Source organism: Sceloporus occidentalis, unplaced genomic scaffold, assembly GCF_023333645.1.
Source record: "Sceloporus occidentalis isolate IW3139 unplaced genomic scaffold, rSceOcc1.0.p SCAF_85, whole genome shotgun sequence".
Taxonomy (NCBI): domain Eukaryota; kingdom Metazoa; phylum Chordata; class Lepidosauria; order Squamata; family Phrynosomatidae; genus Sceloporus; species Sceloporus occidentalis.
Window position 1 is genome coordinate 1533457 of NW_028317065.1, and position 144179 is coordinate 1677635.

The 144179-nt window shown below is 41.0% G+C and overlaps 4 protein-coding genes across 4 annotated transcripts in view; 1 reads left to right on the plus strand and 3 right to left on the minus strand.

Annotated features, from left to right (window-relative positions):
- LOC149285055 (5-taurinomethyluridine-[tRNA] synthase subunit GTPB3, mitochondrial-like) overlaps positions 1-12444 on the plus strand; it is a 21680-nt gene extending 9236 nt beyond the window's left edge. The window contains exons 5-9 of the mRNA XM_089495853.1: positions 4-76; positions 1462-1605; positions 6392-6557; positions 9797-10090; positions 12213-12444. Of these exons, the coding sequence (XP_089351979.1) occupies positions 4-76; positions 1462-1605; positions 6392-6557; positions 9797-10090; positions 12213-12444 (909 nt within the window). The remainder of the gene's footprint in view (positions 1-3; positions 77-1461; positions 1606-6391; positions 6558-9796; positions 10091-12212) is intronic.
- Positions 12445-47806: 35362 nt separating this feature from the next.
- On the minus strand, positions 47807-58771 carry LOC149285056 (cartilage intermediate layer protein 1-like). The gene is made up of 5 exons (XM_089495854.1): positions 58570-58771; positions 57361-57669; positions 53852-53960; positions 50999-51156; positions 47807-50190 (listed from the first exon to the last, which is right to left on the minus strand). The coding sequence occupies exons 1-5, from the start codon at positions 58769-58771 to the stop codon at positions 47807-47809; spliced, it is 3162 nt and encodes a 1053-aa protein (XP_089351980.1).
- Positions 58772-65612: 6841 nt separating this feature from the next.
- LOC149285057 (yjeF N-terminal domain-containing 3-like) lies at positions 65613-103196 on the minus strand. Its single transcript, XM_089495855.1, has 7 exons — positions 103141-103196; positions 102149-102297; positions 81480-81592; positions 77890-78000; positions 69618-69731; positions 68829-68979; positions 65613-65812 (listed from the first exon to the last, which is right to left on the minus strand). Exons 1-7 carry the CDS (start codon positions 103194-103196, stop codon positions 65613-65615), a joined length of 894 nt encoding a protein of 297 aa, XP_089351981.1.
- A 3641-nt stretch (positions 103197-106837) lies between these two features.
- Positions 106838-111406, minus strand: LOC149285058 (NADH dehydrogenase [ubiquinone] 1 alpha subcomplex subunit 13-like). The gene is made up of 5 exons (XM_089495872.1): positions 111313-111406; positions 110861-110939; positions 109395-109466; positions 107883-107952; positions 106838-106957 (listed from the first exon to the last, which is right to left on the minus strand). Exons 1-5 carry the CDS (start codon positions 111404-111406, stop codon positions 106838-106840), a joined length of 435 nt encoding a protein of 144 aa, XP_089351998.1.
- Between the last annotated feature and the right edge of the window lie 32773 nt (positions 111407-144179).

The window sequence follows — 144179 nt, forward strand, 5'->3', positions numbered from 1 at the left end:
CAGGCACTTGCACATATTGAAGCATTCATAGATTTTAGTGAAGATGATAATGTGGAAGATGGGGTTCTTATTGCAGGTAATTTATCCAAATGCGTTGCAGATTGCTAGGCCAAATCACACACGCAAGATCTTTTGTACCCAACAACCACCAGAACGCACCTTTCCACCGTATTTATTAGAATACGCTGTATGTGTGAACAAATTGCATGGTTTTTGTTGTATGATCAAATTTAGCTGTTTTTTTTTTTTTTTTAGTTTTAGCAATTTTATGTGTATCCATATGAGTATATGGGAGGGGGGGGGAGGCAGAGGGGTGTATGGGAGCCATAAACCCCTCTGCCTCCTCCCTCCTCCAGCTCTGCCTCTCTCCCGACTCCCTGGTGTTTTGTGAACCTCCGTTGCTGACAGGCACTTTCACTGGAGCTTCATAGAAGCCTCAGCGTAAGTGAAGGGCAGTAACGGAGGCTGTCTGTGCGCATTGCGCGGATACCCACCAGCTGACAGAGAGGATGATCATCTGCAGGAGACCTCGATTCTCTGTCAGCCGGTGGGGGTCTGCACGATGTGCACAGACAGCCTCTGTTACTCACCTTCACTTCCGCTGGGGCTTCTACATCTTGTGATGCTGCCACTGCATCGTAGAAGCCCCAGCGGAAGTAGAGGGGAGAAACGGAAGTTGTCTGTGCGCATCGCACGGACACCCACAGGCCGACAGTGAGGGGAATCCAGGTCCCCTGCAGCGTTGTGGGGGATCTGGGTTCTAGTGTTATATAATCCGACCTCAAACAGAGATCGAATTATAAGGAGAGGAGTTTTTCAGAGCATTTGCTCTGAAAAAACCCTCTTTTTTTTATAATCGATAAAAATCGATTTGACTAATCGATAATGAAAATCGTTGTCAACGATTTTCATTATCGATTAGTTGTTGCAGCCCTAAATTGTAGTAGGCCGACCAACCTAGAAGGTTCATCACTGTTCCATGTTTTCTCTGTTTGTAGATAATAGCTCTTACTGTAGTACTGCTTTTTTTTTTATTTTATTTTATTTATTTTTTTTAGATATTTTTGCTAGATTCCACAGGGCTGGCAGCAATCATGCCTGAGAGTGTATAGTGAAATTGAACTCCATTGAAAAAAAAAATTGGTTGATTTAGTAACTAAGGAGGCAATTACTTTTTCACATAGGGCCAGGTAGGGTTGGATAGCTTTTTCCTTCTATACATGAAATCATGATTAACTCAGTTTAGCTTTGTCTAATATTTAAAATTAGTTTGATGATCTGAAATTGTGGAAAACATGGAGAAAAAAAATCAGGAAGGGGCAAATAAGTTTTCACAGTACCGTATATGTAGCAAATTATGCTTAGAATACTGCTCGTCTAATTGTTTCGCTTTTACAAGATTTCATAATTATTTAAAGGAAATTTTCTTTGGATTACTTATGTCCACTCTTTAATTAACAGTTGATGAGCAGGTCAAAAGGCTTCGAAATGAGCTGGCGCAACATCTTACCGACAGTCGACGAGGGGAAAGGTTAAGAGACGGGGTTCACGTTGTCCTTTCAGGAGCCACCAATGCTGGAAAAAGCAGTCTTCTGAATGTCATAAGTAAGCGCTACAGTATTGCTACATTTCTATAAGTGTGGGAAGCCGTCCTGTGTTGATAGGTCGGAGGATCATTGGTCCTTGGTTCTTTGTTTCAATCTTCTGAGAGCTAGACTAGTTAATCTTTTGGCAACAAACACACACAATTCTTGTCTTTGTATGTCCTGCATACTTTGGAGACCTAAGTTCAACTCTGCTTCCCTGATCTATCCTCCAGTAAGCCTTTCTTTTTCAAACAGCATGTACCTCTTTCCAAAATGTACACACATACATACACCGTTTTTAGCAGCTGATAAAGGGTAATATTAAAGGAACCTTAAATTGGATTTGATGAAACAAAACCTGTTCACGTGACATAATGCGCCTGCTTATAATCCAAAACTTTTCCATAACCCTTATTTTACTTCGAACTAATGTGAAGCTAAATTATATTATCTCCCTATTATCACATACTTTACCTCTCTACAAACGTTTTTGCTATCCAGCTGCAGCTTAATGTTGATAATTGTAAAATTCCCAAGGTGGAATATAATACTTGGGTCACTGTCCTCAGTAACAACAAAAAAGGGACTTGGAGTAATTATTTGAGGACTTAAAGGTGAGAAGACAATGCAATAAAGCATTAGGAATAGCAAGCAGTGGGTTGTACAGCTAGAGACATTAGTAGCAGAAAGAGGAGGGTGGGTTTGCAATTTTACAAACCTCACTTCGAGCATTGCATATGGTTCTGGAGACCCCATCTCCATAAGGGTAGGGCTACTAAAATGGTAAATGATTTGCAGGATAACAAATATCCAGAAAGACTGAGCAACATGTATAGCTTGGAGGAAAGAAGAGAGAGGGGAGATGTGTGTAGAAATATTGAAGTACTTCAATGGAATTGACAAACTAGAGGAGGGAAGTATATTTCAAAGGAGGAGAAATGTTGGAACAAGACATTGTAATCTAAAACTAGGTGGGCAGTGGCTTAAATGTTGTTGAGGGGGTGGTGGATAAATGAAGTTGTAGAGGCTAGGAAAGAGAGGACATTTATATATGCATGGGATATGCGTAAGGCTAGTCTGAATTTAAGAGACAAGGCCATGGACAGATTAAGTTCTGGGTTTTAACATCAGGAAAAATGGACAGAGTAGATTGGTTTGCAACTATTGGTAATATGACATACAATGTCTTCCTGCAGCTCTGTTTTCCCCGTATTTCACAGCTGTTATAATTGTTGTCATACTGCATTTGGGCACTAGATGGTGCTCCATAACAATGTAAAAGTGTTTACAATAATGCATTAGGGCTTGGATAATGGTTCCCTCTCCTTCTTACCTCTTTCTTTTTCCTGTATTCTCCACTATTCTTCTTATAAAGAATTGGTAAGCTATAGGAGGTTGTTGGACGTTATGCTCTGTGTTATGGTTTTCTTTTGTTCTGTTTTAATCAATAAACATGACAATATACCGTATTTGCTCGATTATAAGACAAGGTTTTTTTCAGAGCAAATGCTGAATGCTGCAGGGGACCTGGATCCTCCCGTCTTATGCCCCCCCCCCCCAACTTACCGGTGCTTCGGACTCCCCGGTGTGTAGGTAGACGGGGCAGCATGTAAACGTCTACGCGATTCGCCCCGCACCGGTGCGGGGAACTCTTCTCACCGACAGCCGGGGAAGGTCTGCACGATGGACACAGACAACCCCCGCTGCTAACCACACCTCCTCCCGGCTGCAGCGGAAGTTGTCTACGCGAACCGCGTAGAAGTCTACTTGCTGCTCGGACAACACACCGGGGAATCAGAAGCACCGGTAAGTGTGGGGCACTCCATTGTGCCCCATAATAAGCCTTTTAACCCCCTAGATGCCAGAGTGGCATATAGGGGTGTAAGGCATTTCTGGAGGCAGAGTGGCACATAGGGGGTCAAAAGGCATATCATGGGGCACAGTGGCATATAGAGGGTTAAAAGGCATATCATGGGGCACAGTGGTATTTAGAGGGTTAAAAGGCATATCATCGGGCTCAGTGGCATATAGGGGGTATAAGGCATTTCTGGGGCAGAGTGGCAAGCCTGGGGGCAGATGTGTATTACTGCCGGGGCAGGTTGGAAAATAAAAGGAAATAAAAACAAAATATTTTTCTCAATCATAGCTTTTATTTAAAAAAAAAATAGTTCACATAGTTTACATGAATTAACATTTACTGGTGAAACTTTTTTCTTATAGGGTCGTCTTATATTCAGGCTTTTTCTTTTTTTTTCCCTAAATTTAATATTCAGATTTGGGGGGTCATCTTATAATCAAGCAAATACGGTATAAAAAAATAATGCTTTAAGAAAACTTGTGTTTTTTTTGCAGTTTTGCATCCCTAATGAGTAGTCTTAAATCACTCCTGTTCCCCGTTTATCATTAATAACATTCCGTCTAAATAATAGAAATCTGAGGTCACAAAATCCTATGTGACTTTAAATACTTTTTTGTGGTGCTCTGATAAAAGGTATCACCTGTGGCCATTTACCCTGCCACAGCACCATATGCCTTAACAACCTTTTCTTAAAATTGCATTATTATTTCTTCCATTTTAAAAATCATAATTGGTTCTTGTAGTCTTTCTCAGGATGAAGGCAGATAGACAAGAAAATAGGAAATTAATTAATATGACAGTTTTTCCAGATATTGCCGCTGAGGTAAAATAGCCTTTTATTGTCTCTCATGTACCAGATACCAGTGGCGGAACTACCGGGGTCGCAGGGGTCGCGACTGCGACCGGGCCCTGGAGTTCTGCCAGTTAGGGGGGCCCAAGGGGTGCCGAGCGGTTGCTGAAAACGACCGCTCGGCAACTCTTGGGCCCCCCTGACTGACAGAAATCCAGGATGCCTCTGCTCCCCGCTGTTGCCGCTGCCGCCTGCCTCAGCGCTGCCCAGAGTGCAGTGTTGGGAGCGTGAGGCGTTTGTCTCGGGTGCCAGCGCTTCACGCAGAGTGCCGGCACCCGAGACAAACGCCACTGCTCAGCAGTGAAGCGCCGGCACCCGAGACAAACGCCTCACGCTCCCAACACAGGAGTTGACGGTAAGTGACCTACAAGGGGGGGGGGGGGAGTGGGTAGATCGTGAGAAGGGGGAAGTGGGGAGATTGTGAGAAGGGGGGGAGGGAGAGGGGAGATTGTGAGAAGGGGGGGAGGGAGAGGGGAGATTGTGAGAAGGGGGGGTAGGGAGGGAGAGGGGATATCGTGAGAAGGGGGGGTAGGGAGGGAGAGGGAGATCGTGAGAAGGGGGTAGGGAGGGAGAGGATAGAAAGTGAGAAAGGAATAGATGGGTTGGGGGTGTGGGGGGGGGGCCCTTAACAGATTCTCGCACCGGGGCCCTGAGGTTTCTAGTTACGCCCCTGCCAGATACTGTCCTTTTATTGTCTCTCATGTACCAGATACTGTCCTTTTTTTGTGATACTTTAGATACTCCAGAAGTGTGAATGGAGAGTTTGGCTATGTGTATCTGCCTGGTGGCTGGATTTATATAATTTACAAGGCCAGCTTTAATCCCTAGTAGGGCCCTGAAAGGAAGTATCTTTTTGTTTCATTTTAATAGATTCTCTTTAAGATTTAAATAGGTGTAGGTGTTCGAAGAGTCTACATCACTATGATTGATTCTGTTTATCTCATGAAAACTGAAGCATCATGACAAAAGATGGAAGAAAAGGCACAACAATATGTTTCTTATCCTAATTGTCATATGCCCTTCTCATTACCCAACCAATCAACTTTTACCAAACATACTTTTATTTACATAAGTTTATTTGGGGAAGAGTGGCGTGTTCACTTTAATGGAGCTTCTTCTGAGGAAGCCATATTTAGAAATGTTCTGCAAAAAAAAAAAAAAAGACTAAAATAATAAAGGTTGTCCTCTCCCTGACAGTGTGCCTCCTCGCAGAGAGGTTAAACGGTCTCAAGAACGTCAGTTACACTGAAGCATTGGTTTCCTTCCCTATTGTGTAAATATGCATTATGCATTGTAGGATGTGACCCTTTGAAAGCACTGCTGAAAGGTTTGAGGACCAGACTTTTTTTATTTTTAGCACTGACAGAGGTCAGATGTGTTCTAGGCGCCGTGGTAAAGTACAGGGCTTATACAGAATTTTAGGGTTGGCAAATATATTTTTTTTGTTTGTAGTCACCTTACTTTCTTGGTCATTATATGGTTAATGCACCTCTTTTGGAAGTAACTGCATTGTCTATTTCTGCCCTACGAGGGGGGGATACTTTTATGTATTTGCTTTTGGTCCGTAGAATTTAATAATAATAATCCATTAGCCTTTGGATCCACACTCCCAAACCATCTAGAAGCAACGTGCCTGTTGATAGCAGATCCTGGCAGCATGACAAGTGCCGTGGGATCCAACTAAACTGAGTTCCCCTAGGTGGTTTCCACAAATGCAGACTACCACAACTTTAGGTACATTGCAAATTCCCACAACCCATTCTCTTTCAAGCACACACACATCTATTAACATGGCATACTTTACAACAGTTCTTACTCTTTGTCAAGAATGATTGTATATGTCCACTCACTCCTTACTCTTCCTTTCCTAATGTATTCATACCTGTATTTATTATATAAACAGCACGCATGTATCTCCTGTTTTACTGTACTGTTCATAGTAAATCTGTTAGCCCTTAATAAATATACATATGTACCTAGAAAGCCTGTTGCTAGCTACTCTTGAGTTATTCTATAACCTCCAGCATTACAACATAACTACCTCCTACGAACCGTTCACCTTATCTTTTAAATGATGAATGCCTTGCTGTTTCTCAGGTCAGAAACCTGCTGCCATTGTCTCTCCAATTCCTGGCACCACCCGTGATGTGGTTGAGACTACGCTAAATATTGGAGGTTACCCCATTATATTGAGTGACACAGCTGGGCTTAGGGCTTCAGATGATCCGGTAGAGATGGAAGGAATACGAAGAGCAAAGGAGCGGTGAGTGGATCCTTCTAAAATGTCAGTCCTCATGAATTTGCAACACGGACACCACAACAATTTAAAAGGAACTGTCCGTCGTAATATGCATTAAAGTGCAGATATTCAGACATCGTTGTTTAGTTATGAATTGGCTAGGAGCCGACTTGCCCCCAGTTGTTGAGCTTTTGGATTTTTCTAGCCATACACCACTCATCTTCAATCTCATTGGAAGTACAGCATGGCTTTTGAGTATCACAACACATTTATGTTGATAGGGCAAATTAGGGCTGAAACAACTAATCGATAATAATCGATAATTAAAATCGTTGACGATTTTCATTATCGATTAGTCGAATCGATTTTTATCGATTTATAAAAAGGTTTTTTCAGCGCAAATGCTCTGAAAAACTCCTCTCCTTATATAATCCGACCTCAAACAGAGATCGGATTATAACACTAGAATCCAGATCCCCTGCAACGCTGCAGGGTACCTGGATTCCCCTCGCTGTCGGCCGCTGGGTGTCCGTGCCATACACACAGACAACTTCCGTCTCTCCCCTCCACTTCCTTACACCACTCTGGCTCCTCCCCCTCCCATATGCCACTCTGCCTCTCTACCCGGCTCCCTGGTGTCTTGTGAACCTCCGTTGCTGACAGGAGGCAGAGTGGAGTATGGGAGGGGGGAGGAGGAGGCAGAGTGGAGTATGGGAGGGGGGAGGAGGAGGCAGAGTGGAGTATGGGAGGGGGGAGGAGGAGGCAGAGTGGAGTATGGGAGGGGGGAGGAGGAGGCAGAGTGGAGTATGGGAGGGGGGAGGAGGAGGCAGAGTGGAGTATGGGAGGGGGGAGGAGGAGGCAGAGTGGAGTATGGGAGGGGGGAGGAGGAGGCAGAGTGGAGTATGGGAGGGGGGAGGAGGAGGCAGAGAGGTGTATGGGGGGGTATAATAAATTTCAGAGTGGCATATCTGGGGGAGGCAGAGTGGTGAATCAGGGAGTATAATGAATTTCAGGGTGGTGCAGGGCATTTATGGGGGGGCGGAGTGGCATATCAGGGTGCACAGTGGCATATAGGGAGGTATAAGGCATAAATGGGGGCGAGTGGCATATTGGAAGTTATGAGGCATATAGGGGGCATAAGGCATATCGATATTAGGCATATCATGGGGGCATAAGACATGTGGGGGTAAAAGGTATATCAGGGGGCTCAGTTGCATATCACTGACATATAAGGAGTATAAGGCATATCGGTGGCACAGTGGCGTATCAGGGGGCACAGTGGAATCTCTGGCAAATAGGAGGTATAAGGCATATATGGGGGAAGAGTGGCAAGCTGGGGGTCAGATGTGCATAACTGGGGCAGTTTGGTAAATAAAAGAAAATATAAACAAGGCTTTTTTTTCTCAGTTTTTATTAAATATGAAAAATAGTTAACATATGAATTAATATTTACTAATAACTTTTTGTATTAAAACCTAGTTTGAGAAACACTGTTTGGGTTCTTGTAGCTTTTATGTCAGTAAAATAAGAAGGTGAATAGAGAGAGAGAGGCCATTACAAAAAGAGATGAAAGTGTAAATTGTACGTTTTTTATTACATTATCTTAAATTAAAAAAATTGCATTTTTTTAATCTGATTAATCAAAAAAATAATCGGCCAACTAATCGATTGTTAAAATAATAGTTAGTTGCAGCCCTACTGCAAATAATGTCACCGGCAAAAGGAACGTCTGTCATAAGAGACTAGTGTGAGCATATGTACTAATTAAATGACCAGTGACTGGCCTTTCAGGGCTTAAGCAAGAAAACAGATTGACTGCACTGTAATGGGGGGCCAAAGGCAGTGTTGACCTACCGAAGGTATGTGGCTGGCAATAGTGGAGCTGTTGTGTCTACTCCATAATTGTTAAGTTTAGATTAAACTACTCCTAAAATGAATGGAGTTACTGGAAATGATGAACATGAAATGCCTCAAGTTAAAAGCAAGTAGTGTCCTGTTTTCCTGTTTTCACCTCCTGTCGAGATTTAAGCCTCCAATAAGTGCATCTGGCAAATAAACAGGTTCTGGGGAGATCCAAACATCTGCATCTTTTCTCGTTTCCACGTCCTATTCATTTTTGAAGTGCATATCAACATTTATATAATGAAGCTATTTATATTAAATGAAGTGTTATCTGGCACGCACTACAATTTACTTTTCAGCATTACAAAATGTTGTGCCCCATTTTCATCTGGAAATAAATTCTTGCTAGCTATGCAAAACTATCATTTAATATTCGGTTTAAAATGAGACACAATCACCTGCTCCACTGGGCCCAAGGTCTTGATTAGGTTGAGAGTCTTGTTTTGGATTGTTGCTCACCATGTGCTTCTTTCTAATGCACATATCCAGTTATTACTGCCCACTCAGAGATTACTGGGGTTCTCTCTGTGTTTGGTTTAGTTCGTAAGTTTTTCTCTTTGTTCATTGAAGATCTTCACAGGTAGGTGTATATGAGGCTTTGGACTGTGAGTTTTTGGCACTGTCAGTCTGATGGCAAGGGCCAACTTTTAGTCAGGTTTATATCAAACAGCACTGGCCTAAATCAGGTCCCTTTTGTTTACCAAAGTCTTCAAACACCGGGCCTTAATAATCCCTTTCACTCGGTTGGCTTTACTAGGGAGATGAATCACTCTTTATTTATAAACTTAAAGGGACAGTTTGTTGCCCCTATGATAAATCCTAGTTAAAGTACTTTGCTTTCTTTTACACGGAAGAAGAACAAAAAGATATTTACCTTGCTAAAATGAGGTAGTATAAGCCCTCAGGTTTTGAATGCTTGTAGAAGCTGACCTCTGGCAGTAAAGCGCTCTAGATTAAAACCAATGAGAGCACTTTCTGTACATGCCTGCAGGGTGTCCCGTTTAATCCAGGAGAACGGGTTGGGCAGGGAGAAAGACAGACAGGATTCTGATTGGTTCCTCTATAAATTTGAATTTACAAAGAAATATAACTGTCAGGCGACAGCTGTCATATGCATGCTTTTATAACCCATCTCTTGCGCAGCAAATGCCTATAGAGGGATTCTGCAGAGTCCATCCTTGTGCATTTGCAAGATGAGGGATCACTCAGCTATCACATACATTAAAGTAAGTCTTCCATGCAAATTACTGGAAATAACAAAGTACCTTTATTCATTTTTCTACAGTCCTTTTTCTTCTTGTTTGACAAATATCTGTGAATTATATATATATATGAAAAATATTTTTATTTTGTTTACCAAGGCAAGGCGATGCCGACATCCTTGTAGTAGTGATAGATGCCAGCGAAGTTCCTCTTAACAAGGACGCCTTACTCAACCATTGGCAAAGTCTCTTATGTTCCACTTCTCAAGCAGAAAACCTTGGTGACGTAATCATCGTTCTTAACAAGATGGATCTTCTGACCCAGTCAGCCCTCATCAGCCTGCAGGAGCTTTGTGAAGGTCCTAAAATACCCCCTGTGTGCTTTTTGTCCTGCCACACTGGTCAAGGAGTCAGCGATTTCCTAAACATTCTCCAAGGGAGCCTTGAAAACATGTAAGGAGCATCTTGAGCTGTATATATATTGAAATATTACAGAAACGTAATACCGTATTTGCTCGATTATAAGACGACCCCGATTATAAGACGACCCCTCAAATTTTGGATCTTATTGGGGAAAAAAAGAAAAGGCCTGAATATAAGACGACCCTAATGGGAAAAAAATCAAAACCACTGTTTTTGTGTTTTTTTCTTTTTTCTTTCTCACCTGTCAGTGGGAATAGCAGATCTATATGTCCCATCAACTTGTCCCATCAACTTGTCCCATCAACATGTCCCATGCTCCTCAGTCACGCTTAAAGGGGTCTGGGAATCATGGGAAATGTAGTTCACTAGGTTGTGCCCCTAATTGAACCAGCTATGCAAATCATTCCTACCTGACAGTCTATGCTCCTCTTCACAAATTGTGAACAGGAGCACAGACTGTCAGGTAGGACTGATTTGCATAGAATCATAGGCACAAAACGTAAAAAACGAAGCTGGGTCAGGTGAGAACAGCGCGACCCACGTGACCCGCGCATCTGTTATGGTCACAGCTTCCGATTCGGCCGCATCGGAGGATGCTGAAGCCGCGGATTACGGAGGCGGCGGCTGCTGCCGCGGATTACGGAGGCGGAGGCGGCGGCTGCCGCGGATACGGAGTCGGCGGCTCCCGCGAATACAGAAACGGCGACGGCTGCCGCGAATACAGAAGCGGCGGCGGCTGCCGTGAATACAGAAGCGGCGGCGGCAGCTGCCGCGAATACAGAAGCGGCGGCGGTGGCTGCAGCTGATACGGCGGCGGCGGCTGCCGATGGAATTGTGAGGTATCGTGGGGGATGATCTGAGGCCTGATTACAAGACGACCTCGATTATAAGACGAGGTCGGTTTTTCAGAAGTTTTTTTCTGGAAAAAACCTCGTCTTATAATCGAGCAAATACGGTATGTTAAGACTGGTTGTGAGAAGTGGTTTTCAGGCATGGACTTTGAAAAGAGACCAGGGTCTGAATAAGGGGTTTTTACATCAGGAAAAATGGGAAGACTAGATGGACTGAATAGTTATTTTCTATGGTCCAATCATATAGTTCTATGTTTTTATTACATTTGTTTAACATTTTTCTTATAACTACAGTTTGCTTAAATTGTTTTGTGGTTTTTTTTGGAAATGTTTTAATGTGTATTTAAATTTACTTCCTGTTCCACAAAGTGATGATGGGGTTCTGGGTAAAGAGGCAAACGCATAGGGGTAATCCCTCCATGGATTTTCAAATGCATCAAAAAAGCCTTCACTGTTAATATTTCATAGATTTTGCAGATGCTTTCCCATGTGTCACTTCCCCAATCCCTCCTTTTTACTAGTTAGGGAAAAAATAATATATAGAAAACCTCATATGTATAGCACACAATATATGTCCCTGACCCAGAGAATGTGTACTTTAATGTAAGCAGGTTTAGCAGTATTATTACTGTAAATATCCTGTCCTCATTTTCAAGCAAATCAGTGGTCCGGAAATCAGTTTATCCTGATTTATGCCTTGTTTCAATGTATTTTATTATTGTTTGTTTGTTTTTTAACAAAGGCTTCAGAGGTCCACAGTGTTGGTAGCGATAGTTTTGCCTCTGCTGACAGCTACCCATGGACCTCCTCATAAAATATGGAACACCTGTATTTAGTGTTGTCTCCCAAGCTCTTGTAATTGTCTTCAGAAAAAGCTGGGAGACAGATGTGGGGAGTGAGAAGAGAACGATTTCTTATGGAAAACGAATAGAAGAGGAGGAACAGTATTGGAACCATAAACATGGGTCTAGTAACACTGCCAGGCCCACTCTAGCGCACCCTTTTTAATTCACTTTGGGGTTATTCAATAAAGCAGGGGGAGTTGTGGTTTTAGCTCCCAGATTTCACTATTCATTATTATTGTGAATACTCTAATTGAATCCCTGAAAAGTCAAGTAGTAACACTGATCAAACAGTTGTCTTTGACTTAATCTCTGTGCAACATAACATTTTTTTCAGTTCTATTGAAGTATATATGAAAACCAAGTTTTTGTATTGGAGATTTAGAGAACCTTGGTGTAATTTGAGAACACAAATTAGCTTGTTATCTAAAGCGGATTGTTTTATTTATGTCTCCCCAGCTGTGGGGACCCTCTGGAAGGATCTCCCAGTATCACACAGATGCGGCATCGATTACACTTGACCTCCTGTCTGGATGCTATTGGGCAGTACCCTGTGTATCGGGAACAAGATCTAGTGTTAGCTGCAGAGCAGCTTCGTGTAGCCAACAGGCAGCTGGGGGCCATCACTGGCAAGGTTGGAGCAGAGGAGATACTGGACATTATATTCCGGGATTTCTGTATTGGAAAATGACCTCAAAAGTATTCTATTGCTCAAAAATAGCAATTCTAAAGGGTCCTTCCTTCTCAGAAACGTGTGATACATCATCGAATCTGTATTACTATTGACATGTTTTGGGATTGTTTGGTCCTCTTTCTTTGATGTTACCTCACAAAGCATTCTGGGTTACTGAAGTATATATTCCATGTGCCATTTATCAATGGATACAATATCTATGCTGCTATGCATGTATGTGTGTACTGTATGTATATACATACCACAGGGCAGAATAGAACACCGTGGGATCATAGGTCCATTTTACAACATAGGTTGTTCGCTGTAAACACTCCTAGATCACGTGACCATGTTTCAAATCATGATTTTGCTTTTATATTGGCAACAAATTGACACGGTTATAGAATGACAGCTTCTGCATGTCTCATAAGTGTCTCATTTCCATGCATTCTCCCTGTGTCACAATGAGTAACTGTCACACTTTCGTGGGTAGTGGGGTTCATACATCAGTAGGGGAAATCCTATGATCTCTGCTGGGTGACAAAGGCAGCTGAAAAAGTAATGGAGGTCTGTGTTGCAACTCCCACTCAGCTACCTCACAACATACAGGTTCATAGGGCAGGTTTGACTTGTGATAACTACCAAAGTCGTGAAATTAAGATTTCATGAAATGAAACTTTGATATAATAAACTGCATTCAATACTCTTTTTTTTTTTTTTGTTTTGTTTGTTAACCTTTGTGGCACTGGGGCACTGAGACATTCAGAAATATATATATATATTATAGTGTTTTCTAGAATTTTCCTGTCACTGATACAACCCCACACTACCTCTCACCTTTCTCTGTGCCTTATGTTTGTCCTCACCCCATTCCCTCAAAAGAGGGCTCTCTCCACCTAATGTATCGGTTTGTCTTAGTCTGTCGATTCTTGTCATACCCCTTAAATATATGTATTGCATTAAGCGCTATATAAATTAAAGATAATACTATAGATACACAGTTGAACAAACAGCAGAAATGGCAAAAGCTCTGGTTTTGGGGGTACAAAATAACCTATTTAAGAGGCTAAAACAAAATCATAAGTCCACACTCTGGACCAGTCTGTGCAAATTCTACATAAACAATGACAAACTAACCATTGTGCTGATAGACTAACTGGTGTATATAGATCAACCTCGCATGTCCCTCGCATTATAAAGCTCTCTTTATAATGATCTTAGAGGCACCACGTGGTTACACAGTTACCACATGTTGCTGTCCTTCTCATGGCACTTTACAGCTGTATGGATTGCACACCCTTTAAGGCCAGCTCTGAACATACTGTACATGCTTTTATTATGTCCAGAATTTGCCTTGTACAATGGAAGTTTGAACATGTCTATTAGCAAATGTAATACTTCATGAGGATACTAAAATGCCTTTGATGGTCAAATGTTTACATTTTTTCACTTTATTGGAATGATGGTAGATAAGTGGAAGAGGCCAAAAAATAATGATGGAATTTAAACATGCAGGGGATGGGCATCCTGAATCAGCCAAAGGAGTGATTAAGGTCTGGGCCTTTACATCAGGAGAAATAGGCAGACTAGGGGGGCTGAATGGATCTTATCTTTCATCGAATTCTATGTTTCTATCAATGGAAACCAAATCAAAATTGGGTGTGAATGTTTACATCAGTTTTGTGAAAGGAAGAGGAAGCAATCCTTAGCAGCAACCCATTCCTAGAATTCTCTCTGGACCCTGGAGATTCCAAAAATACAGTTAAGTGCTACAGTTTAATGTATATATAAGCTATCTTCCAGCTGTGCCATTTCCTCTTTTAGAAAATAAACGTTTCCAGTCACACGGTTATATACAATCAGGGCAAGCTTGATTACTCTGGCTCACAATAAAGGTTGTGTGGCTCTTCATTCCAGTCCCCCATTCTCCTTGCACATGTCTTCACTGCTCTCTATAAACAAACTCATAAACCTTGTAACTATTCATAGTATGTATCACTTTATTCTGCACTATACATTTTTCATTGTTCTTTTTACAAGAGGTATGGGATGGCCTTATGTCTTATCACAAATGTTTCCCGTCACTGTATTAAATCTAACTGTGCTTACGTGTTCAATACCACTGGATAACATTTACATAAACTATGAGTTGTAAATCATATTCCATTGACTTCAAGCTTAAAGGGATACCATAGCTCCAGTGCTGGCTCATGAACACTGGGGAGCAATTCAAACCCCCATGTGCATGTGTGAGAAGTGCTTCCATTCATTTCAGAGCACTTTTCGCCCACTGATTGGTGTGTGTTAGTGAATGACGTCTATGGATGCTGTGCTGAGCCGGGACAGCATTCATAGTGTAAATAGGCTGGTTGGGGAGATTAAATATCTCCCAGGTAAACGGCCCATTGTACAGCAATATCTGCAACCTACAGCAGATGCCATGCACTTCCATGCATGTGATCACTGCTACAGCCAATCACATACAGGGATACACTTAAATGCCCCCCAAAAAACCCTGTGAAAACAGTTCAAGAAGGGCATAGCAATAATGCCAAAATTGCTCTGGTCCTATAGCATAAAAAGGCCCTGGTCTTTAATGATGTGTGCATGATGTGAAGCTAATGTGATGCATTCCTTGTTGGTGAGACTGACATAATAATGACATTATATTTAAACCCCCTACTGGAATACCTCAACTAAAACCCCTATTCCTCCCTTAAATACACTAAGTTCATTCTATATTCCCCACCCCAGCCAAAAGCTGAAATGGTAGCAGGCAACTTCACCAACTTTACCCCACATCCCATGCAGCTATAGAGAACAGGATGGCTTCATCAATTGTGTAAATAAAATAAAATGCATTTCTTATCTCTGAATTCGTTATTTTAATCTTTCAACATTATTATGTGTTTATGCGGTCTATAGATCTGTAAAAACGTAGGATTTGGAAAACGTGACAGCTCTCCCTTAATCATGGCAGTAATAGAGATAAGCTGTAGGAAGCACATGTCTAAGTCTCTTTTTGGTATTTTGATGCCCCATTAACCTCTCAAAGGACATTTCCTCATCTGGCACATACAGTATAGTCCGCATCCTGTCACACGCTACTGCCAGCAGGATTTCCGTACACCAACTTAGCAAAGGGATGGGAGTGTATTGTAGCTGGATGTAAAAGGAAGACTTGCAAATAGTAGCTTCAAACCTATAGACATTGAATCAGCGTGTATGGTCGCTATACATGTGCGCAATGAGAAGCTGCTGTTATAAAAAATATATATAGACAACACGCAGGTAATCCCATTATGATGAGTCCCATCTCATCACATTAGCATCACATCATGCACGCATTATCAACTTTGTAGGGGAACATGCAGGTGTTGGCTCCGATATAAAATGTGTCCCCTTTAACTCAACATATCTTGGAACTTTATAAAATGAGCTGACCCTGAGACTCTTCCAGCATTAACTCAAAAATATCTGTTCTAGTGAACTGCTAATAATGGTGACCAAATTTTTTTAATGGTAATATAATCCTCAATGGTACTAAAATAAATCCTAGTACGCCATGGCCTTCTGCAGTCATGCTAAATAGAGGATTTCAGCCAGTGTTCTTGTGCAGATTAAACTCCTGTCCTGGATGTTTTCTGTAGTGTGCTGGGTCTGGGTGCTGGTCATAGCTCTGGATTACTCACCAGTAGCTCCAGATTTGTAATTTGGGAACCACAGTTTTTGACCCAAGGAGTTGAGTGACTTTCCCTTTAGCCTGGACATTTTATGCTATTATAAAGGTACATTGTTCTGTTGAGCCCTGCATTACTGTTTACTGATTATCTCATACCTCCCAGCTGTCATGATTTAAGTGGGAAAGTCTCTGTGTCCTTTTAACATTTGACCTGGGATAAAGAGATTATTACTAATACCGCTAAAGTCAACTAGCCTTATTTCTGCAGTTGTTGAGTACTGCTCACCCTTGTGGATTCTATGTAATTATATTTAGGTTACAACAACCTGACATGTTAACAGATACCTAGATTAAGTCAGCATGCGCATCACACTATCTAAATATTTAAAATTACATTACATCACATTTATTTACATAGCACCAGCAGATCCCTTAGCTCTGAACCAAATAAGCAAAGTAACCAAAACTATATAATTTCGTAGTATATATTTATATTGACGATCTCTCCCCTATAGTAAATATCTGTAGTTCTGCATACCTGTAGATTGCATACAAAGCCCCTTACAGTATACAACACATTGTAGCGAAGACACACACTTTGGGATTAATGTGCCATATTATTAGGTATACCGTCAGCATACTCTGTCCTGAGATCTATTTTAATTCTAACATACAGTGGATATAAAAAGTCTACGCGTTAAGGGTGGAAAAAGCTCGGACATGATTTATCTGTGTCTCATTCTTTAACATCACACGGATCTGGCATTTTAAGTTAACAGGGCAGTGTAGCCTTTTATATCCACTGTTGTCAAGGTGAGCCTAAAAATGTCCAGTCTTGCCATGAGGTCACTGCCTTTTATAGCGGACTATAGTTAATTTAATATGGTTTACCTCTGAAATTGGGTATTTTAGGCTTTCAGGAGGCATTGTCTTCTTATGTAAACATTAGGCTTGGGATTCAGGATCTAGCACTGTCCTTGTCAGATAAGTTTGAATGTAAACAATAAAATGATCTGGAGTCTATCCAACAGTGCTGCTGCTGTTTAGAACAAGTACATTTTTTTTGCAGTTGTGTTCTAAATTTAGTAATGTTGTATAAATCTTAACTGTGAAGAAAAAGTTGAAGGCAAGAAATGTTTATTAGCAGTTACTGAGACAGTACCTAAAGGGTTTTTCATGGCACCTAGTTTGTATAGCATCACAAACTCATAGGATACGATCCATACACAAAACCATTAAAATGATTATCATGAAAGGAAGAAATGAACCAGCTGCTTGAGGATGGTATGAGCAATGAAAATTTAGTTCAATCCCCGAACCTTATTAACATACCTGGAAACTCTCTGGGTTTGACCTGGAGTCTCTTGGTAAAGCTCTGCATTCTTGGATCTCCTGGTCAGTTTCTCCTTTTTTTGCTAGGTACATGACCATCCACTTCTCACCTTCCTTCTCACTACCTACCCACTAAAGACTGTCTGGGGCTAGCCTAGCCCTTCTATAAAGCCAAGCTCCAAGAAGAGGGGGGAAAGCTGGATAGCCTACCCTGGGAATTTCCAAGGTATGCTTTAAATTGCTTGAGGCTCTCATTTGGCTTAAAATGCAGTGCACTCCCATTAATTCAGCTCCTTGGTAAGCAATATAGCCATGAAAAATAAGTTAGGACTCTCCAAACTTGGGGTACTTTGACTTAGTGAGGGGCTAAGCAATATATGGCCATATAGTGTGACAGGATCCCCAATATGCCTTATATAGGTGTTCAAAAATATGATATGTGTTTATTGCATTGAATTCTTGTTGTTTTGTATTCTCATAAACTGTCTGAATGGCATATCCTGTGAAATATGTCCTTTGATCGATGTTAGTGATCTGAGGCAGGCCATATCTAGGGAATTTCCTGCAGAGGTTTCTTTGCCACTTTCTTAGCATCATGATGAGAGCCCAACCCAGTCTGGAAAAGGTCTGTAGGAACAATGAGTTGCAGCTGCCTTGCACTGCTGTCAATAAATACATTACATTAGGAGATAATGTATGCCTTTTAATCCATGGTTATTTAATTCTAGCTTCACTTGTTGAATTAATGAAACATTCAAATACTAAGAGCTGTGAGAATGTATAGTTTTTTAAACCCCTTAAAATCACTACTATGTAATGGTAGTTTATGTGCATAGATTTTTCAGTAGATATTTTACACGCTTTGTTAAGAGCTATAAGCGCTGTAATTCGGGCAGAGTGAATTCCTTGTTAAGGGACGTCTTACAATGACTTCATGCAAAGTGACTTTTGCATACTCAGCACATAGATTGTCTCAAAAGGCACCCAACAATACAATCAATATCATGTGGGAGGACATTTGAGGGTCCTCATTCTACACCTTGAGTAGTAGCAGCAGAACAATTACAAGGCTGTCTCAAATAAAAATCTTACCCTTGTTCTTGCAAATAAGTCAAACTTTAACGTTATCTTTTTAGCTTCTGCTATAACCTCTTGTGCTCCATCCCCAAGGTATCTCTATCTTTAACTCCCATTACCCTGATACCTAAAATACCTTCCTCAAAGGCACATAGGGAACTAACCACTTCTTGCATTTATGTTCTTGTAGCATCCCAAAGATCGTCTTTGTGTATGCCTATATTGGAATACAATTATTGCTGTATTCAGGGAATGAAAATAAGACAGGATCTCCTGAGAAGTAAGATCTTCTGTAGAAATCGTTTCAGCAGCTGAGCCTTATTGGTTCAAGCCTTCATCCTTTTTACTTTGTTCTAGTTCCAACCATTTCATGCAGAAATCCTACCGAAATGACGTCATGCTGTCATGTAATAGCCATATCCATACATATCAAACCAGAATTTGGACATGTGAGTCCTAAGTAGTTCAGACTCTTGACTAAAGTATTGGGGATCACTTGGAACTGGAGCTGAACCTGGTTACATTTGGAAGATATGAATAGGGTCGCCACATGACTGTGCCAGAAACACATTGGACACTGGTGATAAATTCTTACCACACAAGGCTTAATGTTCCAAGCATAACATACATGCCGTCATCTGATTCTGAGGCTAAGTACTCAGATTCTGATATATGTCCTAGTATATATGTCCAGGGGCTGTTTTTTTATGTAATTTTAAGTTACATCAGTGGGACTTATTATCGGTGAGAAAAGTAGACTAGAGGTTAGCTGTTACTCAAGCAACTATTCTTAGTATAATCATTAAACCCAATTTATATTCCAGCAACAATGGGGAGAAGAAGCTGCAACCATCAGTGGTGGGAAAAGGTCTCACTAAAGTCAATGAGAGCGCTGTCTGCTCATGTGACCTGAAGAGTCTCGTTAGAATCCCCATGACATTGATCGAGCCAGTACTGGAGCTGACTGGTGGTAAATGTACTACTTGTCAGGAGATGTATTTGTCCAAATATATCTCCAGCAAGGAAAATACCTGGTGGTGGGGAAAGGGGCAAACACATATTCTGCAGAATCCCTCCATTAATGTGTAAGGGAGGCTATCATATCCATAAAAGAGCACGATTGCTGGAGTGTCCCTTTAAATATACCAGACTACACTACATAGCATTGCGGGAAGGACTCATTTCCAAAATATATGGGTGTGATCAGTTAACCATTTCTGTTCTACAATCCCTCATTTTCCATAATCTCATCATTCACTTCAGTTACTTTATTGTTCACAGGAAGTTGCAGTGACTAACATGACAGGACAAGTAATCCAATTGCCAAAAAACACCACAAAATAAAGAGCATGCAGGAAAAGTTATTCATATTTTAGTGATAAAAAAAACATTTTGTTCCTTCGCTGGTAAAGTGTTCTAGTTTAATAATTGGAACATCAAACATCCTCCAGAAAGGGACAGCACGCAGTGTCCTATTGTCCACTGCAGTAATAAATATAATTATACCCATGTATTGTGTTATGATATGAAGCCATACAAACTTTAATTTGTAAGCCCATTGGAACAGCTGGTCCTAACATGTAGAGGAAATTGGCAGACGCTGCTTTTAATAGCTAGAAAATGGAAAACATAACACACCTGGGTATTCTTAGATTTTTCTACTATAGTCTTTGACTAAATTAGGTTATGACCAAAACTATATTTATAGAAAATGTACGATAAATGTTTACAACCATGCCTGGGTTACATTTCGGGCTACATCAACACGTGATGATCTTAAATTATTAAAGTCAAGTCTGATTTTTACATAGGAATAATGATATAAATAAGGTTATGTTCTGACCTAAATACCCAATATACACAGTACGGTATACTGTATAACGGTATAATATGCAGTTTCCTAAAGTGTATGGCTTTACATTTTGCAGTTAAACATAACAGAGCTGTATATTTCATAGTAAATCAGGTCTATTAACTAAAGTGTGAGTGGATGCAAGTTCAGTGCAACAGAGGCTGGAGTAGAAGGCATGAGTGGTTCTCTCCCTCTCTTGAGGACCCAGGACGAGTAGTCACAGATAAAGCTCTCCGTAAGGTAAAGGGGGTGCAAGAAGCAAGTGAGTATGTATGTATGTGTGTGTATGCATGTTAGAATGTATCTATAAATCTGTGTGTTAACAAAAATGTGCAAGTATATGTTGAGTGTTTATGTATTAGCATGCATGTGTAAGTGTTTGTGTGCTAGCACGGATGTATATGTGTAAGTGTTTGTGTATTAGGATGAATGTGTAAGTGTGTGTTTACATGGATGTGTATATGGAAGCATGGATGTGTATGTGGGTCAGGACCCGGGCGAGCAGGTCTGGTAGGAGTCCATGTGCAGGGGATACGGGGGACTCTGTCTGTACTCCTTTATGCATGGTGACAGAGAGATAGGTACAGACAGAGTAGCAGAACTGGAAAAGACGGGAGCTGAGGCACAGAGACGGGAGCAGAGGAAGGTGCAGGCTCGGGAGCTGAGGCAGAGAGACGGGAGCTGAGGCAGGTACAGGCTCGGGTGCAGGTGCAGGTACCGGCTCGGGTGCAGGTGCAGGCACAGGCACAGGTTCGGGTGCAGGTACAGGCTCGGGTGCGGGCCCACTGGCAGGTAAGCCCACAGGCAGGTTCAGGCACAAGTACAGGCTCGGGTGCGGGCCCACTGGCAGGTAAGCCCACAGGCAGGTTCAGGCACAGGTACAGGCTCGGGTGCGGGCCCACTGGCAGGTAAGCCCACAGGCAGGTTCAGGCACAGGTACAGGCTCGGGTGCGGGCCCACTGGCAGGTAAGCCCACAGGCAGGTTCAGGCACAGGTACAGGTACAGGTGAGGCCCACTGGCAGGGCGGACGGGAACGGAGGCCCACTGGCAGGGCGGACGGGAACGGAGGCCCACTGGCAGGGCGGACGGGAACGGAGTACTACCGGGCCAGGCACGTGTACAGGTTCATGCACGGGTACGGACTTACGCTCGGGTACTGGATCATGCACGAGTACCGGCTCAGGCACGGGTTCAGGCTCAGGCACGGGTTCAGGCTCAGGCACGGGTTCAGGCTCAGGCACGGGTTCAGGCACAGGTAGCGGCTCAGAGCAAAGGCAGTCCTTTAACATCAATGCCAAGGCCCTGACTGATGGGCAGGGCATGTCTTATAAAGGCAGGGTTCACTCAGTTCATGAGGCGCAGCTGTACCTGATAATCAGGTTCAGCTCACTCCAGAGGGAGGAGGGTGGCCACTAGTGGTAGCAGATGTATTAGCTTGATGTATGATTCAGCCATGGTTCAGGGAGCAGAGAGTGGACCCTGACAGTACCCCCCCCTCAAGGAGCGTCCTCCGGGCGTTCCTAGGACGGCAGTGGTGTGGCAGTAGCCAATGGTGCTGAAAGCTTTTCTCACACGTAGAGCGTTTTCGAAAACCTGCAGGTCACCTCGACGTACGACAGTCCCATTAGACGCCACCACACATTCTGATGACATGGCCTTAGGTGCGCTGGCCTGGGTGGTATGGGCCTTAGCCGCTGGATGCGCAGAGGCGATGGTTCCGGGAAGCAATTGTCTTGTCCGACTTCTGCATTCGTCAGGGGTTAGGAACTCCCCCTGTACACAGAGTCTCTCTACCTGGCGTTGGATAACACCAGGACTGGACTGGGTGGAGGCTAGAACGTAGGAGGGTGTACCAGACCTCTGATCGCGCAGCAGTTGCTCGTAGCGGTTTAGGTCTTTCCTGTGCACGATTGTCCCATCGGACGCCAGGACGTTACCGGGAGCCCCAAGGGAGTGTCTAGCGGTCTGGGGTTTCCTATGTACCCTTTTGTGAGTGATGGGAGTGGTGATCCCAACCGCACAAACAGCCTTGGTGTCTTTGTTCTCGGGTGAGTATGCCATATCAGCCTCAGACGAAGCATAATCCATGTCAGACCAGTCAGGGTCGTCCGACATGTTCTGGAGATCCTCTGACATGGCTTCAGATGGTGTAGGTTCTCCTGGTGCCGTGACATGAGAAGCTTCTGGTTCACCGGGCTGAGGAAGAGACGGGGTGTGCTCCCGCTGTGACAGGTTGCTGGTGTCATATGCAGGTTCCTGGGCACAGGGTTGGTCAGTGTGGGTTGCAGGTGACTTAGCAGGTTTCCACGGACAATACGTGATCCTATGACCGGTCTCACCACAATAATAACACAAGTTGTCCTCTCGCCGTTTTTGTTTCTCTTCTTTGGTGAGAGGCTCACGCTTAACACTCTTCTGTGGTGCTTTCTTGCCTTTGGTCACAGTCATAGGCTTTTGTTTGGTGCTTTCACATTCCAACACAGACCGTACGGATTTACACAGCTGCAAAAGACATTCCGCCAGTAATTCCAGAACTGCAGTCATCCCCGCGGACTCCTTGGTATGGCCTTGGCATTCTGTCAGGACCCGGGCGAGCAGGTCTGGTAGGAGTCCATGTGCAGGGGATACGGGGGACTCTGTCTGTACTCCTTTATGCATGGTGACAGAGAGATAGGTACAGACAGAGTAGCAGAACTGGAAAAGACGGGAGCTGAGGCACAGAGACGGGAGCAGAGGAAGGTGCAGGCTCGGGAGCTGAGGCAGAGAGACGGGAGCTGAGGCAGGTACAGGCTCGGGTGCAGGTGCAGGTACCGGCTCGGGTGCAGGTGCAGGCACAGGTTCGGGTGCAGGTGCAGGTACAGGCTCGGGTGCGGGCCCACTGGCAGGTAAGCCCACAGGCAGGTTCAGGCACAAGTACAGGCTCGGGTGCGGGCCCACTGGCAGGTAAGCCCACAGGCAGGTTCAGGCACAGGTACAGGCTCGGGTGCGGGCCCACTGGCAGGTAAGCCCACAGGCAGGTTCAGGCACAGGTACAGGCTCGGGTGCGGGCCCACTGGCAGGTAAGCCCACAGGCAGGTTCAGGCACAGGTACAGGTACAGGTGAGGCCCACTGGCAAGGCGGACGGGAACGGAGGCCCACTGGCAGGGCGGACGGGAACGGAGTACTACCGGGCCAGGCACGTGTACAGGTTCATGCACGGGTACGGACTTACGCTCGGGTACTGGATCATGCACGAGTACCGGCTCAGGCACGGGTACAGGAACGGGCTCAGGCACGGGTTCAGGCTCAGGCACGGGTTCAGGCTCAGGCACGGGTTCAGGCTCAGGCACGGGTTCAGGCTCAGGCCCAAGCTCAGGTACAGGTAGCGGCTCAGAGCAAAGGCAGTCCTTTAACATCAATGCCAAGGCCCTGACTGATGGGCAGGGCATGTCTTATAAAGGCAGGGTTCACTCAGTTCATGAGGCGCAGCTGTACCTGATAATCAGGTTCAGCTCACTCCAGAGGGAGGAGGGTGGCCACTAGTGGTAGCAGATGTATTAGCTTGATGTATGATTCAGCCATGGTTCAGGGAGCAGAGAGTGGACCCTGACAATGTGTAAGTGGTGTAAGAAGGAGTGTTACTTGCCCACAGTCAAGGAAGTGCCAGTTATCCCCTTCTTAAGGGTACATTATTGTGTCCCCCCAACCCACTGCACACAGAGCTAGTAAAGGCCGGTGTAATCGCCGCCCCCCCCCCCCCCCGGCCTGCTTAATCTCCACAAGTCTTAGTCTTCTACCTCCTTTTATTCCTTGATGTGTGAATCTCCTCTTCCATAGCCCCCTCAAACTTTCCCCAAAAGTATCTCCCTCCCCAGTCTTTAGAGGAAAGAACCATTGGTCTCTTATTGTGCTTGGATACAACTGGGGGAGCTCTAAAGAAAGTGTGCGTAATTATCATGGCATGTGCTTTCTTCCATGGATACATATCTCCTGGAGGACATAGAACCACATGTACAAGATGAGGTACCTGTTGATGAATTGTTTTCGTGGAAAGGGATAGGCTCTTTTGTAACATCTTCAAGGATAAAGCACATATGGATACAGACATTTGCACTATAACATTTTGTGTAGACTATGACCTGTTCCTATCTATCTCCTAGAATGTGGTTCATTTTTTTTATTCCGGGATATTGAATTGGTAAAATTGATACTGTGTATAGAATAGCTGTTATGTATTTTTTTTTAACATAGGGTTGATTTATTTACCCAACTTATAGACTATATCAGAAATATCTAAAATTTTAATAAGTGGTATCCCATTTACACCTAACGTGATCTTATAATAAAAATAAAAAGTAAGTGACATAGAGGCGATGACCTCTCTTATGTATTCAAACCAGAAGTATCCGTAAAGGAAGATTTGTAGCTGTTGTTTAACTACACATTATTAAGCCTTTTGTATTTTAGTTGTATCTGTTGAGTTACCTTTTGATTTTTACTTTTTTGTATTTTAGTTGTATCTGTTGAGTTACCTTTTGATTTTTACTTTTTGATCACTGTTAACTTAGACATCTAAATGCATCCAGTTTGCACTTGCAGAAAATCCCACAGAGGTCACTGTCCTTGGTACTGAATACAGTAACATCAATAACATACATTCCTTTTTTTGTCCTACTGTAACTATGTTGCTAACAGGAAGATTAATGGGAAGCTTGTACTGGGTATATTATCTGAACGAGGCCAAGAACTGACCAGTCGGCAGCTTGCAGATGGCCCGAATCTCTTATTTTTGCCAGATCCGGTGCTTTAAGTGTCTGTGAGCTGCATTTTCATAGCTCACACTGTGCATGTGTATGACATTCTAATGTCCTAAAACTCCATCTAAAGGACTGTTTGAGTACTTATATATGCCTTTTTCCCTTTTTACATGACCTAGGTAAGTTACCACTGATTGGCTGCTTGAAGTAGCCAATCAGTGACCGGAGTGCACCTATTGATATCAATGGGAATGTTTGCCGCATATATATACACAGAGGTCTCAAACAGACCTCCACCCAAAACGTTCACCCGGCCAGCGATGAGGCTAACTGCTTATAAGCATATCAAGGTCTGCAAATTGGTGAGGGCAAGATGGTGTATTTATTAAAGAGGATTGAACACAAAAATATTTATTAGTCTAGGACAATTGTAACTACAAAAAAATGCACTATAACATCTGGGGCTGGTGTTCAATTTTTTCAGGGCTGTTTTTTATTCTCAGTCTGGCCATGCTGGGCAATTATGCAGCGCTAGCCACTTTGGCTAAATGTTGTCAGCCTGTCTGTACCTGCTCTACACTGGTACCACCCCTAACATAAGTAAAATATATTATAATCATCTTGATCAGTAAGTCTTACCCCTTCAATTCACTGATCTGAAATAATTACAACTCAGCATTAAGAAAGCACGGTAAATACATTCGATATCATTATATTTTAGAGCACTAGCAGATATAATACATTTTATAACAAAAAGTAATTATAAGTGTGTTTACTTTGAGACATTGGAGTGTAGAAGCCAAGTGTTTTCTGTCCCAAAACATGTTGGCTATTCACATAACTACGTATTTAATAACTAGGTTGTTCCCAAATATTTATTTGTCCTCCTGACCTTCCCAGTGGTTAGTCACAGCCTAGGATTGTCACCAATCCCTTCCCAACACGTCAATCGGTGACAGTTATCACTAACAGGAAACAGCTCGTGTTACACTCAACCATAACATTTATTTTCAGCTTCCGGAACAGCAAAGAAATATTTACACAAAGAACAATACGTTTGTGTTTGGGTAGAATTTAAAGGAAAAAAATAATTGGCATGCAAGGGAAAATTAGAAGGGTTTTCCTGGAAAAGAAATATAGCCTTTTTTTTGGTGGAGAAAGGAAAAATCCATGAATGCTTATATAAACAGTTAATACAATCAGGGAAAAAAAGTGGTGGGTATAAACAAACAGCTAGCTTTCTTAGTGTAATTATGAGGATCCTTTAACACCACATTTCAACAATCTCTTCTTTGGTGGACCTGTTTTGAGAGTTATCATGACAACTACCCAAGGTGCATGGCAGAAGATCAACACTTTATAAAAAAATATAAAGATTTTAATAATGATGTCCCTCCTTTCTAACCACCAAAAGGCTTAATTTTCCCTGGAAAAGCTATTATAGCAGTATGTATTCACTATTTAAAACATAGGTAGGGGGTATTCATCTAGTGTTCATAACTGATGTAGTTGGCTCAGAACCACCCCAAGATGATCATTTTCAAGTTCTACCCAACAAGCTCAGAGCTTCTCAAGAGGACCTTGTAAACAGGTTGTTAATTAACTTAGTTAGGCTTGGATTAGCTAAAGCTTGATGGATACTTAATATGATGCCCAAATGAGGTGAACATGTCTAGTTAAATAGTTATCGTTTTAATTCAGAAACATAGCATATATTTGTTATAGTGAAAAGGTTCAGGAATATACAAAATAATTTTTACATTAAAGAATACTTTCATCTTATTTTATTACTGGTGGTATAATTAATAGTGATGGATATACTTATATGAGTAGCAATAATGACAACAGTGGTATTATTGATATATATATATATATATATATATACAAATATATAGATTATTTACAGAATATACAGTACTGTGGAAACATTTTAGGCAGGTGTGGAAAAATGCTGTAAAGTAAGAATGCTTTAAAGAAATGTTCATAGTTTAATTTCATAATTTAAACAAAATGCTAAGTGAGTTAACCAAAGAAAAATACACATCAAATCAATATTTGATGTGATCGACCTTCGACTGGATGGTGTTGAGATCAGAGCTCTATGGGGCCATTCCATCACCTCCAGGAGTCCTTGTTCTTCTTTACACTGAGACCGTTTTTTTATTGACTTTGGGTGTATGTTTGGGGTTGTTTTCATGAACCTCCACTATGTTTCACTGTTAACTGCAAACACTAATTCAGTCTTTTCCCAGCCTTTCAGCTAACTAACTGCCTTTTGCTACAGCCAGATAATTAAATTAGTCTAGAGCACCCATTGAATTTGTTTGCATGCACTCCAGTTCCTGTGTTTTCGTGAATAATTGAGTCGATTGGCCATGTTTCCACATCAGAGGTATGGCTTCTTTCCTGCGAGTCTACGATGAAGACCACTTCTGCCTAAACTTCTACGGGCAGTGGATCCATCTGTTTTCTGCAACTTCCGAGCTGATGGCACTGCTAGACATCTTCTGATTGCATGATGTGTCTTTCATCTTCTGCACTAAGTTTTCTTGATCGACCACTGCATCTGTGGTCCTTAACAGTGCCCATTTCTTTGCATCTTTAAAAGAGCTTAGGCAGAACATCTGAAAACCCATGTCTGCCTTTAAATTTCTCCCTGGGAGAGACCTTGCTGATGCACTCTAACTACCTTGTGTCTTATGTCTTCAGTAACCTCACCTTGCTATTGAGTTTGGCTGTTGCCCACCCAGTTTTATTCCACAGCAGTTAATGATTGTGTTTTAATCTACATATTAAATTGATGATCATTAACACCTGTTTTGTATAATTGTTTAATCATACATTTGACTATGTGCCTACAAAATAACTGTGTAAGTGTACATATAAGAATTGATTCTGTTTTGAGGGTAAATGTTGGTCACATCAAATATTAATTTGATTCAGATTTTTCCTCCGTTCACTCGGTTTGAATTTTGTTAAATGATCAAAATAAACTATCAACATCTCTTTAAAGCATTCTTACTTTACAACCTTTTTTCACACCTGCCTAAAGCTTTTACACAGGGAGAGAGAAGAGAGATAGAGAAGGAGGGACAGAGAGAGAGAGACATTTAATTTCTAGGCCTATTAGACTGGTTCCATTGGTTTAGTAATGATAATGAATCCAGCAGATGTTTGAGCAAATGTCTTAGTTTTGATTGTATTTTTGCAATCCGCGAGGAGGTTATTTTCAGAACTTGGAATGCCATTCATCCATTTATGTCACTGTCTTCTTAACCTCCTGGTTAAATGGGTTTGGTGCTGCAGATAAAAGTCATAATTAAAATATTGTACATCAATAATCTCTTCTTTCTGTTGTGACTCTTAAAGTATAATAAATAGAGGCACATATTATGTTGAAAATATTTTTAAATGTTTTCTAATGCTGGAACATTAAGTCACCAGGTGTTTCAAATAGTATAGTGATACATAGGTGGATAGGTAGTGACAAGAATACACACAAGTAAGGCAATCATCTAGACAGAGACAGATATATATATATATATATATAAAAAAAAATACAGGCAAATGTGCATCAACTTAAAAGTGCTACAGTTGGGTTGAGTGTAAATGATAAGCGATATATACAGTGACTAGGCACGACAGACAGGGAGAAAAATAAAGGAACTAACAGGCCAATCTCAACTGAACAGAAGTTGTATATATAGCAATACACTACAAATAAATAGAAAAATAGGAATCCAAATTTGAAGGGCGCAGGTTGGTCTACCAGGTTAAATGTATGAGTGCAGGCATTCGCCATGCACAGCAGCTGATTATAAGTACTTTAAGTAACATACTTACCCACACCTGTACCAGGGCCTAATGGATCCTGTAAAGAGAAAAATAGAGTGTGAGTGTAACAAAGCAATACTTATAATTACACAAACGGCAAAGAAATGTGTAATTAAATATTATTTTCCAAAATCCTTACAAAATCACGTTTATAATCCTTAATAACCACAAAATTACCTACAATGTCTCATTAAAATCCCACTCTATAGCCATGCTACTAACCACATTAAAAGTGCCCCTCTGACTATTTGAAATTTGAAGGATCTATGAAAAAAACCCAAAATAAGTAGACTTGCTTTGTATAGAAAGAATTCTACAGGATTCATGATGGAAATCAGGTCTTTAATATACTTTTTTGTGTCTCTTACACATAATTATTTTATATATAATTTATTAAACAAAAATAATTTATAATTAAGTTGGTAATGCAAATAAATCCAAAACAGATTTTTATTATGGCCAAAAACAGAAGAATGGCATTAGATCGATGTTTTAGGAAACCGAAAACAAAATGTTCTTAGGGCATCTCGGAGTGACATTTCACATTGTAAAAATATTGGCCCTTGACTAAATTTCCCAAAAATGTGTATATAACTTACTTTCTTAATGCAGCGTTGTAACTCTTCCATCAATCCCACTAGCTGCATACTGGTCCTAGTCAGAGAGTTGTGTGTCTCTTTAAGGTTCCTGTCAACTTCATCCTTCTCTATCTTCAACCTATTCTTCTCCTCCTGAATCTTCATTAGATTCATATTGGAACTCTTTTGCATAGTAGACAGCTCATCACGCTTGCTCTGTAAGATTTCTTCTTTCTCTTGGCTACATTTCCTCAGATCTTCAGTGCTCCTTTGGTTGTTGACCTTCAAGAGGCTGTTTTCATTGAAAGTGGATGTGACATACTGCCTCAAGCGAGTTAAAGCTTGGTCTATGTTACTGGTGATTTGAGAGGGTAAAGGATTACAGGCTTGTTGAATGACTTCATACTTAGATCGTTGATAGTTAATGTTCCAGACATCTGGCAGAGAGTTCTTAAGAGCTGTCTCAAAGTTCTGTTTCAGGAGATCCAGTTCTTCCTTAAATTTATTTTCAATAGTTGTGCAGGATCTCTGGAACATGTCCATCTGTGCCATTAAGTCCAACTTTTCCTTCCTAAGTGTGTTGGTCTGCGTCAGATACTTGTCTTTTTCAGATTCAGCCTGTCTAAGCCTACTGCTCACATTATCTACTGTCTTGTTGCAAGTTTCCTTATATGTTCTGTATTCAGACAAAATACGTTCTTTCTCATTTTGGCATAGTAACTTGTCAACTGTTTCAGAAGAGAAAAGTGAGAATGAGATGCAAATGAGAAAATGGCCTTAATAAAGGAGGTAAGGGAGTTGCAATGTGATATAGCATGGATAATCCTAGGAATGGATTATATCTGGAGAAAGTACAAATCTCAAAATAACCTTACTTGCATTTTTCCACACTTTAGGTATTTAGGATTATTGTAGAGGGACTGGTTTTAAAACACGTATAAAAAAAATATAACATTTTACAAATTTAAACTTTAGATTTTTGTGCCAGTAAGAAGCTCCTTTTGTAGTTACATGTTACAGTCACTAAGCAAATGCATATATATATATTAATGTGGAGATCTCTGTACAATAGCCCAGATCCCAACTGTCCTAGTCGCAGTCACCACAGAAACTGAGAAAACCAGAAGGGTCACTTTACCTAAAAGTGTTAGCATGAATATGTGCATTAGCATTTTTGCAGTGTGTATGGTATTAGCATGAGTGTGGTGTAAGTGTATGGTGTTAGAGTGTCAGGGGTGACCCTAGGGTTATTGGTACAAGGAAGTTGAAGGATATAGTGTGTGCTTATATGTGTAAGAGCAGGGCATTCTGGCACCTTCTGGCACGTTGGGCTAGATGCCAAGTGTCCCTTGCCTCCCAACATACGCACTAACACACTTATGTACACACACTAACACACATACACATGCTTACACATACTTACAATAATATACATTTACGTATTATTATTATTTCAAGGTATTATTTAAAGGTAGGTAGACAATGCAGTAGAGCAGCAGGTAATTCTAGCAGAATGCTTGGTTGTATAGCGAGAGGTATTAGCAGTAGAAAGAGGCTCATGCCGTTGTACAGATCACTGGTGAGACCTCACTTGGAGTATTGTGTACAGTACTGGAGACCCTATCTCCAGAAGGATATAAAAATGTTGGAGAAAGTTCAGAGAAAGGCTACTTAAATGGTTTAATGATTACAGGATACAATTTACCAGAAAGAAGAGACAGGGGGCATATAATAGAAACATTTAAATACATCACATATAATAGAAACATTTAAATAAGGGAATCAGCACGACAAAGAAGGAGAGTATATTTAAAAGAAGAGAAACTACCACAATAAGAGGACATAGTCTTAAATTATAGGGGCAAAAGTTTAAAAGTTATATCAGGAAAGATTCCATTACTGAGAGAGGATCATTTAGCTTTAACTCAAGCATTCTATAGCTGTCTAGGGTAAAGCAGATGGTACTGATGGTACTGATGGTACATGGATTTATGTTGGTCTGTGTTTGAATAACTCACCAAACCATGTATTGTTTAGCTTCTGGATAGCTTCAGAGCAGGAGTCACACTTTGGTGCAGGTGTTTGATTTGTCACAAGTTTTGAGGTTAGTCTAGTCAGTTCAACCTGTATAAAAAAATGCAGTTGTCTGAATAAGAGAGCAATGCTACTAGCTGAAACATACATAAAAAATAGGATAAGCAGAAGTAGCACTTGCATAAGTGTGTGATATGCATCTTGGTCCTTAGTCCTTCACACTGTATATAATAAGGCAGTAATGCCAAGATCTGTTTTTCTGGACCTTATTCATGCACTCCTAATACTTTCACCTGCTAGAAGCAGAGTTATGCACAGAGAAACATAACAGTATAAAAGATGAAAACTCTAAAATGTGTTCCGTTTGAGAATAGTGGAAATGGGATAAATGAAGGAGTATCATTTAAGGGGATTTATTGGGGATTTAAAGAAGGTAATGGGGTCAAATAAATTAGGGGTGAAAGTGGAGGAAATAAAGTATTGATTTTCCATTAAGTTTACAGAGGATTCAGTCAAGGTTGGCCCTTATCTTTAAAAAAATATATATACTTAAGGTGTAATACCCTTATACCCAGCGAACACTCTGAGCTCCCTGAAAAGAGGGACTTCAGTGAAGGAAAGAGGGAGAGAGGGATTTGTGTCCCAATGAAGGACTCTCTTCTAAGGGTCTTAGGCACAAAAGTTGTTTTGAATAATGAGGATTTTGTTTTTCAATTTGCTTTATTATTTAAAAAGACAGTTGGTTATTAAGCATTTAGCTGAAATAGAGAAAAAAGTACCAAGAAAAATAAGTAACCCAAAAAGTACAAAGAAAAGCCTGACCTATTATTGATAGTTCCGTGGAAAATAAATGCCGCAGGAAATGTTAAAACAATGCATACTTTTTAAAATCATTTAATTACAAGTCAAAATCTCGTTTCCTCTTTGAAGTTTTTCTGTACTGAATCCAAATCAAATCAACAGAAACCATGAATTCCACTCAAATAGGGGAAAACAAGTAGCTATCCAGATTTGCAGAACCAACAACTCTTATGATTTCAAGCCAACCTTTAAACAGTCAATTCAGTCAATCAGTCTTGATTTATGTCACTCAAGATTGAGATGCTACTTCTTCATTATGTATACCATAGGTAAACAATATGATGAAGAAACACAAGCATAAAGCCGCAAAATATTTAATGACATTAAGATGAAAATTCCATGTGCGGTTAGTATGCAGATAAAAAGGTCAAACAGCATGAAAAAAAACATATCTATAGTTACAGAATTACGTGCAGGGCTCTTAACTTCGCTATTGACTAGTATTAGTCTAACCTCAGTTATACTGAGTAACATGTTAAAGGAACAGTCTAGTCCCCCAAATTGTATTTTTTAATGTTTAATACTAGTTGGAGTCTGCTCTGCATGGACTCCAGTACATTCTCCCCATGTAAATAGTCGAAGGCATTCTTTAGTTATCGGCGTTAAAATCTCGAATATCAATCCATCTGGACCAATTTGATTTAAAGGAATATCATGAGACAGAGACATCATGAAGAATACAGGATGCAGAGACACAAGTTTCAAGTTTATGCCTGTGGGGTGTTTAGGTTGTGCAAGTGGTGTGTATTTAGTGTATGTACACGACGTACACAATTTAGAATGATAGTGTTTGTGGCACGGAACCTCTCTGAATTTGCTATAAATGCACTATTGTTATTGAGGTTAACCTGATTCTACCTTCTTTAGTACCTGACTCACAGACTTGGTTTTCTCATTTACCTTTTAAGATTAAGTATAAAAACCCATCAAAACAAAAGAGACAAATCACATGAATACATTACTTTAGTTAAAGGGTAATTATTATATAAAGAACAATGGAGAGTTATCCTACTGAATAAACGTAAAAAATATATTTGATATTTATAGATATTTATGATCATATTTATATATATATATGTCTTGTGACTTTTTCTTACAATCAAAAATGCTCACAGTATTCAAAGCAGCTAAGCAAAGAAGCTGTGGGTTTTAAAGCTCCTGTATACCAACCATATTTTCTATTTGAAGTCCACAGCTCTTTTTTTTATACAGGTATCTGCAGCCATCCTGCAGAGTCTACCTATATAAAACCTGAACTAATAATTAAAAAGTGTTACCTACATATAATGCAATAGTTGAGTACACAACATTATCAAGCACATGAAGGTTTACTTGCAATGCAATACTAGAAAAACAAATTCAAAGTACATTTCATTATAAGCACATATCATCGCCATATAATGCAGAACATGAAAATAATGGTGGAACGTGTTTTACATCTCAAGTTAAATACTTGAAAAATGTTAACATGAAGCCTTTTGATTATATAAGTCTTGTTCAATCCAACCTCATGAAACAACGTTGGAAGGAATTGACTTAATATCATCCAGTTTTAAAGAGGTTTTCATTCATACAGTTATTTCACTTACTATTTTGGCAGCCTGGATCATAACTGTTGCATTCATGGAGACTAGCTCTTTCTTTTTTCCTTCTAGCATGACGTACAACAAATTCTTCTCTTTCTCTGCCCGGGTTAGATTAATGCTGAGCATTTGGACAACTCTCTCTTGTGTTTTTATATCTCCCAATAGTTTAAGGTTGTGGCTTTCTACATTTTTAAGTCGGGTCTCTGTTGAAGCATGAGCATTACCATAAATCATAAAAAGCACCAGCCCCAAAATGATGAGAAACTGGATGATGGACGTAAAAAGGAAGAAATATTTCACGTAATACCAGCAGTCTTTCTGGTTAGATCGTAACATCTCTTTGGACTCCAGTCCAAACTTGGCCATCGCATAACTTTTGTCCATGGTTCTGGTAGGCTGGTGTAGGCTTGCCTTCTTCTGAATTTGGATTAAGCCCCTTGATTCTCACCGGTGTCTTGGTACCAGCAAGTGGTATTTCATAGAAAACACCAGCAAACAATAAGCCTGAGAGAGTCTAGACTTCTTATCTTAAAAAGGTTTTGGATCATCACATTTATCTACAGAAGGTCTGACACAGACTGTTTATATAAGTTTCTTGAAGAGTTTCCCAAGCCTGGCTCCTTCCTGACACTCAGGATACCCTGACTTCCTCAAATAACAGCCTAGACCGAGAAATGGTCTATTGTTACAAATAGTAATGAACAAGACATATTTTCACGCATAGGATCGACATTGAGCCAACTCCCAGCTCCTTTTGCTTTTGTTAATCTTGTGTTTCCAATTATACTTTTGTCACAATTTTTATTGTAAAGCTAAATACGTATAATTAGAGTTCTGAATTACATAAGTTCCAAAGCATGCTTATTTTGATAAGCAGTATCTTATACACAGTGCAGGCGTAGGGTGGGCAGAAGAGGGATCTTTAAGTTTATCAGTCACTGATTTCGGATATACTGGGAATAGGTAAATAATTATAATGAATGTGACTTGTGTAGTAAGGCCATTTAAAAAGTATACTCTAGTAACTACAGATGACCTGTAAACAAAAGGCTCCTGATGAGTGGTATACCAAATATCAGAGTTAGAATTAATTCCTTTTCTATATATGGTGAAATTACATACCACAATCTTGCCCAACTTATTCAGGAACCATGACAGTATGTATGATATAAGCAATATAACAGCACACGTGTTTGAACATTGATACAGAAATTCGAAGCAGTTACACCATATTGTAATGAGAGATAATGAAATAAGGAGATATGTGGGAGGCCTATATATATATATAATGCAAAATCAAAGCATAGAAAGTATGAAACAAATAATGGCTTAGACATAAGGCAAATGAAAAAAAAAATGCTATGTGTGATTAGGAGAAGGGGTGTTCTGATAGAGGGCAGCTGTATCAGCAGCCGCCAATTTCACTACAGTGTTTTTGTCTCTTAAAGATGCATAGTGCCTTTTAGTGCAGTCTATGGATACTGGGCCAGTTGGACTGCTGCCCCCCTGAACCCGCTGCCCTAGGCCAGGATGTATTACTGACTGAGAGGTGGCAAGGGAAAAGGTTTTTTTAAAAATGTTTTGTATTACCTATTATAACGCATTAAGATTCCAAAGTACCGTATATGATTGTGGTCTTTGCTGGAACAAATGTTGTTTTTTTTTAAAATAAGATGAGGTATCTTTGCCACTGAGCTTTTGTTTTTTCCCTTAAATACAGTACTATCTATCTGGAGGAGGGGGATATACTTATAATGACCCAAAGAACCTTATGGAGTGTACAACATGAGGCCTTGTGTCAAAGCTTATGTTACCAAATGTTAATTCTTCCTCCCACTCGAGGCAAATATTTGCCCAACTATTTTTATACTTGATGCACTGCTATAATGTCTGTTCATTTATGCCACAGAATATGTGTTGTTTATATCATTATGAAAATTTGATTTTTTTCTTCTGTTAAACCTACAATAATGTTGAAGCATTATTATCCTGTACTAGTATACAAAAAAGTATGATTCATCCAAATTACTGTAAAAGCAGTTGATAACAAGGTTACGCATCCAGTAGGTGGCTCCTGTGCTTTGTCTTGTAAAAATACTCTGGTAGGGTCAGGTAAACCCGTTTTTTATTTCGGTGTATACACTTAAGCAGCCATCTCTCTGGGAAGATCTTCTAGAGGTACCCCAATTGAAGTGTCACAGTGTCTAAAAACGAATCCCACTTCTGGTCAAACACCTAAACTCGGTAATTAGGAGAGGTGTACATATATGTTTGGTCATATTGTATTAGCTGTGTCAAGTATAGTGTCACGAACCGGGTCCATACAGACGACTGTAAAGACCCAGAGCGCCCAAAGATTGTGTTCAGGAGTTACGGTGCAGTAACGGAGTTGGACAGGGCCTGGTGCAGGGCGACTGCACTCTCTTGGTGGGCATCTAGGGTTGTGCAGCCACATCCCAGGGCCCTGACATAGCAGCTGATGATGACAGAACAAAACTTGGAGATATCCTGCAGGCACCCTGGAGCAGGCATGAGACATAGTACTAGAATCATGTGCAGGATGCTGCAGGCTGAGAGTAGCGAAGCTAAGCAGAGTACAGGAGAAACATAGCAAGCAAGGGGGACAGAGCAAGGAGCATAACCAGACAAGATATACATAATACAGGGCACAACAGGGAACAAGACAAGGAATACTCAAGATGCGACACGAACAGGACACCCCTGTACTGGGTTTACAAGACAGGACACCCCTCTACCGGGGTTACAAGATAGGACACCCCTCTACCGGGGTTACAAGACAGGACACCCCTCTACCGGGGACACAAGACATCACAGGCTGACACACATACATACATACAGGAACTAGCCTAGGGCTATATGATAACTATTGGAGATTCCATCATATCTTATGGCCATAATATGCTTAGCCCACCACTATGCCAAAGTACTCCAATGATGGTGGGTCCTAGCACTAAACCATGCCTACAGAGGAACTAAACATGAACTCCAAACACATATCAGAGAGACATACCTGTAGACTGCAGACAAATAGAACACAAGGGTGGGGCACACCTTTATAAAGGAAACAGAGCTGAAGCAAAGAGCAAGACTGGAATCAAGGAATCAGAGGTTCAGGATAGAACATACAGAAATCCAGAAGTGGACCACAGCAAGACAGGGAAACAAAAGACATGCAGCGCCACAGCCTGGGTAGAGGTCCGTACAAGCGACTTTATTGGTCAATCGTACATAACTGTTGGAGCAGGGAGACCATTGGCCTCTGCCGGCCAAGTTGCACCGTCAGGGGTTAAAGGGCCGTGTGAGTGAGCCTATTGGTCGCCTGCAGGGGCCTCCTCTGGCATCAACCAATTGGTTTATGCCAGACGAGCCCCTTGCTGGCGACCAATAGAGTCGCTTGTACAGACTTGAAACCACTGCTCCAGATATCCAAGACTTGACATAAGCTAACAAGCTAGGGTTCCCCCATTAGCTCCCAAATTGTGCCTCTAACCAATAACATCGGAATTATATATTTAAGCACATAGTAAGAAATGTAACTTTTTATAGTTTAACAAAGGAATGGTAAATATTTATTTAACTTTGTTAAGCAACCTGAGTTCTTTCTAGTCTAAACCAAGCTTTAACCAAAAACATTTGTAGCGAGGTTGTGAGTTAAACAGATCCATAAACCACGTAGGTATCCTTGTGTTGTTCTTGTTTTCATTGTGCTGTAGCCAGCTACCTTGCCTATCAAGATGTGGGGGGGGGGGGGAAGGGTGGAAGCCACACAAATATGGACCACCTGGATGTGGACCTCAACCATGCTAATCATTATAATATTATAAAATCATAAAACAATATTAATAATATTTTATTTTGGGTTCTGTGCACAATCTCAGGTAATAAAGTTATTAAGTTACTGCAGATAAGAACCAGATGGCAGACAACCCACTTAATATACTATAATAATAATAATAATAGTATATGAATTATAATATCTACTATTCACATATGAGTTTCTGAAGTCCTACTTATCGCCTAGCCGGACTATCATTTTGTTTTATGTGGGATACAAGTAGAAGTATTGTATACGTTTCATTTGTTTTGTTTCTGAGCTATATACAAGTTATATAAGTTACCACATTTAAACAAAGAATAATAACATTGCCGTGCTATACTTTTTTGAGTATTTGGAGTGGTGCAGCCCAGGAGTATAGACTTTAAACTAATGTCCCACAACAATCAGATTATCCTTAAATGAGGAACACCAACAGCCTAAATTATAGTCCAATAACAGCAAAGTGTTGGGGTAGTATTTACATTACCAAAAGTTCATAGATATGCTGCTATAGGCAAATGTCACCCCTTGCTCTGGAAGGTCTTAGATCTGAATAAAGACTGCAGAAAAAAACAAGCACACAGGAATATGTAAAAGTGTGACTCAAGTCATTAATTTAGTAACATGGTTAGACAGACCAAATGTAACACAAAAGTTTCAGGGCACGCAGGCCCCTTTATCAACGTGCAAAAAAGGCCCACTTTTTCAGTAAATTTTTTGCACACTGACAAAGGGGCCCGCATGACCCGAACATCTGTGTTACATTTGGTTAGCCTATTCATTAAAGTAGAGCCAAAATTATAACAGATTGCAATCTTTTTATCTTGGAGGATTACTAACATCAGATGGCATGACAAAGGAAGAGAGGGAGATGAGGGAAAATGTGCTGTTTTTATACCATCAACTAGTACTTTACTGTGCCAAAAGGGAAGGAAGCTAATATCAGTATATATATATATATATATATATATATATATATATATATATATATATATATATATATATATCTCTAGCAAGGAAATAACAGGTGATAGGGTTTCAATGATATTGTGGGAGTGATTCAGGAGTAATGGCAGTGCAAGATTGAGGAGACCTCCTTGATATTATTAGTAAGATTGTAGTGATGTACCAACATATTTGGTAGCTTTTGATGAACAGTGAAGCACCCAGCCAGTTGTGCACTTCATAGTTAATTTCTCCTACTCTCTTTTTTTTGTTTTTGTTTTAAGGCAAATTTTAGTGCAGTGACTGTATTGGCCGCTAGATGGCACACTAAGACATGCTAAAAAGACATGTAAAGACATACTAATCTTTCTATTAATTTGTCGAAAAAACTTCATTCTTTCAGTACAAATAACAATGGGGGGTTAGAATGAAACATTCTCTGCTAAGGCATGAATCTGTCAACCCTTTTTTGAGGGATACCTGTGGAAAAAAGATTGATTGCTTCTGTTGTACTGAAACGTGTAAAAAATGCACTCTTTTTTCAAGCCTACAGACTGGGGCCTTCTTGCCATCTTTACCATATGTTTGTTAAACGTATTCTTCATTTGAATGTGTGGGGTACCCATACAAATTATACATTCTTTCTTTCCAGTTCCCCCTGATGTTGGGGGCATTCTCGCTGATGTCGGGGTGTTCCCGCTGACATCAGCGAGAAACACCCCCATTTACAGGGAAAATGGCTGGCGAGCGAGGCGTGTCAAGACCCTGCTCCTGCGACCCAGAGGATTCGGTGTCACGCTCTTCCCAGGCTGCAGAGCTGCATGTCTTTTGTTTCCCTGTCTTGCTGTGGTCAATTTCTGGATTTCTGTATGTTCTGTCCTGAATTCCAGTCTTGCTATTTGCTTCAGCTCTGTTTTCTTTATAAGGTATGCCCTACCCGTGTGTTCTGTTTGTCTCAGTCTGCAGTCTAAAGGTATGTCTCAGTGCTATGTGTTTGGATTTCATGTTTGGTTTGTTTAGTACCTCTGTAGGCAGGAATTTAGCGTTAGGACCCACTGTCATTGGAGTACTTTGGCATAATGGTGGGCTAAGCATACTATGGCCATAAGATGTGACGGAATCTCCAATAGTTATCTCGTAGTCCTAGGCTAGTCCTGTTTGGTCCTGTGGTTTCTGTGTATTCTTGTCATGTGTTGTCTGGTTATGCTCCTTGCTCTGTCCCCCTTGCTTGCTATGTTTCTGCCGTTACTCTGCTTCCGTACTCCCAGCCTGCAGTATCCTGCACATGATTCCAGTGCTATGTCTCATGCCTGCTCCAGGGTGCCTGCAGGATATCTCCAAGTTCTACTCTGTTCTGCCATCATCCGCTGCTATGTCAGGGCGCTGGTATGTGGCTGCCCTGCACCAGGCCCTGTCCAACTCCGCTACTGCACCGTAACTCCTGAACACAATCTTTGGGCGCTCTGGGTCTTTACAGTCGTCTGTATGGACCCGGTTTGTGACATTTGGGTCTTGACCCCGAAAACGGTAGAAGCGGTGCTTCACCCGGCTAGGTTTTAGGTTTTGATTTCTTTAATTCCTTCCCTAACCTTTAACCTCACCCTAAAGCTATATATCTTATTCTCCACTAACTAACCACAACCTCACTAACTACACAACATTAACTAAAACATAATTATAAAAAAAATTATTTTCAGCCACATTTTAGGTAGTATATGGTTGAATCATATTTTAGGTGTATCTACACATTGAATAGTCATGTCCCACACATTTTTTTTGGTTTATTTTTTAATAGAATCTATTTCTAAAGCATTACATTATTTTGTTTAGGTATTGGGTTAGAAAATGAGACTTCAAACTCATCCCCTGGCTGCTTCTACGAAACACCCCAAAGCATTAGTATGTAAACATCTTGGACATACTCAGTAGTCACACTCTATCTCCTCTTCACTTCAATGTATGTGTATATGTGTGTGTGTAAAAGCAGTGTATGTGTATATGTGTGTTTATGGGCAGGTGTGTGTAAAGGCAGTGTGTAGGGGTACTGGGAGGGAGGCTAACATTAGCCTTTTTTCATAAAAAAAAAACTCTGCTGCTGTTGACTACTTTTCCAATGATGCTCAGCCAGCATTATAGTGGCCACCTGGCTGGCTGAGCATCATAGGAATTTTAGTTTACAGCTGGCATCTGCAGCTTTACTGTTGCTGCACTTCCCATGACGCTCAGCCAGCATCATGGAAGTAGTATGTCTGTATGGGAATTCAATTCAATGTGTTGGTTATTTTTCATATGCATGACTGTGCTGACAAAAATGAAGCGTGTTTTAAGTGGCGATGCAAGCACGACATTGTAAACTGCAATCGCTTGTATCGATGACTTCCGCGAGATTTAATAAAAAGTGTCCCTCTTTCACATATTGAAATGTTGGGAGGTATGCAAATGGCAAAGCTTTATAATAATCCATCTTCAGGATTTTATGCAGTGGTGTGCTAAATGGTGGCAACCCAAATCACCTGTTTTTAAGGACCTAGAACATGAAGAGCATTACAAATTGTACAATCCTAAGAACCTGAGGTAGAAACCCTGAGACTCTGGGGCAAACATTTTCCAGCCCATTAGGAAAAACCAACTGACGTTGGCACATTCCAATGTATATATTTGATTGAGTACCATTCTTGTTCCTTTTTCCCCCCAAATACTAAGAACCCCACCCTATATTGTTGTGTTTAGACATGAAAGGGTTTACTATTGAATGCACTACATTGTGTGCATCAGTATTGTTCACATTTTATCATTCAAGCCAAAAAGTAGATCTTTTAATCAAAAGGCCCCAAACATGGCTTATCCCATGTATAAATATTTGTTAATTTTCAATCAGCATCCAAAGTGCCATTATTGTATTCACAATGCCAGTTTTAATGAAGGCTGCCAATTTTCTGTCTCTTTCTCCATATATATTTATATAAATATGTTGTGTCTACAGAATCATCTTACGAAAGTTATATTCAGTTATATGTTTCAGTCTGAGCAAAATATTATCCTGATTATATTTATTAGCTGGGCACTTGCTTCCTGCTGAGTTCTTTTGGAAGTAGGAAAGGACTTGGTTTCAAATGTAATCCCAAAAATCTTGATTCAATGGGAATAACACATGCAGAGAGTACTGTGAACAGTGTCCCTTTCAGACTGGTCTGTTCTTCCTTCTCAGAACCCATCCATAAATGTCCACTCATATTTATATCTCATGATGTGTATGAAATCCCAAACCAAAGATCTGTGATCGTCATTAGCACAGACATTCATATGCAGCAGACATTTAGTCAATCCATCTGTCTACGCTGTAACCCTATAAAACAATAAATTTGGAGCAAATAGTGCCAACTATTTGCTCCAAATAGTTGGCACTATTTGCTCCAAATAGTGCCAACTTCTGCATCCCACAACACTCCCATGCTAAACCCACAAACACTATATAAGCGGACAAATGCCTACTAAATTTGCCATTATACCATATGATTGCAAAATGAATAATACACATTTGGCAGGTGAGCACCAATTATCCCACTTGGCCGCCATCAGCTTTCCTATTATACTGTATAAAACTTGTCCTGTCTCATCACGGGTCTTTTATTTTAGGACATCAAACAACTTTCCTGGTTAAGAGATTATTACTGAACTCATCAGCTTTTCTGATGCTTCCTTTAATCTTGTATGGCACTTTTTGACATGTTCCTTCAGTTATTTTATAAAATAAATTCAATGTTAGAGATGTCTGTATTCAGTGCAATTGAACACAGATGGACTGGCTTTGTTTAACTCTATTTCCCGATATGAACATAATCACTTCAGCTCTGCTAATAATTTGAAGGAGTTGCTGTCTTGGACATCTCTACAAATTTATTATTTCAACACTGGTAGAATGTATTTTAATATCAATAAAAGAGCAATATGATTTTCATTTTAATAATTAGGGTAGCAGTGGAGTAACAACAGAGCACACATGGGTGCAACTCTGACAGTCCCATGGTGTCCAGTAATGCTACACTCAAATAAATATCTATCCCTGATGCCTGTGCTTCTATGAGCGATGGTCCACATGCATTACCAGAGACACAGGGAACAAAGTTGTATGATCACACCAGGGAACGTCCCAGGGTAGAATGCCCAGAGCTAGCTGTTCATAGGGGCAGGGAGTAGGCATCCCGAAGAAAGAGGAAAATTACCCAGAGACCCCGAGGAAACAAGGCTTTGTCTGTAGACTTATGGTCAGACCCGGAAAGTTTCTTGGTATCTGTATGATATCGTAGTCTAGAAATCCTTATCCTTTGCAGAGTAACAAATACCTAGTTGTAGAAGCAGAAAGGGCAAGTATGTCCTATACTTGCCCTTTCTGCTTCTACAACTAGGTATTTGTTACTCTGCAAAGACAAGCTCCCTATAGTAAATATTTATAATGATACTGAATGCTTATATTTGTAGTGTGTAAAAATGCAATGGATGTTGAAAATGGCTAGTCTGTTTTTAAAAGGTAATATTTTTTTACAACTTGTGTACATAGATGTTTAAATGCACAGTGGAAGGTAATCCACTCATAAGGCCTTGCTCCCTTTCTTACTTGATGTTCTTGTTTTCAGTGTTTAGATGCCAAAACAAGCATTTTTCCTGCCTGAGTCTTTATATTTTCTGTCCCACTTTCAAAGCAATTGAGGCGAATGAGGTAAACACACTAGAATCCACAGAACGATGAGGTGTGAGGCATTTCCGTTCTAAGGAATACGGTGTCCGCTTGTTAACCTCTAAAAGCAAGTGAGAAGGAGACAACCACAGAAAAACTGGCTATAAAAAAATTGCTAAAAGGATGTGTATTTTAGACAGACATTGGACAGGAAATGTTTGCAAGAACAGTTGCTGCATTTTGGGAAAACTGTAACCCCCCATTATAGTGAGATGTAGTGAGATTTTAAATGAAACTAGTGCATTTTTAGAAAAAAATATAGTTAAATAGGAAACGTAACGTGAATGAAAATCCATTCAGCACTGAATAAACAAAAGAAAACAGTATTGTAGAATAATTTTATTATTTGTTATGATAGATAATTCTATACATATTAAAAGCAAGGGGTATTGGGATGTTTGCCCACACAGGATTGTAGATATTGTTCCACTGTCACACCGTTCCTTCCCCACAGGCTTTAAATACACGGAACTTCCAGCAAGGCAGCCAAACAAACCTTCACACAATATAGCTGCACATGTGCGACCATTTAAAAAAAACATGGCTCAGTGATCAGCTGCTGATTTCTATGTAATCATGTGCTGGGATGTTTTAATGCATATGCCAAGTATTTCTTTCTTCAATCAAATACCAGATTTCAATATCCAAATAAGCAAAGTGAAAAAAAAAATTATATATTTTTTCTATTAAGCCTTACAGATTAATATGTTTTAGACATCAGGAAATTTAAAATGAAATTGTTAAGGAACAAAATCAATGCAATAGAGGGCTTGCTTCCAGGCCTGATCCATCCCTCATACCAACCATGTCCAGGTCTTTTGCCAGCCTCCTTATGACTTTAGATCTTGGTGCTCCATTATAGTTTAATCAGAAATTATTCTTATGGAGATCTGTATAGACCTCCACAGTATAGCTGGGCCGGTTTCAATGGACATCATGGACCTCTGTAACTGACCAATTGAGCTGTACAGAATGATAGTTTTCAACATCAGGAAATTAAGAATGAAATTATTATGGAACAATATCAATGTAATAGAGGGTTAGCTGCCAGGCCTGATCCACCCCCAGACCTTTCATGTCAAGGTCTTTTGGCATATCTCATTATTACTTCATATCTTGGTGCTACGCCTTAGTTTAAGCAGAAATTATACTTATGGACGTTTATACAGACCTCAGCTGGACAGGTTTCAAGGCAATTGTAATTGTCCAACTGAGAGCCCTCTGGAAATGATGACATAGGCTTAGTATTCAAAGCCAACAATATTCTGTCACGGACTGGGTCCAAACAGATGACTAAAAGACCCAGCGCGCCCAAAGATTGTGTGCAGGAGTTACGGTGCAGTAGTGGAGTTGAACAGGGCCTGGTTGCAGGGCGACCACACTCACCCAGGTGTTGAGTATCTAGGGATGTGCAGCCAAACCCCAGTGCCCTGATATAGCAGCAGATGTAGTCCAGAACAAAGTCAAATCCTGCAGGCACCCTGGAACAGGCATGAGACATCACAAGACTCATATGCAGGATGCTGCAGGCTGGGAGTATGGGAGTATGGAAGCTAAGCAGAGAAATATAGCAGACACATAACAAGCAAGGGACAGGGAGACCAAGCACGAAACATAACCAGACAAGATATACATGTTACTGAGCACAACAGTGAACAAGACAAGGAATAAACATAACCAGACAAGATATACATAACACAGGGCACAACAGGGAACAAGACAGGACACCCCGCTGCCCGGGATACAGGACAGGACACCCCGCTGCCGGGGATACAGGACAGACTGACACACAAATACAGAAACTAGCCTAGGACTGTATGATAACTATTGGAGATTCCGTCACATCATATGGCCATAGTATGCTTAGCCCACCACTACGCCAAAGCACTCCAATGACGGTGGGTCCTAACGCCAATCACTGCTGACAGAGGTACTGAAGCAGAAGCAAGGAATGGAAGATCAGAAAAGAGCAAAAGGAAATCCAGGAATGGATTGAAGCAAAACAGGGAAATTGAAACAAGAGCGAGATATGCAGCTCCGCAGCCTGGGAAGGACGTGACATATTCATGTTTGCAGACAGGAATATTGAGCGTTGGCTTGTAAAACAGTGTTGTAAAAAAGAATGCTAGAAATATAGTAAATGTAAAAAAGGTGTACGCAATGAGCTGGTTAAAAGGGAAGATCGCTAATATTCCAAACTGTCCATATACACTATGGAGGCTGTCCCAGTTTAGAATATTGTCAACAACATGTACAATATCCTTGTTAAAACACAAAAAAACCATATACCGGTATATTGCATTTAAACAAACTCTGCATAATGCATTCACTGCCTACTGTCTTGTTAATCAAAATGTTCTTCCATGGAAAAACTCTCCAGAGTGCTTTTTGTGGGATGGAAAGATATGGCAGAATGTGGCAAGAAGTGAGCATGGCAACACCCTACTATCCTGCCTGGAGAACGCAAAAATTGGCCCAAAGTGTTCCTAGTTATACCCATTAGCCTACTTGATAACATGATAACATGCCATTGTGTAGGAAGGATGCCGACATTTTCCAAAAATAAGCTCAAGGAGGATAAAAAATTCCTGTGGAACAACAGATGCAGGAATAACTAGGTATGTGCTTTATACTTAACAATACTCAGTTTTGAGTATTGTAGCACCTGTTCCCATAAAAGACAGAAATCAGCAAGGTAAACCCTCAATGGTCCAACTTAGATGTTAATAATAATAATCATAATATTAATCCACATTTCAGTGATGCAGAGACATGATTGGAGATGTGAAAAGGCTGTTTGGCTCTTTTTTTCAGAGGGATTTTATTGTTCAGCAACTAAATAAATCCCAGCTAATTTCCTGATGTCTACGGGAGACAAGAAAAAAATGCTGTTGTCTTTAAGACAAGAGGAAGTTAAACCAGGCAGATAAATTACTACAGGATATTAAACATGGAAAAAGAATTGGAAAAGAGTGGACTGTGAAATACATATACTACAGTTCAAAGGTATGGGGTCACTTAGAAGTTGCCTTGTTTTTGAAAGAAAAACACATTTTGTCTGATTTTTACAGAGGCCCTTTATCGGCAACCATCACTACTGTGTTCCAATGGGATGTTGTGCTCACCAATCCATATTTATGTTTAAAAGGCTAACTGCTCATTAAAAACCCTTTTGCAATTCTGTTTTTTTTCTGGCAATTATTTTGTTGGAAGTTTTTTCCCTTTAGTGAGGATGCTGTTGCCAAATCATGGAGCTGCCAGGCATAAAGTTCTGCTGTTGTGGATTGCTTATACCATGTTCTGGAAGATGTATATATACATGTAAGCATGCACTTGTGAAAAATTAGGAAAATTAAAGTAAGGACCTAATCTAAAGAGCAGAAATATCATGTCAAGTGTCAAGGATAAGGTTGTAGAAATGATAGTGCTTAGCGAGTAATTGCCCAGGCTTAGCTGTTTTACACTCATGTCATGACTATACTATCCATTTTAGCTTACAGAATTAATCCTGTATATTACTAACAAACTTTCATTGGCCAAACACAGACTGACTTTTGTAAGTATGTACATTTTTATTTGAGTAATTCTGCAAAACCAGTACAGGTTGGATCAATTTTTTGAAAATAATGGGCTGCTGCGTTTTGGGTACTTAGGTGGCAAGCCGCTGCAATCTCAGGAACCTTTAAATTAAAAGCATGTGTAAAGTACAATGTTGTTATTATGCCGATTTCAGCAAAGCTTTGTGTTTCTAACCATGTCAACTGGAGTGAGGAAATAGCTACTCATTCTGCTCATCGTTCCAATAAAATAAACAGTACAGAGTAGTTAAGAAACCTTAGAAGGTACAAAAAGTTATTGGATAGTGTTATGTTATAGTGCAGCATATTCTCTTTTCAGTATTTTTTGTACAAGAAAAACTTTCATTAGATATTGTATTGATTAGTAACAAACCAGTCTATTCAGCATTTTTTGTGGCCCAATAAACTAGAATTTTAGGGCTGTCCTGTTGTTTAAAGTCTGTGGATTGCAGAACATTGCTACCATTGAATAATGTTTCCCCATGAAATATGGTCAGGCCATGAGCTCTTGTTGATTGTCCATTCCATTATTTATACATACAACTATCATAGTCGACAGTTTCACACGTCTGATCTGATAGTTCTACAAGATTATTTTATGATAATGCAATATTTCCATGGACACAATATTGTGCTTTTACATGTGAGCCTCAGACTGCAATAGTGCTTACTACAACAAAGCTTTACCATTTCTCGCCTTTTCTTTGATATTACTTGTTTTGAGATTGCCCCATTCCTCTCTGAGAGACAGAGGGCCTTCTAATTAGGCTGGGAATCCCAGTCACAGGATACGGCACTCTTTGTCCAGGTGCTGCTTGCTGTTCATTCTCACGCATTTCTTGCCTAATCTCACGAAGGGCTTGTCCTGGATTGTTAAGCAAACGCTGGAAAAAACTTTCATGTGTTATGGCCTTCTCTTGGCATCGGAATGTTAATGCTACTCCACTTTGAGACTTCATTTCTCTGGAGAAGCCATCAGAAGTGCCATCAAAACAGCGTCCGATAGCAATTTCTTTGGCCAATCGTGGGTTCTGATCTGTCACAGTATAAATGCCGTAGTTATGACCTAAAGGGTCAAAAGGAGCCAACATACTGAATTCACCAGTGTCATTTCCTAAAGCCAAAGGAGGGTGGCGTGCAAGATATTCTTCCAGAAGCCTGTTCACTTCCACAATACGACAGCTACCTTGAGGAGTCACCACAACCTGGGTCCGATCTACTAAACTCTGGTCATAAAGCATTCCACTGCACTTGAATTCGACACAGGCTGCAGATGTGCTATGCACATCCAAGCCTCTAACACTACGGGTATCTCTTAAACCATAAAGCTGCCCTTTAGTCCTTGAGTTACTCCCTCCAATATTCCTAGAGCGAACCATGTACTCCTGTGGACCGTGGATCCTCACTTTTATGTAACAGGCCCGAAACTCTTGTGGGTTAGGCCACCAAGATAAGTACCCACCAATCCATGAAGTCAAGTCTGTCTCGTCAAAAGGAACAACATTATACTCATATTTGTCTACTTCTACCCGGTAGAATCTAAAGTGATTATCTGAAACTGGTGCTTCCTCACATCCACGCAAATTTCGATAGACATATATTGGGCCATGGTTCTCATCAAAACTGTTTGGGTTTGGTTTGGCAAGGTTAACTTTGAAGGCGGTCTTTTTACCAGCAGGGTCATCATGGTCAGTCCGCTGGTAACCCAGCTTGTTCAAGTAGGGTTGAGATACACCAACAATATTTGGGTTCAGTTTGGGAGATGATGGAGCAGCTTCTAACTCTTCTCCCCCCATTGTGGCAGTAACATAGGCAGTGTAGGCATCTGGCTGTTGAGCATCACAGAAAGCTGGTAGACATGCTCCATTTCTTCCTGTGATTACACTATCAAATCGACCCCAAGCTCTTGGATTTGATGGGAATCCTGGCATGGGTTCTAGATTTATGAGTGTCACCACTACCCCCTCCAGCTGTTCATTAGGTATGAACTTCTCATTCATATAGGCTCGAACCTTTACAAAACATCTCCGGAATTCTGGAACATCCAGATTGAATAGGCGTCTTTCTCGTATCTCCAGCTGTCCAATTAGAAATGACCTCTCTTCTCTTTTTCCCCTCCTTCCACCCTTAACCATCTGTAAATTGCTTTCTTCTTCCCAAATTCCAGTCTCTTGGTTCAAAGACCAAAGTTTCATTTTCTCAAGATGCTGGAGCATCTTAACTTGCTCTGTATTGAGCCTCACCTCCACTTTCCCAGTCTGTAGCAATGAATGTGTAGTATCCTCTCTAAAGTCAACAGCAAACATCCCATAAGTCCTGAGTGGGGAAATATCCCCATCCCTGTTAACAAAATTTAGGTCACTGGAAGCAGCAAAGGCAGTGCTCAAATTCCTAGGATCCAGAAAGGTCACACTGGCCTTGACGGTTCCCAAATAGGCTTCTCCATTGGTTTTGGTGAAAGAATTTGGTGGGATGACTAACTCTCCCATTGGATCCTCTTCCCCTGATTCCCCAAGAGAAATTACATTTGTTACTGTAGGGTCAAGATCAACTGGCTCTTGTCTTCTCATTACCTTGACATCTTGAAACACAGTGCTACCTTTTGGATCAAATGGAAAAACTTTGATTGTTTCCAAGAATCTATCCTTGGGATCCACAAAAGTAACCACCAGCCTTTTTGTTCCTTTTGGCACTTCTAAGGTAAATTCACCCTTAAATCCTGTGAAGCCCATGTTTTTACCACTCACAATGATTTGTCCGAAACGCAGGGGCTCCCCGCTGTCATATGAGGTCACCCTTCCTCTTATCAAAACTTTAGGTTGAATGCACTGGGCACACCCACACTCCACCACCACCATAATTGGTAGTATGTATCCAGGACACTTTACTTCTTGTAACTTCATTCGTTTTACCCCGCAACAATAGTCTACTTTATCTTTGCATAGCAAGTCTGAAGTCATTTGCCCAACACACTGTATATTTGGGCACTCGCCTACGTTGTAGTAGCTAGAACCAGATCTTTTTTGATTGCAATCAACAGGGAGTTTAACAAGATGTTCCAGTGGTGATTTGTTACAGCCAGCTTCACCTTTCCCTACAGTAAAATTACAAGGTTATGGTTAATGAGAGGAATTTTAGTAAACACAAATTTGAACATAATGATATCTAAATATACTATCCCAGGAAAGTTATAACTAGATGGGCAAATAAAAACCACTTATGCCCCTTTCCCAACAACTCAGGGTAATCTGAGCACGGAATTAGTGAGAGCAGAATGGCAAAAAACAGTGATAATGAAAGGATGACAAATAACATGGAAATTGAAAAAGAAAATACAATAGTGCCAAGAGTGTACAAAAAGATGAAAACAGGACTGATTGATGGAACATAAATAATTCATAAACTACAATTTATACAACATACATTAGCGGGGATAAAGTGTATCAATAAGTATACTTTTCCTGACACTATTTTGTTTATTGACACAGTTGAACATATGGAGCAACCATCATCTATGCTGCGAATTCATATTCGGAAGATTGTGTGACAACATAATTTAAGTGATGAATGACTATAGATAATCGGTACTGCACATATCCTTATGTACACAACTATGTAAAAGCAAAGTTCTTAAAAGCCAATGTGATTTGGCTGTTGTGGATTGCTACAAAAGTAATTAAGTCTTAAGTATATTAATCTGTTAAATGATTTGTATTTATCAGTAGATGATAATGTGGTCACAGGGCAGAAAACACATTTCATGCAACTAAGTATACCTTAAGTATTTTTGTCATTTTTCTGTAGTATAGATATATTAGCATAGTCCAGAATCAACTACTATTAAAACTTCAATTAACGTCTATTTCACACTCATCATAGTTATTATTTTGTATTTTATTTACCTATGACAGTCAGTTGGGATATTGAGGACTTGATAACTCCTAGTCCATTGCTAGCCTTGCACTGGTATGCCCCAGCCTGGGCCGCTGTTATATTATGAAGTGTTAAACTCTGTTCATACTTGAATGTATGTTTATCAAGTAATGTGCCATTGTGGTACCTGCATGAAGACAGTGAGACAGAAATATAAGGATACTATATAATTTCTATAACTACTTTAATAGAAAGAAGGCGCCACTGCTTTAGGTTTGGATATGATGGTACAAATGATTACTAATAGATTTAATATACATAGTAATATAGCGTATATAGTAATATTAGAGTTCTTCTAGAGAGAAATTACACAGTTTAGTAGATCACATAATAAATAGTGAATTACTATGGTTTCAATGCAGCATTTTAATACCGTCGAATGTACTATAGTTTTATGAGTCGGCCCCCAGGTATCTACAAAGACGCTAGTCAAATTGCACTGCTCTCTCATAAGAATTAAATAAATTAGAAACATTACCCCTTTAACAACACAAATTTTATTTTATTTTAGGACTATATAAAAGTGCGGAAACTTTTAGAACTGCCCTCGTATATAAACCATCATCTAGAACCTAATAAAATTGGAAAAATTGGTTTTTCCAATTGGTTTCATCTATAGAACTATACATAACTAGTACAGTTGAAAAAAAAATATATTGTATATACAGTATATGTATAGGTATTTGTCTCGATTTCGGAAACATTTCATTACGTTGCAGGGTTAAAACTGGAATAGATACATTTTAAATTTAAAAATGTAAATTATTTTTTTTTTAAAACATATCTAAATCTTTATATATCTGCACTAGCAAATTTTCCTACAGCCATCCCACAAATCTACTAAGTGTAAAAAAAAATATTTAAGGTAAGAAAAAGAAAAAGACTGCTAATAACTGCATAATAGGGTGACTGACCAGGCAGCAAAAAAACCACATTTGTTAAAACAAATGCTTCTGAAAACACTGAGACAGTATTTTACACCTCAACATCAGGGTGAGGAAGAGAAAGGCATTGCTATTGACAATGTGCATGTCATTGGCTCCTGGAGTGCAGAAATATCTCTTCTTCGTGTTTGTCTTGGTGTTCATCTTGGTGGGGGAAAAAAATCTTTCTATTAAGTGAATAAGCGCCCGTTCCTGTGTTCGGTTCGGGCGAATATTCGTGTAGATTCTTCGTGTTTGTTTTTCTTCTTAGTTTTTTGCCGTTTTTTGTAGAAGGGGTTAATACGGGGTTAATGCGGTACAGACTACGCAGAAACTTTGGGGCCAGGATTTTAAATGTCCGGACGAGCAACTCTATTGGTGGCCTGCAGGGGCCTCCTCTGCCATCAACCAATGAAGTACACCTGTACTTCATTGGTTGATGGCAGACGAGCTCCCTGCTGGCGACCAATAGAGTCGCTCGTACAGACTTTTAAAATCCTGGTGCCGCAACTTGGCCGGGAGAGACCACTGGTCTCCCCGCTCCAAGAGTTAAAAGTCCGTACGAACGACCAATAAAGTCGCTTGTACGGACCTTTAACTCTTGGATCAGTTGGTTGATACCAGAAGAGACCCCTGCAGGCGACCAATAGAGTCGCTTGCACTCCTGACGGGGAACTTTTCCTGTCCCCCTGCTCCATTAACTTCTGACGGATTTCCGCTTTCGGTAACTCCTGCGATGCTGCGTAGATAAGGTAGGCTAGATCGGGAAGGGACCAGGGAGATTAGTAGATAAAGACGAACACGAGGATTCTTCGTGTTGTGTGTCTTCGTATACGGTTTGCTGCCGCCATGTTCGTATGTTTAGTATTTGGGCTGAACAACGAAAACGCACCCTTCGTGTTCGTTTTCAATTCGTCTGAATACGAATGCACAAGTCTAGTAATTAGCTACAATCGGTGACAGTTGAAGAGGATGTACTATATAATATTATGTCCTCTATTCTTAAGGCGTTAAATTTGATGGCAAGTAATAACCATTTGGCCCATCTAGTCTGTCCATTTTTCCTGCTGTATAAACCTCAAACTTTATCTGGCACTTGTTCTTGTTTTTAGGTGAACTGTATCTCCAGCTACTCCTCTTATATGCACTTGCTACATAGGAAAGAACCTCATTAGGGCACCATACCAGATAAGTGCGTGCGCAGCCATCTGCAACAGCAGCAACAGCACATGGATGTCACATTACGTACATTTCCAAGATGGGGTGTTACTGCAGTAATGTCACTCCTCGAACCTCCTTAGTCCATTGTTCTTTCACAGCTAAATTACTGTAGCTTTTATACTATGACCTTCCTGTGTCTTTCCTTTAGGTTTCCATATTTGTAGAAAAATCCAATTTTAAAAAATACGGGGTTAAAAAGGGAACACTCTGTGACCCTTACATTGAATAACAAGGAAGTGCCCTAAGTGATTTACAGTAGAAGCTATAAATTATGTACCACATTACTATTAACTAAGAGTACATCATTGTGTTGCAAATCATATAATTTTATAAAAATTGGAAGTAACCTAATGTCAGCCTGAGTGTCTGTTTGAAGTGGCTTTTGACGTCACTCCAGATATTACTTTATTGTTTTTCCTCCTGTTTTCATGAATAGACTTGCAAATTCAAATACTGATATCAGATTTACTATAAATAAAAGTGACGCATGGGGTGTCTTACGTCAGATCATGTGAAATCTACAGTAGCTTACAGGAAGCAAAGCCAAGGTAAGAAGACAGAGAAGTTTAGTAAAAAAAAGTTTCAGTCAAAAAAACATCTACTATATATAGCAGACTTCACATTATGCAAAAAAATAAACAATGATGCTATCCTCTCCCATGATACCTTGCTCCTTACCAGTAATATTTAGTGGGTGGTGGGTTTCCAGTAGCTTCACAGCACAGAGTAACCTTGTGTCCTACCCTTCGGATCTTGGAGTAAGGATGCTGTACAATATATGGCTTTCCTTAGGAGAAAGAAAAAGGCTACAAACAAAGCCACTTTACATTTAGTGTACAGAGCTGTAAAACATAGGTTCTCTCCTCTGCTAAATGCTGCTGCTAGGCTTATCTTCCTTGAATGCAGCTCCTCTTCTGCTTCCCCACTCTGTGAAACTGGGAAGCAGAAGAGGAGCTGCATTCAATGAAGATAACTGGTTCCCTATTACCTTTAGAATTAAATTTTGAATCCAGGTACTAATATATAAGGCCCTCCATAACACTGCTCGTCCATACATTTCAGCCCTCATAAGCAAGTACTCCCCTACTCGATCCTTACGTTCTTCCCATGGGTTAAGGCTCTCCTCCTCACTTATCACCACATCCTTTCCCCGTCAACAAGATTTCCCTCGGGCTGCCCCATATCTCTAGAATCTACTTCCACCAAAGTTTCAGCATTTACCCTTCCAACATTCAAGAAACATCTCACCATACCACATACCACCCTAGCTGCTAGAACTTCCCTGTCACTGATACAACCCCACACTACCTCTCACCTTTCTCTGTTCCTTATGTTTGTCCTCACCCCATTCCCTCAAGATTGTAAGCTTGCGAGCAGGGCTCTCTCGACCTAATGTATCGGTTTGTCTTAGTCTGTCAATTCTGGTCTTGTTATACCCCTTGAATATATGTATTGTAAGAAGTGCTGCGTAATCTTAATCTGGTCAACAAAATCTTGAAATATTGAGAATTTTCCTTAGTGCAAGCTTTACAGAAAGACCAGTCTTTATACAACTTTACAGAAGGGTGTTTTTATGCAGGGATGTTGCTAGGGGCTACTGGGGCTACTGAAGCCCCAAATCTTGACTTTATAGCCCCAAATGGAGACCCTGGAGAAATGGAAGAGTTGAGATAAATAAAAAAGAGAGAAACAGAAAGGGAAGAGGTAGAAGAGGAGAGAAGGGGCCACTCCCAAAGCAGACTCCACTGCTATCTGATCTGCTGTGCACTCTAGCCTGAATCTTTTGAAGACCTAGCAACATCCTTGGTCTTATGCACACTAATATTACTTTTTTGTTAATCATAGGGATAACCATACATCTGGGCCTTTGGGTTGTGTTTAAAAAATACTGTAATTATACCATATTTTCTCACCTTTTCTCTTTAAAATAGTCTCAAAATATGACATTCCAGTGCTGTTTGTCAGGGTCTGCAAGGTTACAGAAGAGAAACCATCCTTTGCCACAGTGATGTTGAAAGTATCTTCTTTGCATAGTCCAATTACTCTGAAGTGGCCATGTAGGTCAGTACTTCCCAGCAGCTTGTCTGTGAGGAACACCTTGGCATTTTTAATGACAGATCCTTGGCTAGTGTGGACCTTCCCCACTAGTGTGTGAATGGCACAAGTACACCCACTGCAGGCTGGTAGTGGCATCCAGAAATGAGGTTGATGAAAAGTTGAAAGAAAATAAAAATTTACAATATGAAAAATGTTGGTGCCAGTGGCATCTTTCATTAATACTTTGTCAAGAACAAAAATACTAGATTAGACACGTGGAACAGCTGAACAAAATCATCGTCTAGCACCGATGGACAAACTGAATCTTGTAACATCCCTTTAATAGTGGACACATAATCTTGCTAATCATAAAGAACATGAATCTTCAGCAGAGAGACTGGTAGAATAGAAACATAGACTTTGACTGCATACCTGCATATCTCTTGACTAAAAATACAAGAGATATTTCCTACCATTGCATGGAGACTTCTGACACTTTTGAACTTGGAACGACTTTCCAACACAGGAAATGTCCTTGCTATTGCAGGTCCGGCGTCTGATGCTTCTTCCCATTCCCTTTGTACAAGGGGTCCACAATCCCCAGGGTGACCACTTCCCTTCTGAGTAGTATGGCCATTGTCAAAATCAGTTTGTGTGAACAATTTTATTAAACATATGCAGCTATAAAATGGGGGCTTTAAAAAGTACCTTTCAGGTGCATCTAATGTCATTAACATGATGTGCAGAATATACATTTCTAAAGTCTTCTATACTTTAACGTGAAATTCATTGTTACTCAGAAAGTTAACTTGTCCAGTCTTTTCAGTATCCTACTAAACTATATGGATAAGTTGTGTTTTACTTTTACATTCTCTCTGTTAGAAGGATGAGGCATGTAGTCCCCACCATTTTGCTAATGTGGTCTTAACTTACCATTGTGTTCTGAGTTCATTTAAACCTACTATTACATTTTTCATTACCTTCTGAAATAAGTTCTTACCATATTTTGGGAGTAGCAGTGCAAGATGGGCAGTGGCCCAGGTAGCACATGGTGATATGAATGCTAGAGTCACCCGGCAGTAATACCCCTTTATCACCTTTTTTTTCCCAGTAACTGATGTGATGCAGTGTAGGAAGTTACCTCCAACTGACACATTTAAAATCCAAGCTTTGAACAATGCAGTTGTGACCTTTAACATTATAGTCAGTGCTTAAAAGGGTCACGGAAACTGGTCTACCCATATGATTTTCCCAGGGCTTGCCACTTTACCAGGTAAGAATACTGTTGGTAAATACCAGGGCTGTCAGCCACAAGGTAAAAAAAAAGTTTTAATACTTGTCCTATCAAAGAATGCTTTAGTGAATAGAACCCATCAATGCTGCTTAGTTTCTCACCTACACAGGGGCTGGAGTTGCAGACTCTCCTCTCCGTAGCTTCCCCCACACACCTTTTCAGACTCAAAATACCCAAAGGCTGAGTATAGATGCAAGAACGATGCCTGACCTGAATCCCTCTGGAGCCACAGCTGGTCTGGGAACACGAACTCCATGGTGACCAATGAGACGAGTAAAGCAGATCTGGAGTGAGGCATAAAATTGTTAGTTCCCATGTAAATATCATTTTTACTCAATATGGTGTACATACCAAAAAATATAATCCAGTGCTCCCACATATACAGTAAATATTTTTAAAGAACTGGGATCATCTTCGTTTCTATTGGTTTATTTATTAAGGTACCAACTTGCTCTTATGCCAATAAGTTTTGGAAAATAATAATGCAACAATATGACAAGCTCAATATTAAATGTATGAAAGCTGCTTTTCAATAGAACATTGGTACTGTTAAATTTGTGCTGACATTGGCTTTAAACCTAACTTGTGTTTCCCATGGAAATTCATTGACTCAAAGAGATGAATAGTTCTGATATATTAATCCATACAGACAAGCTAATTCATTTATGGCTCATAATAATATTTTCAAACTACCAATTTATATCTTTTTTTTGATTAGGGTGTGTTTCACGTGAATATATATAGAGATCACACACTCAACACACGCTATTAAGTGTTACAGCGAATCAACCTTGGACCTACCATTGTTTCTATAATGTGTAAATCTTTGGTGTCTTATTTAACACAGATCACTTACCCAGTGGACACTGAAATCTAACATGGTAGTTTGAACACCTCTGGTCTTTGGGCTGCTCTTTGTTAATGCACCAGAACCCCTTTTCTGGATTAGAGTGTACAACCTCCTTTGTTTGTTCGGGAGTTGCCCAATCTGTCGTTCTGGCTTCAAGGGCAATAGGTCGAGAACACAAGCGATCTTTATAATAGAAGCGAATAGCCTGTACTGTTTCGTAATCCCCTTCCCCTCCTGGGTGGTCTATGTTAAACCAAGATGTCCACTCTGTGGCACCTGAAAAGGGAGATGAGACTGTCTCAGTTGTATAGTTGACTGAAGACAAAAAGCAAAAAAAAGGTTATGATACACAAGAAAATGACCACATCTTGTCAATAATACATTGGAAAGAATGGAGCAAGTGATATTTTTAATACAAAACAAGGAAGCATAAATCAACCAAACAGGTTTCATAGTAGCCAAGGAACATATGGGGTATAGGCTTTTGCAAACAGGCAAGGTACTGAAAAGATAAAAACAATACATGTTTGGTTTGAGTTTGGTTTTACAAGACAAAGGGTATATGATATAAGACACAGGTAAAATATTGAGGGTGACGGTTTAGAATTAGTAAAAAGAAAACGTGTAAAGAAGAAAGAGAACAGACCTATCATCTCCCTCTACATGAGTGTGTGTTTCTGTAACCCTACCCCCGTAGCTTAAAATATTGAATTTGATTATTTTGTTTCTAGACTAAGGGCACAACATAATTAATTAAAACGTACTTCACATGCCAGTCTCTGATTGTAGAATATGGAGTGGTGTAACAAAGGAACGTTTCAGGCAAAGAGAGCTGTTGAACTTGCACCATGGTTACAAATACCACTACCAGAAGTTGGTGTTCCATTGACAGTTGCATGTAGCCTCATTTGCCCTTGTATAGTCCACTACCACTTGTATGAAAGTAGGGGGGACAGTGCTGAACGATACTTGACCTAATAAACACCCCTCTACAAATAAACACAGACACCAGATTTGGATGTAAACAGGCCACAGCATTTATTGCATATTTCAAATACTGTATTAGCCAAGAAACAGAACCATAAGTATTAAAACATATTATAAATAATCGAACATTATGTTACTAACTTAGAACATAATTTAGTAAACTAATACAGAAATATCTAAAACCCTCCTTGCTAGCCATCCACCACAAAAAATTCCCCAGGTTCTCACCTCCCCCCTCATCCAACATAAATCGACATACCTCCAATAAATCAAGTGCTAACCACCAGCCGTTTACAAAGCTCGGTGGGCACGTCCACTGATAACCAACCTTAACACATGAGAGGTTAGGGGAGGGATTGAGACCCAACTCGACTTCCGTACCAATCGCTTCCTTTCTCATCCACTTATAATCCCTGACTGGCAACGACATGTCAATCACCACTAGCCACGCTGATTAACTCCTTAACTCAGCGGGGCGGACCCCCCACTAAGGCCATGGCCTACTCGACTGCATCTTGAGTTGCCAAATTAAAAAGGTCTAAACTGATCTCGTTCAAATGAGATCTCGCCTCAGTTGCTGCCCCAATCAGAATATAATGACCCCATGGCATAAATTTGGTAATCCCAAAAACTCCAAAGCTTTACGAAATACCCGAATAAATTGGAAATGAGACAGAAAAGAGTCATCCTGATGAAGAAGGAGGGGACCCTGAATGACAGGATGAACTAAGCTATAGCTCCGTAGAGCCGAAAAGGGGCAGACCACCGACCCTGGGATAGCTCGAAGCCGAATCCACGAGCCCTTCCCTAGCACATCAGTCTTGGAGTGCCGGATCCGAAAGTGCAAAGACACACATCACACAGGACATCCTCCCAGAATATCCCACCTGGGACCGACCTGCTGGGGCTTACCAGTTCCCCAATACGCATGGCCCCAAAGAACGCCAGTGAAAAAGACAAACCTCAAATTCAGATGAACAGACTGAAGCAAGGGCTGAAAATAAACTTACCAACAAAGAGGCCTCCGCCAGTCACAAGAGCCGGAATCTCGTTTCCACCCCTTCAACTCCTGCCTGACTATGAACTCCTTGGTGAACAAAAAGCTAAGGCCCGACAGCCGAGATGACACGGCTGAATGAGATAAGCAAGCGGCCTCCCAGTGGCAAATCAATCAGAATACTCCATAAGTTCGGTCACGAAATGGACCCCACGACTCCTCGAAAAATATCCACTCATCCCATACCTTACCCGAGGTCGCCTTGGAAACCGAGTCCCGAATCCACCCCTTCAACTGTCCATGCATGTGGCGCGGCGGCACGAAACTCTTCCCAATGAAAACGAGAGAGAGCATCAGCCATGATATTACATACTGCCGGGATATGCATCGCGCTACACGACACGTTTAGACAAAGGCAATGAAGCATGAGGAGCCACAGCAACTGGACAACAGGGGGAGATGAGGCCATCAGATTATTAATGACCTGCACAACCCCCAAGTTGTCGCAGTGGAACAGCCTCTGATCACGGATAGACTCACACCAGAGGACCACTGCAACCACTATAGGGAACAGCTCCAGGAACACAAGGTTCCTAGTGAGACCAGACTCGTACCAAGACTCTGGCCAGCTCTCAGTATGGCACCAAAGCCAGCTGACCCTGCAGCATCTGTATAGAGATGCAGCTGAGAATTGGACACTTCTAGGGCCTGCCAATAAGACCTCCCATTATAGGAGTCCAAAAAAGTGCCCCATACTGCTAAATCAGCCCTGGGCAAGACAGCCGTATAAAATGCCCAGGCCGGTATAATTCGACAGGCAAAGTTCAATTTGCCCAACAGTGACTGTAAATGAACGAATCTTCCTAAGTGCCCGAACCCTCACTACCTCAGCCTTCAAGTCTATGAACGGAAGACGACACTCTATAGCCACGGAATCGATCTCGATTCCCAGCCGATTCCTCGTCCGATTTTGCCATGAGAGCTCCGGATCCAGATACCTGAAGCAAACGAACCGCCGCATTAAAAGGTGCATAAGAAACCCTACACAGTTCCGCAGAGATGTCATCATTTACCTTTGGGGGTATCCTATATGTGATCCTATGCATTAATGCCTATATTACAATTTGATGATGTGACACCTTCAATCTCAATAATATTGTCTGGAGCATTTCTTTCTCGCTCTCTCTCCAAATACATCGTCTCATGTCGGCCATACATTTTTAGAGGCCCTAAGACAGTTAAATTAATGGTTCCCATCACTAACACAAAGGATGTGTTATCAATAACACACCAAGCACAGATTTAGATGATGTGCTTTAACAATGTGAAATTAGCAAATTGTACAGCCTCTACAATAATGTTGATACAGCCAGTGGACTTGATTCAATGCTAGAGATCAACCTTTCACAAGTAATTGAACTAAACTGCATAGATTACAATGGGAAAAAAATTACATATATAAGAGTGCAATATATTTAATCTCAAGTATTGAATGTGGGCCAACATATGTGTGTTTTTAGGAATTTCTTTTCCATTTGAATCTATGAAACAAATGCTATTCACTTACCTATAATACTGAATCCAGTCCAGTGTCTTTGTATGTGCTGGTCAATAAGAATAGCTACGATTAAAACCAAACATAACACTGGAAAGCTTGTGGTTCTTATCAGAACCTTTTTACATACCCGTGATTTTCCCAAGGTGCGTGATTAAAAAGAATTGTAATTTAAATTCAAATATAATTAGAAATTATTGTATTTGTGCCACCCCATTGCAGTATAGGAATGTAAGCTCTTTGGGTTAGAGTCTAAGTGATGCATTGTATGAGATAAAAGGTATATTTAAAATACATGAAAAGTTTTGTTCTTGGGCACAATCACTCCAAAAATGTGAGGCTAAAAAAAGTTCTAAAAGTATACAAAGGGAGTAAAGAAACTTCAGGTTTTAGAAGAAGAAGTGGTCTACTTACTGTAAGTGGTTGAGAATTTCAGGAGAATGGTAAGGATAAGTGTAAGGTAACATGCTGGCATGTTTGTGTCCTGTGTAGGATAGATGGATTTTTGAGTCTCCCTCCCTCAGGCTGTACAGACAGGTAGTGAGCAGCTCTAGCAGATGCTGGATATAAATCCTCCTCCAGCTTCCAGATGAGGGATCTGTTTACAGGAGGAGAAATAAGAGCCCAAATAGGGTGTCGGAGGATCTGGACAAAACTCAAGATGTAAACCAACACTACAGTGTGTGCCTCCACTCTTTGTAATTGCCCTCTTTCTAAATCAATTTATTTTTATAACTTCTCCGCATTGTTTCATTCTGAGTCTGACTGTTGCCCTGGCTCTGTCCCCACATTCCCATCTTCCAGTGACTGCTCCACCAAGTCCCATTGCAAATAGGGGACTCGCAGACTAAATTGTCAGTGTCTCGGGGTGGAATGGGAGGGACTTTTTCAGTGTGTGAAATTCCCTTCTGCCTGACCCAATGATAAAGGGAGTCCAAATCAGTATCTTGCATGAAACTTTTAATGTTCGCCCTTTAGGTCCCACAGAGTTAATTCTCGTACAGTCTTTGCCAATGTTTTGCAATTTTCTAATAAGGTTTAAATGAATGCATTGGAAAAAAAAAATTCTAATTCAGCCTCAGGGAAGTCATTTTTGAGAAAGAAATCCTTTAACTGTTTTTAAAAGCACGTTGCCAAAGTACGAGGCTGTATCATAATAAATATCAAACATAAGGAGTTGCATCTGTAGGATTAAGTGAGGAAACCTTAAAAAGTGGTGTTTTAGGCAGGTTATTCTGCTTATGGACATCACATCCAAAGCTTTATCTTTATCGTCTTTCTGAGCTGACTATCAATAAAAGGTTGAAGGGCTCCAATTCATATGTAATCAACCCTGCAAAGCCCACTTTCAGGTACAACGGATCCAAAAAGTGTGCTTTAGGCATATACAATCACAACAAAATGAATCCTAATCTGATCTATTTAGCTATCCTTGTTCTAATGATGTCATTATGCATTTTCATGTACTGTCTCTTCAGTCAGGAATTCAAGAATTGACGTACAACAGAGGCATCTATATTTATATCCAAGCTGAGCAGGTTCCAGGACCAAATAAATAGGTCAGCGCCATATATACATAGCAACATACTATATATATATATATATATATATATATATATATATATATATATATATACAAAAAAGTCACCAACTGATTATCAGAAGCCTTATTTTGGACACTTTGTGTAAACCTAGGAGAAGGATACTTGTGTTATGAGGTAATGCTTTATTTTAAAAACAAAGTTTGGATGTTTATCTGTGGGTATTGTTTGGACTTATTTTACAGCTGCTAAAATATAAAGTGTAGACTTATGGGACAAAACTGTTATATGAATAATAGATCATTTTGGTACACTCACTGTGGTACTAGTATACTTAGTATCTGATAGTCTATGCACTGTATTACCAAAAGTATGTGGACACCTGACCTATATGAGTTCGTTGGAAATCCCATAACAAAGCCATGGGCATTTATATGGAGTTGCCCCCTTTTTTCCAGCTATAACAACCTCCACACTTCTGGCAAGGCTCGCCTTACGATTTTGGAGTGCAGCCAAAAAAGCATTTGTGAGGTTAGGCACTGATGTTGGATGGCAAGTTCTGCCTCCAATTCCTCCAAAGGTGTTCAATGGAGAACATCACTCCACTGCTACAAGTCCAGAGATGATGTGCTTTACACCATTGGCATTGCACATAGTGCATGAAGCTCCCAAGTGCTTGATGTTGATGTTTCTTCCAAAGGAAGTTGTAGTTAGTGATGCTACAGAGGACAGTCGATTTTTATGTGCACTTTAGCACTCAGCATCCCAGATCTGTCAGTGTGCATGTCTACCACTTGATGGCGGAGCCCTTGTTATTTCTAGATGCTTCCACTTCACGATAATAGCATTTACAGTGGACTAGAGCGGATCCAACAGGCCAGCAATGTCTTGTGGCATCTTATGACAGTGCCATGTTTAAATTCACTGAGCTCTTCAGTATGACCCATTCTACTGTCAATCTGTGGAGATGGCTGCCTATTGGCTTGATTAATACCTGCTAGCAATGCATTTGGCTGCAATATCTAAACCTAATAAATGGGAGATGTGTCCACATACTTTTTGTCATATAGTGTACCTAATAAAAAGTGCTCCATTGACCGCATAGAAATCTCTATCATTGGGACCCTTGTTGTGTTGCTTCCAACTTTGTGACATTTGTCAATGATTATGTTACAAGCCAACCAGTATTTTCATTAAATGTTGTGTTATAGGTGAATGAGCCAGCCTGATCCCTAAACTAGTGCTTAGCTCTAACGTTAAGTGACATACCCATACCTGGGAACTTCTGGGCTCCGGCTACCCGGAGCCTTCCCTTGCGGGATGCGGCCAGGACGTGCGACGGGGAAACACCCCCATTTAAAGGAAACCCAGAGGATTCGGGTCTTGAACCGGAGAACCAGGCAATCTCCGTGTCAAACCCAGAGAGTTCCCAGGTATGGATGTACCATGCCTAGTACTGACATATTGTTCTTTAGGACTTTTCAGGCAACTCTCCTTCCCTTATGTACCTTCTTTTTGGGTGCTCAGAATATTTGTTTGGTGTGGTTGTATCATACCTACTGTTTTACAATATAGTTTAGAGATAAGACAAAGTCAAAGCGAAAAATGCGTCCCTGGGGTGACATTCACTCTAGGACTGTTGTATGTATGTATGTATGTATATATGTATATATATATATATATATATATATATATATATATATATATATATATATATATATATACATATATACATACACACATACATATACATACAGACACACCATACATACACATAGATCTCGCAAAAGAGTTTTTGATTTACGTGATAAGCATACCAGTAATGTTCTAGTGAGTTAAAACTGAGAGAAACTAAATTACAGAGAGCTATTTTTCCAAGTCAAACACTACAGCTTAAATAAAATATGGTCTTATTCCTAAGATACAATCAATTCCCAGATGCAGTTAGAACCAGAATGGCCTCATTTCCACAAAACTTTGTTTATTGATATTATGGAAAATATAAACATGCAGAATTTTGCATGTTCTTGATTTTCGCATGTTATGAAAAAAATGTGCAAGAAACGGGTGAGACTCCATTGAATGCTGTGCAAAATAACTAAATTGGTGTATCAGTTGAAAAATGTAATATTAATGATGAATACGTAAGTTAACACTGCAAAAACGATAAATTACTCATTGTTAAGTACTCCTAGTGATTTAAGCTGTTGTGCAACTCTATAGTTAAACCCGTTAGAAGCTGGTACCATGGTAGGTATCTGCACTGAAAATAATTTTCAATGAGATACGTTCCTTCATGTCCTTCACATGACATGTCTTGTAGAATCACCTTGTCCTGAAACAGATTAAGGAGGCAAACCCCATTCTACAAACAATGTATCAACAGAATTACTTCTACATGTTGTTTTAAGCTAGGGGTGCTAGCAATTACTACAGGTAAACATTTCAACTCCCTTACATCCGGGTGCACTTCTGCAAGATGATATTCAAGAAATCATCCCACATTACCTTGTTAGACATTCTATTCCAAAACCATGGGCATCAATATGCAGTTCTTCTCTTTGTTAGTATAACATTCTTAACTCTTCTGGGTGTTTCTGTGGTAATTTGTGTTCATTCGGGCAAAAGAGTATTTGTTTGGTCGGGCACTGATGTTGGACAAGAAGGCCTGGCTCAAGGTAGATGTTCAAATTCCTTCAAAAGGTGTTCCTCCACACCAAACTTGACAAAACATGTCTTTATGGACCTTGCTTTGGGCACAGTCATTCTGGAAGAGGAAATGGTTTTCCCCAAACTAGTGCCACAAAGTTAAGAGTACCGTTGTCTAAAATGAACACTGCAGGATATTAACATTACTCTTCATAGGAAGTAAGGCAATATGGTACTATGCATTCTGCTGGGTAGTGTTCTCCTAGTATCTGCCAAATACAAAGTCATCCATCATACCTGTTAGCAGGGGTGTGGATGAAACATCTGAACGGAATAATGAGTGGTGTCCACGTACTTTTTGTCATGTGGTGTACATAGTGTTGAATAGGTTTCTGCAAACTCAGAGTTTAGTGAATACACAGCTGAGGTGTACTCATATTGTTTAAGCAAAACATGTATGACACAGAAGCTATACACAAAATGTTTACATTTATTGACAGATTTAAATTCAGAAAGCAGGTTTTTCTTTCTAAAGCTGCACCACGCTCTCTGTCCCAGTATACTTTGGTAGGTTGAGGTCATATTTCTTCTGTATGTCATATGGTAGGAACCTTCCTGCAACAAAGTGATGTTTCCCAGAATACTGGAGAGCACATTTCTTGGGTGCCATCAATGAGATCAAGACATCAGGGTTCAAACCATCAGGATTCCTGGCCTCAGCATCCCAACCTAGGTGTAATATGCAGGATTAAACAGAAAAGCAGGTTAAAAGTTCCACACTTTAGGAATAATTTACCAAACAAATCTCAAAAATAAGCTAAAAATGTACAATACTAGTAAATTATGTATTAATACCAATGGGTTGCCTGAAATTGACGAATCTGCTGATGTTCACATCAGAAATAGCATTTTTAATTTTAAATATGGGCCTAAACCACTATGCCCAGAAACATTTAGGGGTATGATAGGGTAGGCTGTGGCTCTCAAAACATATTCACGCCATACCACTGGTTCCCATAGGCAAAACCCTTGATTACCCCTATGTCCTTATCATCTTACCCCAGACTATTTGTTCTATCCTTCCACTGTTTTTCTGTTTTACTGGAAACGCAATATGTATGAGTACGAATCTTAAAGAGGTCCCTCTCAGACAAAACAGCTCAAAACAAAATCTCTTTTAATCCATGTAAATAAAATACTGCAGTCTTCTAAATGACCTTTGTACTATTTCTGTAGTGTTCTAAATGACACACAATTACATAAATAGCTTTCAGTAAAATATTTTTGCTCCAAGTGTTCTTATTGGTAGTTTGGAGACATACACAATGATGGAGTACTACAAAGATGTGTTACTGGTTTCTACTTTTATCTGCCATTGGCCGCTGAAACTTTCTGATATTTCAGAAACGGCCATTTTTCTCTTCTCTTCTTGAGGCTTTTACCATAGTCACATGGCATTACAAACCCCTAACCAATGTATTTTATTGAATACTGCCCTTTAAATTAAGATCAATGAGATTAAATAAGATTAAAAAAAACTATATATCCTTTATTTCTAGCTACATTTCCTTTATTATCCTTTATCTTGCCCCTTTGTATCTTATTGAAATTCTATAAATAAAGCACTTTATTATAAAATGTGGACAGCTTACTCCTTTGGGCACTAAATTAATCCCAGGAAAATGAACATTAAAAATTGACATTGCATCACTTTCCTGATAAACTATATACACTATCCTCAAAATATACGCTACAAAACCTCCAGACTGAGGGCCCATGAGAAAAGGTGATAAAACCTATCACAGGGAATGTGGCCTCTCCAATTTAAGCCACGTGGTGTTATTGTAAGCTTCTGTTTGGGGTACAGTAGGAAGGTATGCATCTCAGCTCCTGGTTTGAAGCAGGCTAACCAGAGAGATGAGGAATTGATAGGTTTCCTTTTTCCTTGGGATTTTGTTGATCCGTCCTCTCAATCCATCCTTTCTTCCCTGTGCTGAGTGGATTTCCAGATGCAGCTTGAGTAGACACGCTTAAATGTTTTCAAATGACATCATGTCTGCTACTTCTCATCTCAGAGATCCTTACTCTAGAAAGTCCCATCAAAGCCATAAGAAAGGAGGTGAAGTAAAAACAACAAACACAGATTCCCTAATAATCACCTCACAGGACTCATTTAGTCTTAACCCCTTCAGTATTCTAAACTCTTAATATCACAGCTAAGAGTGCATCTACTGCACCATGTAGTCAAAAAAAATATAGACTTCAAACTTTTTTTGGTTTAGCTTTAGTTTGGACACTACCCTGTACACGACAGAACACAAGTTCTATATGTCTGGTTACACTTGGAAGTATGGGGTAGAACCTTAAAAACAATGAAAAAAACCAAAGATTTGTGTGAAATCTAGGATGTACGATGAGTTGATTTACGTTGACCTCCCCCTGTGGTACTGGTACCAGTCAGGATATAGGGCTGAAGTTTGGCCAGGTTTAGCTCCAGTGAAAGGACTCACACTCCACGCAACTCCTCTAATGATCACCATCACCTCCTGGTTATACACCTACACACAGCTCTATCTCAATCCCCTTTGCCCTTACCTGCCACTACCTCGGCTGCTGTCTGCTGTTAGCCATATCAAATGCTTGTGCTCTGGACAGCTGCCCCTTTTGTACTGTCTTAAAAATAGACCTATCCTATGTGGAGTGTACAAAGTGAGATCAACACTTAGCTTCACTGTTCTAAAATCTAGTGACCATGGTATGGTCATCAGGTGACAATCCTGTCTGACAACAAATGTTAAAACATTCTTCTTTTAATCGTAGGATTTTAAAAGCATAGACTTACATACCACAGACATTCAGAAATCTAAAATGCTTAGTCTGTAGAAACAGATTAATCCTGGCAGAACATATTGGCTCTCTGCTGCATTAACCTGTTTTCCCTGGCTGGACAGACTTCATTGTAGCATTTCATTTTGTTTATATTTTAGAAACAAAATTGACTATGTGGAGCCAGTAATAATGCTCAGTTTAGTTATATTGTGCTACTGTATAGGTTTTCATTTTATTTATTTTTTGTACTAGTAAGATAGGACACGTGTGGATTGGATGCTGAAAGGTACCCACTGCACTCTGGAAAGGTACACACAGAAGTGGAAAACATGGCAGGGGCACATAGGCAACAAAACTGCTGTTTTTTTACAGGTCTGAAAAAATGCATACATTTTTGAGCCTATTACACTTAATAAATATATTAGAAACCCATTTTGTGTGCACACCAAGGGAGCCGCCATCTTTACCTTGCAACTCTTCCAAACATACACTGATGGTATTTAGATGTCTCCAAATAAAGGGAAAATATAACATATACATATACATATGTTATATACATATGTATATAACATATACATATACATATGTATATATATATATATATATATATATATATATATATATATATATACACACACACACACACAACATATATTTATTGCCTTCACTTATTATACAAACTTATAATGATTGTCCTTTTTGAAGTTGATTTTGTATCTTCATCATACTCTTTTTTTGGCACTGTGCAAATATTAATTTTACTGTTAATTCATAATTCCAAACCTGATGTTGCCAGATATGCCTGTAGTATATGAGGCTTCAGGTACCAGTTTCATTTTATTTTTAACATTCAGTCCACTAACCCCATATCCCAGAGTCACCATTATAAAGAACCGCAGTTGCCCCAATTACTCACCTGATGGAATATCCAGGCTGATTATAGGAATTCTTATCTGTTTCAAGGTCCCCAAAATGCTGTAATACGGTTCTTTCACTTCTTCAGATTCTGCTTCTATCCCCAGCACTGCGTCCACTACTAAATTATATGCATCATTAATTAACTGCACCTAGAGAATATGAGTGGAGAGATCACCCAAGGCAACAATAAAAAATACAATTTCCAAGAATCCTTAATGGTGTATTTTGGCTGGATCCCCCAGCACATACCTCTGTGGCTCCCATCCTCTGTGCTGAGTGGTGACATGCCAGAATATAATATACCAGCATTTTTCTGGTAGAAGAATATGCAGCATTGAGTAAGACACAGACCTCCATAGATCCCTGATCTCCCCAAGTGGCCCACAAAGTAGTTTCCTACCAGGGAGCCCAGAAAATGCCACTGCAAAGTTTGTAGATAAAACCAAGCCATAAAATCTTAGTGATCTACACAAAATAGATTTGTAAGCACAAATGGGTGACAGTGAGATACTGTGCCGTGTTTACTTAAGTGTTTAGAGTGGTTCAGCTGAAGCAACAGTATTATCTGTCATTGTACTGCACATGGGCATTATAATCGCAGAAATTTTACATTCAACACAGTTTTTTTTTAAATTACAGTTAGTAGCATGGAGTTAAATGCACTTAAACCACAGGCTTGCATTTTACATGAACTGACCAAATTAATGGTGATCTTTAAAAATAAAGTCAACTTTATCTCACATTCCACCTCTTTTAAAGTCACTCTGTCTGTTATCCTAAATCTTACTTCTGTGGGAAGGTAGGATAGAAAAGGAATGTCCATTTTTTCACATTGAATGGTTAAGTCCTTGTAAAGGTTGTCTAGCGACCTTTTAGGGTAGAAGATTGTAGGTTCATAATCCTAAAAAAAAAGAGAAGCAGTAGAAAGAATTAAAGGTTATAAAGCTTATATTGGTTCATCATTGTGTTAATGATGTTTTATTTTGATGATGTTTTAATTAGTTATTGATATGATGTTTTAAAATAACATTAAATGGTTCTACTAATAGTCTAAAAAATGTGTCACTAAAACAATAATTAGTACTAACAAAACTGTGTTCAAAATATCTGGCAAGATTATCATTTCAATATGGCAAACTACCCCGGGCTCTGTGTTTATTTACTATAGGGTTTCTATATCCGTGCTTCACTATTCGTTATGAAGGGTCAACACTGCAAAGTTTCTCCATCAAGAAGGGATCAGTTGGGCCTGTATAATGTAATAATAATCCAATAGGTCAGGAGACCTTGACGAAATCTTGATGATTTAACTATGTATTATATAGGGCTGAGTACTTCTTGCAGCACTGAGAGTGGTAGCTCCATATTTAACAGTAACATCATGCAAAATTATCCAACATAGTCCCTGCCAATTAGTAAATAAACCAGTTTGGGGGGGGGGGCATAGAAGAAGAATTGACATGATATGTATATCTTAAATGGATCTGAGTAACCAACGATGAGATTGTAATCACTCACCCTGCCAAAATATTATTGTAAGCCTTATATCAGAGTAGGGGGTAACTGGCAAGCTAGCATGGGGCAGACCCAGCAAGGCGATTCTATATATTATAATAACCAAACATTATTGGCAAGCTACACACTTAATACCCCAATCTATCATGTACATTAGGGTCTTCGACTTTATATAGTTGTTAAGATACACATCGTGGTTGCTTTTTGTAAAATTTGTATTGGCCTAGAATCCTTATTCAGTGCATATAAGAGGTCACGGAGGAGAGGTTTACTCAGAGACCCAGTTGGACTAATGATGTCCCTTATGTCTGGTATAAAAAAAAAGGTCAAAGTTCTAAAGTTGTTGATGCTCTGCTTAATCCAGTTAAAGAGAACATATTGGCTGCAAACATATATTAGCAAGCAAGTTTGCGTAAGTTTCAAGTATCCATCTGCACAATTATTTGACAGTCGGAGTGACTAGTTAGAGTATTGAGGGCCCTTGATATTAATTGCTACTGCCTATTCAGCATATATTAATTCAAGGCCTGCCATTCCAAATTATCTCTTAATCACTGCCAATTTGAAGTTTTGAATTCGACAGCAAGATTGTGAGACATCCCACGTGTACCGAGTTCTGATGTACATTTCAGCCATGCACGGGGCACAATGTAGAAACAAAGACAAAATCTGCTTTTATTGCTAACATGGTGTAATAATGCTAAAGGTCACCACTGCTAGTCTATACTGTACCATCAGTTGATACCAGGAACAACTTGGTTTGCTTGTGAAATGCTTATCTCACACCTGTTCGATGTGTGCCACTCAAGCAGAAATACAGAATTTCACAAGAAATTATAACAATTAGACATGATGCTAATATTTCATAAACAAAGCAAAGGCCCAAATAAGGTCTGAGGTTTTTACAGCGAAAGGGCAGACTAAATAAGCTGACAAGTTCTTATCTGCCTGGAAAGTTTGCAGACCTTTTTTAATTTTGTCTAAATAATTTATGTATTTCTGAATCTATGGCCTCAGAACCAGACAGACATACCTGGGAACTTCTGAGCTCCAGGCCAGGACTGCCCACTGATGTCAGTAGGCGGTTCTGCTGATGTCGGTGGGCAGTCTCGCTGATGTATGTGGGCGGTCCCGGGGAAACACCACCATTTAAAGGGGAAATGGGCGGGGAGCAGGGCGTGTCAAGACCCAGCTCCCGCGAGGATTCAGGTGTTGACCTGGAGAGCAGGAATGCAGATAGAGTATTCTTAATTATGTCTGAACAGTGACCTTTAAGGCATCATTAGCAACCTACTGGGTTTTCCTACTGCTTCTCTACACAGCCCGGCCTACCCACTCACCTTTAAATCATCTTGAATTATTAACTCTCAAGTCCCTTTCTTATAATGTATTTGTAATCAAAGCCATTGTTCTGCCTTTGGATTTTTGTGTCCTAAACATTCTTTTATGGTTAGACTTGTTAAACGTTAGGCCTCCAACATTAGTCCTTTCCTCTAGTTTTCTTAGATCATGTGTCAATTGACCTGCAGTATTTCGTCTCTTGCACAGTTGCGCACTACTAGCAATATTCTTAATAATTATATTATACAGAGCTGGCCCAAATACTGATCTATGTGGAACTCCTTGCGTAACCTTTCCTTTCTATATTTATACAACACTGTCCTCTATCATTTAGCCAACACGTTATCCATGCGATTACATTTAAGTCCAGTCTCAACATATGCAGTTTATGATTACTGGAACAGCATCAAGTGCTTTACTAAAATCCAAGTAAGCTCTACTGCTTCCCACTCATCTATTATTTTAGCTACAGTGTTGAAGAATCTGATAAGATTGGCCTGACATGATCTCTCTAGCGTAAATCCATGCTGCCTTGGAACTACATAGACTAAATCCTTACTACATTTATTATAATTTTTTTAAGACATCCCTAGCAGAATGGGTTGTTTTAAATTTGTACCAGGCTGTATTAAAAATGGCCTTCAGATTTTTTAAGCAATATAGTACAAAAGAAATGTATAATTTTAAACCACAATTTTTCATACCTATGCAATATTGTTAGTTCCACGGAAATCAGTAAATTCTAAAATTAAGTTTGTCAAAATCTGCATAAGAGGGTATTCATTCTAAAAATATAAAATAGTACCGTTAAAAAAAGGAATCTCATCCTAAAATAAAAATATCATTTTGCATCAATATAAACCACATTTTGGTTTTCCTCTTTTTCCCAAGAAAAGTTTACCTAGTAAAACGAGACCATTCTTTATTGTCCCGAATGGCCCCGAAGGCGGACTCAAAGTCAACCTTGCCATAAGTGCCCCTTGACCACATGATTTAACCGAGTGAAACGCTCTATCGAAGGATGTATAAACACCCTGCTTAGTTCAGGAGAAATACTGTCATTGACAGACCTTCCTCTTGAGTATATTGAGTATATATTGTATATAAACTGAAATTTCTCAGGCTCCTTTTTGGGAATAACTCCCAAAGAGGAAAGTGTAAATTAGCCAAGGGGGTGTAAACGGGCCAGCCCAATGTTATACTCCCAATGTCTCAAAAACCACCTGCCTGAGACAGGGCAGACTTCCAGCTCTTCACTACCATACCAACCAACTAAACCTCTCTAAAATGTATCCTAAACCTGTCCGAATAACCATCTGGACTGCAGCATCAGCACTCTGCTCACCCCCTAGGTGTCTGCCCTCCTCCTCCCCAGCAATGGTATTGGGCTCCCACTTCTTCTGGCATCCTCCCAGGCCAGCATTGGAGATGCAGGGTCAGCCCCCTTCGCTTTAGGAAAACATTGAGCATCAATCTTCTAAGCCCAAGACCAAAATTGACAGCATTAGAGATAACACCCTTCCCATGGTGATAATCACATGATACTCTGACCCTCCAACTCGCCACCCTTGACTGCTTCAGTCAGTCATTGCTACTGAAGTTTCTGAGGTCCTCACATCCTCCCAACTGCACCTGTCCTCTTGATCCTGTACACTCACATCTCCTACCATCTCTTTCTGGAATCCTTATCCCAACCCTAACAATATATTTTCACTCTTTCCTCTGGTGTATTCCCATTCTCATTTAAACATGCCATGATCTCTGCCATCTTAAAAAAACCTTCCCTTGATCCCACATCCCCTTTAAACTACCCTCTAGTCTCCCTTCTCCCGTTGGCATACAAACTGCTGGTAGAGTTAACTTATAATCAACTAACTACATTTCTCTCCACAAACTCTCACTACTTATACTCTTGGACCTCTCTGCAGCCTTTGACACAGTTGATCACCCCTCCTTCTACAAACCCTTCACGCTTGTGGCATGTCTGACACAGCTCTTTTCCTAGCTCAAATCCTACCTCTCTGACCGTACCTTTAGTGTCTCCTTCACTGGACTTTATTCCTCTCCCCTACCGCTATCTGTTGGTGTTGCCCAGGGCTCAGTTCTTGGGCCTCTAGTCTTCTTCTACTTTGTTTTCAATATCACCTATACATGGATGACGTGACTTGCATCATGGATGGCTTCACACTACCTAAAGCTTAACATCTCAAAGACTGAGCTTATGGTTATCCCACCATCCCCTCTGTCCACAATTCCAAACATCTCTATTACTGTTGACAGCTCCACCATCCAACCACTGCCCAAGTGCGCTGCCTTGGTGTCACACTTGACCCTGTTCTCTCCTTCATCCCTCATTCTAGTCCCTGGGGAAGAAAGGGGTTTAAGTGACTTTGAACATGGCATGACTGTTGGTGCCAGACAGGCTAGTCTGAGTATTTCAGAAACTGCTGACCTACTAGGATTTTCATGCACAACCATTTCTAGAGTTTACAGAGAATGGTCCGAAAAAGAGAAAATATCCAGTGAGCGGCAGTTGTGTGGACGAAAATGCCTTGTTAAGGTCAGAGGTCAGAGGAGAATGGGCAGACTGGTTCGAGATGACTAAAAGGCAACAGTAACTGAAATAACCACTTGTTACAACCAAGGTATGCGGAATACCATCTCTGAATGCACAACACGTCAAACCTTGAAGCAGAAGGCTACAGCAGCAGAAGACCACACCGGGTGAAACTGAGGCTACATTTTGCGCAGGCTCACCAAAATTGGACAATGGAAGACTTGATTACAGCTGTGACATTCAGATGGATAAGCCAGGCTTTGGCGTAAACAACATGAAAGCATGGATCCATCGTGCCTTGTATTAACAGTTCAGGCTGGTGGTTGTGGTGTAATGGTGTGGGGGGCATTTTCTTGGTACCCTTAGTACCAATTGAGCATCGTTTAAATGTGACAGTATTGTTGCTCACCATGTCCATCACTTTATGACCACAGTGTACCCATCATCTGATAGCTACTTCCAGCAGTATAATGTAACATGTCACAAAGCTCACGTCATCTTAAACTGGTTTCTTGAACATGGCAATGAGTTCATTGTACTCCAATGGCCTCCACATTTACTAGATCTCAATCCAATAGAGCACCTTTGGGATGTGGTAGAACAGGAGATTCACATCATGGATATGCAGCCGACTAATCGGCAGCAAGTGCGTGATGTCATCATGTCCATATGGACCAAAATCTCTGAGGAATGTTTCCAGCACCTTGTAGAAAGTAAGCCATGAAGAATGAAGGCAGTTCTGAAGGCAAACCTGGTACTAGTAAGGTGTACCTCATAAAGTAGCCAGTGGGTATATATATTTAAATAACTCTGCTTGAAAAATAGATTGCTTTGTTCGCAAAAAACTATCCTATTGTTACCCATTCAGTTATCTGTATTTTTTGTTGAGAGCTTTTCTTAACATGATTTTCACATGGTTTGAGTTTTTGGATAAAAAAATCTGTATTTCAGTTGGATAGAAAATACAGACGTCTAAAACATCTTTATAATCTTGGCCCTGTGTAAGTGTGTACCTCCCTTCCATGCCTTGTTTGGCTAAGTTAGCTGTCTGAAATCCTAATGCCCAGTGAGACTGGTAAATGGTTTGGTAAACAAAAAAAGATCGCAAGAACTGTCAGCAAATTCCAAAAGAATCTTGATACGCAATTGTAGATATTTCTTTAAGCATTTTTCGTTCTATTTGTTGTACATTTTGCTTTTCTCTAGACTTACAAACATTTAACAGCAGTTGGGATGATCATTAGCAATAGTCTGTTTTCCATACAGATCAATGAGTGTAACAGTACCCTTTAAAAAAAAAATACAAAAATAGATGAATTGTGATGTTTATTTATACCAGATTAACAACTGATAGTCGTAGCTCCTGGATTGCCCAAATCAAAGCCACAGTTTTTGTTATTTTTTCCGTTTATTGTTATTCATTTTGTTATTTAGCCACATTGTTACATAATAAATTGGACAAGAAAGCTAAGAGCTCTTTCAGCAGTAGAGCACTTACACTTTACAATTTAAGTTAAAGCATCAATAACATTTTTGAAAGTGGTTAGGAATGTGAATGAGACCAAGAGCAACTCATATTTAAGAAAGTAGATGCAATAATAATTTCAGACAGGAATGTTGTCTCTGTGGGCATATCCGCCAGGTGGAGAGCCTGCTCCTCCCATCATTTTCCAAAACGGAAAAATAAAAATAACTTACAAGAGGGGAAATGCGTTAACATCAGAGGAGCCACAACAATACATTGTCAGTGCCAGCATTGGAACTAAGTGGATGGGCTGAATTGAAGGGCTCAATCAACTAAACAGTATGTCAAAATGTTAAGGGACCTTGTGTTGCCGCATATGTAAAAAGGCAGAAAAGCTTTTAAAATGATATTGTGTTCTCATCGCAGATGTGTTCAGCCCATGGTGTAGGTCAAAAGATTTGATAGCAGTGTAAAAAAGCTTTAACGCTTGGGTGGGCATACACATGCACAGAAAATGTGTGTGTATATATATGTATATATATATATATATATACACAACATTTTCTCAAATAATAGAATCTCACTCTGTTCTTGTTGGTTTCCCATGTGGAAGAGAGCTCCCCACCCTGCTGCCATTTGTTCTTGGCACAGACATTTCATAGTAGACATTTTCAAAACAAACTGGATCAGTGGAGGACACATAATTTATAACAATCCTTAATAGTTTCCTTTGGTTAAAATGTATTAATTAACCATGTGTTTATAACTCTATTGCCTTATAAACATACCTGGGAACTTCTGGGCTCCGGCTACCCGTAGCCTTCCCTTGCGTGACGCGGCCAGGACTGCCCTCTGATGTCAGAGGGCGGTCCCGTGTTGTCAGTGGGAGTTCCTACTGAAATCAGTGGAAAACACCCCCATTTAAAGGGGAAATGGGCGGGGCATGTCAAGACCCCGCTCCCGTGACCCGGAGGAACCCGGAGAGTTACCAGGTATGCTTATAAAGGCCCAAAACCCAAATAGTAATGAACATACTGAAAAGCTAACAATTTTGCAAATCATGATGCCATGCTTTAAAAATGTTTGAAAACTCAAAAAAAGTGATATCCCTGTGAGTAATAATAATAATAAACAATGAAATATACCATATTAGCTTGATTATAGGCCGCACCCTCGGTGCGATTTTAAAGAAACATTGATTTTTAAAGAAAAAATACACATTAGTGGAATGGTAAAACAGTATTTTACCTAATAAACAGGACTACATGTATTTTACCATTTTTGGTATCTATTATGCAGTTAGTCAGCATTTGTTATATATAACAAAAATTTGGAAAACTAATAGCCATTGTAAGGTCCCCCTCCCCTAATTCGTAATGCTCCTTATAGATATTCCATTCTGCTCCCCTGATATGCCACTCTGCCCCCTAGAAATGCCAATCTGCCCCCTAAATATGCCACTCCCCCCACAGACTTACCAATGCAACGCTAGACTCCTTGGTGTCTAGCGGGGCCAGCAGGTGGACGTCTGCGTGCAGACAACCTCCGCTGTCGGCACTTCGGCCGGGGCTCTTATGGCGGAGAAGCACCAGCGGAAATGCCGGCAGCGGAGGTTGTCTGCGTGCACTGCAAAGATGTTCACCAGCTGCCAGAGAGGAGGATACAGGTCCCCTGCAGCACTGCAGGGAAACCTCCTCTCTTGCAGCTGGTGAACGTCTGCGGGATGCGCGTAGACAACCTCCGCTGCTGGCACTTCCGCCGGGGCTTCTATGGGGAGCACCGGAAGGTTATGTCACTGCTGGCAGCAGACGATGTCTACAAGTATCACGTAGACGTGCACTGGCTGCCAGAGAGGAGGATTCAGGTCCCCTGCAGCGCTGCGGGGGATCTGGATCCTATCCCTGCTGCTTGAAAAAGAAGAAAAAAAACTACTCACCCGGCGCCTGGAACTGCATGTCCTGGGCGTCGGGCGATACAAACCGAGCTTCCCTGTGCTAAATCCCGATTATATTATATATTATAGAGCCTGCATGAGTGAAACTGTAACACGCAATTCCTGGTGATAGCTGCAGTAAAAGATATGTCCAAATGTGGGTATTTAACATAATGCAGGTATTTGTTAGATTACAAATACTTCATTAAGAATTTAATCTGATTGCTGACTTTTAATAAGACACTTACATAAGTACGCAGATGTCGGGCACATACCAAGCCAATAGCCCCATTTTGCTCTGGACCACAGATCACCAGTATTGTTGGCTGCTTTCTAGGCAGTGTTCGCAAAGGGAAAGCCTGCCACACAAAAAAGAAGTAAGTCAGTTTCAAAATTCCGGTAATATGCTTTATAGAATAATTATTTAAACCCGCATAGCTCACTTCCAAATTAAATTAAAGGAAAGCACAAAAAATTAAAGAAGGAAAAGAGGTCTGTTGGATTAAACATTGTACTTGCTCCTCGACCTTTAAATGGCTGTCCCATGCACGCTTAAATTATCTGACTGTTATAAGTTGTAGAACTTTTGCCATGCGGCAACTCCACTATCTTCTCATCAGAGATGTATTTACCTTAAGCGCTCTTAGCCCTAATATTCTTTGCCCCTTTATATTACAGAGTGTAAACGGCCTATTGAGCAGCAGCACACTGAGGAACTTAATCGGCTTAGAAAGTGACGTGTGTTTATGGCAGGGAGACTGCAGCCAACGTGGATCTGCCACTGTAGTCTTAGACCAGAATACATTATTGCTTCTTACTACAGCAAAAGTCTTTCTACCTCCAGTTCTAGACTAAAACAGATGGATATAGCTGTATTGTTCCAAGAGACAACAGAATCAGAGACAGTGTATAACAAAAAAGTCACTGCGGGTATAGCAGTCAGCAACGCATCGGCTACGACACTGACTAGCAGATGTTACCTCATGGTAAAGGTGGGCAACTTGCACTGTGTACGAGCACCAGAGAGAAAGCTGCGGATGAGGTAACATGGTGCAAGGAAGTGTGTGTTAATATGAATGTGCAAATGTATGCGAGCATGAATGTGTATGTGCACTAGTGTAGGCGTTTCTATGTGTGAGCATGGATGTGTAAGTGTTTAAGGGGCAAAGATTGGACAGGGAGGCTGTTTGGGGGCACTGACAAGCTGTTTGGGGCAAAGGTGGCACAGACATGTTTGGGGCTATGATGGGACAGACAGGCTGTTTGGGAGCAGATACAAGCTGTGGCAAACTTAGCACAGACAAGCTGTTTGGGGGCAAAGGTGGCACAAGCAAGCTGTTTGGGAGAAACAGATGGCACAGACAGGCTGTTTGGGGGGCAAAGGTGGCACTTACAACTGTTTGTGGACAAATGGGGCATGTTGCTTGTGAAGTCAGTGCCCTGTGGTTTCTATTTAAGTACCTGTGTTAAATTGTAGGAATTCATGAAAAGTACTGTATGAATATGAAAGGGCGTGCTAAGGGAAGGTTATTAAGATTATATAGTAATTAAGGATGGGTACAGAGATGATGAGGGGGATGAATATGGTGGCTGGGAGATTATTTTGGTATTGGAATTAATTAGGATGTTGGGGGCACGATGATGGTCAGGGGCAGCTCTACATTAACACATAATCACGCTAACCACAAACATACATACATACCCACAAACACTTTAGACATACCTGCACACACACACTTAGAACAAACACATAAAATTACACACACAGCCACTCTAACACCCTACACTTATACATACATACATGCATACAAGCATGTGTGCACACTGCAGCACCACACACTGAAGCATACATGCACACACAATCTAAAACCATACACTTACATACACACACAGCCACTCTCTCTGATAATCCATGAAGCTCACACACACGTCTCCCTCCTTCTTACATTCTAGTTCCATTTTTCTTATGAGAGCTACAAGTTTATTTAGAATGTTTAATACCTACTACGAAAGTAATTTCTGTTTTAATTAACTTTCAGTAATTTATTTCATTTCATATTGCATATTTGCATTATACAAACTATACAGGTACATGATGTCATTGGCCACAGAGTTATTAGGAACTATGTGTTTTCATATGTAACTTAATAAGACTAATGTGTTTTTAAAAGAGTTTTTGTTCCTATTCCGGACAAAAAATATTGGGGCAAGAACTTGTCATGTGTAGTTTGACCAAAAATGGCACCATGAAATGCGTGGCTGGTATTCAATTACTTCCAGGGCTGGTTTTAATTCTCACGCCCTGACCCTTAGTGAGGATATAAAGGTATATAGGGCGAACTAATAATACTATAATAAATATGGTATTGATAGTTTGCCCTCTATACCTTTATGGCTGCTTTTTAACTTACCTGCCTGTAGCTTCCCTCATTATATAAAAACAGGGCCATTTGTACCATGGGTAGCCTGCAGCCTCACTCTAACACCATAAACTAAACACGCACAGATTGCCTCTAACACCATACACTTATGCCCCCCTCCAGGCTCCAGTAACCCTAGGCTCACCTCTGACATTCTAACAACAAACACTCACGCCAACACCATACACTAACTTATACACACTCATACCATATAGTAATACACATACACATGCGCTCACACAAACCAAAAAGATTTTGAACCAGCGCAGGGAGACAGGAGCGTATCATGTGACCCCGAGGTGAAACCGAGGCTGCTCTGCTCACACAGTGTGTAAGCAGCCGGAGAGGTAAGCGGGGGCGGATAGGATATATATGTATGTATATATATATATCTATATATATATATATATATATATATATATAGATATATAGCTATATATGTGTGTGTGAGCATGGAGCTGTACTTGTGTGTGTGAGCATAGATGTGTACTTGTGTGTGTGTGTGTGTGTGTGTGTATGAGTATAGATGTGTAATTGTGTAAGTGGAGTGAGATGGAGTGTGTTAGTGAGTATGGGTAAGTCTGTGTAATTTGTGTGTTTAATTATGTTGTATGTTGGAAGGGGGGCAAAGAAGGCACAGACCAGTTGTGTGGAGATAATTATGGCACAGACTAGCTGTTGAAGTTGGGGAGCCCAGGGCAATTTTTCGCACCAGGGCCCTGTGGTTTCTAGTTACACTCCTGCACATACACACACTCACTCTTCTTCTCTCGCTCAGCTTTGCCTCAGCTCACCTTCTCATAGCCTTCCTTTGCTCTACTCCTTCTCTCAGCCCTAAGCACTGCATCTCTACAATTTTCCCTCTACCCCGGTTTTCACCATCTCACAGCCTTCATTCTCCCTCAGCTCTCCCTCACAGCTTTAATTCCACCTTACTTTTCTCCTGCTCTACCAGCTCTCCTTCTACCTCAACTCTTGCCCTGTCACAGCACTCATTCTCCCTCAGCTCTGCTCTTCTGACAGCTCTCCCTTGCTAACAACGTTTCTGTACCTTAGCTCTAACCATCACACAGCCCTCGTTCTCCCTCGCAGCTTTCATTCTCCCTATCGCTCTCAGTTACACAGCTTTCATATGAATCCAACTGCACAAGGCTAGTTTATATCACATATCTCCAAGCTAGATATTTGAAAGTCTTTTTATCCTATATTTATTCTATATTTTTTGTGACATTTAGTATATTTGTGTTTAATTTCTATGTCATACTGTAATTTTACAGCACCAGTTTACAGACTAATATTTTAATGGGGCACTAAAGTTTTTTCACTTCAGGCATCAGCAAAACAAAGTTTACATCACTCATGACAGAATATAATTTCAGCCACAAAAATTGTGAATTTTTTTGAACTGCGGAGCTCACCTTGGTAACTGCCATGGCACAGTTGTGTCCCAGTATCTCGATAAGCTGCTGTTTTCCAAAACGGTAATCCTCCAGCAACTCTTTCTCTAGAGCATCTGCTTCTTTTTTACTAGGAAGGAAACCGTTAGGTTAACTAAACTATATTATACATAAAGCTATTCATTAAAATCATTAAAGGTGCACTCATCTATGAAATGTGGTCCAAAGTTTGAAAAGTATCACTAGAACAACCAATAGGATGTTCCTCTTTGAAATGACCAAGTTTGCACAGAACCAATTTTCATGTATAACCCTTACTGTTCACTCTAAATTACGCCATCCCAGCAAAAGCTCCTCATAGAGCTGCATTTGAGGCCTGTGAAATAGAGCTTAAAGAGCACAGCTTTTCTATGTGACACTTCTGGTATTATCGAAGTAAGAGACCCATTTAAATATAAGGAACAATGAAAGTACAGGAGCCATACAAGTTATAAATATAAAAAAATATAATATATAAATATATAAATATAAAAAATATAAAATTTGTGACTTGCTTACATAGGAGCAAAGAAACCGCTGTTGTAGCCATAACTACAATTGGTAGCAATAATAATAATGGCATATCTGTCAGGAAAATGGCAGCAATAAGCATACCTCAAGACTCAAAATGTTTAAAGGGAAAAGTTAACAATTCTTTTTTTTTAAATCCTTTGACTCCCTCTAGTGGTAGGAAGTAGGAATGACGTTTAAGATGAAAAGGGAAGATTGCACTGAATCATTTTGTCTCAATTTATCTTCTGTTGCAATTTTATGGGTGAGTCTACCATATAAACAGCTGCTTAGAATGATACTTATACCTCCCTTATGTAAAGATGAAGGGGTTGCAAGTGTGACTGTGGCATGTCCGCATTATCATAGATACTGTAAATAGGTAGTCAGATATATAAACTCTATATATATATTGCATTATTTTTGGAGAAGTACCCTACATTTCCCTTTAAACCTATATCCCTCCTAGAGTGGAACAAGCCAGTGCAGAGGTAGAAGAACAAGCCAGTGCTTATATGTATTTAAGACAACAAAGAGTTAAGACTTCTCCATAGGGAACCATATATCTGAGTGAGTGTCACTGTGTTTCCAGAATGGGCATCTAATGACATTACCTCCCACACACATTAACAAGATTTGAGCCAATTAAGCAGCTGCCCTGTGAGACCTTAAGCTATAACCGGCTATTATTTGTATTTATGATGTCTGCTTCTATCTCCCAAGGCAAGGTTGTAATACAAGGTTTTTTAATATTACACTGCCTTCCATGTCTGGACTTCTAGAATAAAGACATTTAAATAGGGATTAGAACATGTCATTAATATGATTCAGGTAAGTGTAAAAGACACGAGCGTATGAGACAAAATTGTTGGTATACCTGGGGCACTTTGTGACATGTCCTCCACAAAGCTTATTGCTGCCTACCCTTGATCTTTTCCACCTCGATGTGAGTAAGCACCACACATTAATACGCCTTTTGGCAATCCCTTACGAAAAGACGACCCCCCAAAATCTGAATATTAACTTAGGAAAAAAAGAAAAAGCCTGAATATAAGACGACCCTAAAGGAAAAAAGTTTTACCAGTAAATGTTAATTCATGTAAACTATTTTTTTAAATAAAAGCTATGATTGAGAAAAATATTTTTTTTGTTTTTATTTCCTTGTATTTTCCAACCTGTCCCCCAGTTACGCACATCTGCCCCACGCCTTGCCACACCAATATGGCACTGTGGCCCATGATATGCCTTTTAACCCTCTATATGCCACTGTGCCCCATGGTATGCCTTTTGACCCCTTATGTGCCACTCTGCCTCCAGAAATGCCTTATACCCCTATATCCCATTCTGGCATTTAGGGGGTTAAAATGCATATTATGGGGCAGAGTGGCATATAGGGAGGTATAAGGCATTCCAGGAGGCAGAGTGGCATTAAGGGAGTTAAAAGGCATTGTATAGAGCACTCTGCCTCCAGAAATGCCTTATACCCCTATATGCCACTCTGGCATTTAGGGGGTTAAAAGGCATATTATGGGGCAGAGTGGCATATAGGGAGGTATAAGGCATTTCAGGAGGCAGAGTGCTCTATTAAATGCCCCCTTAACGCCACTCTGCCTCCTGAAATGCCTTATACCTCCCTATATGCCACTCTGCCCCATAATATGCCTTTTAACCCCCTAAGTGCCAGAGTGGCATATAGGGGTATAAGGCATTCCAGAAATGCCCTATGCCCCCATTTAACACACACACACTTACCGGTGCTTCCAATTTCCTGCTGTATTGCCGAGGCAGCGGGTTGACGTCTCCTTCCGCTGCAGCCGGAAGGAGGTGGAGTTGGCAGCGGGGGTTTGTCTGCGTCCGTCGCGGATACCTTCCCCGGCTGTCAGAGATCAGAGTTCCCCGCACCGGTGTGTGTGTGTGTGTGTGTGGGGGAGACAGGAGGATCCAGGTTCCCTGCAGCGGTGCGGGGGATCTGGATCTTAGTCTCATAATCAGACCTCTATTTGAGGTCTGATTAGAAGACGACCCCGATTAGAAGACGAGGGGTATTTTTCAGAGCATTTGCTCTGAAAAAAACCTAGTCTTATAATCGAGCAAATACGGTAATTTAATGGTACTGCTGCACAAGCTGCAGATCGGGTCTTTTAATCAGCGCCCCCCTGCTGAATATGCTGGTTGCACATCGAGAGAGTATAACAATGAAATGTGTGTCCACACATATCCAGCCAGTGGCCACACAAACGTGATTGGGCAGCTGTTGGCCTTAAAGTGCCAGGGCTGCTCAATTCTCCCTTGTCCAGCCCTGCTGATAACGGTTTTGACAGTGTAATATGCTATATACACTATATATTCTATATATAGTCTAAAATTTTTATACCCATTATTGTTGCTTCTAGAGGTACAGATAGATATCAAATATTCTCATACTCTGACAGCCCCACCAAAGAAGAATGCATATTAAAGTATGAATGTGAGTGTGAATAAGCATTTTTCAAAAATGGAATAAAAAACACTGCAGGAGCGGTGAGAGCATGGATGTGTACTTGTGTGTGTGAGCATATATGTGTAATTTTGTGTGTGTGTGAGCATGGATGTGTAAGTGGGGTGAGATGGAGTGTGTGTTAGTGAGAATGACTGTGAGTAATTTGTGTATTTACATGTTGTATGTTGGAAGAAGAGGGCAAGGGGCAAAGAAGGCACAGACCAGTTGTGTGGGGGCAATGATGGCACAGACCAGCTGTAAAACTTGGGGGCCCCGGGGAAATTGTCGCACCAGGGCCCCGTGGTTTATAGTTACATCCCTGGTTATAATGAACAGAAATTATGTAGGAAAAAGAAAGAGAAAACAATGATAGGATACAGCTGATGTTGGTTAGCTAGGTTACTAGCCAGCTCAGGCATTAGCTTGTTTAATGTGCCAGGTACATTAAAATTATCACTAAAGAACAGCTGGAGTCAGCAATAGCTCATGCCCAATAGTAAGTAAACACAAGCATCAGAGTTAGACACAATAGCATGTGTATCTTTGGCAGTGTGCATCACACAGCATAACTGAATTAACAAACTGTACTTCAAAATCACCCTTGTTTATTTTTGTTTCCTTTGCTAGATAACTATGTGGCTCATGCTCAAAATGTGGCTCAGTCTAGATCATTGGGTCATGGTGGCTCAAACTATATCTCTCGATAAAGAACTGTATGAATTCTCCTTATGTTGAAGATGACCATCTCTAAAATAATAATCCAAAGACACACAGACAACTACCCACTAACACTCTATCTTTTATTTGAAGACTAATGAACAGTTCAGCCAAAACTAGTAAGTGAATGCTGTAAATAACAACATACACCATCAAATTATATGTTAGTAGTTATGTAGATCTTAGGGTGTCCTATGACTTCATCGTGCACGTATAGGCCCTTCCGATACATTACTGACAGGTCTATAAAGCCAATGGACAACTTTGCAGTTTATACAGACAGTCACTATCAAAGTGTTATCATATGAGGAGGACACCTTTTCAACATGTCAGTTTGTCAACTTCCTGCCTTACTAGAGCTGTCCCAGTCTTCTGTACATCTATTATTGTGATGTTTAACTGCTAGCTCATGGGTTTCCATGACCAAGATCGCCTTTGGCTGGAGTTATATAAACATCACCACTAGTAGTCTCTAAAGTAGGGGAATCACACTTACCTATCTGACTCTGGGTTTGGCAGATGCCAGTAGAGTGCTATCAGGCTGGAACCTGAATTAGTGGTCTAGGACTGTTTTTCATAGTATCACTTACTTTTATTGAAGGGCATGTGAAGGCTACAGTAACACAATGACATTCCAAGTTATTCTGTGCTTCTGATTAGAATCTGGAATAGTGGTCTTTCAATTGAATAACTTAGTTTTATTGAAAGGCATCGAAACACTGAAGTAACACAATTACACGCTCAATTATCCTGTGCTTCCAACTTTGACTGGCCAATTTCTCGAAAATACAGTCACGACTGCGAACAAAGACTCATGTCCTATTTGCGACATCTTTGAACCTGGGCAATTAGATTTTACCCATCATACCATACACTTTTGAAAACTAGACATCCCATGGATGTTTCAAATGCCAGTATTTTAACACTTTACATGCTAGGATTTTTGTTAAGATATAGTGCTAATTTTAGGACTTGCTTGTTTTTTTTTTTTAAACTATTTTTTTATTGATTGCCTCCTAACTTCTTTAAAACCAGGTGGCCAGCAACATATTTAATATGGTGCACATTTACACTGCGGGGAGTGATCAGAAGGGGGCCCCTGCACCAGTTTTCAGTGTTTCTGAATGCCTCTACCTTAGATTGCTTTGCCAGGCACGTCAATTGTCGTTATGGGATGCAACAGAGACCTAATAACAGCACTTCATTTATGAGCATACCAGAAAGCATGACCCAGGTTTGAGCTGGAGTCTTTGAGTGAAGTTCTGCTTCTCTTGGACTCTGGGTCACTTTCCCGTTTCTTGAGTCAGAAAAGCTCTCTTTGATAACTCCCATTTCCCCTGTGTTACGGGAAGCAGGGGGTCTACCAGGAGTCCCTAGCCTTTGTTGCCACCTTCCTTGTAGCAAAAGCTGGCTACTAGATGGGTAACTGCTCTGGTTTCCAGAGTAAAGGTGCTTCTCTGGTGAAAAAGATCTCCTAAAGAACACTGTCCCTAGTCACTACACGACACACCAGTCAGGGTGCAAGAGAACACTTAATTGGGACTGGACATGGTTTATATAGTCACTTTATCAGTTGAGGGAAAAATGTCAAACATAGAAAATAGGAAAGGATCACCATGATTAACACATAGAGATTACACAGAGAACATCGGCACCAGACTAATCTCATCACACATTTAACAATGGCAAATACGCAACAGAGGTGAAGAGAAAGGAAGTAGCACCTAAACGTAGATAAAGCAGTGAGTAAATCTGAATACACATAAAAACGGAAAATGAGAGTGAAAATACAAAATATTACAATTTAGCCCCTGCAAGAAAATACAAAATTACAGTCACAATAATCTTTCTAAAATGAGCATCATCCCTTCCACCCTCCTACTCCATACCCACTTACAGCTCCCCTTATGTGGTCCACCTCATGCATTGCTTTCCTTGCCTCTTTTCAAAGCCATCCCAGAAGACAGAGAGCTCCAAGAAGCCTATCCTGGGAAATTCCCACATATCGTTATGAGCAAAACTGGCACTTCTTTAGGATGCTGCAAGCAAGCCAGGTTAAAATCATGTTTTCTCAAAAGCAAGACAGGTAAATAGTAATTTTCTTGCCGCTATCATGTAGTTTGCCATGAGATACACTGCCAACGACATGCCATGCTCAAATGATATATTATAACTCATACACTTTAAACCAGTGTAAGGAGACCTTGTGTGAATTTGGATCCCTTAGATATTTAAAGATTATCAGAGTAGGCTTACAGAATAAGATAAGAAAGTGAAGGGCAAAAACAAGCCCCCCTTAGATGAAAATGGGATTTTACATGGAACTTGTGATGTTTTCACTCATATGTATTTTCCAGAGGCTCCAGCATTCAATGTTATATCTCAGACAGCGGCAGGGTAGTACAACTCTCTTAATAAAAGTTCTAATAGTATTATACCCGACTGTATGCCATGTGACCAAGGCTTATGAGAGGTACGGGGATAATCAGCAGCAGCATGCAAGTAAATACATATGTCATATATGTAACAGAGCTAAAGGGAGCATTGAGTGGTAAAGAGGGGGTATATGGAGTAGGCGTTAAATAGAAAGGTTGTTATATTGAGTGATAACAATTATGGGGGCGTGTTACACGATACAGTAGGAAGAAGTTTAGTGACATTTGTATATATAACAAGGAGAGGATAAATAACATGAAATAATAGAAAGAGGCAACATTAAGTGGAATAACAGGTAGTGTAGAGAATGACAGAAGTGATAGAATATTTTAGCTACATTATCACGCTGCTCATATAAAGGCAATTGGTCTCTGAGGAGTTTCACGATAGCTTGTGCCTATATTCTGCATATTTTATGCTATAAATATCTCTAATTGTGGGGATTATCTAGACACAGTTCTATGTTGGTTTACAGAATGACAGTGAAGTAGGAGGTGAGACTCCTGACATGATCCCCCTGGGGTAAAATTAAATCCATATATATCCTGTATGTGGTTATACTGTTTTACAGCATGTAGAAAAGGCATATGATTGCCTTCCCTATGCATTTTTTAAAGGGCCAGGCTACTGGGTAAAGGAGCACAAAGGATTTGCAATATTTATTTTACCACTAAATGGAAATAAATGTGTTTTCAAACCAATTGAAATCAGACTGATATATTTTTCCTACGCCATGATTAAGTGCAATCGCTTGTCAAACATATGAAACCTATTCATATTTAGAATTAGTTTAATTGTAGCTGCTTAAATTGCTAGTGTCTTGTATATTATATGTATGCTGCCTACTTTGTAATTAAAGCTACAGACATTGCTGGCGCTTTCCAAATAAATATTATTTCTCTAATCTGTGCTTTAAAACTAAGACTCTATCACTTTATTTATCAAGTACTGCTAATAACATCTATAAACAACACTGTAACTTAACACAGATCAGTCACATTTCCCAAATATTACCCAAAAGTCACATGGCCAGATTAATTTTTTTAGGGGATAGCCCCCTAGTTGAGATTTCTATCTCCAAGTCAACATCAGGTTGAATCGGATTGACTGGTATTGACTGGTATATCATATGTGGTTTGCAAAGTGGACATGGGATGTCAACCACATCTCTAACTTGGTGGCATTGTTAGGCTCCTTTATAACAATTATTTTTAAAACCACAGAAAAATGTTTTTGGACATGTGTGGATTGACAGCCATCTTTCCCTCTCTCAGTACAATTCTAAAATGTTAAATTAAAATAACATGGCAGCTTACTATCATGAACTCAAAAACAAACAGAAAAAGCCTCACTCCAAATGTATCTAGGAGTTAGAATTGAATCCACAAATATTGCAATATAATATAAATTAAAATGTAACTTTTATGAAATAATTTAAAATTGGGATACCAATTCAAATTAGAGGCATACTACTAGACAGTCCTGAGTTCTAAAAATAAAATACAATCATTTCCATGCTACTAAGCATAATGAAAATTAAAATTGAACTTTTTTTTAAACCATGTAAGATGTAAGAGAAACACCCTATTGTGTTTAAAAATGAGGCAGAGACGAGGGCAGTAAACGTGAGGACGGGGATTAGCTATAGTGTGGAGGCTCTTTACTAGTAAGTAAAAAAACCCGATGTGTGTTTCACCAGCTACATGTCTGCCTACCAATGGGTCTAGAACTAGAATCTATATAGTTAAGCTATCTGCTTTTAGACAGGGCGAGGGACGAGGCTAGTGGAGTGGCTAATCCCCATTCCCACATTTACTACCCTCCACTCTGCCTAATTTTCATCCCTATGTGTGCCACATTAGGGTGGTTCTCTTACATGGTTTAAAAAAAGTTCAATTTTAATTTTCATTATGCTTACTAGCATGGAAATGATTGCATTTTATTTTTAGAATTCAGGTCTGCCTAGTAGTAGACTTATGATGTCATTTTTTTTTACAATCAAATGAAATTAAAGCTGTGAACAGATGGGAGTGAACAGATTTTGGCTCATAACACTGATATTACTAGGGTGCTTTTTGGGTGTCATTTAGCTGAAGATTATATTTAGTAGAAATCTTTAATGACAAATTATACCTAATTTTCTATACTCTAAACTTGGAAATGTTTGAGGAATACGGTGAAAAATAGCTTATCACATCCTTTTCATATGGCAGGTGCACAGAAGCCAAAATAACTGTATGAAGAGATTTTTACAGAGTGAGAGAAAGATGTGTATTAATTATATATTAAATTTCCAGGCTCCACGTAGTGATTGGGACTCAGAGGGGGTAGGCAGCTTCTTTTCAGCTGTCTCTGGCTGAGAGACAGTAGCTCTGCATGCTAGCGAAAGGGGTATTGGATATATGGAGACTATGCATTGAGAAAAGACCATTTAATATGCATGTTTTGTGCCATGGGGCCTTATGTACCAGGGTTATTTAAAAGGGAGATGTAATTTTCATGTGCCAATTCCAGTGCAGGGGAGTTCCACTCAAGATGCTCACTGTGATTATCATTCTCAATGAAACAGAGGGGGTTTTTACTAAGTAGCAGTTAAGAGAAGTTTGTCTATAGGGAACACTCTATTGTTGGAAGGATCTATCTTTATAAGTAGAGGTGTAGTGCAATTACTCATCAGTTAGGAATTCAACTCTTAAGTATGACAGGCTTTACCCTGCCAAATATCACAACCGGGGTCAAAAGGGGCACCTGCTGTGGGCCCGGGGTTACATGCGGGGCCTACATCATACGTCACAGACTAGCATTAGGCAGGTGCAACATGAAGGAGGAATTGCTTATAGAGATGTCTGAACTAGTGGCTGCACAAACATCAGTTTCCAACTCACTGTACCACCAGTACAAGGAGCTCTAGAGCTGGTATGGCTTGGCAGGTACGCGTACCATGAGTCTCAGTACAATTAAAGTTGGCTGTGATTACAATGCAACATAATCTATAATTGTAAAAATGTCCATCAGGACCATCTCCAGTCAGTTTAGAATTATCCCTGCATTCTTAAAACGGTTCTCCAAAATCTCTGTTACGGTGTGTACACTACAGCCATTCTCTCCAGTCATAAATGAACCATCACTCCTTCTTTGATCATGTTCCTATATTCAGTGTCCAGCAGCTTCAACCTCTCTCTCTCTCTCTAATATGCATTAAACCTCCCTAGGTAGCATGAGCTCCTCTCCTTACAACCCTTACAACTGGTGAAGATGCTACAGTAAAGTTGGGTAGCATAAATTCTGTTTCCTTGGTAACTACGTAATTACCACAAACATCCATGCAAGCAGAAGTCTTGAGTGTTCTCCCCTCTGACTGCTTGCTGCATCAAAGTTAATAGATCACCCCCATCTAAAATACAAGCTCAGATTTATTGTGAATCATTTTATTTTCCTTAGCGAATGACCTTAAATTTTCATGGATACTTTTATTTATACAGGATATGGGAATGTTTGAGATCAGGAAATAGAACTGTAGATCCATATGCCAAAGAAAGAGAGAATAATTTTCACTAAGCATGTGATAACATTATGTACATTCTAGACAATAAGAATTGGAAATACATATTGAGAGATAGATGTGCACCGCTGAACTGACAGCTGATCATGCTGTGTAACAGCTGCCACACCTCAGTGGGTGAGAAGAGGGAGAGAGAAAACCAGGTCAGACCATTAACAATGACACACTTATTTCCACTATTCACCAGGCTCACAGAAAACCAGGTGATAATGAGAGGGGCTGTAACCCCTTGAGTGCAAGACTGGCCTCTACTGGCCACAAGCATTGAGGACTGTCTAACTTAGTTCCTCGGATCATCATTTAGTCTCACTGTAGCCAATCTGAGTTTCCAAATTTAAGATCATCCGATATATATATGTGTCTGCATACTATGTATCTATATATATATATATATATATATATATATAAAACATCCAAAAATAGTTACAGGCACTCCAGGGACTTCTTTAAATAATCACTTGAGAAACTGCAGTTTTCTAATCAACGTTTCAGTCTGTTTATTAGACTTTCATCAGGACATGTCAGAAAAGCAGTGTGAATCATATTTATAGCAAGAAATATCATTAACAAGACCTACCACACCTGTAGTGCTCGAGGTATATATAAGGGATTCACAGATCGGCACAGGAGATACATAGTATGCAGATTAGTTGTTACAACACTTCAGAGATCAGATTGCAGATCTAAGATAATATATTGTTAATCCACACACATATATATATATACATATATACACAGTATCTCACAAAAGTGAGTACACCCCTCACATTTTTGTAAATACATTATATCTTTTCATGTGACAACACTGAAGAAATGACACTCTGCTACAATGTAAAGTAGTGAGTGTACAGCCTGTATAACTCAAAATAACTCAACACACAGCCATTAACATCTAAACCCTGGCAACAAAAGTGAAAATGTCCAAATTGGGCCCAAAGTGTCAATATTTTGTGTGGCCACCATTATTTTCCAGCACTGCCTTAACTCTCTTGGGCATAGAGTTCACCAGAGCTTCACAGGTTGCCACTGGAGTCCAATTCCACTCCTCCATGATGACATCACGGAGCTGGTGGATGTTAGAGACCTCACGTTCCCCCACCTTCCGTTTGAGGTTGCCCCACAGATGCTCAATAGGGTTTAGGTCTGGAGACATGCTTGGCCAGTCCATCACCTTTATCCTCAGCTCCTTTAGCAAGGCGGTGGTCGTCTTGAAGGTGTGTTTGGGGTCATTATCATGTTTGAATACTGTCATGCGGCCCAGTCTCCAAAGGGAGGGGATCATGCTTTGCTTCAGTATGTCACAGTACATGTTGGCATTCATGGTTCCCTCAATGAACTGTAGCTCCCCAATTCCGGCAGCACTCATGCAGGCCCAGAACATGACACTCCCACCACCATTCTTGATTGTAGGCAAGACACACTTGTCTTTGTACTCCTCACCTGGTTGCCGCCACACATAATTGACACCATCTGAACCAAAAACGTTTATTTTGGTCTCATCGGACCACAGGACATGGTTCCAGTAATCCATGTTCTTAGTCTGCTTGTCTTCAGCAAACTGTTTGTGGGCTTTCTTGTGCATCATCTTTAGAAGAGGCTTCCTTCTGGGACGACATGCAGACCAATTTGATGCAGTGTGCGGCGTATGGTCTGAGCACTGACAGACTGACCCCCTCACCCCTTCAAGCTCTGCAGCAATGCTGGCAGCACTTATACGGCTATTTACACTGTTATACAGACTGTACACTCACTACTTTACATTGTAGCAGAGTGTCATTTCTTCAGTGTTGTCACATGAAAAGATATAATGTATTTACAAAAATGTGAGGGTGTACTCACTTTTTTGAGATACTGTATATATATATATAAAATTTTTAATAAGGTGGGGTCTAATGGGGGAAGCATTGGAGAAAAAAAAAGGTAAAACGAAGGGTTCAAAATGTACCTGTGCTACTAAATTAAGTATTTTAATCCAGAGTGGAAATTATATTTGAAGCACAGAGACAGATAGAAAAAAGTAAGATTTATGCCCTCATTTGAGCTGTGGTTTTATGTGTATATATGTGGTTACCGCATATTTTACATGAAAATCAATTCTCCTGGGTTTAAAATCTCAGTGAGTAGGTTAAATAGATTTTCATTCCTTTTTCGCTGAGCACTCCCTCACTTCTTCCCTCGCTCACTCCCCACCCTCTCTTTCTCTCCTCTGTTCCAGATGCGTTAGGGACATTTCTACTTGACACAAGCAGAAAATTGCTCTATTAGTGTCACGAATGATAATTACTGCACAGCCGTTTAATGGTGATTAAGAAATTAAAATTCAATCAGAGGAAAGCTGGGAAAAGAAACTGCTAAATAAAGAACCTGTTATTTTTCCTTCCGTGTTCACAAACTATTTAAGGTTTAGTAATGTCATCGCACCCCTGATGTTATGGGTGCCAGGAATCACCCCTTCGGTAAAACCCCATGACACATGATAAATATGAAGATTGGGTAAATGTTATGTGGTGCTATGATTGTATGAGCCACAGAGAAATTAGAAAGGGGAGACCATCTGATTCTCAGCCAGTCATTTACATTCCAGAGGAACTGTCAGGGGGCAGCCAACACATCTTTTCCCCATAGTATAACCAGTGGAATGAGCTTTTGAGAGGGTCTCAGGTGGGGATACCCAATACCATAGGGAATAAGGACAACTGAACACTAGACTTGGGCACCAGGGGGCTCTTCGTGTTTGTCTTCGTGCTCATCTTCGGGGGGGGGGGAAATCTTCGTATTCCGCGAATATTCGCCTGTTCCTGTCTTCTCTTCGGGCGAATATTCGTGGACATTCTTCGTGTTCGGTTTTTCTTAGTTTTCCCGGTTAAGGGGTTAATATGGGGTTAACGCAGCTCTGGCGCCAGGAGTTTAAATGTACGTATGAGCAACTCTATTGGTCGTCAGCAGGGGGCTCGTCTGCCATTGGTTGATGGCAGATGAGCCCCCTGCTGGCGACCAATAGGGTCGCTCGTACAGACTGTTAAACACCTGGTGCCGTAACTTACCCGGCACATCCCACTGGTCTCCCTCCCTGTTCAATTAGTTAAATGTCCGTACGAGCGACCAATAAAGTCTCTTGTACGGACATTTAACTAATTGAACAGGGAGGGAGACCAGTGGCATCTGCAGGGTAAGTTGCAGCATTGGGGTTTTAAAACCTCAATGGTGCAACTTACCCGGCACATCCCACTGGTCTCCCTCCCTGTTCAATTAGTTAAATGTCCGTACGAGCGACCAATAAAGTCCAATGCTGCAACTTACCTTGCAGATGCCACTGGAAATCCATAGGTTTGCTGTCAGGGGTTAACTTACAAAGACCGTGCGAGTGAGCCTATTGGTCACCTGCAGGGTCTTCCTCTGGCATCAACCAATTGGTTGATGCCAGAGGAGGTCCCTGTAGGCGACCAATAGGCTCATTCGCACTGCCCTGTAACCCATGACGGCGAACCTGCAGATTTCCACTTCCGGGAACTGCCGCGATGCCACAAAGACTAGGTAAGTTAGAAGGGGGGGGGGGAGAATGGTAGACGAAGACGATCACGAAGATCTTCGTGGTGTGTGTCTTCGTCTTCGCCTACGTTTTACCGCCGCCGTCTTCTCTTCGGCGTGTCTTCGGAACGAACACGAAAACGCACTCTTCGTGTTCGTTTTCATGTTCGCCCGAAGACGAATGCACAAGTCTACTGAACACGAACATCTGTTGTGCTATATAAAACAGGACAAATCATTTTGTCTCCCACTAGGCTAGAGGAATTTGCAGCTACAAGAACGTTTATGAAAATGATAAACTCACTAAATGGCATTAGTATTTTGGGCCACTTAGGGAGTAAAGTAACCAATTACACAACACATAATTTATTTTGTACATATGTTTAATTAAAAGCCAATTAAGGAGTAAGTAGGAGTTGTTTGCAAGGTCTACATTGCACCTGGAGCATTGGCGAGGCAATACACTGGCAGAGAGGACTTCAATATAGGGTTGCCACCTGTCCAGGTTTTCCCTGGACCGTCCTGTAATTATGAGGTTTGTCCCGGGCCCTAGACTTAGGTTAAGGAAAACGCTGAACCAGTCTACAGGCCAAAATAGATTTTGGACAAGTGAAAGCAGATGATTGATGCACTTAAAAGGTCCTGGAATGCAGGAGTTGATATGCTGTGGATGTTCACAATAATGCACAGAAGGAAACATATAATTTGATGTTAGAAAAGAACCATGTGGCCCACCTTGAAATTGTCTTAGAGTCAGGATTGCTTTATGCCTATCTGACGGGAGCCTTTTCCATTTATCTACCACCCTCTGAGGAGGTGACCAACGGTCCAGTCAGTGTAGATTCTGTGGAAACATGATGACTTATCCTCCTTTTTTATTCTACCCCCTTTCATCATATGCTTTCTCTCTCCTCACTTTATGCTCTCTCTTTTGTCTTGCCACTTCTCCTTTCTCTTTTTGCCTTTCTCTCTACTGTCTTTCTCTATAGCCTGTGACCACACCCTGAACAAGCCTCACTCCTCCAAACAAAACTAAATAAGTGTCCAGGAAACCACACATCAGAAATGTACAACCTTACTTCCGCATGATACCTCACATAACTAAAGTACATTTTTTCTGCTTTGGGTTAAGTTTATGCAACAAGAGGGGACTGTCAGCTCCCCGCCCAGGAGGAAAGCCTACCCATATAGTCTAGTAACGTTTGGCAGAGAATATGCTCAGTGAGCAACAAGGACTGCACAGAGTCCATTCAGTGTTCTAATGCCCCTTTAAGCTCACGTGATTGGCTATTTTTGGAATTGTAAAGATAAACACAAATACTTATATAGTATAGGTAAATATGGTGTCCAAAAAACTAAACCTCATTTCTGTTTATTCTCTGTAATATTATAACAGCACCGAGCCCTGCCACTTTCTAAGCTTCATCAACTTATACATTATGAGCTACAAAACATAACATCGGTGTTATGGAACTAGAAATGCCAATGTGCTGACGTCAATAGCTACTGATAGACAAGACTTAAGGAGGTAGCTGCAGAGGGGGTATTGCTAGCAACAGGTTTCTGTAGTTCAATTTTTTTTAATTAGGCAAATCCGTGTGCCTTGTATACAGTGATAATAGCCCTTTCCTTGATCTATAATTCTCCCCGTGAAAAATTACATTAGATACAGTGGGAGTCAAATAAAAATTGTATGTTTAGAAGAGCGCTCTTAGGTGTTAAAAGCTTTTGTAACTTTAGATATTTTTCTATGTTGGGCAAACAAAAGGTGTACGCTTCAGAGGCCATTTTCTCAGGTGACATTTTATAAACTTGTTGACTGTTTTGTCAATTTGGTGTTAATAAAACAAGTTTTCTGTGACTATTCAACAATGGGGTGGTATAATTTGTTTAAAATAAGTCAACATGCAAAAAATATGTCTGTTGTGGCTGTATATATACAGATTGTTTTGCCTTTTAGGGATGTAGAGCTCTAGGATGGACTCATGCCCACCAAACATTCTGAGCTCGTCTAGTTGCCTAGTTAATACCGTTGCTGCCTGTGACCAATGCTTGTTCTTGGTATGGAAACTGTCCCCTACCCAACAGGTAGGAGAGTATGTGTGTGTGTGTTGGTGTCAGTGTGACAGAGCCTGCCCTGGTGTGTGTGTGTGTGTGTGTCGGTGTGGCAGAGCCTGTCCTGGTGTGTGTGTCTGGGTGTCGGCATGACAGAACCTGTCCTGGTGTGTGTGTTTTCGTGTCAGTGTGGCGGAGCCTGTCCTGGTGTGTGTGTCTGGGTGTCTGTGTGACAGAGCCTGTCCTGGTGTGTGTATGTCTGGGTGTCGGTGTGACAGAGCCTGTCCTGGTGTGTGTGTGTATGTTTGGGTGTCTGTGTGGCAGAGCCTGTCCTGGTGTGTGTGTCTGGGTGTCAGTGTGGCAGAGCCTGTCCTGGTGTGTGTGTCTGGGTGTCGGTGTGACAGAGCCTGTCCTGGTGTGTTTGTTTGGGTGTCAGTGTGGCACAGCCTGTCCTGGTGTGTGTGTCTGGGTGTCGGTGTGACAGAGCCTGTCCTGGTGTGTGTATGTCTGAGATATATGATATATATGTGTATGTCTGAGATATATGGCAGATATATGAGATAGAATCTTTTGTGATGGGATTGGGAGTACATCCATACACCAAAAAAGTCGGCATACACGGGACGCCTGAATCCACAATTTAGTGCCACTAATCCTTTTTCAATAAAATATGCAGATTGAAACAGAGTAAATAAAACAAAACCTTTACTTTTCCTCTCACTGATTTCTGGGCCTAGAATGTTTGTCCTCTGAAATGACTACAAATTCAGGAGACGTATTATCTTCAGAAATTAAAATTAAATAGTTCTATTTATTCCTGCAGTAAGTAAAGTGCCAGGACACACACACACCAGGACAGGCTCTGCCACACAGACACCCAAACACACACACACACACACACACCAGGACAGGCTCTGTCACACTGATACCCAAACACACACCAGGACAGGCTTTGCCACACCGACACCCAAACACACACACCAGGACAAGCTCTGCCACACCGACACCCAAACACACAAGGACAGGCTCTGCCACACTGACACCCAAACACACACCAGGACAGGCTCTGCCACACCGACACCCAAACACACACACCAGGACAGGCTCTGCCACCCAGACACCCACCCAAACACACACACACCAGGACAGGCTCTGTCACACCGACACCCAGACACACACACCAGGACAGGCTGTGCCACACTGACACCGGTATGTCGGTATGACAGAGCCTGTCCTGGTGTGTGTGTGTGTGTTTGGGTGTCTGTGTGGCAGAGCCTGTCCTGGTGTGTGTGTGTGTTTCTGGGTGTCGGTGTGGCAGAGCCTGTCCTGGTGTGTGTATGTCTGGGTGTCAGTGTGACAGAGCCTGTCCTGGTGTGTGTGTATGTTTGGGTGTCTGTGTGGCAGAGCCTGTCCTGGTGTGTGTGTCTGGGTGTCGGTGTGGCAGAGCCTGTCCTGGTGTGTGTGTCTGGGTGTCGGTGTGACAGAGCCTGTCCTGGTGTGTTTGTTTGGGTGTCAGTGTGGCACAGCCTGTCCTGGTGTGTGTGTCTGGGTGTCGGTGTGACAGAGCCTGTCCTGGTGTGTGTATGTCTGAGATATATGATATATATGTGTATGTCTGAGATATATGGCAGATATATGAGATAGAATCTTTTGTGATGGGATTGGGAGTACATCCATACACCAAAAAAGTCGGCATACACGGGACGCCTGAATCCACAATTTAGTGCCACTAATCCTTTTTCAATAAAATATGCAGATTGAAACAGAGTAAATAACACAAAACCTTTACTTTTCCTCTCACTGATTTCTGGGCCTAGAATGTTTGTCCTCTGAAATGACTACAAATTCAGGAGACGTATTATCTTCAGAAATTAAAATTAAATAGTTCTATTTATTCCTGCAGTAAGTAAAGTGCCAGGACACACACACACCAGGACAGGCTCTGCCACACAGACACCCAAACACACACACACACACACACCAGGACAGGCTCTGTCACACTGATACCCAAACACACACACCAGGACAGGCTTTGCCACACCGACACCCAAACACACACACCAGGACAGGCTCTGCCACACCGACACCCAAACACACACACACCAGGACAGGCTCTGCCACACTGACACCCAAACACACACACCAGGACAGGCTCTGCCACCCAGACACCCACCCAAACACACACACACCAGGACAGGCTCTGCCACACAGACACCCAAACATACACACACACACCAGGACAGGCTGTGCCACACTGACACTGGTATGTCGGTATGACAGAGCCTGTCCTGGTGTGTGTGTGTATGTTTGGGTGTCTGTGTGGCAGAGCCTGTCCTGGTGTGTGTGTTTGGGTGTCTGTGGGGCAGAGCCTGTCCTGGTGTGTGTGTTTCTGGGTGTCGGTGTGGCAGAGCCTGTCCTGTTGTGTGTATGTCTGGGTGTCGGTGTGACAGAGCCTGTCCTGGTGTGTGTGTGTATGTTTGGGTGTCTGTGTGGCAGAGCCTGTCCTGGTGTGTGTGTCTGGGTGTCGGTGTGGCAGAGCCTGTCCTGGTGTGTGTGTCTGGGTGTCGGTGTGACAGAGCCTGTCCTGGTGTGTTTGTTTGGGTGTCAGTGTGGCACAGCCTGTCCTGGTGTGTGTGTCTGGGTGTCGGTGTGACAGAGCCTGTCCTGGTGTGTGTATGTCTGGGTGTCGGTGTGACAGAGCCTGTCCTGGTGTGTGTGTGTATGTTTGGGTGTCTGTGTGGCAGAGCCTGTCCTGGTGTGTGTATGTCTGGGTGTCTGTGTGGCAGAGCCTGTCCTGGTGTGTGTGTTTGGGTGTCAGTGTGACAGAGCCTGTCCTGGTGTGTGTGTGTTTGGGTGTCGGTGTGGCAGAGCCTGTCCTGGTGTGTGTGTTTGGGTGTCAGTGTGGCACAGCCTGTCCTGGTGTGTGTGTCTGGGTGTCGGTGTGACAGAGCCTGTCCTGGTGTGTGTGTGTTTGGGTGGGTGTCTGGGTGGCAGAGCCTGTCCTGGTGTGTGTGTTTGGGTGTCGGTGTGGCAGAGCCTGTCCTGGTGTGTGTTTGGGTGTCAGTGTGGCAGAGCCTGTCCTGGTGTGTGTGTTTGGGTGTCAGTGTGGCAGAGCCTGTCCTGGTGTGTGTGTTTGGGTGTCGGTGTGGCAAAGCCTGTCCTGGTGTGTGTGTTTGGGTATCAGTGTGACAGAGCCTGTCCTGGTGTGTGTGTGTGTTTGGGTGTCTGTGTGGCAGAGCCTGTCCTGGTGTGTGTGTGTCCTGGCACTTTACTTACTGCAGGAATAAACAGAACTATTTAATTTTAATTTCTGAAGATAATACGTCTCCTGAATTTGTAGTCATTTCAGAGGACAAACATTCTAGGCCCAGAAATCAGTGAGAGGAAAAGTAAAGGTTTTGTGTTATTTACTCTGTTTCAATCTGCATATTTTATTGAAAAAGGATTAGTGGCACTAAATTGTGGATTCAGGCGTCCCGTGTATGCCGACTTTTTTGGTGTATGGATGTACTCCCAATCCCATCACAAAAGATTCTATCTCATATATCTGCCGAGCTCTGATGTCATCTTTATCCAGCACACATGGATGGTGAAGAGTTAAGATTCTGTCCATTCCCAGATACTTATTTGGGCTTTTAACACTTTTGGTTCCTGGGATTTTAATAATAATGTGGTATTCTGTTATCGTAAAGAAACAAACAATTTAATATAGTTTTAAAAAGAAAGATTTATAGCTATTTGGATGGTAAATAGTGCGGCTCAGATAGGCGTGTGTATGGGGTGTGGCGTGTGGGCACAAGAGCTTGACCACTCGATACAATACATGGGGCTAGTGTCCAAATATTTCCAGGGCTGCTTTTCATTCTCAGTCTGGCCGTGCCACCAGGGCCGTCTTTAACGCAGGGCAAAAGGGGCAGCTGCCCCTTGAGGAGCCGAGGAGTTAAAATTCTGTCTGTTCTGCCTATTTTATTTATTTCCATAAAAAGGCCCACCAAAATCCTAAGCACCAGGCCTATGACGCTCTTAATCCGGCCCTGTTCTCTGCCATTGCGCAGGTTGTCCAGTACCATACTTGCTGTGTGGGATAGGGAAATGCACTGTTCAAAATGGCCATGTCTTGTCCATGGTCAAAACTTAAGTCAAGTGCCCCCTCACCCATGCAGACGCCAATAAAGGCTACAAAGCATACAAATGTTGATTGTGGAAGCACACATAGATTTTAAAAGGTTGGGGCATCTAAAAAGAAATGTACAATGATTTAATATTTTTTTGAATATTTTTCAATATACCGGTAATTATATAAATTCAGAATTCTGCATAGTATTTATAGATTTATTCCCTACACTTATTTACAGCATTTTTTGTTAGCAAAGGAAAACTTCATCTCAATGAATTAATTATACATTATGTAGGGCCAACTTAACCCATGTCAAAGCATACATGATGTCGTAATATCTTAATGTATAATTTAGAGAAAACCCCCCCACATCATGAACACTGATTAGGTTAGAAAATCCACACTTTAATCAATGCATTACTTGTCTCAGCACTGTACAGGACTTACCTACAAGTAAAACAGATTCTCTATTTGTAATAAGTGAAGTCTCAATTTTTCTGCTTTATTTTACAAAACAAAACTGAGGGTTTCTATTGAGTCTCCAGGAAATCAGATGATAGAAACATAGACTTTGACAGCAGATGAGAACCATTCAGCCCATCTAGTCTGTCTGTTTTTCCTGATGTAAGGATTCACACCTTAATCAGTTCTTGGACTCCTCTTAGATTCAATACACTGTTATGCCATCCCATGCATGTTTAAATTACCTCTACCACCTGTGCTGGGAGGATGTTCCATTTATCTACCACCCTCTCGGTAAAGTAAAATGTCCTTAAATTACGTATAAATGTTTTGGGTTTTTTTCAGGTTTATGAATTGGCTACAGAGAAATAAATCAGAGGCGTAAAAACATAGTACTGCCACACAGACCCAACACAGTAAAGTAGATGGAAAACCGGCATGGTAACTGCTGTAGGGATGGATATCCAGCTTGGCAGAAATGCCAGAAGGGTAGCCTTCACTCATTTTGCCCACCATTCCCTTCCTGTGCAATAGACTTTGTTGCCTACAACATGAAAAATTGGCAGGAACCTGCTGCCCCTAGAATGAGTGTCAATTTTCCAAAGTGAAGGCAAAAATTGGCACTCTCATTTTAAAGGGACACTCCAGAAATAATATGCACTTTAATACATATGATAACTGTGATTCTACAAAAGTTTCCCATACATATTTATCACTTTCCCTGTCCCACAGGCTAGTTGCAGTGCAGAGTTTGGTCATACACGTTTCCTGCCGGATATACTTACCACCATTCAGCTCCAGCTCTGGGTTATTGGGGATTCCCTCATGCACATGGGCTGATAGCGCTACTGTTGGTTTCACTGGGAGCACTTCAATGGCGTGACACTTTGGACCACGGAGGTGTTCTTCTGCAACTTCAGAGCTGCGGCTTCTCCTAAAGGTAAGCAATTCTTTGCCCCCTTTTTTTCAACATTTTGAAGAATGCATATTGAACTACTCATAAAGTACCTTAATATGCACTCTTGGTTGGCGAAGCTGCATGAGACATTCGACCTGTCCTTTAAGTTTCCTTCGGGGCATCATTAAGGCCTTAAGTATGAACCTTTTAAGTTTAGATCTGTAGAGTAGAACAGTTGGGAAATCGGCATTTGTGTATCCTTGGTTTGCGTTTCCTACTAGAATAGGTTGTACAAAATTTCCATCCAATGGACAACCGTCAGAATAAATTTCTTAAAATATTTCTCAAAATGTGAACATTATACTACCTCAAACACTTAGTGGCTATGCTTTTCTAAAATGTACATTGGAGAACTGTATTTTTGCCATATATAGTATGCATGCAATTAAAGCCACGGTACGGCCACTTACGTCAAAGATCACTGAAACCCCAACCCACGGCAACTTACAAGGCCAGCTAAAAAAACATTTCGATATTAAAAGATCTTCTCATCTTTCTTTGAACGATCGCAGAACTGACCGTTAACGACAATGCATTAATTATATTATATAGAAAGATATAGAGGCTAATATGTGGCTAATATTCTAACTTTTTCAATTTTGGTCTTTTCCAGTGTAAGTGAAAAGGCAGGCTTTTCATTTCCTCTTTGTTAGGGGAGATCAGCAAAACTACACAGTAAGGTTCAGTGATTCTTGCCATCGTAATAGCGTGTCGATATTATTGGGAGGGTACTGTCTATGGAAAATCCAAAATCTGCTTTCAACATTATCTACAGTCGGCTCTCTGAAATAACAACACGACGGGAAATGACAGTTTTACCTGATGTACCGTAAAGCTTCTTCTGTATCTTTGTTTTCAAATCCGGAGTTGCTCATTTTCCCTGGATTGTGGCTATCTCAGTGTGTCTCGGGATCTGGCTGCTCACAGCTGAATGTCTGTGTGCGGCTGGGTATAGATATACAGAGGCAAGAATTAGCCAGTCAGCAGCCAGCAGTGGGGTCTAAATTCCACCGGATTGGATGCCACACACAGGTGCTAGCTGCTCATGTGCATTTAACCCCTCAACTGAATTACAGAACACAATGGCTGATGAGTGTTTCCCTATTCAGCATACCCATTTGATACAAGTCTCTGGACTTTAAACAGATTAAGGATTATGTACAATGTAATGTTTGAGTTAGTCCTTATCTGTTTACCATTCCTGAGCACCCCTTTTCTACTGTTATTTCTGCCCTCTCTAGCTTCCCTTTGCTTTGTTCTTGTAAGCCTTTTGAGATGCACACCACTGGCATTCAGAGAGTTAATAGGAATGTCATGTAGATTTTAGAACCAACTCTGGCAAAGTAATGCTTCTGTACAGCCAATCAGCCATAACATTATGACCACTGACAGGTGAAGGGAATAATAATTATTATTTATTGTTTTATATAAATGCCATAAAATTCCGTAGCGCTGTACAGTGGGTAGACCGGACATAACAAGTAGTATGTAACATAATTTGACTTACAGAAACAACAGGTGAGGAGGGCTCTGCTCAAATGAGCTTACTGATAATCTTGTTATCGTGGCAGCTGTCAGTGGGTGGGATATATTAGGCAGCAAGTGAACATCTAGTCGTCAAAGTTAATGTGTAAGCAGGAAAAATGGGCAAGTGTAATGATCTGAGTGACTTTGACAAGGGGCAAATTGCAGTGGCTAGATGACTGGGTCAGAGCATCTCCAAAACTGCAGCTCTTGTGGGGTGTTCCCAGTCTGCAGTGGTCACTACCTATCAACAGTGGTCCAAAGAAGGAAAAGCAGTGAATTAGTGACATGGTCAGGAGAAGCCAAGGCTTATTGATGCACTTTGGGGGCAAAGGCCGGCCTGTGTAGCGAAATCCAATAGACAAGCTACTATAGCTCAAATTGCTGAAAAAGTTAATGCTGCTTCTGACAGAAAGCCATCAAAACACACAGTGCATCGCAGTTTGCCGCAAACCAGTCAGGATGCCCATGCTGACCCCTGTCTACTGCCAAGAGCAGTGAACACGTGAGCGTAAAAACTGGACCATGATGCAATGGAAGAAGGTGGCCTGGTCTAAGGAATCACGTTTGATGGCCGGTTGCGTCTCTTACCTGGAGAACACATGGTGTGATGCTTTGGGCAATGTTCTGCTGGGAAACCTTGGCTCCTACCAGTCACACGGATGTTACTTTCACACATACCACCTACCTAAGCATTGCTGCAGACCACGTACACCCTTTCATGGACACAGTATTCCCAGATGGCATTGGCCTCTTTCAGCAGGATAAAGCGCCCTGCCACAAAACAAAACTGGTTCAGGAATGTTTTGAAGAACACAACTTCAAGGTAATGCCTCTAAATTCCCCAGACCTCAATCCAATCGAGCATCTGTGGGAGGTGCTGGACAAACAAGTCCGATCCATGGAGGCCCCACCTCGCAACTTACAGGACTTAAAAGGATTTGCTGCTAGCTTCTTGGTGCCAGATATCACAACACACCTTCAGAGGTCTAGTGGAGTACATGCCAAAGGGTGGCAAAAGGGACCTACACAATATTAGGCAGGTGGCCATAATGTTATGGCTGATTGGTGTATATGACCACCAACAGCTTACGGTAGTTGTCTTCTATTAAAAATAATACGTACTAGGTCGCCTCAGCTCAGGCTGGCAGTGGGGTGGCTCTTGGGTCTCGGTTCCATGTTTACTGTGCTATACACGGTACGTGTGATGTTCATTGCTTCAGAATTCACCTTCTGCCTCTAAGTGGAAGTATACTATATGAACAAATTTATGTGAACACTGGACCATCATGCCTTTATAGGCTTGTTGGACATTCCGTTCCATAATTCCAGCTATAACAGCCTACACTCTTCTGTGAAGTCTTCCCATCAGATTTTGGAGGGCGTACGTTGGCATTTGTGCCCATTCGGCCAAAAGCATTTTGAGACCAGGCACTCATGTTGGACAAGAAGACTTCAACACACCTTGCAGGCCACTCAAATTCCTCCAAACTATGTATTTATGAACCTTGCTTTGTGCAATGGGGCACAGTCACGCTGTATCAAGAAAGGGTGTTTCCCCAAACCGATGCCACAAAGTTGGAAGCATACAATTGTCTGAAATGTCTGATGTAGCATTAACGTTATCCTGCACTGGGAGTGACAAGGATCAATCGGGGTAGTCCCTGAAGAGAACGACCTGTATTTACTAATGAACTACCAGATGACCTTCAGTAATTGCCATATGTATAAGTAAAGGATTGTGCAACACTCTAGAAACACATGACATTCTAATAAGAAAAAATAAAAAAAAAACACCAGCTGGGACTTCCACCCAAATTTGTGTGCATATCTGGTGCTCGTTTACCCTCATCAGTAGCAACTGATTTCCACAAACCTGTCTCCAAAATGTTTACTAACCTGACCAGTCTGAAAACCAGCACAGCTGAATGTATCCCAAAGAGAATACCGACTATATCACAGTAATATAGAAGAATATTCTATATACAATGCACAATGTTACAAATAAAATATTTAGAACATCATGCCCACACTTGTGATATCAGTTTTATCAATTATTAAAAATATCCGATGGCACAGAACAAATCTGTGGGCTCTTTTATATGAAGTAATGTCAGTTAGGCATGATATGTGCACTTTACTATAGTGTGTGTGTGTGTGTGTGTGTGTATATATTATATATATACACATATACACTACCATATCGTTATTACAATTGTAAATGTGATGTACTTTAAGTAATAAAAAGCACTTTTAAAACAATTCTACCATTCTGAACCATTTGCAGTGCTTATTCCCTAACATTGCCTGCCATATCACACAAAAAGTAAGCATTTCTATCCTAGAATTATTTTTGCAAATTATCTTAGGTATTCAGCAACAGGGGGAAGGATGCCTCTAATACCGCACTTAGTTACGTTCAGGGGCAGATAAAATATCTATAGTTTGTGTTTTGTTTTACTATCACTGCAGTTACTTACTATTTTCTGATTAGAAATAAGTGTTGTGCTGTTTTCTTTGTTAAGACTTACTAGACAAACACCCTGCATCCTTTTCATACAGCCTGTGGTAAATAATAATAGCTTGGTGTCAATCATCTAGCTGGACACTCAGAACTAATTCAAGTGTTTTTATTGGATTTGAAGTACGGTAGTTTGTGAAGTTTATCGGTGCAAAATAAAACAAAAGCAAACTTTTGGTCAATGCTAACATACAGTACTTTATATGGCACAGTATGTTATGCTAAAGAAAAATATTTTTGTGGTACTTGCACTTTAGTTTCACTCCATGGTTTGTTAACCACATCCTAATTTTTAATTTAGACCTAGAACCCAATGACAGAAGACCAAAGCCAACAAAAGCACTTCTAAGAGGTATAAAGAAACCATTAGCACACAGCGCCAAATCCCAAGTACAAAATGTACAAGCTCAGAGAGATGTAGAATTTTATTTTCCGGATGCTAATACAGACTTTTGGAGTAGATGCCATGGGTCAGACGTACCACTGCAAACCAAATCTCTTTCTGACAAGTTCTTCCCTTGGCTGCAGGTTGTATAGCTCATTCAGAGTCGGGGTCACCCAGCGATCAGTGTTGAAAGTGGACTCTCCAACCTGCCAAAGAAGTCACATAGCAAAAGTAAACCATTTAGCTCAAGGAAAGTGATATATGTAGCAACAGGTATCAAGCCAGGGGTCCAAAACATGTCAGGTGACAATGCTTTTACTTTGCCTTGAATGTATACCGCATGTAATTAGTTAACAAGCTTTTTATGTTGCACTACAGTAGACAAAGCTATATAAAAAAAATCATAATTTTATGATAGCCTGGATCCGAGTCTTGCTTTTGGTTCCACATGGAGATTGATTGTTTCATCTCCGTGGTTGATGCAGCTCCACGATGGTAGTGTGGGTGAACGAGATGCTTTTAAAAGAACACTTCAGCCAATGTTCATATTAAATGCACATTGGAGTCCATTTCACATATGGTTAAATGCACCGGAGCCTAAGTGTGTTGGCGCAGCATTCTTTACTTACTGGAATTGTTAAACTAGTCTCTTTTTCTCAAAAACCTCTACTGAACACGAGATGGCTCATTATTTTTTTTCATGCTCAGTAAAATTCTTGTTCTATTCAATAGGAGCTGAGCTCCGATTAAAATCAAGCACCAGCACATTTGTATGTATGCTAACATGTTATTCTTCAGTGGAATTGCTCCTAAAGTGTGTACAGGTTTAAATAGTAGAGGCAGCTAGGTGATGATTTAAATGACAGAATTTCTAATACATAAAGAATGCACGTTTCAGTGTGCATGCAGTAAAAAGCATGACCACACTCCAATGTGCATAAAAATAATTAACACGACTAATACTGAAATAAATAATCTGATAAGATTACAGATCTGCTATAAAGCATTTAGTGTTCAGAAAAGCAACCTGTGCACTGATATTTTTAATAAATGCGAATCTTGAAACAAAGTAACAGAGATACAAATGATCATCAAGTACACTACTATTTTACTTTTAAGCCAGATCCTTACCTTCCACCCTGGTACGTCTTTCATAATAACGGCCTCTTCCTCCAGGTTTTGTCTCAACTGTCGTAACATTCTAATCGAGAAAACACTGGTCAGTGTTTCAGCCTTAATTGACATTTGCGTAACATGCCATACCAACATTTTAGAAATTGCTCCCCAATGCATAAGTGGAGAGAATTAAATTTATTGGATTTATGGTCTATATTAATCTTATGATGCAGTATGACAAAAAGAACGTCCTTAAAGCCAATGCACCGTTTTAAACATGTTCTACCCTAAATTAATAAAAAATAAATAAATAAATAAATAAAGACTACATGGTGCTTTTCCTACCCATCACTCTTAGGGCAGATTACCAAACACACTGCTAATGTGCATCTGCATTGAATGGAAATATAAAAAACACTACTTTGTATCACACAGACTTTTTAAGTACCTACGAAAACAAATATTCAAAACTATTCAATAGATTTTATTTTAAGAACTCAACGGGGGCAGCCAGACACAAATATGTATTACATTTACCAGAATAGACTCCCTTTGCATAGTTAATCATCTTAATATATTCTGGCTCCTCACAACTGGCATAATCAGAACTTTTTGTTCTATAACACAATTCTATTAATGTAATTCAATGCTTTGATTGCCACTTGGGTGCTTTGCTAACAATTACAATCATTACATAGGAGCTGTAGCATCTTACTGGAAGAAAAAGTACAATACATTTTATGTATTCATTTTATGTAGTCCTCTGGCAACATGTCAAGCAACTCCTACATGCATTATATAAAATTGTACTGCTCACACCCATTTGTTGTTTTTTTTTTAGTACATGCCAAATGTTTGATCAGTAGAGAGGATGAGGTAGTTAAAAGTATCAGTCATGACATGAAAGGTGCACATGCAGCTCAGATGAACAGGACTGGTTATTAATGGAATAACTAATATTCATTTGAAGCGGGCAACTTCAAAGGGAAGATCAATACTTTTTCCCCCTCTTTCTCAAGGATCAGGGAAGCAAGCAAGTTTAAGATTGTACCTGCTGCAACCAGTCTGTGTTAATCACAAGATAACCTGCTAATGCCCCATCAATCAAAAAGGAATAGAGCCAGACACTGGGGCAGGGTCTTCAATATCTATGAATATTCTTGAGCACACCTAAATATATTTGTTAACAGATATATTAAACAAATGCAGCCCCTTCCTGTGGTTTTCGGGTTGGACACCTTAATCCTGACAATCTATGAATAAGGCAGGCTGGAGGCAAGCCCTTGACAAGCTGTAATTATGTATAAATCGTTTAAGTGTATAACCTCTATATGCTCCTGAGCTGCAGTTTGCAAAACCAGACAGCAGCATGCAGGGTGTAAAGGTGTCAGAGTTTATCTGGCAGATCTGGCAAACCCAGTCCTATCAACATATGCATTACAAATTAACAATAAGAGCTTCTTGCCAAAAGACTGCTCTACGCCAAGTACATCACAGGTTAATAATGACTTAATATAAACCTCTTACCGTCTGTCTGATTCAGCCTGAAGGAGGGGTAAAATAGCCACACGGGTTTCTAGATCTTCAATTAGCAGCCGCCTAGAAGATAAAGTCAGTGTTGAGTAAATGAATGAGCTCATTTAAGTTCTACATTCATAACAATGACTGATTACGATATAAAATGACTAAATTGTACATACTTCGATTAAGAGGCAATGTTAAGGTAATACAGCATTAGCAAGGAATGGCTTGAGAAGTCCACTTGAGAAGACTCAGAAACAGAATACATTATATACTTTTCCACTCTTGCTAACTTTTATTAGGCTTGTTACAAAGTCTTCATTCATCTTCAACTATGTTGAATCGGAATCACTCTAAAGCTTGCGAGACGTGTTGCAACTTTTAGCATAAGTAAATTAATTTATCAAAATCAGTATAATTGTTTTGGAAATATTTAAATGTTGGCAGCTGGAGACTTATGGCTGCCTGTGGCAGTGCCAGCATTATCTAATCATTTTCCTGTCCTGATGTTATCATACAAATCCTCTGGCAAATGGAGCAAAGGATGCCGAAAGCAATCAACACCTTACCCATCAGGGAGGCCAATTTTTGGCTATTGCCCTTTAGTGGTGGTTGTAAAGCTTTGGACAAATTCTGTACTAGAAAGAAGTGTCAGATTAACTCATAGTGTGTTAACCTCAGCGCATATTACAATATATGGTAATTCACATTGTTTTAAATTTGACTCGGTATAAACATGAATAAGTACAATAGCAGCTAATCTGGGAGCTAGAAGACCTATCGGACACTTAGTATCTCTAGCAAATATTTATCGGTAACAATAACGGAAACACTTATTATATTTGCCCCAACGCAAATGCCACAGGGAATGTATATATTCACAAACCTTGCCGCTTTTGGATGTAGCGGTATATCAAGTGCTCACAGTATAGTGTGTATGTCTAATGTCAGCAATCCACGGAGCTGAAAGCAGGTCTGGTGCGCTGGAGTAATGGTTCAAATAAAAGTAACTCAAGCTTCAAGATATTCACAACCGTTTTAATCTCCAATGAAGTATGAAACAATAGGTCTGGTACACGTGGCTTTCGACAAAAGAAGCACAGGGAACATAAATCCAGGAGTCCTACCAGTTTTGGCGTACTAGCTGCCATAATCACCTTGATGACGGCGTCTAGCATGCCGAAACAGATCAGAGCCACGTATGCTGTAGTTTAAGTTTAAAGCCTGTTGTGCACCAGACTTTGGATTTTTATAGCAGACAGAGAAATGGGGCCACACTTGACGGAACTTGGTCAACCTAACTGTTGAATATTTTCTACAGTAAACCCTCTACCAGAAGTTAATAGAATATTTTAATTCAGTACCCGCAGTCACCCGCACTTTGTTCCAGTGTCTCGTTGATGAGTATATCACAAGCAAGAGGCAAGCATGCCTTGTGATTTTAAAGCGTGGTCCAACGATCTAATACACACCTTCTTTCTCTGTTCCAACGGAATATGCTCCAATAACCAAAGAGCAAGGTGCCAATGCCAACAGCAAACATGGAGTAACCTGGAGGGGAAAGAAAAGTTAGATTGTGCACGTTTATAAAATAACATTACAACTGAAGACTACCCGTTACACGCAGTGCTTTAACTGGATAGCATTTAGCCTTTTTATTTTTGTGTAGGATAACAGATATTGCCAGTGAGCCCCTCAAGCCATTTCTCTCAGTGACAAGCTTTCATTCATGGGGCCAGTGAGTAACCTTACTCTGTGACAGCTTCCATTTAAGTGGATCTGCCTCTACAACCCGACTCAGAACATACGTTTCACCCAAAAACGACATTATATAAAACAAAACAAAGACAAATTCTGGAAGTCTAAGCCAGCCTCAAGCAAACCACCTTCTCCTGTCACTTCTTGCGACTGCCCTCCCACTTACCGCTCAAACCACGGCGGGGGAGATTTCTCTTATAATCTATGGGTCCATAACCTCCCGGAGGAGGCATGTCCTGCTTCACCTTGGACGCCGCCATCTTCCCCCTCCCGTCAGTCTCCTACTCTCTCTAACCAGAGAACCGGTCTCCGCAACATTACGTCACTACAGACACGACGGGTCCCGTCGGATATCCAACTCCATCTTTAGTGTGGCATGAACGGCCGTACTCTCGTACCGCCCAACTGGTGAAATGGCCAATAAAGAATGCGCTTGCTTTAGGGGCAGGGTTTGTTAAGACACATGTCTGGGGAAAGCTTGACGGTTGTGTATGTGAGTTTGACGTGCTGAGGAATTGTACGCATTTTATCTATTTCGAGCAGCAGTAGAATTCTGTAATACACGCAGAGCCAGAAAGCCTCGCTGAGCTCCAAGACAAGAGCGCCATCAGTGAGGGAAAGACGGACAGACAGATGTGGGAAATAGAAAATGGCCAAATTAAGCAGGGACGCTTGGTGGATGTGCAGTAACCTTCCGCAGGACAGTGTTGAGTTAACAAAAAGAAAACACTTTGCAATATACAAGACCAGCTAATCATTGGTGGCCCTGCTATATTGCATGAGCCAGCACATGAGGGGTTAATGTTTTTGTGATTTGTCTCAATGAACCCAGGTAAATGGTGCCGCTTTGATTACTGCCTATACATTGATGTTCCAGCCGGAATGCTCTGACACTCTTTTTGTATTCACAACTGGGGAGGTGGGGTGATACTGCCTTGGGACAGCTAGCTCCAGGTGAGGGCTGACAAGGAGGGATGGGGGGGGGACGACGACTAGACCTTGGCTAGTTTGAATAGATCGAATAAGGGGCGCATGAACATGTGGAGAAAAATAACAACACAATAGTGTAGCAAGTTCAAACAAAATATCTGTGTAGTGAATGTATATTGCACTCACAAGAGTAACTGGTAGTAGAGGCTCATCAGATAATGACAGATCTTGATAAATCCTGGAATGCAGATAAAAGAACCGCCAATGGTGCAGTATAATAGAAAATATATTTAATAAGAAAAAACTGGGTAAACTCACAAGTAAGTTGGCACAACAAAATTGTTATGCTATAAGCGCAATATGGAAACAAGAATCCAGCAAGGTAAGAAATATCCGTATGGAAAAAATCTTTCAGAGTCTCTCAACGCGTTTCGCCAAACTCGTTGGCTTCTTCAGGAGCAGAATACAGATATTACAAATAAAATAAAGTAAAAAACTGCAGTCTATACATTTTCGGCCATTTGTCCCGTTTTTGAAGGTTCCCGGTGGTGTTCCAGTCCAATCACGTCCTCGAGCGGTTACGTCATCACGTTGCCACGCGTTGACGCGATTACGTTGCTTCCGTCATCCCGGCGCGATCGCACAGCAGCGTAGTCGTGTCATTAAGCGTGTTTCGTCACTCCCTCCCGGCTCAATTTGCATCTTTATTCCTCCACAGCTTGTTAAATAAAGTTGATTCAAGGAAACGGAGGAGTGCTTCTTTATCTTTAACCCTTTTACTTTAAAGGATTCCGGACGTCTCGGGCACAGGCATTTTAAACAGACACCCCGGGTAAAGACAAAGACAATTAATAAACATATTTGAAACAAGAACAGTGTGTGTGTATTAGTTCTCCAATGTGTTAGAACCAAGAAAAAGATAAGTAAAAAATAGAAATGTAAGCCAATAAGGAGTAAAATAAGATGAAGGTTAAAAGTTAAAAATGGAGATAGTCAAAAAGAAATGTAAAAAGGAATTCATTAAACGGTGATTTAGGACAATATAATAATAATAATATAATCCATAAGAATTGATAATATAAATAATGAAATGAAGATGTATGTATATAATATGAATCTAAAAAATAAATATAAATAAGTGTTAAAAATGGATGAATATATGTAAGTATGTAAATAAAGTGTGTGTACATAAAATGTAAATAAATATATATATATATATAAGTATAAAAATAATGATAAAAATAGTAAATATATGTAAGTATATAAAATAAAAAATATAAGTGTAAGTAAAATATATTAAATGAAAAAGCTAACATAAACCCTACTCCTAACCCTAACACTGACCCTATCCTAAACCCTAACCCTAATGCTAAACCCTCACTCTAACATGAAACCAAAAAACTAACCCTAACAGTAACCCTAACCCTAATCTCCAGCCCTAACCTTAACCTTAACACTAACCCTAACTCTAATAAATAATATAGTGAAAATGTATATGTATAATATGAATCAATATATATAAATAAGTATTAAAAAGTAATGAATATATGTAAGTATATAACTGAAGTTAAAAAATGTGTGTGCAAGTAAAATATATATTTGTATGCATAAATGAATTAATAAAATTAGGCCTATATTGAGGGATCAAACACACCATTCACGCATAGACCAGGAATTGAAATTTCCAACGACAACTTGCTCCCCAATAAAGAAAAGGAAAACCCTAAGATATCAAGAGGACATAGAGGAAAGGGAAAGTTATTAAGACCTGAGAGTACCCCTAAAAATGAAATAATGAACCTATCAGCACATCACTTAAATTCAGCAGAATTGTCTTTATTAAATAAAGGTTTAAAGTTTGCCCCAAATAGGGGTCCTAACAATTTTAACCTGTTTATAGATGTCCAAAAATATGTCAGAAAACTAACTATAAAAAAGTTTTTTCTGAAGAAAAACAATGAATGTATTGACTGTAATGATAGGATAGATCCTTTTATTCATACTGGGTTTAAACCTAAATCCACTTTTTTTCCTCAACACAGTAAGGGTGAACATTTGGAAGTTTTTTCAGACATGCTCCTTAAAGAGTTCAGCAAATTTGAGAATGACAATAAGAGAAGACATAACCTAACAAGGAAAGAACAAGAAAGTCTGAAAACTTTAAAAGAAAATAAACAAATTGTCATTAAAGCTGCTGATAAGGGGGGGGCTACAGTTATATTAGATAGAAGTTATTATATGAATGAATCATATAGGTTGCTGAATGATGAAAGTACATATGAGAAACTGAAAGATAACCCTACAAAAACATTTCAAAATGAACTATATAAATTATTATTGGAAGGCAAGAATAATAACATCTTAAATAAGAAGGAGCTTGATTTTTTAAATATCAAGTTTCCAAAAATTGCTATATTTTATTTTTTACCTAAAGTCCATAAAGACCCCAAAAATCCCCCTGGTCGTCCAATAATCAGTGGAATCGATTCTCTGACGAACAATGTGTCACAATATGTGGATCACTTTTTACAAAAATTAGTTACATCTGTCCCTTCGTATGTTAAGCACACTATACACATATTAAATATCGTGGAAAATATTATTTGGTCAGAAAAATATATTTGGGCTACGGTAGATGTAGCCTCCTTGTACACTGTAATCCCACACGAACAAGGGATTAAAGCAATTGAAAGGGTATTCGATACAGATAAAACAATGGACCATAAACAAAGTGAATTTATTCTGGAGTGTATCTGTTTTATCCTTACTCATAACTATTTTTTGTTCGATCAACAATTCTACTTGCAAAAATGTGGAACGGCCATGGGGACCAGATTTGCACCAAGCTATGCCAATTTATATGTGGCAGATTGGGAGTCCAATAACATCTGGACTAACAACCCGTTTGGTGCAAATCTGGTCCTCTGGAAACGCTACATTGATGACGTTTTAATTATCTGGAATGGATCAATGGAAGATTTAGATAAGTTTTTAGTACATATAAATAAAAATGAATACAATTTGAAATTCACTTCGAATATAAATAAAAAACAAATTGATTTTTTGGACCTCACTTTAATTGGTGTAATAAATGAAAAAATAGACACTAAAAACTTCTTCAAACCAACTGATGGAAACGGCTTCATTGATTTTTCTAGCCGTCACCATCCACAATGGCTTAAAAACATTCCGAAAGGACAATTAGCGAGGATTCGCAGAAATTGCACACAAGATAAGGACTTTATATCACAAAGCCAACATTTAATTAAGAAATTTGAAGAAAGAAATTTTCCTAAAAAATTATTAACAGATAGTTTTACACAAGTTAAAAATATAAAGAGAGGCGACTTGTTATTAAATAAAGAAAAATCACAAGAGAATATGGATTTCAATTTTGCATTTTTCACCCAATATAATGATAGAGCGGCACAAATTAAGAGAACCATTAAAAAATGTTGGCCTATTCTACAGGGAGATAATGTTTTACAAAACCATTTACCAGAGGAACCAAGAATTATATATAAAAAATTGAACAATTTGAAAAATATTGTAGCACCTAGTGCCCTTCCCAGAATTCAAATGGAAGAACATTTTTTAGCACAAAAACCCCTTGGTTTCCACCGATGTGGGGTATGTAAATTTTGCAAGACATGTAATCTACAAGATAAAAAGATTACCACATTCAAATGCACGATTACAAAAAAAGAATATGAAATCCGACATTTTATTCATTGTAAAACAAAAAATGTTATTTATCTTTTAGAATGTAAGTGCGGCATTCAATATATAGGCCGCACATCAAGAGAATTAAAAATAAGGGGTCTGGAACATTTGGGGGGAATAAGAAATAAAAATTTTAAACACAGTGTCCCCAAACACTGTGTTAATTGTGATAAATTTTCCCTCCCTGATTTTAAGATGGTGGGGATAGATATGGTATCTCCCCATTGGAGAGGTGGAGATATTAAAGAAATGTTAAGTAAAAGAGAGACCGAGTGGATATATAAATTTCAAACTTATAAAAAGGAAGGTTTAAACGTTGAATTGGACATATTAACATTTATTTAAATAAATTTTTATTAATTCATTTATCTATATAAATATTATTTTACTTGCACACACATTTTTTAACTTCATTTATATACTTACATATATTTATTACTTTTTAATACTTATTTATATATATTGATTCATATTATACATATACATTTTCACTATATTATTTATTAGAGTTAGGGTTAGTGTTAAGGTTAAGGTTAGGGCTGGAGATTAGGGTTAGGGTTACTGTTAGGGTTAGGGTTAGTTTTTTGGTTTCATGTTAGAGTGAGGGTTTAGCATTAGGGTTTAGGATAGGGTCAGTGTTAGGGTTAGGAGTAGGGTTTATGTTAGCTTTTTCATTTAATATATTTTACTTACACTTATATTTTTTATTTTATATACTTACATATATTTACTATTTTTATCATTATTTTTATACTTATATATATATATATATATATTTATTTACATTTTATGTACACACACTTTATTTACATACTTACATATATTCATCCATTTTTAACACTTATTTATATTTATTTATTTATTTTTTATTTGTTTTTTAGATTCATATTATATACATACATCTTCATTTCATTATTTATATTATCAATTCTTATGGATTATATTATTATTATTATATTGTCCTAAATCACCGTTTAATGAATTCCTTTTTACATTTCTTTTTGACTATCTCCATTTTTAACTTTTAACCTTCATCTTATTTTACTCCTTATTGGCTTACATTTCTATTTTTTATTTTTTACTTACCTTTTTCTTGGTTCTAACACATTGGAGAACTAATACACACACACTGTTCTTGTTTCAAATATGTTTATTAATTGTCTTTGTCTTTACCCGGGGTGTCTGTTTAAAATGCCTGTGCCCGAGACGTCCGGAATCCTTTAAAGTAAAAGGGTTAAAGATAAAGAAGCACTCCTCCGTTTCCTTGAATCAACTTTATTTAACAAGCTGTGGAGGAATAAAGATGCAAATTGAGCCGGGAAGGAGTGACGAAACACGCTTAATGACACGACTACGCTGCTGTGCGATCGCGCCGGGATGACGGAAGCAACGTAATCGCGTCAACGCGTGGCAACGTGATGACGTAACCGCTCGAGGACGTGATTGGACTGGAACACCACCGGGAACCTTCAAAAACGGGACAAATGGACGAAAATGTATAGACTGCAGTTTTTTACTTTATTTTATTTGTAATATCTGTATTCTGCTCCTGAAGAAGCCAACGAGTTTGGCGAAACGCGTTGAGAGACTCTGAAAGATTTTTTCCATACGGATATTTCTTACCTTGCTGGATTCTTGTTTCCATATTGCGCTTATAGCATAACAATTTTGTTGTGCCAACTTACTTGTGAGTTTACCCAGTTTTTTCTTATTAAATATATTTTCTATTATACTGCACCATTGGCGGTTCTTTTATCTGCATTCCAGGATTTATCAAGATCTGTCATTATCTGATGAGCCTCTACTACCAGTTACTCTTGTGAGTGCAATATACATTCACTACACAGATATTTTGTTTGAACTTGCTACACTATTGTGTTGTTATTTTTCTCCACATGTTCATGCGCCCCTTATTCGATATATTGCTGTGATACACTTGTGAGGAGTGTTGTTTTTGGGAGCTGCGGAACCTGTGGGGAGTATATATATATTATTTTCACTTTAGACACGTGAGGGTGTTCTTTATCCTTCTTGTACCATTATCACTAGTTTGAATAGATAACACAATTTTAAAGTTTAAATTTTATGTTGTAAAGGTAGCTGTAATGGGAAAAAAAGATCTTTATATCTTTTTATATCTAATATATATTATATCTAAAATAAATTAGACATGTTTTTGGATTTGTAGGACTTAATTTGGAAGAAATTTTGTTAATTCGTTCAGCATTTCATTGTTTTTTCACTCTCACGCTCTTTCATTGTCCGCCTTGTTGTGGAAGTACTACACCAAGCCAGAATAATACAGACAGATCTGCTGAGCATTTCTATACGGTAGCGGCTAGTTCCTACCCAGTAGAAGGACTCTGGTGATGTCAGCAGACCATGTGACTGTTTGGTCACATGGTACAAAGAACTACAGGAAGAAGAAGAAGAAGCAGCAGCGCGGGATGTGCAAATGGGCTGTGCTAGGATGCTGTTTCTTTTTCAATAACATGGGATGTGAGGATGAAGCTTTAACAGAACTCCTGAAAATACAGAATATTATGGAGGCAGAAGAAAACTTGAATCTGTGAAATAATTCACAGTGAGTCTCTCTCTCTCTGTGCCAGCGATTGTGTGTCTCTCTGTGCCAGCGATTGTGTGTCTCTCTCTGCCAGCGATTGTGTGTCTCTCTGTGCCAGCGATTGTGTGTCTCTCTGTGCCAGCGATTGTGTGTCTCTCTGTGCCAGCGATTGTGTGTCTCTCTGTGCCAGCGATTGTGTGTCTCTCTGTGCCAGCGATTGTGTGTCTCTCTCTGTGCCAGCGAGTGTGTGTCTCTCTCTCTGTCAGCAAGTGTGTGTCTCTCTCTCTGTGTCAGTGAGTGTGTGTCTCTCTCTGTGTCAGGGGACATACTAAAACGAATGACAAAATGGAATGCCCATAGACTTTAATGGGGAGGAATGCCCATAGACTATAATGGGGAGGAATGCCCATAGACTATAATGGAAGGGAAAAGAATAATTGATTTTGAAATAAAAGCTTAAGAAATAGCATTTAGACCTTTGGTTTTCTCTAAAAAAAAAAAAAACAAGATTTTTTTTTTCCCATTATATCCTATGGGCATTCCCTCAAAACTGCCATTCACCTGTCATTCCATAGAAAACAGCTATAATCGCACATAATATGAGTTTTAGATCCTGTCTCTGTACTAGGGGAGTATATGTGCCAAAGATCTATATGCTATTTCAGAGGGTTTTGTCTGAAAAACAGGTTTGATTTTTCTCCCATTATATCCTATGGGCATTCCATCAATACTGTCATTCACCTGTCATTCCATAGAAAACAGCTATAATCCAACGTAATCTGAGTTTTAGATCACATGTGTGTCCTAAGGGAGTATGTGTGCCAAAGGTCTAAATGCTATTTCTTAAGCTTTTATTTCAAAATCAATTATTCTTTTCCCTTCCATTATAGTCTATGGGCATTCCTCCCCATTATAGTCTATGGGCATTCCTCCCCATTATAGTCTATGGGCATTCCTCCCCATTATAGTCTATGGGCATTCCTCCCCATTATAGTCTATGGGCATTCCATTTTGTCATTCGTTTTAGTATGTCCCTGTGTCAGTGAGTGTGTGTTTCTCTCTCTGTGTCAGTGAGTGTGTGTGTGTGTCTCTCTCTGTGTCAGTGTGTGTGTGTCTCTCTCTCTTTGTGTCAGCGTGTGTCTCTCTCTCTGTGTCAGCGTGTGTCTCTCTCTCTCTCTCTGTGTCAGCGTGTGTGTCTCTCTCTCTCTGTGTCAGCGTGTGTCTCTCTCTCTCTCTGTGTCAGCGTGTGTCTCTCTCTCTCTCTGTGTCAGCGTGTGTCTCTCTCTCTCTCTGTGCCAGTGTGTGTGTCTCTCTCTCTCTCTCTGTGCCAGTGAGTGTCTCTCTCTGTGCCAGTGAGTGTCTCTCTCTGTGCCAGTGAGTGTCTCTCTCTCTGTGCCAGTGAGTGTCTCTCTCTCTGTGCCAGTGAGTGTCTCTCTCTCTGTGCCAATGAGTGTCTCTCTCTCTGTGCCAATGAGTGTCTCTCTCTCTGTGCCAGTGAGTGTCTCTCTCTCTGTGCCAGTGAGTGTCTATGTCTCTCTCTCTCTCTGTGCCAGTGAGTGTCGCTCTCTCTGTGCCAGTGAGTGTCTCTCTCTCTGTGCCAGTGAGTGTCTCTCTCTCTGTGCCAGTGAGTGTCTCTGACTCTCTCTCTCTGTGCCAGTGAGTGTCTCTGACTCTCTCTCTCTGTGCCAGTGAGGGTCTCTGACTCGCTCTCTCTCTGTGCCAGTGAGTGTCTCTGACTCGCTCTCTCTCTGTGCCAGTGAGTGTCTCAGACTGTCTCTCTCTCTGTGCAAGCGAGTGTGTCTCTCGCGCCTCCGCTCAACTCTCCTGCACATCATTTTTTAGTGAGTAGACTCATTTGTTATAGACTAAATGCCATGTCTGTAATTGAGACCTTCACAATGTATATGAGAATGTGATAAAATAAAGCAACAGCTGTATATGTTTCAAAATAATAGTAATAATAATATATGTTCACGAATAATTAAATGAACATAACGCATGTAATATATCTGGAATTGCAATTAAAAATCAGGGGTTTTTTTTGTTTGTTTTTTTATCTTTAACTAGATGTTTATACTGTTTTCTTCTTCTACAGTCTATCTCAACCACTCACAAAACATTAACTTTTTAGTGACATGAGTAGATTAATAGATTACGTCCTCATGGTGGCGGCTTTTTGGAATAGGAGCCAGGCATAAGCTGTTGCCCACCGAGTATTGTGCAGCGGACAAGTGCAAAGGTAGTGGGAACAGCTCAGCTGTGTGCGTCGGACTGCCATACACAAGGGAGAATATCCAAGAAAAGCTCCATTGGTTGTGTCTTTCTTCTGCTCAGGTGATTAGGGACCACACAGGGTTAAGGTGTGAATCCAGGACAGATGGAAGACAATTGGAGTCATAAAAAGGACACGTCGGTACCCATTAACACAACAATTATTATTAGGAATATCTATGGGTATGTTATGAAACCGGGTTAGATTAAATAAAATCTAATAGACAATGTTTCTGCCTTTTTGTTTCTTGCCTTTTTGACCATGGCAAGACCATGGAAACAAGATTTCTCACTATGAACTGTCTAGTTCCTATTCCTGTAAGGGACCTGTGTGAGCTGGAGGTATGAAAGTCCTTTAGCTGGATAGAAACTAGATTTTTCACCGTAAACCGTCTAGTTTCTATCCCTGTAAGGGACCTGTGTGAGCAAGAGATATGAGTTCCTTTGCAGTATAAGAACTAGGGATTGTTATCCTTGGTATGAAAGTCCTTTAGCTGGATGGAAACTAGATTTCTCACTATGAAGCGTTTAGTTCCTATCCCTGTAAGGGACCTGCGTGAGCTGGAGATATGAGTCCCTTTGCGGTATTCGAACTAGATATTGTATCCTTGTTAAGGACCATTGTTACCTGAAGGTATAAAAGTCATTTAGTTGGATGGAAACTAGATTTCTCACTATGAACCGTCTAGTTCCTATCCCTGTAAGGGACCTGTGTGAGCTGGAGATATGAGTCCCTTTGCAGTATAGGAACTAGGGATTGTTATCCTTGTAAAGGACCATTGTTAGCTGAAGGTATAAAAGTCCTTTAGCTGGATGGAAACTAGATTGCTCACTATGAACCGTCTAGTTCCTATCCCTTTAAGGGACCTGTGTGAGCTGGAGAGATAAGGGTCCTTAAGCTGGATGGTAACTAGATTTCTCACCATGAACCCTCTAGTTCCTATCCGTTAACAGGACCTGGCCACGATGGAGCGAAAGGTCCTTTACAGGGATAGAAACTAGCTCTCTTTACATGAGTTGGATAGTTCCTATCCCTGTACAGGACCTGACCACTAGTGGGCAAAAGGTAATTTTGCTGGATAGAAAATAGCTCACACAGACTGAGCAAGCTATTTCCTATCCCTGTAAAGGACATGGTCCTTCTACCGGATAGGAACTAGTCGCAACCATTTCTATACCTCTCTTTTCTCTGTCAATCCATCTACGTAATTCCGGCCACTTGGAGTACTTCCGCTAAGGGGCGGAGCCTCTCCCCATTCCTCCAACCGGGAGAGAGGTAGTGTGCAGAGGCTCCACCCCTTTACAGAAGCTCTCCAGGAGGTCTTGATAATGCAGCGGACAGTGGGGAGACAAAAAAAAGAATAAAAAAAACAAGTAGAAGTGAAGATCAAGAGGCAAGACAAGCAGAGTTGCAGAAGAAATAGACAGGGACATGGAAAATGAGAGTATAAAAGAGCATGTGAGAGTGTGGGGTAATATATAGACATACAGATTATTGACATTATAAAGTTTTGTGTGACAATTTATATGATGATACAGAGATTGTGATCTTATGCTCCTAGGAGCTCCCCAGGGCTCAAAAGTATATATATAGGAAGAAATAAATAATAGCACAGCACTGTATTAGTATGAAAAAATAATAAAATAAATATGTTACAAATGCACTCACAAATAAAAACAGCTTAGAAAGTATGCAGGTTACTGGTACACTGCTGCTTTAAACAAGAGCTATCGATGTTTCTCACAGATAAAAGCCACACAAGCCATCAAAGGGTGTCCACCAGAATCTGAGGCAAACACCTTGCATACATCCACCACACAGATTTTAAAAGTGCTTTCACATGGTTTTATAAAAGGCTGAATCAATGCCTTACGCGCTTTTGTCGGCTATTACCGACTTCCTCAGGGGCTCAAAAGTAATACCTTTGTATTAGTTTGCACCCTGAGGAAGTTTGTAATTACCGACAAAACGCGTAGGGAATTGATCTTATGATTTTTTTTTGTTGATTGATCCATTCTTTTATAAAACCCTGTGAAACCAATTTAAAAAAACTGTGAAGGATGTGTGCAAGGCTTCTGCTCCAGATTCCGCTGGACACCCTTTGAGGGCTTTTGAGTCAGATCGATATCTCTTGTTTAAAGTGACAGTGTACCTGTAACCTGCATACTCTCTAATCTCTTTTGAGCCCTGGGGAGCTCCTAGGAGCCAAAGATTCCAATCTCTGTATCCTTATATATTTACCTTTGGGGTTGGAGGAATCCTTACAGAGTTTGGTTTTATAAGGAAAGTATTTTTTCCCATTGTATTTTTTAAGTCTGATATATATAATAATATAATATATTACGTGATTTAACTTATGACTTTGACCGACTACATCAATATCACAATGACACGGGCGTTTTATTAAAATGTCATTTCAGAAGAACAGTTTACTTAAATGAATTATGCTGCTTATGAGTCCTAACATCATGCGTAGAATTCTACTACAAAGAAAAACTACGTTGTAATCAAACGGGTAGACAGGCACAACTTGAAATCTGTTTTAACTCATAATACACAATTTATTGTATTGTTCTTGTCCATGTTGAATACAGCATTCATACATTAACATTGTGGGTTAAAAGGGTATGTAAACCCCTAGGCTAATCACTTTAAAAAAAGCTAATTGAAGTTAGCAAACCTGGATTCCAATTAATTAACTAGGATTGGAGGTGTGTTTTAGAGCTATTTTAACATTAAAAACACTCAAACATTTTGAGTATGCTATACTCAAGAAGCATCTGCTAAAACATGCCTCCCAAACAAAGAAATCTCAGAAGTACCACAATGAAGAATTGTTGATTTGCATAAACTGGAAAGGGTTACAAAGTAATGTCAAATAGTTTACATATTCATCAGTCCACAATTAGACCAATTGTTTATAAATGGAGACGATTTAATACTGTGGCTTTTCTCCCTATAAAGGGAGATGATGACTGGCTGGATGACTCCAAGGGCTCATCGCAGAATGCTCAATGTAGTAAACAAAAGAACCTTAGAGTAACAGCTAAAGGCTTAAAGGAATTATTGGGACTGATTAACATCTCTGTTCATAAGTCTACCATATGCAAAAACAGGCATGGAGTCCATGGCAGGACACCACAGAGGAAGCCTCTGCTCTCCAAAAAAACATTGCTGCGCGTCTGAAGTTTGCCAAAGTGCGCTTCACACTCTACATTGCTACTGGGAAAATATTTTGTGGATTGATGAAACTAAGCTTAAATTGTTTGCAAAGAACACACAGCACTACACATGGCGTAAAAAGGGCACTGCATACATGCATGAAAACATCATCCCAACAGTGAAGTACAGTGGAGGGAGCATTATGATTTGTGGCTTCTTTGCTGCCTCAGGGCCTGTACTGATTGCCACCATTGAGGGGACAATGGATTCCCAAGTTTATCAAGGTATCAGACACGAAAATGTCAGGATGACTGTCCACCAGCTGAAGCTCAGTAGAAGTTGGGTAATGCATCAGGACAATGACCCTAAACATCAAATTAAATATACTACAGAATAGCTTAAAAACTGCTTTTTGGAGTGACCCAGTCAGAGCACAGATCTTAACCCATTGGAGATGACTTCAAGATAGCCATTCATACCAGACACCCTACGTATATGGCTGAGCTTAAGCAGTTCTCACTTTTCCACTGGCATTGTGAATGTTTAATGGGTGTGTTCAATAAAAAACATGAAACAGTATCATTGTTTGTGTGTTATTAGCTTAAGCACATTGTGTGTATTTATACTTGTGACTTAGATGTAGATTAGATCACATTTTGTGAATAATTAATGCAGAAAACCAGATCATTCCAAGGGGCTCACTTACTTTTTCTTGTCACTGTACATCCAACTTTAATATTTAGCAGGTTTGAAATACCTTTGGTGGTCAGTATAAAACAAGTAGGAAACTTCACAGAGCTTGCTCACAGTAAGAGCTTGGTTTTCACAACATGACTTAGGTTAGTGCAACACAAGAGGTAGAGAAACAAAGCAAAGCCATAAATTCATTCTTTCAATTTGTAAGGACTCATGCCCACCATACATTGTGAGCAAACACGGAGATCTCACTAATCTAGCTATATGTATGCATGCTTGGAACAGCAGTTCCAAGTTCCATCATGTGGTGAGTGTGAGCAAGTGGCCTTCCTGGAAGCTCAGACACAAAGATATTGACAACCTTGAGAAGAGTATCTTGCTCATTGAGCAGAGGTTAGATGGGGCACCAAGCAATGAGGGTGGAGATCAGTCAGATTCCATCCCATCAAATTTGAAAATGTTAAGAAGGTAGAGTCAGAAGTGGAATTGCTGGATAAAACTGTTTTTCCTAACAGCTCATCTAGTGTAGAGGAGATCCAGAAGAAAGCAAACCTAGGCAGGTCGTGGTGGTAGGGGTCTCTATTATTAAGAGTTATCTACCACAACAACATGGAACATGGCAGTGGCGCTAATTGTATGCTTTCAAATAGCATAAGTTTAACTGGTAAGATAGGAGAATTGGAGATGATAGCTCAAATGGAGGACCTTGAGTTAATTAGCATAACAGAAACATCGTGGGATCACATGCATGACTGGTTAACCAATTTGGAGGGCTACATGTTGTGCAGAAAAGATAGGTCAAACAAAGAAGGAAGAGTGGTCTGTATGTTAAACCAGCAACATTGCCTCATTTGTGGGAAGACATACATGGCAGTAGTGAATTTATGGAACCCTTGTGGTTGAAATAGTGGAGGTAGAGCTGGCCAGAAAATATTACCAGGTATTTGTTACAAACCACCAAACATGGGTGATCTTGAAGAATTACAACTGTTATTGCACATAGAAAATGCTTCTTAATTAGGGAGAACTATAACTATGGGGGGATTAAATTATCCAGAAAGTGAACCTGTAGTTCCTCAAAGGGGAAGAGTTTTTTGGGTATGACGAAACAGAACTGGTTAGATCAGTTAGTGGAAGAGCCTACCAGATATTTATTATTGCTGGACATGATGATCACAAAGAATGTAGAAATCATATCCAACATTCAAGTGGGGACATTAAGGAAAGTGATCACAACATGGATTATTTTGAAATGCCCTCGGTTAAACCGTGTTGTTGGGGTACTAAAATACGGCTTATTTTACTCTCTGAAGCTCTTTTTCAGGTAAAAGTACAGAAGAAAAATGGATGATCTTTAAAACACTGTTTGAAGAGGCAACAGATAAGTACGTACGTTGTGACATATGATGTTTTGACACCATACAAATAGCAGATAACAGATGGTGGTTGTCACGGTCAGGACTACTTGCCAAGCCGTGACTGTGTGGAGGGCGTGGGCATGAAGGGGTTAATAGCACCAGGCCTCTGGATTTACTAACTTCACCCATTAACAAGGCATAAATGACACCAAATTAACCCCCAAATCCTGCCTGTATCCCCCCAGGTAGTCTGCCACCACTCACGATTTTGATACCGGATTCGTGAGAAATCCGAGTTAGAACCTTTATCTCTATATATATATCAACCCCCCTGGGCAACCAACATATATATATATATATATATATATATATATATATATATCCTGTAGAACTTAATAACAATATGGTGACGTGTTATCCTCTCTTAGGGTTTGTGGATATCGATACTAGAGCCCAAAGACTGACTTGGATTATGAATATTTTAATAACAAAAAGACAAAGATTACACAGTGCCAGAATTACAAAAAACAAGACATACAAAAGAAAAATAAAACAGCAAACAGTTCTTAAAAACAATGGGACTTAAACACAGGACCCTCACTCACGAGTTTCTCCAATAAGTAGGCCTGTGGGAACTCCTTAAGTCCAGATGGATTCTTACGATGTTGTTCCGATCAGAGTATATCATGGAGTTCTGCCTTTCGGTCGCTGCATTGTCCCTAAATCAGACTCTGTTTCAAGAAAACACCCCTCTGACCACATGTCCAATTATATGACACCTTTTCCAAGAATTGGGTCCCATCTTTGATGTGCCAATAAGTTATGGTGGGGTAAAGGTGATGGAAACCCCTCCACTTAAGATAGGAATGGAATTCCTATAACTCAGGGTCCTTATCTGTTAGACCATGAATCACCACAGGGGTCCTTTGGGAAGATGACACCTCTAGCCAGAACAGATACAGAGGGCATTCACAAAGAAACACATTTAAATCGACCTCAGATTAACTCATTGAATACTTAAACAAAGAAACTAACCACCTCTGCTGGGTTACCCTTCCATGCATCCACTACGTTATATGAGTTAATCATGACAGTGGTGGTAAAGGACACGTTTTGTAGCTGGACAAGCATCTTAAGTGGTGTATCAAGGGTCTGTCCTTGATTATTTACTTATCAATGTACAGGATGTAATGTCCCAATATTTGCAGATGACACAAAATTATGTTTTATAAAGTCTGATAAAGTCTGAGCAGGATGTCTTTTCCCTCCAAGGGAATTTGGTTAAAATGGGAGAAGGTGCAGTTAATTGGCAGATATGTTTTAATATAGACAAATGTAAAATTATTCACTTGGGTAAGAAAAACAAAACTGCTAACTACAACTAAATGGTTGTGTGTTGGGTAAATCCTCTATTGAAAAGGATTTGGGTGTTTTTACAAGCAAGATGTTTTCATGCATTAAAAGGGGAATAGGTTTTAGAAATCAAAACCTAAACTCTTTATGGGTCATTGGTAAGACTGCATCTAGAATATGCTGTGTAGTTTTGGGCACCAGAAAAAAATGGACATGCTGAAAATAGACAGGGTTTAGGTCATTTCATAATTTGATGAACTCTATGACTTGTTCAACCTAATTAACTATGTAACTATGCAAGGCAAATACTGCCACCAAGTGAGTTAATATATGTAATGCAAGTTTTGTTTCAAATGAGAAGACTTTTAATGATCAACTATACTGTACATAATTAAAGTACTATACTAGGTGTTTTATATATTATAAAGATACACCCATTTAGTGTGTTTAAAAACTGTTCGTATCATTTCTAGTTCTACCTTATCCTGGGTTCTGGCTATAATTCATATGCAGTAATTCTTTTCATGTTGCTGTTTTGTCTGTTTGTTATGTACAGATAAAAATGTAAGAGAGAAGTAATACTTAAATAATGTTCGAGTGATCACACGTTTGTCTGGAAGATCCACGTCACATCTATCTATATATTGCGATCTGTCTCTCTTCAATAAAAATGTTCTTATAAAAAAAACCAAAAATAAATGTATTTTTTCCTTATTGTGTGTATTGCAGAAAATTGAATAATAATTAATGCTTGCTGAAAATATGTGCCATCAGTGTTATTTTGTAACAAGCAACACAAAAGCAAAATCCTTCACGTGTGGTCACCAAATGCTAAGAGGGCTTCATCGTAATGTAGACGATAGTGCCCAATATCAGGCAGAAGCTGGATACCAAAATACATTGTCTCATAATCGGGTCCTTATCAGTATTATATAGGCTGCAATTGTCTCAAGTGTATCAAAGATCGATAAGACTTCATTGTTACAGTTCACTAGTTTCACCCCATTGAGTGGCTCAATACTAGACTTGGGCACCAGGGGGCTCTTCGTGTTCGTCTTCGTGCTCGTCTTCGGCAAAAAAAAAACTTCGTATTCCGCGAATATTCGCCTGGTCCTGTCTTCTCTTCGGGCGTATATTCGCGGACATTCTTCGTGTTCGGGTTTTCTTCGTTTTCCCCGGTTAAGGGGTTAAAACGGGGTTACAGCCGCTCTGGCGCCAGGAGTTTAAATGTCCGTATGAGCAACTCTATTGGTCGTCAGCAGGGGGCTCGTCTGCCATTGGTTGATGGCAGACGAGCCCCCTGCTGGCGACCAATAGGGTCGCTCGTTCAGACTGTTGAACTCCTGGTGCCGTAATTGCCCGGCAGATCCCGCTGGTCTCCCTGTTCTATCATTTATTAACTGATAGAACAGGGAGACCAGTTTGATCTGCCGGGTAAGTTGCAGCATTGTGATTTTAAAAGTCTGTACCAATTGGTTGATGCCAGAGGAGGTCCCTGTAGGCGACCAATAAGCTCACTCGCACTGCCCTGTAACCCATGACGGCGAACCTGCGGATTTCCACTTCCGGGAACTGCCGCGAAGCTGCAAAGACAAGGTAAGTTAGAAGGGGGGGAAAGAATGGTAGACGAAGACGAAGACATTCACGAAGATCTTCGTGGTGTGTGTCTTCGTCTTCGCCTACGTTTTACCGCCGCCGTCTTCTCTTCGGCGTGTCTTCGGAACGAACACGAAAACGCACTCTTCGTGTTCGTTTCCATGTTCGCCCGAAGACGAATGCACAAGTCTAATGGAAAGGTACCTCTATTTGCTGACGACACAAAAATTTGCAACAGGATTGATGTTCCTGGATGAAGAAGCCAAATGGCAAACTGGAAAAATGGTCAGAGTGGTGGCAACTGGCATTTAATGTGGATAAAAGCACAGTAATGCATCTAGGGCATACAAACCCAAGGGCAGAGTATAGAATATTTGATACTGTCCTAACCTCAACGTGTGAGGAAAGGGATTTAGGGGTAATTATTTCTGAGGATTTAAAGGTAGGCAGACAATGCAGTAGAGCAGCGGGTAATGCTAGCAGAATGCTTGGTTGTATAGCGAGAGGTATTAGCAGTAGAAAGAGGCTCATGCCGTTGTACAGATCACTGATGAGACCTCACTTGGAGTATTGTGTACAGTACTGGAGACCGTATCTCCAGAAGGACATAGATATGTTGGAGAAAGTTCAGAGAAGGGCTACTAAAATGGTTTATGGATTACAGGATAAACCTTAACAGGACAGGTTAAAGGATCTTAACCTATATAGCCTGGAAGAAAGACGTGACAGGGGGGATATGATAGAAACATTTAAATACTTAAAGGGAATCAACAAGATAAAGGGAGTTTATTTAAAATGAGAAATACTACCACAACAAGAGGACATAGTCATAAGCTAGAGGGGCAAAGGTTTAATGGTAACATCATAAAATATTACTTTACAGAAAGGGTAGTGGATGCATGGAATAGCCTTTCAGCAGAAGTGGTAGATGTTAATACAGTAAAGGCATTTAAGCAAGCATGGGATAGGCATAATGCCAAGCTAGATTCAGGATAAGGCCAAGTACTAAAGGAAAGTACTCAGAGGTTGGGCAGACTGGATGGGCCTACTGGTTCTTATCTGGCGTCACTTTCTATGTTTCACATCATAAGACAAAAGGCCCTGGTGCTCCAGTGTGGGAGTGATAAAGGGCCATTGGAACACAGGAGTGATGGGAGTGATTAAGGGCCATTGGAACGCAGGAGTGATGGGAGTGATAAAGGGCCATTGGAACACGGGAGTGATAAAGGCCTTTTCAACACAGGAGTGATGGGAGTGATAAAGGGCCTCTGTACACCTATGAAGACATTCCATTAGAAAATCAGCTGTTTCCAGCTACAATACAATAGTTATTTACAACATTAACCCCTTCTGCTCTGGATTTCTGATCCATTTCATGTTATTTTAATGGACAAAATATATATATATACACTGTATATTTGTTTTCTTAGCTCTCTGCCAACATAAACCTTCGGTCCAGGGCAGAAGAACGTTGACTCCAATCCAGCTTCAGTCCCCTCTAGGTGGAGATCTAACCTCTGTTAATTAGCCGCTGGCATTTTTACAATGGAATTTATACTGGAAAAAATGTAAGGGGGGGTGATAGGAATGATTCAAGGTGCTAACTATATGCAATAAAATATATCATAAACCACCCAAGATAAAAGAGGAGAGCCAGAAACAAAATCAAGAGTCCCGTGGGCTATAGAGGCAGAAGCATCTCTTTCCCAGGTAAATACACTCTGTGATTTACGTTCATTACATACAAGATTTACTAATCACATGTTGTTCAGGACCAGCCATGTTAGTCGTATAAATGGAAAAAAAAATGTATAGGGGTCATAGCTTTCTTATTAGACTAACGTTTTTATTTTAGGATGTTCTCTAATCCACCACCCATTCCCATGGTATGAGTTTGCTTTGAGGTTGATATTTTAAAACACTCGTCTTGCCTCTAATTCAATTAGCAATACAAATAATTTTTTATTTTTTTATTTTAAGGAAATATTGTTTAATAAAAGGATGTCACTTATTTTGTTTGGTTACTGCAAAAAAATAGTGTAAAACAAAAGGGTGGAAAAAATACTAAACACAACCAGTCTTTAGTATAAAGGCTAAAGTATTAATTATTATTATTATTAAGGTAATCACTAAATAAAGTGTTAAGGTGACTAAACTATCCTTCTTACACTATGCTTTTTGATGCTATTATAAAGCAATATTTTGTCTTATAAATATCTTAAGAAAGTAACTATACATCGATAATACACACAATATTGAATTTCATTTTTAATAAAAATAATATTTATTATTATAATTATTTTATACGGCACCATCATATTCCACAGTGATGTACTATGGGATATATATATATATATATGTTTTATATTATGTTTTGGTTGCTGTTTTACAGAATGGCTCTGGATAACTCTGGAAGCGAGATGGTTGCAGACACAAACTCTGAAAAAGGAGTTTTTTCTTTGTGGGCTGAAATATTAAATGCTTAAGAGAGAGAGAGAACCACAATTAAGCAACATTCAAGAAAGCTGTTACAAAACATGACTCAACAAAAGTTTTACTGAGAGGGTGGTTGATGCATGGCACAGCCTTCCAGATGAAGTAGTAGAGGCTTAACCAAGGATTGATTAATTTTAATATTAAGTTATACATAGACTTGGGAACTAGCTTGGCACTCAAATACAACACTTCTGAATTAAGTCACCCGTACTCAAGCAGGGGTATGTTTCATTAATGTTCGTGAGCTCAGCTGTTCTCAGGAAAGTTAAAAGGAGCACTAATTCACTTATACAATAACACTTTCTATAAATGTGTAAAATAATGGACTTTAATGGTTTCTGACTATGCTTGGCTTGCTGTGTGGACTTGGATATTCTCTTTCTTTGTCATGTTTGCGTATTACTCTTGAGTGGCAGTACGGGAAGAGGAAAATGACTACTTTTTTTATGCCCTTTCTATAGCAGATTATACAAACAGGACCTATGAGATCATCATGGTGTCTATTGCAGGAAGTATTATGCTGGTATCTGCCGTTATCTTATTGCTGGCAATAATGAAAAGGTATGTCATGTGGCATTGATAAAGATTCTGACAGATAAGTCCCCATGATTTTCTTATTTCTCATGATATGAGGTCAGGCACTAGAACCTTCTGGGTTTTTTTTACTTGTTATTATATGTATGCCCTCAAGGGGTATTTATGTTTAACCCCTTCAATCCCAGGGGTTTTTGGTACCTCAAAGCCCAGAGCAATTTTGCCATTTTTGGGGTATGTCAGTTTAGCGATGATTCTCTTTTCCTGTGAATAGTGTACCCATGTAAACTATATATTGTTTTTTCAAGGAGAGATAGAGCTTTCGTTTGATACCATAGTTGGATGATTAGCTGAAAATTTAGAATGAGAAATTTAGTAAAAACTAGCGAAGATTAGAAAAATAAACTAATTTTTTTTTACATTTTCCCTCTGAATCCTCACAAAATTAGGTAAAGTGATGGAAAATCCCCTCCAAGTTTATCAATTCAGCTGTCCTGATTTCAGAAATACCTAATTTATATAGATTTTCCAGACTTTCCCAGCACCAGGGAGCATACTATTAGGTGTACAATTTTGTATAATTTTTATGCCTATGGCTTAACGGGTTTGGGGGTTGTGAACGGGGGCAGGAGGGTTATACTGGCTAGATGTTATGCTAGGGCAATGGGATGTAAGGTTTTTTTAAGAATTTTTTTTATTATCTTTTTTTATATATTTTTTTTTTTAAAAAAATTTATTTTAATTTTTTTTACATTTTTTTTATTTTTTATATATATTTTTTTAAACAGTAATGGTTAGAGGTCCTCCTAGGGACCTCCTGAACATACCAGTGATGTCACAGTGACATCACAGCTCATATTATAATTTTTTTAGTATTATTTATATTATTATTTTAATGATTTTTTTAATATTATTTTTAAATGGACTAACGTTTTTTTTTTTCTGCTTTTCTGTTACAGGCCGGGAGGGGGAGTGAGAGAGATGGTTTCTCACTCCCCTCCCCGCGATCCCCCTGCACCGATCACACTGTGATCTCTATGCAGGTCCTCACAGACCTGCATAGAGATCGCAGCGTCTCTGTGCCTCATCGGAGGGCAGGATATCCCCGCAGGGGATATCCTGTCCTCCGATGACCTTCCGGGTTACGTCAGCAGTGACGTAACCCGGAAGGGAATGCCCGATCGCGCGTTTGCAACTGCGCGATCGCGCGATCGGGCAGTTTACCGGTAACAGCTTACCGGCTTTCATGCCGGAAGCTGTTGCGGGAGATCGGACAGCAGAAAGCCGGCAAAGCCGGCTTCTGCTGTCAGTGGGGAGTCCAGGCTGTCAAACGACAGCCTGGTCTCCCGTGCAGCGGCAGGGATGTGTCCCTGACGCTGCACGAAGGGCTGGACGTACCGGGACGTCCATAGGGGTTTCTTTGTGGGCGTTTTTTGGACGTCCCGTACGTCTATAGGGGATTGAAGGGGTTAAATGTAGCTATGTCTTTAGTTTTGCCCTGGTCTTATACATATTTGGGAGGGACACATAACCTACCTCCTCATCCTTGTACTAAGTGTAATCTTGGAGTACCAGGACATGACTTCACATAATAACGCATCCAGAGGTCACACGGTTGGCCAAAGGGGTATTAGGGAGGTCTGTGCCTGCTGTGATGTCCAACACACAGGAAAGCCTAGATCTAGATTTTAGTTTGCAGTCTTATTTAGTGGGTGCTGATATTGGTGTGATAAGACTGTCAAGCGAGCATTGAGATTGTTCTTAATGTGTTTTTACTCAGCCCAACAGTTGAAAGGGTGATAGCAGGGTATTACGTCAAAGTTGATACTTTATTGGGCCAACATACAAAACGATGTAAAGTTACAAAGGTTTTCAGAAAGTCATGGGTCTCTTCTTCAGACATTTTCTGTGAATATCACTCGTTTAAATGGTTCTTTGTCTTTCTCACAGGCGTTGGGGTGGCTGTGACTCCTCTTACAAAGAGTACGCGGAAGAAACAGGAGTCTCAAGTGTCAACGTGAATCGGAACACACATGACAACATCTCCACAACTGACTTCAAAGGCCCGGTGCATATAACTTATGTTACAGAGAAGGAGAAACCACGCTCGGAGATTCCCATCAGTAGGGTGAAGCTATCCAGAGATGCTCTTTTCTATATTTCTCTGATAACCTGTATGAACCTTCCCGATGACATTGATTTAGAAGAAACTCTTTAAAGATGACAATGCATCAACATTCGGTGATATAATCTTTAATTATGGGGAAACAGCTTATTGATCCAAGGAGAAATCTGACTGCCATTTTGGGGTCAAGAAGGAATTTTTTTCCCTGGTTAGTGCAAAATTGGAAAGAGCAAAACTGGGGGTTTTTTGCCTTCTTCTGGATCAACAGCAACAAATTAACAGATATAGGAAAGGCTGAACTTGATGGACGCATGTCTTTTTTCAGCCTATATAACTATGTAACTATGTGACATGATTCTAAGAATCGTTCCTAGAGTCCTGACTTGGTTGGCCAAAAACCACTTGGTATGGCCACTTTTACGTTCCCATGAAACCAAACTGTTTAAGGACACTGGGACGGCTTGTACTGTGTATATGTCTAGAGGAACTCTTAAATTATCCGATGCCTAGTTACCACTTACCACGTCTTACCATGTCGAAAACATAGTAAACATAACGAATTATATCATTAATTAGAGAGAAAAAAAACAATTGAAAAAAGTGAAATAAGTGCATTGATATTCAATAAATGAATAAGAAAGAGTTCACACTAGAAAACTCGTTCAAGGCTCCACCACATTATAATAATCTCCAATAGAAAAATCTCCATTTGTCGGGCTTTTGTATTGGACCCACTTGCCAGATAAAATTGAAGATCTGTAAGCAATGTGATGAAAACCAGGAATACGAGGGGGCGTGGTTAGCCTGGCAAGGAAGATGGCCGCATAGTCTGAGTGCTCCTCGCCACCCGCTCCTAATTACCGCGTATTGCACCAGCTAAACCCGATATGGGTAGAACAAAACGGGCTCCCTCGGACCCTGGTACCCCAGGGACCAGTAGCAAGGCTCCTGGGACGTCTCTGCGTGAATACTTTCACACGCCGGCCTTACTTCACTCGCAGCCGGAGGAACCAGAAATGGCGCCGAACCCCGCGTGCTCGCAGGCCTCAGGGGAGGATTCGCCTCAGCGTGGCCCTGAGAGCCCTCCAGAGCCCTCCGCCAGGGACTGGCGTCGCATTTTCTCCTCGCTGCCTACTAAAGAGGACTTTAGCCTCCTTGTTACGGAGGTGAAGAAAACAGTCCGGGCCGAGGTTACAGCCTTGCGGGCGGACATCTCAAGATTGGACGTGAGGGTTTCGTCTGCCGAAACCAGGACGCGGGACGTGGACCGACAGCTCTCTGCTTTTAAGCGCACCTGTTCCTCCCAACTCGCCACCCTGTTTTACCATCTGGAGGATTTGGATAACAGGGGCCGACGCTCCAACATACTCGTGAGAGGTATGCCTGAGGGCGAGCGCCCTGAAGACCTCAAGGGCCTTCTGGACCGCCTGTTTTCCTTGATCCTGGGCTGGCCGACCGAAGCGGTGAGGAAACCCATCAAGTTTGATCGGGCCCACAGGGCCTTGCGTTTCGGTGGTGGATCAGGGGACCCTCCCCGGGACATTATTTGTTGCCTGCACAGTTTCGCTCTCAAGGAGGAGATCATGCGGGGTGGCTCGTGCTCAACGGTTCTGGTCCTTTGAGGGACACAGGGTCTCCCTTTTCCAGGACCTTTCCCGCTTTACCCTCCAGGCTCGGCGTGCGCTCCGCCCAGTTACGGCGGTACTGCAAGATCACCACATCACCTACAGGTGGGGATACCCGTTTTCCCTGATGGCGCGCAGGGGCACCGCTTCTGCCACGCTCCGGACTCCCGCGGATGTTGGCCCCTTCCTCCGCGCCTTGGATCTACCGACCGTGGAAGTGGAGGATTGGCTTCTGAAGGACCCGGGCCCTGGGATGGTGAACCGAGGTGATCGCCGACCGCGACCTGTTCGTCGGGATGCGGCTGAGAATGTCCAGGACTTACCTCGAGAGGATTGACTACCTCGCACCGTACCCCTTTGACTCGACTGTGCAGGCGAGCTTGTGCGACTATACGCCTGCATCTCTCCGACATCTGCAGTTGCCGATACAGTGCCTTCCGCCTCTCGACCCTGTACTGACTTTACTGCTTTTGCCATGTCGGATTCATGGCTCACGTGAGCCATTCTGTTTTTGTTTTTTTTTCTCTTTTTATTATTTTTCTGTTTTGTTTTCTTATTGTTTCATACCAGCCTTTATGGTGACAGCTACTGTGATGCCCCCCTTCCGAGCCCCATCTGGGCCCTAGCCGGGCTTCAGGCCATTGGGGTGATACTGTGGGGTGTGTGCCCCTTAACCTTCCCTCATACACTCATACACCTTGCATTGTTATGGTCCGCTTCCCCTTCGGTGGCGTTACGCTCCTGCATACGCCCCCTGTTGGTTGCCGCACCAGGTGAACCTTTTGCCCCGCCTCGTTCCGCTTTGTGCGCTTACCTGAGGCTTTTCTTGGGGCTCTAGCACACATTTTCACACACAGTCACATTTGCACTCATGTTTACCCTTATCTGCATTGCCGATTACACTCTCATGCTGCCATGCGTACTCCCTCACACTTGCATATGCCTGCTCAGGCTACCTTACACATGTACACATGCTCCCAATCACGTGTACTCTCTAGCGTCTACTCTCTAGCATACAGACAGTACAACATGCACACACACACGCCGTCCCCTACGCTCTCACTTACTCTTCTCATGTTCGCCCTATTGCCTCACCTGCACCTTTATCTCTGCCTCACTGTCGTTATGGGGGTTGCATAGCTGTGTGCTACATGACCCTGGTCTGATTATGATTTTATAATTCTCTCACCTCACTGCACCTTCCAGAATATACCAAGCCCTCCCTCCCTCTCATTCTGTTCCTTTGAAGCTCACACAATCCGTCTTTTCTCTCCACTCTCTCTTCAAATTGCTGTCATATATCGCCCTCCAGGTCCTACCTCGCAGTTCTTTGACCACCTTTCTGCCTGGCTCCCTTTCTTCCTCTCTCCTAATATCCCCTGTCTTATTCTGGGTGACTTTAACATTCCTTTAGATATATCTAACAACTCTGCTAGCTCCAAACTCCTCTCCCTAACATCCTCCTCTGGTCTCTCTCAATGGACTAATTCCCCTACGCACACCGAGGGACACTCACTTGACCTGGTTTTCTCCAGATCATGCTCCCTTTCAGACTTCTCCATCTACCCGTTCCCTCTGTCTGACCACCACCTTCTATCCTTTTCTCCAGTGCTAACCCCTAACAAGACATACTTACAGCGCTCAGCTCATACTTGTAGGCCATTACCAGACAATACCATTACCCAACTGTCAGCCTCACTTGAACCTCTCTTACCTTCCATGTTAACCCTTTCCTGCCCCGACACAGCAGCCTCTTTTTATAACAACACACTTGCTTCATCCCTCGACACCATAGCTCCAATTACTACAAATTACCCCCGACAAGTTAAACGCCAACCATGGCATACCAAAACCACACGGTTTCTTCAGAAGTGCTGCCGCACGGCTGAGCGTTACTTCAGAAAATCCAAATCCAGCGAAGACTTTAATCACTATAAATTCATGCTCCACACCTACAACTCTGCCCTCTCTCTCACCAAACAGCTCTACTTCTCCACTCTCATATCCTCTCTTTCTTCCAACCCACGACGCCTTTTTTCTACTTTCAACTCCCTTCTCTGTCCCTCCACACCCACACCACAAACCTCTCTCACTGCCCAAGATCTTGCTACCCACTTCAAAGAGAAGATCGAGACTATTAGAAAAGACCTCTCTTCCTTACAACTCCCTCCTACACCACTCAACACCATTTCTCTCCACTCCTACTATACTAACTGCCTTTTCCCCTACAACCGAAGAAGAGATAGCCACTCTTCTTTCTTCCTCTCACCCAACAACCTGTCCCCTCGACCCCATCCCTTCACACCTCACAAAGTCTCTATATCCATCCCTTGGTACATCACTTACCCACCTATTTAATCTTTCTCTATCATCTGGAACTGTACCATCTGCCTTCAAGCATGCGCTAATCACACCAATTCTAAAGAATCCTTCCTCAGATCCCGTCTGTTTGACTAACTACCGCCCTATCTCTCTGCTTCCTTTTATCTCTAAGCTGCTTGAACGGATTGTGTACAACCGCCTCATTAACTTCCTCTCCTCTAATTCCCTCCTTGACCCTCTACAGTCTGGTTTCAAACCCCTTCACTCTACTGAAACAGCTCTAACAAAAGTCTCCAATGACTTGCTCTCTGCCAAAGCAAAAGGTCACTTCTCTATTCTAATTCTACTGGATCTCTCTGCTGCTTTCGATACTGTTGATCACCACCTTCTTCTACACTCACTTACTTCTATAGGCATTCAAGATACAGCTCTCTCCTGGATCTCCTCATATCTGTCTAACCGTTCCTTCTCTGTCAACTTCTCTGGCAAGACATCATCACCCCTTCCACTTTCGGTTGGTGTCCCCCAAGGTTCAGTCCTTGGCCCTCTGCTGTTCTCTCTTTATACTTCCTCTCTTGGCACACTAATCAACTCATTTGGCCTCCAGTATCACCTATATGCAGATGATACCCAAATCTACCTGTCTTCTCCTGATCTCTCTCCATCTATCCTGTCCCGTATTACCAATTGCTTGTCTGCTATTTCTTCATGGATGTCACAACACTACCTGAAACTTAATCTTTCTAAAACTGAACTCATTATCTTCCCTCCCTCCATCTCCACTCCACTACCTGAATTCTCTATCACCATTAACAACACGACTATCTCTCCTACTAACCAGGCCCGATGCCTTGGGGTCATCCTTGACTCAAACCTCTCCTTCATCCCTCACATTCAGTCCCTCGCCAAATCCTGCCGCTTGCACCTAAAAAACATCTCTCGTATCCGCCCATTCCTCACCCAAGAATCCACAAAAACACTCGTTCATTCCCTTATCATTTCCCGTCTTGACTACTGCAACACTCTTCTGGTTGGCACTCCACTGTCTCGACTCTCTCCTTTACAGTCTATCCTAAATGCCGCTGCTAGGCTCATCTTCCTTGCACGTCGCTCCTCTTCTGCTTCCCCCCTCTGTGAAACCCTCCACTGGCTCCCAATTACCTTTAGAATTAAATTTAAGATCCTGGTACTGACATATAAGGCCATCCATAATACTGCTCCTCCGTACATTTCTGACCTCATTAGCAAATACTCTCCTACTCGATCCCTACGTTCCTCCCATGGGCTAAGGCTCTCCTCCTCACTCATCACCTCTTCCTTTTCCCGTCTACAAGATTTCACTCGAGCTGCTCCATATCTCTGGAATCTACTCCCAAGGAACCTTCAGCATTGTCCCTCCCTCCCAACTTTCAAGAAACATCTAAAAACCCACTTCTTCAGAGAAGCATACCATCTTAGCTGCTAGAACTTCCTTGTCATCGATACAACCCCCACAATACCTCTCACCCTTTCTCTATGCCTTATGTTTGTCACCCCATTTCCCTCTAGATTGTAAGCTTGCGAGCAGGGCTCTCTGCACCAAATGTATCGGTTTGTCTTAGTCTGTCAATTCTTGTCTTGTCATATCCCTTGAATTTATGTATTGTATTAAGCGCTGCGTAAACTGTTGGCGCTATATAAATAAAGGATAATAATAATAAATAATAAATGATTTTATCTTTTCTACCACATTTGTTCAGCCCTTGCTGTATCTACCAGGGCCACGTTGAAATGTTTGGGCTCTCAATACCATGGGTGCTACGAATTGTGAGACGTGGTTTTGGCTGCTAGTAGCCATTGGGACGTCTGCCTGATTGGCTTGTTCTGGTATTTGCTTTGCTAAAGCATGTATAATAATACCCTTTTTTTTTTTTTTTTTTTTTTTTAATTTCCTCACCTCACATATCATTCTCCATGAGTTTACTCTGGGGCGGTGGCCGCTTTCATTATGCTGTTGCTCGCTTTACCTTGTACCCTTTCTGTGATTTACTAGGGTGCTCTCTTTATTGTTGTTTTGGCAGAGCGGGTGGCGGGACACTTGTTCTGTCATTGTTACGTTACTACTATAAACGGTTATACTGTTGCCTTCGTTATCTTACCTTCCTTGACTACTAACTTTTCTGCCCCACGTGGGTTCTAGTGTCCTTGCAGTGCTCTATTGGTGGCCCTTTCCGCCTCTGCTGAGGTTTGGGTTTCCCGCCGGTAGACGACACACCTGCCCTGAGATTCCCTTCCCCTCCTTGCCCTACCTTCTCTCCTCTGCCCTCCTGTTCCATACTTCCCTGGTTTTCCCCCTCCCATTTCTTTTCCTGGGTATCAGTCCAACACCGCTCTAGATGGCCTTCCAACCGGCCCCCCTGACGTTCTTCTCTGTGAATGCCAAGGGCCTTAACATCCCTGAAAAGCGCTCTAGGGCCCTTAGGGAATTCCGTTTACATAAAGCATCCGTTGTCTTCCTCCAGGACACACATTTCAGACTAAGGGGACTGCCATTCTACTGGCCAAGTCGCTCCCGTTTTTGGTTACGGACACTTTGTCCGATGGGTCCGGTAGATTTGTCTTTGTGAAGGGCACTATCGCCGAGGTTCTGTACACATTCGCCAGCGTCTATCTGCCCAATAGGGGTCAACACACTGCTCTGCGCTCCATTATGACTTCCCTCTCTGTTTTTGCAGAGGGACTTCTCGTTTTGGGCGGTGACATGAACGTCCCGCTGTGCCCCGAACTGGATACCTCAGCCGGGTCCTGCTGCGTCCCACACGGTCATTTGCGCTCCATGCGCAAATTGTTGGCCGATGCACATATGATTGATTGTTGGCTGTCCATGCACCCCGTGGATCGTGATTACACGTTTTATTCCCCGCCTCATAACAGCTACTCCCGCCTTGATTACTTGTTCCTCTCCCAATCCCATCTCGACCTCCTGCTTACGTGCTCGATACTGCCGATGACCTGGTCGGACCACTCCCCTGTGACACTGACCCTGGCATCCCCTTTGTATATGGCTAGGGAGTGGACGTGGAGGTTGAATGACTCCTTTTTGTTGGACGAGGGGCTTGTGGCTTGTGTAAGCTTGGAGTTGGAACGGTACTTCTCGGAAAATGACTCACAGGGGGTGCCCCCCCCGGTTGTCTGGGAAGCCCATAAGAGTGTCATACGCGGTTTCTTTATCCTGGAGGGTGCGCAGCGGAAGAAATTACGCTCACAGGAGATAGACAGGTTGACGTCTCGCATCGCGCACCTAGAGGCCACACATAAACGATCCCAAACTGACGACGTACATGGGGAGCTGTTGTCCCTGAGGGGCCAACTGTCCGACATCCTGAACTCTCGCTTCCGGCGAGCCTCCCTGTATAGCCGCCGGTTCTTCCATGAACACGGCAACAAATGTGGTAAACTCTTAGCGAAAATGATAACTCCCCACAGAAAGGCTACCCATGTTCATAAGATAAGGACGGCTGCAAATACTGTGTCCTCCTTTCCTTCTAAAATTGTTGAAGCCTTCCACTCCTATTATACAGATCTTTATAACTTGCCCCGGGGGGACCACCGGCTGACAGAGTCTGACAGACGCGCGCTTATACACCGCTACCTTGCCCAACACGTACGACGCAAACTTACGAACGAGCAGGCTGCCGAAATTGACAAACCGATTTCTGTTGAGGAGCTTGCCCTTGCCCTGAGGGCTTCGCAGACAGGCAAATGCCCGGGCCCGGACGGGTTGCCCTTGGGTTACTATAAGACGTTTTCCGACAGACTGCTTCCCTTCTTGCACAGAGCTTTGAATTCCCTCTTGGAGGGCCACAGCTTGCCCTCCCAGACTTTGGCGGCCACAATAACTGTTCTCCATAAGGAGGGTAAGGACCCCTGCTTGTGCCAGAGCTACAGACCTATATCTCTGTTGAACACAGACTTAAAGCTTTTTGCGAAGGTCCTGGCGACGCGGCTTGCGGGGTTTCTCCCCCATCTCGTGCACCCCGATCAGGCGGGGTTCGTTTACCTCGTCGTGAAGCGCGCGACAATACTATCCGGCTCCTTAACATTGCTCACGGGGCGGGGGCGGGGGTTCACCGTCTTTTGTTCCTTTCCACCGATGCCGAAAAAGCTTTCGACAGGGTGGACTGGACGTTTCTGCGTGCCACCCTGGTGCATCAGGGTCTCGGCCCTTCCATGCTCGCATGGATTGCTGCTCTTTACACCACACCTACGGCCCGTATACGAGTTAATGGTGCTTTGTCACCACCTGTGTCGATTAACAACGGCACCAGGCAGGGTTGCCCTCTGTCCCCCCTCTTGTTCGTGCTGTCCCTGGAGCCCTTTTTGGCAGCTGTCCGTGCGTGCCCCGATATCCGGGGGTTTCAGGAAGGAGGGAGACATCATAAGGTTGCCGCCTACACGGACGACCTACTTTTTGTGGTGGACCGCCCTGAGATCTCCTTGCCAAGCATTCTCGCGCTGTTCCGCTCCTACGGGGATTTATCCAACCTCAAAAGAAATTTTTCGAAATCCGAGATCTTGAATGTCTCGGTGCCTCCGCAGCGGGTCCCGACCCTTGCCTCCAGCTTTCCCTTTCGCTGGTGTCCCGGGAAGATGAAATACCTGGGCGTTTGGTTGACGACGGACCTTTCTCAGCTGTATGATGCGAATTTTGCCCCTTTACTGTCTACTTTAGCGTCCGACCTCCGGGAGTGGATGCCCCTGTATCTCTCCTGGATAGGCCGGGTGAATGTGATAAAAATGAACCTGCTCCCGCGGGTCTTATACCTGTTTCAGACCTTGCCGATCAGGCTTCCCCAGGACTTTTTTGCCTCTTTTCGCTCTGCGGTCATTAGGTTCGTTTGGGGTAACAGGAGCCCGAGGCAGAGGTTCTCACAACTTATGCGGCCAAAGCCCGCGGGCGGACTTGCGCTGCCGGACTTTCACAGATATTACCAGGCTACTCACCTGTTGCGCGTGGTAGAGTGGAATGTGGCGGGTCCGGGACGGAAGCCCTGGGTCGCGCTGGAACTTGGCGACCTTCGGGGCCAGGTCCTACATGCCCTCTGGGGACCTGCCGTGGGGGCTCACGTGCCGTCGCATCCCCTTGTATCGGCGACTTTGTCGGTGTGGAGGGCTACGGGACGTAGGGCCGGTCTCTCTTCGTCACCATCGCCCATGCTGCCTCTCTGGGACAACCCGGACTTTGCTCCGGGTCGGCTCTGGGGGCCTGAGGGGTACGCGGGACTCCCCCTGCCCGTCCGGGCTCGGGACCTGCTGGCGGGTGGGTCGGTCATGGCACTTGGGGACCTGCGCCCTGCCGCTGGATTTTCTTGGTCTGCCCGATTTGCACACCACCAGGTTATGCACTACCTCAACACCCTTCCCAACCGCCAACATTTACACAGGGACCTGACCTGTTTTGAGACTTGGTGCTCAGGTGAGCACTCCCCTAGGGGTGGCATCTCTTTCCTCTACTCCCTGCTCCTGAACGCTTTGCACACTTCGAGGCCTTCCTTCTGCATGAGTTGGGAGTACTTGAGCGCTGAGGCTCTTACAGATGAGGACTGGGAGAAGATATTCATTCTCACTCACAAAAGCTCGAGGGCGACTAGGGTGCAGGAAACTAATTATAAAATCTTGACCCACTGGTATCGCACGCCTCAGAGGCTACACCTTATGTTCCCCGGTTGCTCGGATAGATGCTGGCGATGTGATGGGGATGTGGGCACGATGCTGCACCTGTGGTGGGATTGCCCCCGGATCCAGCCGTTTTGGAAGGAGGTCCACTGTGTGATCTCGGAGCTCTCAGACTCACCTCCCCCTTTTCATGCGTTGTCGATGCTTTTGCACCACACTCCTCATTCTCTCTCCCACTATAAACGCTCGGTTGTGCGTCATCTCCTTGACGCGGCCAAGGGCCTCATTCCTTTGTATTGGAAGCAAGCGTGCTCCCCGCCAATCCGGGAATGGATGTCCAGGGTTAAGGATGTTCGTAGGGTCGAGGATCTCTCCGCTGTTTCTTTGAGGCAGAGGGAGAGGTACACGGCCACTTGGTTTCACTGGCTCTCTTTTGTGCACCCTCATGATATATAGTTGGGCCTCTCCTCCGTCCACATTTTGCGCTCTGTGTTCTTGCTGACACGGTGTATGGGACTCTTCTTTTCATGGTCTATCGTGGGGCCTGTGTGCCCCCTCGCATTTCTGGGATTGTCGTTTCTGCTGTAACCCCTGCGCGGGTTCTTATGCCCTTATTGTTTTGA

Excerpts from the sequence above, each read along its gene's own strand:
- LOC149285058 (XM_089495872.1), bottom strand. The coding sequence starts at position 111,406 with ATGGCGGCGTCCAAGGTGAAGCAGGACATGCCTCCTCCGGGAGGTTAT. Across the intron at positions 109,467-110,860 it reads CGTTGGAACAGAGAAAGAAG|GCGGCTGCTAATTGAAGATC; the intron begins GTGTGTATTAGA and ends TTTATCTTCTAG. Across the intron at positions 106,958-107,882 it reads AAGACGTACCAGGGTGGAAG|GTTGGAGAGTCCACTTTCAA; the intron begins GTAAGGATCTGG and ends CTTCTTTGGCAG.
- LOC149285057 (XM_089495855.1), bottom strand. The coding sequence starts at position 103,196 with ATGAGCAACTCCGGATTTGAAAACAAAGATACAGAAGAAGCTTTACGG. Across the intron at positions 102,298-103,140 it reads GAAGCTTTACGGTACATCAG|GAGAAGCCGCAGCTCTGAAG; the intron begins GTAAAACTGTCA and ends GCTTACCTTTAG. Across the intron at positions 69,732-77,889 it reads CCCGACATCTGCGTACTTAT|GATTATGAACCTACAATCTT; the intron begins GTAAGTGTCTTA and ends CTTTTTTTTTAG.
- LOC149285056 (XM_089495854.1), bottom strand. The coding sequence starts at position 58,771 with ATGTCGTTGCCAGTCAGGGATTATAAGTGGATGAGAAAGGAAGCGATT. Across the intron at positions 57,670-58,569 it reads TATGTTGGATGAGGGGGGAG|TCAACTATACAACTGAGACA; the intron begins GTGAGAACCTGG and ends TTTTGTCTTCAG. Across the intron at positions 51,157-53,851 it reads CCACCCACTAAATATTACTG|GTACCACAATGGCACATTAC; the intron begins GTAAGGAGCAAG and ends GTCTTCATGCAG.